The 144,179-nt window shown below is 38.8% G+C and overlaps 2 protein-coding genes across 6 annotated transcripts; both read right to left on the reverse strand.

The window, feature by feature from the left end:
- Nucleotides 1–2,000: 2,000 nt before the first annotated feature.
- Nucleotides 2,001–48,913, reverse strand: gabrg2 (gamma-aminobutyric acid type A receptor subunit gamma2). 4 transcript variants are annotated; one of them, XR_004021004.1, is made up of 11 exons: nucleotides 48,463–48,913; nucleotides 39,336–39,475; nucleotides 35,444–35,511; nucleotides 32,080–32,300; nucleotides 30,564–30,646; nucleotides 28,500–28,637; nucleotides 11,756–11,908; nucleotides 9,901–10,106; nucleotides 8,532–8,555; nucleotides 7,459–7,608; nucleotides 5,736–5,846 (listed from the first exon to the last, which is right to left on the reverse strand). XR_004021004.1 is itself a non-coding variant. In XM_030746535.1 (10 exons), exons 1-10 carry the CDS (start codon nucleotides 48,576–48,578, stop codon nucleotides 5,565–5,567), a joined length of 1,428 nt encoding a protein of 475 aa, XP_030602395.1. In that variant the 5' UTR covers nucleotides 48,579–48,913; the 3' UTR covers nucleotides 2,001–5,564. The 4 variants fall into 4 exon arrangements, 3 of the variants coding, with proteins under 3 accessions (XP_030602395.1, XP_030602394.1, XP_030602396.1); XM_030746535.1 differs by lacking the exon at nucleotides 7,459–7,608 and having other exon boundaries at nucleotides 2,001–5,843; XM_030746534.1 differs by lacking the exon at nucleotides 7,459–7,608 and having other exon boundaries at nucleotides 2,001–5,846.
- A 30,091-nt stretch (nucleotides 48,914–79,004) lies between these two features.
- gabra1 (gamma-aminobutyric acid type A receptor subunit alpha1) lies at nucleotides 79,005–119,396 on the reverse strand. Of its 2 annotated transcripts, none has more exons than XM_030746538.1 (10): nucleotides 119,163–119,396; nucleotides 116,805–116,910; nucleotides 112,539–112,651; nucleotides 111,446–111,513; nucleotides 109,534–109,754; nucleotides 107,383–107,465; nucleotides 105,080–105,223; nucleotides 102,652–102,804; nucleotides 83,835–84,037; nucleotides 79,005–83,118 (listed from the first exon to the last, which is right to left on the reverse strand). In XM_030746538.1, exons 2-10 carry the CDS (start codon nucleotides 116,882–116,884, stop codon nucleotides 82,798–82,800), a joined length of 1,386 nt encoding a protein of 461 aa, XP_030602398.1. In that variant the 5' UTR covers nucleotides 116,885–116,910; nucleotides 119,163–119,396; the 3' UTR covers nucleotides 79,005–82,797. The 2 variants fall into 2 exon arrangements, with proteins under 2 accessions (XP_030602398.1, XP_030602397.1); XM_030746537.1 differs by lacking the exon at nucleotides 119,163–119,396 and adding an exon at nucleotides 118,377–118,561.
- Between the last annotated feature and the right edge of the window lie 24,783 nt (nucleotides 119,397–144,179).

Here is a 144,179-nt window from a genome sequence, read left to right on the forward strand (position 1 = left end):
TATACAAATATGAACATCTTGGTTGAAGGTGATGAAGAGTAGTGTTAGACTTTTTGGACAATGATACATTTTAATAATTTTGCTTGTGTACACCATCACACTGGATTTTAAATCATATAATCAAAATGTGATTGAAGTGCACTTTCAACTTTAATTCAATGTGTTTGATAAAAAAAATGCATTTAATTGTTTAGGAATTACAGTCATTTTGGAATTTGGAAAACTACAGTAGCATAACAAGGATTCCTTCTAATACTTGGGTGAAAATCCCTTGCATTTAATGACTGCCTTAACTTTAGAACCCACGGACATCACCAAATGCTATATTTTCTCCCCTGAGATGTTCTGCGTGGCCTTTCCTTCAGCTTCTCCAGGTTTTCATGAATTTCTCCTCTGATCATTCTGGTACAAGTTAATCTGGGTTTCATCTGCCCAACACTTTTTTTCCACAGTTGTGCATCTCTTTTAGGTGTTTTCTGACAAACCCTAATCTGCCCTTCTTGTTCTGAGTATAATCAGTGGTTTGTACCTGTTGTAAATGTTCTGTATTTAAATTTATGAAGGCACATCTTGATAGTAGAACCTTGCAATTATAAGACTACCTACTTGAGAGTATTCTTGTTGTGAAGGTTTTTTTTTTCCTTGGCCAAAGAAAGAATTTTGCAACGACCACTCTAACTTCTTTGGTTTTTCAGGCCTTTTGGTGTTGTTGAGCATTCTTATTGTTTTTGGCCAATCTCAAAGATTTTGCTGTTGTTCTCATTGTTTTGTTTTTGTTTTTTTTCAGCTTAATGATGGTTGCATTGACATCTGTTTGACCCCATATTGAGAAGTCCATTGAATAGTTACCAAATGCAATTTCAACACTTGGAATCAAATCCAGTTCTTTTATCTATAAATAATGAGGCTGCAAGCATCACCTGGCCATGACACTGCTTCTAAGTCAAATGTGTATTTACCTTTGAGCCTGTGAAAATGAATAATTCCTAAACAGTTAATGCAGTACTTTTAAACCTCTTGAATAAAACTGGAAATTTTTAAACTACTTCAATCACATCCTGATTGTTTGATTTAAAATCCACTGCAGTGGTATACAGAGCCACAATTATAATAATGATGTGAATGTCCAAATACCTTTGGACCTGATTGTGACTAAGCATATACTCGCACTAAACATGTTTACCCTACAAACTACAGCTTGTTTTATAATTGCGATTGCTGCTTGCTGTGCCCGGGCTCAGTTAAATGAACCATGCCCTGGCCTACTTGAAAAGGTGGTCCCCAGTGTGGTTCAGTTGGCAAAGTGAGCATGCAACCCCAAGCATGGAACTGCAACATTCCTTCAACAATGGTCTGCTTCTTTGTCATGTAATTAACAAACAGATGACAGGATAGGGTGTCACTGTTTCTGCTTAAGCCACAAAATGCAGAAAATCATGAAATTTGTGCTCCGCAAGAGCGCTTTCAAAAGTGCATGTGTATGCATTTGAGAGAGAGAGAGAGCAAGCGTGAGAGAAGCGTTGAGCTGCTGAGACAAACTAAAGCAGGGGAGTGCAGTATGACTGTTTACTGTACAAGGCAATCATAGTGCGCCCTAAAAGGCAATGCACTTCAGCTTCCAAGAAACACTGGCAGCATCATATGCAAGGTGTAGAAAAGAGTGCAAAATTTATCTAAGCACAATAAGCTGTTTGAGAACAGCTGAGAAAAAGATGCTGCCAAATACTTGCAAGAGGGGAATGGTGATGGAAGCTAGTGAACATGGTGGTACAGGCTCCAATAAGTGGATTACAAAAGCAAGGGCCCCATTCTTGATGGAAAAAAAAACACATAAAACATTACTTAAATGTAAGAACAGTTTTCAACAGCTGGACATGAATTCAGATGGTCAGTGATTACCTCATTAATTCTGTCTATGGACCCATGCAGGTACAGGTAGAACACACTAACCACTGAGCACCCCATAATAATAATGCTAATAATAATAATAAACCTCTACACACTGATAAATGCGACCATTTTATTGTAAAATTCCACACCTATGTGTAATTTTTTTATGAAAAGGACTTTTATCTTGACATGTATGATTCATTATGCAGATCCTAACAGAATTGATCAGTGCCCATTTGATACAATAACCAACTTTACATAGATAGCAGACAACTAGCATACTGTATATATTTGAATCATATGAAATTTATTTTTGCCTTAGTATGCCTTTTTACTGGGCTCTGTGATTCCAGTGCTTATTTTATTTTTTGCAGTTTGACAAAATACATAACAATAGAAAATATCTACATGTGCTGTTCACATATATGTCTCATTTGTGGGTAAATAAAATCACATCAAAAATAAGTACAGTATTAAGTGTCCATGTAAATGCAGGCAAAGGATTACGGATTCGCCTGCAGACAAGTGAGTCCCAATTCCTCAAATCATCCCCGCTTAACTGCAAACATATTCAACATGCACGCTATTGAGAATAAACACACTGGAGTACCTCCCGTACAACTTTATATCTTTACATATTCTGTAGCGCACTCACAAATAAAATAAATCAATAATAAAACAAGGATTTATCATGGAAAAATATCATATTTGTTTTCTGACCCTCTCGTAAAACACCGGACATGCTGTAGTTATCGTCAGTATGTGTCACACAGTCAAATAATTTCCATTCTACCCTGATACAGCATTTAATTTTTATTTGTTTTGTGTTCATTTGAGCATAGCTGATGCTTTCTGTTCGGCACCATGTTGAATTTGAACTAAAAGCAAATAGAAAACAAACAACCAAGAAAAAAAAAAATACAATTCCAAGGCACCTGCAGTCCATTCTGCAGGGCAGCATTTCCTTTTATCACATCTGTTCTTTTACAAAGTAGTATATGATAATTCACAAATGAGTTAGATATTCTCTATTCACTGTGTGTCAGTTTGGCACTTTATAAGATGTAGTCACTCCATTTCACTTCTTTAAACAAACACTGATGAGGAGCAGTTTAGATTGCTACTGACACACTTGGCAACCCTAAAGATGTGAGAAACAGCATATGTATACACTGAAGACAGATTCAGACTACTAAGTGGTAGCTTTGTAACACAACAGGACAACCATTTCATACAAAAGGGAAAGATCTCTAAGAAATATGACATAATCTGGTAAATACATATGTTTGTATAACCAGAGATGCTTTATTCATTTCAAATGTCAAGACCAAAGCAAACCAACGTGATGGTTGGAAAAGTGAACGTAATTAATAGTCATTTAGACAAGCGAATGTTCTTCTTCTGGTGGCTTGGGAACTGTTTTTATATATTTCTATATATATATATTTTTTTTTTCATTTAAATAAAGTATACTACTCAGAAGATGCACAACAGGTAATGCAGCAAGCCACTAATTTAACAAATATAACAGTTTGACAGGCTTTTGTGAGAGCAGTGTACATTGATCACAACAAAACACAAGATAAATAAGCTCAAGCTCCATTGACATACTAAACAAAAATGTATCTTTGATATAAACGACAGCATTCTGCGTTTCTTTTCAGGGGCTATATGAGCATAAAATGCATTTTCTTTTAAGAAATAAATAAATACCAGCAAAAGATAAATAAATAAATACCCCATCACCCCCAAATATTCTACATGGTCGGTCCAACCATAATACAATAGGTGTGATATACTTTACGCTGATATAATAACAATGCTGAAATTACAAAATATATACCCTTTACAAAATATCCCAAGGGCTTGACCAGTTTTTTATTGATAATTTATGTACATAATCAATGAGCTCTCCAATAGTTGCACACTGGTGTTTTTCAAAACTGATCTGTAAGGGATTCGTGTGGATTGTATGGTATCATACATAACATTTACAGTTCAGAAACCGTGAATTTATTTTCTGCTCTCTATACATTTAGACATTTTTTTTAATGGAAGAATAAAAAAAAGTAAATAAAAAAAAAGATGAAAGAATATCGGACTTCTTCCCAGCCTTTTGAATATATCTTCCCACTGTGAATGATTCAATGTGATTCTTCTCAAAGTCAGGAAGTTGAGATGCATGATGAAAAGGGTCACATCTGTTCTTACACTTGAATAAAACCCTCGTTTTTTTCTTTTACTCTTAGAAGAATAACATGAGAATGAACTCTTAAACTGCAAATATTGCAAAATGCCCTACAGCTGTGTGTACTGACATATGCACAGAATTGTAGATTAGTTTAAGTATCCTCAGCCTCTGATTATGCTGCTGTAGTTACCACTCTGACAAAGTAAAGGGCAAAAAGCGATAACTCTGTGTAATGGCATCTAAGTTTAAGTACAGTTTCTCTTGAGACAACTTGCATAACTAAAACACAATAACATGGTGTCATTTTGCAAATGTGCACTTTTAACAGCAACTGGAGAAGGGGATGAAGGGTCAGTGTTGTGTATGCTGTAAGGTTGTGATTGCAAAGAAAATGATTATACCAGTTTTCTGCCCAGGAATACTGGGCTGATCTTTCAGTGTTCATGAGTGATTCCTTAACTTAAAACAATTAACTGGGACCATTTTTTTTAACATGTCATTTTTCAATTTTTATAAAAAGAAAAACAATAAAAACAAAAACAGTATCCTGAATGATAATTATTAGTGCTTAGTTTCCATAGCCAACAGCAGAAGACCATAAAATAAGTTGATTTTTGGCCTGAAAGGTGCATGCAATAAATGTAAACCACTATGCAATAGTAAAATATATACAGTGTCTGTACAGTTAGGTATTGTCCATAAACAGCTTCACCACACTCTGACCACACATGAAAAATGCAATGTATAATATTAGCTAAAAAAAATAAATTAATAGTAATACTCAAAATGAATTCTCATGTCACTATCTAACAGCTCTCTTAAAGTGCTTCAGATTTTGTTTTTTAGAGAACAAAAAACCATAAAGATAAAAAGACAGTCAGTGCAACAGAGATTGTTTATTATTACTCATCATAAACGCGACTGGCCGCAATCTTTTTGTTTTTACCGATTTGTTGCTTACAACGAATTGCAACAATACATCAATTTCACTTTGAATTCTGTGAAGCAGTCTGATCAGTGTTTCTTATTTTTAACTGTCTCCTACAAACCAATGGACTTTTTCTGGTGAATGTGACGGTATCTGAATTATTACCTATTTGTTTACTGTGGAATGGCTGTTTTTTAATGTAATAAAACTCCTATTGAAAAGACATATGTCAATTTTAAAATTAAAAAAAAATAAAATGGTGAAAATGAAACAAAACTTTGATCTATTACACAATCTATAGTTTCTCAACACATCTACTGTATAAACCTTTTTCACATCAGTTAAATGTAATGCTACAACATTTGCAATGTCTGTCAGAGTTCTTTGATAAAATAAACAAGATTTAATTGGATCAAAACAAAGGAAATAGAAGAAATGCTATAATCAAATCTCTGGGTATTTCAGTGGGTCCCCTCCTCTGTAATGTCACTTGTTGGCGCAGAGCATACGTAGACTGTAATGGACTGTATGATAAGGCTGGATACACACCCGCGCCTAGAGATAGAGATAGGAGACCCAATAGACCAGGTTGAAGAGAGCAAATGCAGTGGGGAAGAAGATGCGTGCATAAGAGTCTATCTTGGCGATGCGAATGTGCAACCTGCCGTGCCGCCAGGCTCCAGAACGGCAGTCTTCGAAACAGCAGAAGAAGCTAGTGCAGTCCTTCCCATCAAGACATTCATAGCCGTATTCCTCGTCTCGCTCCTGCATGTGTGTGGCGTTATTCATCTGAATGGCGGTGGCCGAGCGTGGACGAATGTCCACCGTGGGTGTCTGCTTTTAACAGGACAAAATGACGCAATTAGCCACCAGAGCCCGAGAAAGCTCTAATGAAGACTTCACAGACATAACAGGGGACCTCATTTGAGCTCCCATTTTCTGTCTCCCTCTTCATTTTCAGTCATTAGTCAGCAGAATGTAATTTGCACCTTTAACTTGCCAATGGACCCTTTTAATGTCAAGAAATACAAATAGACCCATAACTACCACCTGTAGTTATAATTAGTGAGGCTTAAAATGACAAAGGGTCTATCCCCGTGAAACCCATGATGCAAATTACACCTTTGGGCTAGGGTATAATAGGCAGCTGAAGCAATCAGTTAAATTTTAGTACAGTAGTCCATACTGCTTTATTTGCTATACAAAGCTAGTGCTGGGCAATTGCCCTCCATTCCTTATTGTGATTATAATACTGCTGCTGCATAATATTCAAAAATGCCAGAGAAAGCATCATATTTTGTTCTAAGAATATTTTAAAGATCTTTTTTATAACACTCAGCGATTTAACCAAATGTCAGAATTTGGTTACAAGAGATTTTTCAAAAAATTAATTTATGAGATATGTTGTAACCAGCTTATGATGCATCATATAGCTAAGCTAAGAGAGCCGCATGTGTTGGCAAATGAGCAGCACAAAGCTCAGTATTTTTCCAGCCCACTCTTTCTGTAACTAGACGGGTTAAAATAAAACCTTTTTCAATCCCTGTTCACCACTGCGGGCCACATGCCTTTCATTTGTGAAGGCTTCTAAAATAGGACAGTGACATCAGTGACTTGTTGGTCCTGTCATTCTAAAGAGAGACAATTAGCATTCAAATAGACCGTTTTCATCAGCCTTTATCTTCAAATGCCATGCCACCTTTGCACAAATTGGAAGTCTTGCTGTTTTGCAGTTTAAATGCTTTTCTTGCCTTTGGCAGAAGTTCCCTTGACTTTGCTGATAAACTAGGGTGTCAACCTCATGGTTTAAAAGAAAACAGCTGAGTATATGCCAAAATTCAACTTCCACAAATTTCACATCACTGCTCTCCCACTGGAAAATTCCAGAAGCAAAAGTTGTGCTTGTTCCTCATGTATTGTCTTCATTATGGGAAGACTATAGACAGATTACAGGAACAATGATCTATAATTTGGAACCCCAAGCAAACCATACTTGGAGAGCCGGTGTAGTCTATAACTAACTGCACTCGCACTCCAATTATGGTTTACATCACGCATTCGTATTCTGTTTTGTGTGAATATAAACACTTTTAATGAGTTATTTTATTTATTTACTTTTTTGCAACAACCATCTCAAAACAATAAATGCTTTTTTTGTTTTCATCTGCCTCATTACTGTTTTTGTTCCTTTTCAATATCATATCTAAAAAAAAAATAAAAGGGGGCATGCTTACTGAAAAAAATAGTTTTGAGTTTTACAGCTCATCATAATCTGCTGCAAGCATGCATCCGCAAACGAGCTTAAAACACTGTTCAAAATAATGTTCACTCCCTGAAACTGAAATTGCCCAGCACTAGTGCAAAAACCTGTTGTCCCTTTGAAAAGGATACACGACCACAACAAAATGACATACAGGTTAGTTTCAGCATTTTTGTCCTCTTAACAGACCATATGTGAAGTTAATGACGGGATTAGCAGAGCAGGTTATGGCTCCATTCTCAAAGGGGGATTGGTTGCACTGAAGAAAGCGCAGTGGAAGCTCAAGCAGAAGGAGCATTAACAGCATCCCGCCGCATGGCCTGGTCAAGCTGGGCAATGCTGAGTCGGTGTTAGCAAAAGATAAAAATAAATAAAAACAAAGAACCAACACAGTGGCACTGGCAGCTTTAACCGACTGAAAGCAGACAACCACTCGGAGAAGACAAAAGATTTGGAAACACTCAGGATTAATAGTGGAGAATTAGATGCTTATCTAGCTTAAGATGATAATCTGTAGTAGTGTTTCCAACGTGTAGGTGAGTTTTTAACAGCACATTTCGATTCCTCTCTGGGCTGGAAATCTAACTAATCTCACTTTTAAATGATTTAGTAAAGTATTAAAAAGGCAATTTGTGGTTTAAGCTAAATTTAGATCTTTGCTTGCTTTCACCCACCCTGGATGCTTTCTAGGTGTCTGTGCATTACCATGTGTTAATCCTCTAAATGGTTTCCGATTTAATTTAGACCCAACACGCTGCATGGGTTGTCTATTTCAGTCTGTTAAAGCTCTGCTGACTCTATAGGAAGCGTCAGGTTGAGAAGCCCAACAAACACACAGGTATAGATTAACTGGCAGAAGAAGGGAAAGAAGAGGAAGCTATTGTAGCAGCTGCTAGTTTGCTGTGATAAAAACAACACAGAGTGAAACAGGACAGAGGGAGCCAGAATTAAGTCCACACTGGGCTGGAATATTACATTCTTCCTGACATGGGATGTGTGGGATGCTTATTTGAATTTTAAACACTGCAAGTATGTCTGGCTGGCTGCCTCCGCACTGTGCACTGCAGAGCGCCCCTTTTTAATGTTATCTGTGATACCTATTTAGTAAATGAGGAGGAGTACAGTAAGAATGCAGGTAGATAAAGAGGGAATATAGAGAGGTGTATCAGCTGTAGAACAGACAGAAAAAAGCAGTGAGGTACTGGGGGGGCTCAAAGAGCCAAAATGCAGCAGACACATGCAGTCAGACACAGGCAATATACCTTTGAGGAAAAGAGCCGGAGGAGCTTTTGTCCCACCAGGAGAAAAAAGAATATGTGGAATTGAAAGAGAGTAACATGACAAAACAGAACACAAAACACAGAATACATGTAAACAGAGAATTAAGACAATAACCAGAAAAAAATAAAGAGAAACACAAAGATAATGTGTGAAAATTACACACACTGCACTATATAACTCAAAATGGAAAGAGAGGAAATATACCGCAAGGAGACATACATATTATGAACAGACACAGTGGGAGATGCATGGTAGGCTAAATGTATTTTACATGCTTCTTAGGCCAGCACTGCCTTAGGAAAACATTACATCAAATCTAGAAAACATTACATTACATCAGCTGTAATTCAAACTTCACAAGCTCCTTGACTGTGACTCCATAGCATCTTCGCGTTTTTACTTACACAGTATTCCACTAGCCTTTTAGTTAACGTCAGTTATACGTAGCTTATTTTTTGCCAATTCCTGACAGTATTTTAAATTCTTAAACAGTACTGAAATAGTAAAATGCAAAAATAAATCAAAAGACCCTCCCATTACATCATCCACTTCATTAATCCTTTATTCATCTGCAAGACAGTTTGACCATATGTGAAACCTTGGTCACAGACACTACAACTAGATCAACCCAATTTTCACCTGGTTTTAGCTGAACGCTGCTCTTCACACAAGGGTGGTGTACTTTTCCTTTAAGATTTAATATCTTTCATTTAAAATCCTTGTTAAAAAATGATTTTGCTTCCCTAAAAAGTACTGTAACTTGGTTTAACTACATAAAAACTAATGATTCAAAATATAAACTATTTCCACTAAGTAACTGCCACCAAGTCATACATTTAAACATTTTTTAAAAATTAAAACGGTTTCAAATAAGCTCCAGTTGGTTAGTGGAATGATCTCTTGAGGGACTTAAAACTCACACAGTATGAGGCAACTCTACTGTCATGTGACCTGGGTCTAAATTACAACTGTAACAGATGTGTAGAGGATTATGAAAGATTTGACCTGCTCGTGTTACTCATTGAGTAATTTGGCACAGTAACCATTGGGAACATGCTCCCTTAGGAATTCTATGCATTGCAAAGGTTTTTTAACACCTTTTCCCAGCACTGTGACAAAGTGGGGGAAGGACAGATCATGTGAAGACAGAACCTGAACATTCATCTAAATGATAATTACTGTAATAAAAAAAAAAAGAAGTTTTAGGATATTACACATCCAGAAATAGTAAAGAATCCATTTTAAAATAGCTGGACTGTTAAATTGTGCATCCATACTTGGGAAAACTTTAAACTTCTAATGAAAGAAAAAAAAATCAGAAGTTCAATTTAGTTTTGGAAAGACACCCACCGGATTCTTCTTCTTCTTGTCCTTTTTGGCACTCGGCTTTCTGTTGCTGACAAAGTAGTGCAGTGTGCCATACTCTATAAGTGCAGCGAAGACGAAGATGAAGCAGACAGACACAAACAGGTCCATGGCGGTCACATAGGAAACTTTTGGAAGAGATTTCCTGGCAATAGTACTCAATGTGGTCATGGTCAGCACTGTGGTAATGCCTGGTAATGAAATAACAGGAAAGATGGAAAATCAGATCTGATCTAAATAAGGACAGACTACAAGTTATTCTTTTTGCTCTGCAATCAATGGTATGTATAATTTGCGCATCCCAAATTCCTGTTATATAATTAAAAAAACCTCTTATCATATACACTGTATATTGTAACAGCATAATTTATATAGAAAAAACTGGTAGCTGTTGATTTGTTAGCTCTTAACACTAGGATGGCCATGTGGGAATAGTGAGCAGCTGTTTTACTGTCGCCTTGATCCACATAGCTACTTACTGGATGACAGTTCAACTGCAATTGACCACAACACTGACATACTGCATTGCTATATCCACCATCTGCTAACCCTTTTATTCACTCTGTTGGGCTCTAATGATGATGTAGATGGAGGCAGAGTGATGGCACATGACGAGGAAATGTGCTTGTAAGTACACATACACGGTAGATTACCAACAGCACCATCACAATCCCAAGACAGCAACAAAGAAGCAACTAACAAGTCTGCCTTCTTCCCTTTAAATAGACCATATGTGCTAGGGGACTCACTTTGTATATATAGAAGATGATTTATGTCTAAATTTAATGTGGCCTGAAGGAAATCGGTCTGTGCCAAGATTAACACTATAGTACTGTGAGTGAATTGATATATTTCGGGATGGCATTGAAGGATTACGAATTATGTCATCTGCATTAATCCGCTTCCTAGCCACCAGGCTGCATGCACCTTCTGCATCATGTTTGAAAGGGGAAATTAATACATTTGACTCTTGTTATAATGTTAGCAAGGAATTAACAGTGTTGTTACTACAACTGCAAATCACATCTGGAGCTGCAGAGGCAGGAGAAAAGAAAACAACCTATTTTTAGAGAGATTAATGATAGACAAAGTAGTGAAGATAGTAAGGTAGAATAAGGGTTTCAGCCTGAAGGGATTATTTTACATTAAGTTATTCTTACTAATGATATGGAGCTGAGGTCAGGCTTTGGAGCCTTAAGACTCCAAGGAATATTTTTGTTATTCCATCACAAGCAAACCTTTGAGAACGTCCAGTGGATGCTACGGGCAAGTTCAAAAGCTGACAAATTCCCTTGAAATTCTCATTTTCTCCCATCTTGTTACATGCAGTGTGCCTCTTTGCATTCTGTGAGGAAGCCGCCTGCATTATTATTGTGCTGACGTGGCATCTCTGCATCTTCCTTTCTGTATTGCATAATTAATGCCTCATTAAGGCGTGCATGAAAACATATGTGTCAGGACAGGCTCTTCTAATCAAGATGCACTAGATTCCTAAGCAGATGTGTTATCTCTGAGTGGAAACAAAGGATGTGAAAGGAGAAGACAAAAAGAAAGAGAACAGCAGGAAATGGGAAGCTGTGGTGTCTGCCCACCACAGAAGTCAGATGTGCTGTACAGGAGGGAGTAATTTAGGCTAGGCCTCTGCTGGGGTTAAGTGGACTGATTAAAAAAGGAATTAAAGCAATTGTGATAGAGACCGATGAGTTTTTATACAAAGGAGCGATATGTAGTATAAAAGAACATTAACAATCATTTTTCTGTGCTAATGGACTTCATACTTAAAAAAAAAATACCAACCTGTATTAAAATCAATAATAATAATAATGTCTTTTTTTCTTACCTAATGATGTCCTGGCAGGTACTGCATCCTTGTTGATCCAAAATGAAACCCAAGAGAGGACAACAATAAGTGTGCATGGGATGTAGGTTTGGATTGTAAAGTAACCCATTCTCCTGCTCAGATCAAAGAAGACAGTCAGCACCACATAGTCTCCTGGACAGAGATAGAAAAACAAGAAGAAAAGAAGGTAGAAAGAGTGAGAGCATGTCAATAGACAACAAAGCTCCAGGGACATAAAGCATATATGAAGCATACAGTTTACTGCATCATGTAGTATAAAATGTGCAGAATTGAGTAGAGTGATTAGAATCGGGAACTGATTCACAGTCCATACTTTAAGAAGTACTGTAGGATCAATCCAAGTTTATTAGTAATTTCACACTGTCTGCTTATGAAGAAGGCAACTCAAAGAATGCTGTCAACACAGAAACACCAAACAGAGATTAAATAAACTGTTAGGTCTTCAATACTTAATGTTGTGTAACCACAGTCTTCACTGCATGTTTGCCCAAGGCAACCTGAGATCTAAAATGGAACAGAGAGATTCAGAGGCTGAAGCTGGACTTGCTTGGATGCACACACACAAACTCTTGTCTCCCACCAGTATTTAGTTGGAACATGAACACCAGCATCCAGCTGATGATGAGCCATCCCTGGGCTGGCTAGCTGACCCAAGCAGATGTTGGGTGTTAAGAGATTGAGGTTAGCCGAGCCCAGAAAGACCTGATCCTGACAATATGGATGATCTAGCCTGCCTGTTTCAAATGCATACCAAGCATGCATGCCAAACGTGCAAGGACTCACAAATGCACACTTTCACACTCACTTTTCAAAAATGTGCACCTAACACCCTGTGATGAGGATAAATTAATTAGTACTAAATAAAGAGACAGGCTCCTTTAGAGGAACACACACACATACCAGTGGCCTCAGCTTTACAAAACAATATTTCTTGCCTATAGCTATTGTCCTCATTTGCTTCCTACCAATGCACCTGTCTCTTTCTGTGTGTCTAATGACAGTTCACTGCTGGCCTCCAGCTCAGTCAGATGTCTGCTAATTGATTAACATCACACAATTAACTGTGTCAAGAACCTCCCCTGGCCTCTCGCTATGGCTTGTAACCTGTGGGGCAGAAATATACTCTCTGATATAGAGTGTGTGTGTGTGTGTGTGTGTGTGTGTGTGTGTGTGTGTGTGTGTGTGTGTGTGTGTGTGTGTGTGTGTGTGTGTGTGTGTGTAAGCACCCATGGCACATGATGGTCTATGCCACTGGGGAATGAACAGCTGGCTAATAATTTCTCTCATGAGAAAGAGCACACAAGACATACTGCAGTGAAAAACAGCAAACATCTGTGTATTTTTCCATTAATGAGAGACAGAGAGAGAAAGAGAGGAGGCTGTCAGTGTTTATTAAGTCTGTGGCCATGCACAGGGTGTGTATTGCTGCAGACCTCAGAGCAACTGAACAAGGGCCAAATCTTTGTGATACATTCCAGCATGCACCCTTTTCATTCACCTGGCCATTGTAATAACCCCAGCACCCCAGCAGCAACACTACAACTGTTCATATCGCCATGTGTGTTTTCTGTTGATGCAGGCAGGTGCACGGGATATTACAGTGCACTGACTGGATTTGTAAGATTACAGGAGAGACATGAAGACTGCTCTCAGGGGTTCCACAGCTCACTATTTTGTTTTTATTAACATTATATTAGCAGGGTCCCAAAACCGAGACCCCTGGCAGCTGAGACACCTCCGGTTTATACACTTATTTCAGCTTTGTCAGCAGCACAAAGCCGCCTTCACATTTTCTCAGACTCTTAACAATAATGGACTTTCCACCACAGGGGTGAGGTCGGTTGGTGTAAGACCCTTCTGCTCCATGCCTCTCTTCATCTGTTTGCTGGTTTCATTACAGGCCACAGCACTTGCCAAAAAGACACTCTGAGGAGGTGTTATCGACCGATGCCCTTTAGTCTGGCAGCGCGATGTGTCAGTATCAGAATGTCTGCCATTACAGCCCTGTAGTATTGCAGCAGTTTGTTAATCACTTCCTGAGTCCATTCCAGACAAAATGGTGTCCAGCTCCCCCTGCTAGTTTAAGTGGATGACAGGGATGTCACACAATTAGTAGACTGTGCAAACACAGAGATGATGCTTGCATTGAACATGTGTAAAATCTTGATGTCATGATATTGCCATATTAAATTCACAAGTTTTTCTTAAAAAATATTCAATGCTTGTGACAGGGAATCAAAGGGGAAATAGCAGAAGGTGTTGTCACAGTGCTAGAATTTGAAAATGTATCCCTTATAAAGGGTTGTTAAGTGGTGTGAATGTCTACTCCAGCCTACCTGTGCCTACCTGTCTGCAGTGGAAGTGCCTAAAAATCTGCAGTCTATCTGAAGACCACCCAATGGTCATAGCTGTGGTTGCAAAAAGACTTATGGTCCTATAGAAGTTTATGGGAAAATGACTTTCTGAATGGGCTCAGTCACTTGTTTTGGGCCATACTGAAAAAAAAAAAGTGTGCCTTGTAAATCTTGCATTGTAAAAAAGGAGAAGCAGATTCCTTCTTCAAGTTTAGCTTCAAATGATTCTGATATTTGTATGTTTTACATTTGTTGCTGTTGGGAGAACATCTCAGTGTATTGTACACATTTTCACTTGTGTAAGTAAGTGAGGTTATATTCCACGGGGCTGGAGTTGGAATGTCAATCGTCTAAACTTCTATGTCCATGTTTCCTCTAATTGAGGTCCTCAAGCTAACTTTAGCTAAAACACATGGGGTTTGTTCACAAGACTGTTCACATTCTACCTTCACTATCTCTAGAAAGCTTTCCTTTTTTAAAGCTGCTAATAATCAGGCTACGTCTGTGTATGTTCTTTATAATGTATATAAAGAAGCTGTCATACTAGATGTTATAATCTCACAGCTTTCCATATGCATCCAGCAATACCCACACCTTCAGTGATCCTACAGACAGATACACTATAGTCCTTGCTTTTTCATCATCATCATCATCATCATCATCATGTTCAACTTTCATGTTCTAATTTCTCCAGTAACACACAAATCTCAGTTTCTCCTTTCTTTGCGCCTCTTTTATTAAAATTCTTGCAAGATCCAATTTTGCCAACCTTTTCTATCTTATTGCATAACTGCACTACTATCTATTCAACCCAATCTTTCCTGTTTATAATTCATGAATGAAGAATGGTGATGACAGCTGCATGGAAAAAAAAAAATCAACTATGCAGTGAAAAAGCTCAAAACTATTGTTTACATTAAGACATGTTTTCAAGTATTTTTATTAGGATCACACATTTTCTTGGCAAAAGTGATTTACTTCAAGCTGATGCAATCTACAGAAAGCAATAAAAACTTGGCAGGCATGATCATTCATCAGAAAACAGTGTTGCCTTATTGTTAAAAGCCGCAGAGACAACACACTAAATACAATTAGACACACACGAGAAACGAAAGGGATCATTCTTCCAGTGTGAGCCTTCTACCGCAGTGCAACCTCACGGATATATGTTTTATTATTATTACAACACAACGTTGGCTCTAACAGTATGTATTTGATAGGAGTATACGAGTGTTGATCATGCAAAAAGGGTCACTGATCTCAGCATGACCGTACAATATTGTAGAATAGCCACAGTAGATCAAAAGAATGAAACAGTGTAATTTGGGATTGGTGACCTTAGGGAAGGGGGGGAAATGTCATATGAGAGTATCATTCTGCTGGCAGCCAGGCTTTAAATTGGTGTAGATATGGATGGGCAGGGAGGACCTTAGGCACATGCTGGCCATCCAATGAAGGCAGACAAGCCAGACATACTGCAGAGCTGCTGACAGGCTGTCTTCCTGTGCTCCTCTCTTGTCAAGGCTCATGTATATCGGAGGTGACAGCAAATGCTATTGTGCGTTGGTGTGTGTTTGTGAGAAAGAAAGGAGTTTTTTTTTTAATGACGGGCATTAAGCCATGGCTGGTTGCCAGAGTCAACAATACTAACAGAGAATGTTAACTCACCACTTTCTGTAACATGACTACGGGGTATATATGAGCTATTAACTAGTTACAGTGCCTTTGCATTTAGTCTCCACAGCCTACAGCAGCTATTTCTCCCCGACAGTGGGTGGCATGATGATGTCACAGCAAAAGGAAAAAAAAAGGGAAAAAAAGATTTAAAAAAAAGCCCAGCATTGTCATGGTGAGTAACTGCGGCAACCCAGCAGCATGATTAAACACCAGGCAGAAGTCTACACAGTTTGATTGCCTTGTTGTTAACATTGTGTTTACTGTGACAGGGACAGATGATTATCCCTCTCCAAGACACACTAATAGCTCTCAAATTATTGAGAGCAAGGCTGTTTATAGGATTTATGACAGGTAGTAAGAAGCTGCCAAAATTATTTTCCGTGCCATTATTTGGACAATTTAGCAAAAAAACTGGAAAGGCAACACAAATGAATAAAGCCTGTACAGCCAGCAAGGATTTTGAAGGTCTTGACACAAGAGCCCTATTTTAGATGAAGCCTTAAGCTCAGTGAAAATGCAGTTGCTATGTCATGGCACTTTTAATTTTACAGTTTTATTTATGCTTCAGTGGTTCACACCAAACACATTTATAATTAATCAAAATCACCACAGAAAGTCATGGGACAGCTGCCTGTTATGCCAATTTGCTATTCAAGTGTGAGCTTTTCCTTAGAAACAATTTCATCTCAGGCCATAAAGAACATCTTGTTCACGTTTCATCCTCCGTCACACCCTGTAGATTATTGTATTTCTCTAAAGAATCTTTCAGGCATCTCAAACTTTTGAGTTTATTTTGGTCATATCACATAATTAAAAACAAGGCCAAGACATTCCTCACGTATCTCTTGCTCTCCCCTCATTTTATGTTTCCCAGCATACCTTGTCTAAAAATGGATTAATTATATCTCATTCGCACACTAAGGAAAGATGCGATTCACACTCATTACATAAGCTTGAAGTTCGAACTCTCACTCCGCTTTCTTCCAGTGTTTAATATATCACCTTTTCCCCCGAGTCTTATTTTCTGTTTTAATCGTTTTGGCTGGGTGACAGGACTTATTCTCACTCAACAGTCACGACACTGCTAGCTAGACTTATTTGTGTTCTTTAAAAAGGATAGATGAGCTAAAATTCAAAATAAACAAGTTATTTTGTAAAAGGTGGCAAGAAGAGAGAAAAAGCACATAGTGACAGAGGACTTTATCAGAAGCTGTAAGTTCAAGTCAATTCAGTTTTATTTATATTGTGCCAAATCACAACAAAACAGTCTCTAGAAGGTACATTATATTGTAAGGCAAAGACCCTACAATAATTGCAAGTAATTAAGGAAAGGGATCTGTTCAGTTTAGCTTTGTATTTGTATGTAAAAAAAACCCCATAAACTCTAAAAACACACATGAAGGAATTGTTGACTTAATATTTCTAGACAAGTAGTCAGAAGGGAAAAAAGACAATATCTGCAATTGTTCTCAGTAACATGGTAAACCACATATTTGTGATTTAGCTTTTATGTTTTGTTTTTTGCTTTATACACCTAGTCCTTAAAACAAACACACACACACACACACACACACACACACACACACACACACACACACACACACACACACACACACACACACACACACACACACACACACACACACAGTGTAAACAGTAATTTGTTCAGTCTTAATAATTAACAGCAGCAGAAAAATTTTTATGTTTGAGTGTCTAAAAGCATTCCAATTAAATCTAATATCAAAGACATGGTGGCAGAGCATATTTTTAATAACTAAGAAACAATTGAGAAACAGTTTCTCATCAATGTTTCAAATAAAAAAAAATCTATAGATACCTCCCGATCCTTTTTAGAAATGTCGTTAATAGAATATAAAGTTTCCTTTTAAATATCGGAATATAAATTACATTCAGGATATGGAAATTGTCTTTTCATATTACTTACTCACTAAGCACTACCAATTATAACCCCTTGCATTTGACGAAATTTATTTGACTTTTGGACTAACTACACTGAGAGCAGTTAGTCCGCCTTTGCTGGATATTATCTTATTGTGATTTCTAGTATAAAGGATCATAAGCTGTGCCTGAAAAAGAAATAAAACTGTATATTGCAGGATTTTTCAGATATACTGTAATGGCACATTGTACTGGTCCACAATAGCAGTGTGGTTGTTTAAATCTAAATTGGATGGATAAGCTCAGACAAATACCCTATGAGAGAAACAATTGGTGCATTGCCAATGGCTTTGTGCTATTACAGATAGGAGTTTTAGATCACTGATTTTAAGCTTGAAGTATTATTAATTATATTTGACTTATTGACTTTATTGCCCAAAGCTGTAACACTAATTTATGCCTATGTACTGTATACTCAGTCTAAGTAGCTTTGTTGAAAGAAAGCATTTTATTGCAATACATCTTTTAGGCAAATGTGGTCCTGGTGATCAGATTCATACATTATTCCAGTTATTGTGCATGTACATGGCATCCCTTGGATAGTTTCATTGAAGCTTAAATATTCATGTAAAAGAAGGTTAATCCTCTTTGTAAACAGGGTCCAAGCTTAGATGACTTGAAATTAAATTTCACTGCAACCTAGGTCGGTTAGGTGTGTGTGTGTGTGTGTGTGTGTGTGTGTGTGTGTGTGTGTGTATGCCATGTATTAGCCTTATTAGCATAATATGCTCTTTCCAAGGGTTTGTATTGCAGTATCTCATGCCAATTATGACATACTGACACGAAAAAAGTTCTGATGCAATAACAGGAAAAAAACAATCTCTAGCAAGTGAGTGCTTAGAATTCGGGTGATGTGCCATATGATGTTATTATGATTATTATTCAAGAGAGTCTGCTTATTCTGTTGTATGGCAACTCTAACTTTTATCCTCTTATGGTGTATATTAACTGGCCAGACACTGAGTATTTCACAAAAAGTCTAGCCTTGTGGCTAATTACTTTGAAACCCTGAGTTGCAGCTTATTACCCAAGGCTAATAAGCTGACTGAGAAGAATAACCAGGGCTCTGGCATGAAACTTTATAACAGTTTATTGAGCATTGAGGGCTTGCCCTAGGAACAATCGCTCCACAGAGTAGAACTGTTCTGAGCTGGTTTTAGCCTCTAGGCCATCTGCATCCAACTCAACAGGGTTACAAGAAAAGATCACAGAAGTTGATCTGCATTTGCACATTTTGGGTTTAGTAATAGCTGCAAAAACGATAAAATCCCTCATTCTCCACATTTATCTGTGATGATCCAGGACACAAAATTTAAAACAAGTTTCTGGCCATCCATACCACTACATTACACATTATGAATGATGAAAAATATTACTTTGTATTGCACTGGTTTTAAAATTGCAGAAGGTGCAAATATATAGCCCTTTTTATAGCCCTCTCATCTTGCAGCTCATGTTCAGCATGAGCTGGAAGATGAGAGACTCACTGGAAGGTCAGCTGTATGCACGTCCATTCATGTGTGCACAGGCACATATATACATGTGAACGTGCACTGTACTCAGTCCACCCATCCACTGATGATCCACAATGAAAGTATGAGAATGTTGAGATTAATGTTCTAAAGGTGAACACATTATGCTTAATGCTTAATCCATTATGTATGTTTGACTTTTTTGCTATAATTAGTATAAATAATAATTTGTACTAATAGTTCTGTTTTGGTATTGACTGAATTCATTTTTTTGTAAAAGAAAAAAATAAGAATAATAATATTTTTCTTCTTTCTGTATCTCCTCACCTCATGACTTAAATATCAGACTAGCAGTATCTTAAAATAAATAAATAAATAAAAAACATCATTAATTTAAACAGTTGCTTTTCCTCCCTTACAAACTAGATGACTTTAATTTTGTAATTCATATATTATTATGCCCTAGTTTATCACTTTGAAGCACATATTTCTATTGGAGTTGTGTTGTGGTATCATTTGGTGTCACTAGAGGCAGTTTAAAAAGTATGAGGGCAGTGTCACTCAACTATTAATGTTAAGAGGTTAGGACTTTGTCAGGCTGCATAGATGAAGCAATGGGCTGCCTCTGATGCTGCCTTAAATAACATTATTCTATCTGTCAGCCACTATCACTCACCGTCTTCAACCCTTATCCCTGTGTGCTGTATGGTCTCTCCACCACAAAATAAGAAATGCCTATCACAGATGGGGCTGACAATATAAAATGTCAGAAAGACAAAAGAAAAAAAATGTTTTTCTAAATCTGTGTTCCTTTGGTGTCCCCACAGGCAGTCCTTTATATGGAGGTGATCAATGAGGAGGAAAACAAGAGCCTTATTTTCCCAAAGCAATCTCTTCTCCTATGGCCTATCACCATTCCCTGTTTTTTCAGGTGTTAATTACTGGCTTATTAGACTGTCGACTGAGAAAGGCAGAAAGAAAGAGAGCGATAAACTGAGGGGGAGGGGAGGATGTGTACAAAGTAGGACACAGCAATATGCCAGGTCCAAATAAAAATCATCTCTTTGTATGAGTGCACAAGGGAAAAGGCCCGGGGGCGGAGGGACTCTATAGAGCCAACACTCGTAAATATGAATACTGTTAGTGTATGGGGCAGGTGTAGAGGATGTGTATATGGAGCATGGGAAAGGGTTTAGGGGGAGTGTAAACTGGTATTTAACTTCACAAAAGGGGAATTCTGGCTGAGTCAGAGCATTTTTCCTCCCACTCCTGCCCATCACATCTATCAACCAGAAGCAAGAGGGACAATTCACAGTGAGAGGGGGTGGGGTGGGGTGGGAAAGGATTAAGGAGAGCAGCTAGTACAGCAACAGTCACATCATGGATAATGGATTGTTTCAGTGCTTCTTAACCCTTTAGAACCCATAAACCTCTAAGGCCTCAGTCACACATGCTCTAGACCAGTCAGTGACCCCCTGACAGCCAGCGATCACTAGGGAAAAATGCATATTTCCCATGTTTGAGTGGTTGCTGGCTGTCCCTAGGTGAAAATGGTCACAAATAGGATACTGCACAAAAAATGTCCTTACTTTAAAGGTAAATGTTCTCAGTTTCTGGTGTGTGGCACAGTTCCACTGCTGCTCAGTGAGTAGTTGGTGAATGTCTGCAGACAAGTTGGTGTCTTACATAGGGATGGCACGATACCACTTTTTTATGTCCGATACCGATATTTTACATTTGGATATCGGCCGATACCGATATAAATCTGATATCTAAAATTGATCCAGGCATTTTAAAACATTTAAAAAAAAATGTTTTTTTAAAGAAGTCAACAGTCTCTCACACAACAAAATCAAAGTCTTTTAGTTGTCCCACATACAAGACTAAGGACCAGGGCGGGCAGAGCTTTTTAGGCAGTGGCACCAAAGCTCTGGAACTGTTTACCACTCCAGCTCCATTTAGCTGACTCTGTGGCATCATTTAAAAAATAGTTGAAAACTTTTCTGTTTAACCTGGCTTTCAGGGACGAAAAGGCTTCTTTTGGACACTAGAAAAACATTTCCTTCTGCTCCATCTGAGCGCGCCGGCTCCGCCTCTTTCCGCTTGTGCAGACAGACTGCACGTAAATCAGCTGACTCCTGCTGTTGCGTCATCAGTGTTCACGTGAAAAACTAGGGGCTGCGTGAGCGCAATCTTGTAATGCTTTATATTTACAAGCATTCTCCTAAATACGTTTCTACTGCAGGTCTATATTTAGTCACAAATCAGGGATTAAAGTATCAAAAATATTTTGACGGGGAAGGGGTTCTTCCGGTACCGGACGGTCACTAGTGCTAATAGCTGCGCTCGCTAGCAGTATGTCCGGGAGCTGAAGTAGAGAAAAAAATAACAGCTGATTCTCTGCACAGCGAGCACAACACACAATCAAGGCAGAGAGCGGTGGAGGCAGAAAAACATGTCAGCGATGATCGCTCAGTGTCAAAGGGAATCCGTCGCAGCGACGGAGGATCTGAGGGGGTTGTTTTCTAACTCCTGATCCCCCACTCCATTCCAGTAGGTGGCGGTAATGCAGCTCTAAGCTGGTTTGGTCAACCGCAAACCCACAAGAATAAGAAGACAACTGAGCCCTGTAATGCAGCTAATGTGAGCGAAACGTTATTTAATGCATCGAATTACATTTTTTTATTTCTTCCCGATATCCGATCCAGTAATTTAGGCCAGTATCGGACCGATACCGATACTGAATATCGGATCGGCGCATCCCTAGTCTTACTGGAGGTGACTGCTGCAATCTGCTAGTGACCAAAGCAATCACAAAATCATCAACCTCCAACAACCACTTGCCAGTCATTTGGGAAATACACATTTTTCCCTACCAACTGGTGGTTAGCAGTGGGTTGCTGACCAGTTCTCTAGGCCTGTGTGACTGAGTCCTAAAATGGAATGATCATGATTTAAAAAAAGACAAAAGAAAATGCGGCATATTATTATTGTGAATAAATAAACTATACATAACATATAAAGTTATTGTGTAACTATGTGTATCGCTCTCTCTGTATATATATATATATATATATATATATATATATATATATATATATATATATATAACTATTCATCAAGCTAATTTATCCACTGGAAAGTGAAATAATTTCATACAATATGCTGGACCATGTTGTGTGTTATTTGATCAGGGATTCAAAATCCCAATCTAGTTAGTTTTATTGCTTTTTGTCTCATTCCCTGTTTTCTTTAATTAAACCTGACAGGCAGTGACAAGGATTCTTGTCTCAGTGGCACAAGCTTCTAGAAAACTTGGTAATATTTTACCTTTAAAATGCCTTGAATTTTTGCAGCTGAACCTCTATGTGGCATAAGAATTACCCTACCTGCACTGCGATAGCAAGGCAGCATTGGAACATTTTTGTCTTGTTCATTTTCTCAGTGAAGTTCCTTAAAATATGAAATCATTTCTGTTCAACATTGAAAAAAACAGCATTTAAGAAGCTCTCTTGAATTTTATATTTCTGGCACAGAACTCAAATATTAAAAATCTCAAAAATTTTAGAATGACTGTCTTTACATGAGTATGTTTATATGTACTGTACCCTGTGTGCATTGGTTTTCATGTATTTGTTTTGGTGACTGTTTCCTCTTTCTAAGTCACTTCCTCTCAACCACAATGCCTCCAGATTTGCCCTATCAAAGAATCATCTGAAAACTGAGGAGCTCCGTAATTCGGAGAAGGCCACTGATGTGTCCCTGGGCTTTCTTCACTCAACCTAAATCACACAGGCGGACGCACACAAACAACAGCGCTGCACGGCATGGCTTTTGGAAGGTCACGCTAAGAATAGTTTCCAATACATTAAAAAAAAAAAAAAAAAAACCCGCTCATATCCAGTTGGGAGCGCACACTGAAATGTGCATGCAAGCAAATGGACATAAAAAACATGCAATAATTCATGGACAAAGACACAGACCAAAGCACTCATATTGTCAAACACACACAAATATGTTCCACTGGCTGAAGCACAAAGGGTACATTTGTGCTCAGCTAAAAGGACAGGAAATTAACCACCTCATGTCCTGCCCAGGCTATCTCATATTTGCTACTGAGGACAGTGAAGTTAGCTACAAAAAGGAAAGACAGCTAATGGCATTGATTCTCTTTATGCTTGGAAGGAAAAGCCTCTTGTCCATCTAAGGGAGGCTTTTTATGCTCATTTCTTTGACTAATGTAGATGACAAGATGGTTACCAGCTGCACTCAGTGATAATATTTAATGGTTAATGTAAATGCAACACACAGATCACATGATTCAGTATAACTGAAAAAAAAAATCTTGATTTAAAAAAAAAAAAAAGATCCTCATAATACATCTGCCTTTATCTCTGTCCTATTGCACACTCTCCTATTTAATGCATTAAAGCAACCACACCCTTCTTGTTTAGCCACCATTAATTTGCCATGCACTAAAAAGTAACACACACTGCATGTAACAATTCATCATAATATGATAATATATTATTATTATTATCGTCATGTTGCTATTGCAAATGAGCTCCAAATGACAGTAAAATCCACATTTTTTTTAACATAAAGCCTCACATCCTTGCGTACCTGATCTTTGTAAATGTGTGAAGCATGGATTCTTTGCAGTAATGTTTCACTGCAGACAGATAAATGCTACAACCACCACTCCATTCCAACCCTTCACTGCTCTCTATTTACTTGTCTGGTCAACAACATTTAATGTTCTTTCTTGCTGTTTTTATCTGCACTTCTGATTATCACTGAACTCCAGCCTGGCAGATGGGAGAGAAGAGAGCTTCTAGCTACCATTGTTAACCAGGTCACTCAGGGGTTAGCTGTAAGGTTAGCTGTGTCCCTAGTGCCTTGGCTGTCTGACATTCAAATCCTCTGCATCGCTCTTATCTTTTCTCTATCCTGCCCACTGGTCTACTTTTAAGCTTTCTTCCTTGTCATAATAAAATATATTTTTTTTATCCTTGCATGTCTTTGAGTGTGTGCATTTATGCAAATGCATGTGTGTTTTTGTTTGTAAATGCAGGTATAGGCTTCCAGGCAACACAGAGAGCCCTGATGTGAAGTGACAAGTTGAGAGACCAAGCCTTTGGACACTGGTTGAGGGACAGAAGAGAAACCAAATAAATACAGACATAGCCTTTATAAAATGATACAACACAACTGCATCAGAGCAGCAGATGTCATGTCCCCCCAGCCCTTTTCCTTACAATATCACTCAATCATTTTTTAATAATGCACCATTTTTTGTGATCTATTCATAGTTTTAAAGTAAGATACTCAGAAAAGAAAGCACAAATACATTAGTGTGGGAGAACAGCACAGTGACAAGTTGAGCCTGGAAGAGATTGGATTGTCCCACAAAATAAGAGGCAATCTCTTCCTCTGGCTATTTGCTACAGTCATCATTGTCTGGAAAGGGCCAATTCACCTGAATGCCTGTCTGCTTAGCTTACCATTATGTGTCCCTCTGTTGCCTTACCTGACCTGCTTCAACTCAGTTCAACTGATTCAACATAGAGCTTGAAGGAAATTAAAATAACGTTTTAAAAGAATAACTGTAACTAACTATAAGCCACCGGGGAGGGCAAAGACACATAATCTTTTAGCTGGCAGCGATCCAAATGAAGGGCAGACATCCTGTTCACTACACTTTCATCTGCAGGCCACTGCTGCAATTAGAAAATGCAGCAATCACCAGTGGAGCACCGTAATAGCACCTCAGTCTAAACTACTGTCCAAAATAACAGCAGCAAGAACAACATAAAAAAGAAGGATATATATATATATATATATATATATATATATAAAAACCACAAAAAAGAAAAAGCAATCCCAGATAATGAAAGAATTACATTTGGAAGTCAAAATAAAAACATACATTACTGTGTATATTTTTAGGTGCTTTATATGGACAATCAGGGAGGTATTCCAATTTCATTTTGCTGCGTTACAGTGATCCCAAACGTACAACCAGAGCCATGAAAAATGATATTCATCAACAAGAAGGACGTTGAGTTCAGCGTGCAGTGAGCCCAAAAGTTCGGTGTAGCTTCTACCCACCATACCTTGAAAAGCTGTGCCTCGGTGAACTGAACCTAAATGAACTGGTGCTGTTTTAAAGGCAAAGGGTGGCTACATCATATTTATTACCTCCGCCAAGGAGGTTATGTTTTTGGTCGCGTTGGTTTGTTTGTCTGTCTGTCTGTTTGTTTGTTTGTCAGCAGGATTACTCCAAAAGTTATGAACGGATTTCAATGAAATTTTCTGGAGTGGTTGGAAATGACAAGAGGAAAAAGTGATTAAATTTTGGCGGTGATCCGGATCACAATCTGGATACAGGAATTTTTTTAAGGATTCTTCACTATTGCGGGATAGGGGGTTATTGTTGTCTGGGAAAGATGAAAGATTATTTCACAGTATTTAGATACACGTATTACGGCGTCAGTGACCCTATGGCCTTGGCGGAGGTTTGCGCTCTCTGAGTGTTTCTTGTTCAAGATGTTTCTTGAGAAAAACTTTTAATGTCTAAAGTTTTTGCACAGCACTGAACATCAAACAGGAGTTCTATTGAATTTACTGCAGTGGAATTAAACAGTAGACTCTCTACTGTATAGAATAAAAAAACAAAACTGTCAGAGATGTGGATATGTCACCACAGTGATCAAGGGAATGATACAGGAATATCTAAATCACTAGCTTTAGAAGTTTCTAGAACTTCTCATTATTACTATTATTATTATTATTAGTCAAACGTGGGTAGAAAGCTTAACAGGGCTGGCAAAGTATTTGTCCTGCACTACACGTTGCATGACAACTGAGATGAGTGAGTAATTATAATGCCTTAACTGACTACTTTTTGAGACAGATGTTGTGTTCACGAATCTTGAAGCAGGTCAGATACCCAAACTGACTGCAAAATGAGACAAGAGGTCTCTCAGCCACAGTCAAGGTTCTCTGCTCTGACAAGAGAGCAGATGGCAGTTTGTGGAAATAACAACCCAGATCAAAAGGAGAGAGAGGCAGAGGACTCTGAAAATTCTCCACTACAGCTCATCCTCTTACATAGATTGCCTTTTCATGTTGTCACTTGAAACATGTTTTGATTAAAACAAAAATTTTTAAAAAATAGAGGGTTTCGTCTTTTTTTTCTTTTTTGAATTATCTTACACCACTACAGTTTAAGCATTGGGTATTGTAATGCACATACTCTATATCCACCAAAATACTCTTTCTGCTTGTTTGTGTGTCTGAGAGCGTGCATGCATACACTGCGATGACATTCTGTTGAACTGTGGCAAATTACAGAATGGCTGGGTGAATTCAGTTACTCCTGTGGCTACTTTGTGTATGAGAGCATATGAGCATGTATAACTCATAGAACAAGCTGAAAAGTGTGATCATCCTGAGCCAAAACAGATTTTGAATTTGACATGCCTGTATGTGTATTTAGTCTGAAATATTTAAAACAGCAATCTGCATGGTATTAGATAATTAAATTATTTTTATTTTTGGATAAGCAGAAGAAAATGGATGGATGGATGGATGGATGGATGAGTAAGTAAATTAATGTTGCAATGTGACAAAAGAAATAAGAAAAAAAAAGCAGTAAAACAATCTGATGGCTCATGGTGTTTTGTCACAGTTTCTATGTGTCACAATTAGAAAAGAATGGATTACCTAACAGCAATAACAGCTTTTTCCTCCCCCAGCAAGCACTTCAGAAACAATACACAACATATAATCTCCAAGTTAACTGTTTGTCAGAGGAGACTGTTCCACCTCCACCATCTGGCATTATAAACTGCTCTAATGTTAGCTGTGTAACTTTTAAAACAATCACTATAAACTGCACCCACAGGGCCAACAAAAATGTATCTATAATATAAATAAAATACAACACAACAAAAATAACTAGAGAACAACAAACTGAATTTTAAAGGCATTTAAAACCACACACACTAGTTGTTTCACTTTACTACTTATTTAAGCAGCTACCTGTGTTTCACAAGTCATCCTGGGCTCTAAAGAATCTAAAGCTGGATGCCAAATGAGTAAACCAAACCAGTGGTGGTAAATACAGAAACCCTATTAATGCAGACTTCAATTAATTGAATCTCTCATGAGTTCAAGCTAAAAAATACTCCTATACCCATGTTGTTATATAAGAAGTCTTTAAAAAATGTATTTTTAAGTTGACAGTTTGGGCAAATAAATACTGCAATTGCTACACTTCCTTCCAAGCAATTTAACATTAGAAATTATTCGGGAATGTTTTAATTGCATTTACAAAATGGACATTTACTGTAACCTTCAGTCCCTCTGGATAAAGCAGCTAATCTAATGAGAAGGAACTTTGGTCTGGCTGAAGTTCATCTGTGCGGCAGGCGTTATTGCATTCACAAGGATTGCATTTCCCTGACAAACATCAAATGCATCACTCTCTCAGTGGCATCTTATGAATATAGATACAACCATATCAAATTCCAATCTTATATCTGATATATGCAAGCAAGATGAAAATGCTGTATGGTTAAAGAAAAAATACAGAGAACTGAAATAACTTGAATGAGCAATATTCAGACATGAACGAGATGCCATCTTTGAATACTGTTATCCAATTCGTGTAAAAGCAAAATGTGCCATCCCACTCTGCAGCAAAATAGTTCTATTGAAAATCTGTCTTTCGATGTTGAGGGGGAAGTGAGCTATACTGTAGGTATCCCTTATGGAGTTTACTTGAAGTAGTGGGAGCTAAAAGTGGATAAAATCCATGATGGATCATGCCTCTGTCTCTCTAAATGCTCATGCTGTGGAAAACAGCAACAGATACCAACTGGGCCAGTTTACAGATCGGCCATGAAAGGGGAGTGGCAGTTTTGAAAGAAAAAGGGGGACGAATTAAATTTATATGGTAATATGTTGCATAGATAGGCACCTAATATGATATGGCTGCCTAACAAATACAGTGATACATCCAAGATTTTTATGTATGAATTTCTACTGCACATTGCATGAGAGACCACCTTGCAAACTTTGGGTAAGGAGTCGTGATTAAATACGTGATGCCTAAGATTTATGATGTGCCCTTGACTTTCAGCTCTCAGAAATCCTGACTGTCCAATGTGAAATATAAGGTGTCACCAGCAAAGAATGAATATATCGCTTCAAACTTTACTGAATAAGTATTTTTTTAATAGATTATTTTCTTACCCGAGACAGTCCTCACAATCTCAGTGGTGTTCCTCAAGCCCACAAAGGAGAACTGGTAGAGCCTCCAGGAGCGAATGTCCCCAACCTCCACTGAGCTCCTTTTCCACTTGTACACAATCTCCTCCCTGGGGTAGCCATCTGAAAAAGAGAGAACAGTTAATATGACATGGAGATTATTTCAAAGGAAGGCTTTGACCGCTTAGTTATGCTCTCTGTTACAAAACAGCAATCCAGTGCAACACTATTTAATATAAAACAAAAGCATGGGGCAGAGTCTGTTTTATTTCAGAGTATTTCATATCCACAAAGTCAGTAAGCTTGCAAATAAAAGGTTTCATGAAAGAACCATTATATAACAGACTTTCTGCACAACATGTTGACAAAATATCCAGTCCATCTGTAGAGAGAAAACTTCTTTTTCACTAACATACTGAGCTCACTTAAAAGCAAAAATTAAAACACTGCTCTGTAGGTGGTGATTAGTTTTATTACTTCCAGTGCATCCTCTATTATAAGAATCCTAACAGTAATTTTAAAGGGCTACAGCTTAGTCATTTAGACAAACAGATGCATTTTTATAATCAAATCATGTATGTGAGTATTGAATTTGTGTTCATGCTATCTCACAGCTAAGAGTCTTGCTAAATGTTCCTCAGTGCAAGTTTTAAAGCTGGATGCTCTTTCACTTCTGTTTAAATTTCATTCTACTACCGTCTTCAGTCTAGTGATGAGCTGTGTGTAGCTGATGAGGGAGTAGTCTGAATAATGCACATGAACTGCTTTCAGAGCAAACTTGCAATGATTTTATCACTAAAGTGCTCTCAGACATCCAGTAATGCCTGCCCTCAGAGGAGCAGGGGAATGAAAGGTGCTGCCCATTTCCCACATTACAGCCACCCAGGCAGGCAGTCTGCATCTTTACTGGTAATGCATCCAGGACACATTATTGATTCGGGGTTCTTTTGATAAGCTGGAACAACAATGCTTGTAGCACTCAGTGTCATGAATTCAGTTTGGACCTAGCTGTGCAGTCAAAAAAAAAAAAAAGGCTGCTGTAATAAAAAATAAATAAATAAAATTCAAACAGTATACTCCACCACGTGCATCTTTGAAGTCTTCAAGCAAAAAAGGATGGCCTATAGTCAAAACCACTGGAAAAGAGGTCACACTGGAAAACCGACCACGCTTTGCTGCTTTCTGGCACATGTTCAGAAAATGTGATAAACTGCGACACACTGATCCATCTGCTACTTCTGAGACTGAACTCGTACTGTACATCAAGCGATTCTCAAAGTTCTGAAAGCCTCCGTAGCTTTCATCAACTTTAAATGAATGCTTGTGTTCCATTTTTAGGCCTGCTTTCTTGTGCAGTAGAGCTATTTAGGAAGTATTCTCTCTGGAGAATATCCCATGGTGCGTCTCTCTGTGGATCCATCGTGGCCTCAGTAGCTAACTTAACCCTATCCACTCATTGGACTTGTGTCACTAGAACAGTATTGACAGGTTGCAGGAAAATCAATGAATAGTGCCTTTGGTCAAGTTGGTCATATCCTAAAATCACTTAACTGAATGTGGTATGAATGAATGAATGAAAGGTTTATTAAATGTTGTCGTCCATATATTCCATATGATATGACATTCATATGAATATTTTTCACCTATTTTTGCTTGTTTGATAGTGAATTTGCACTTCAGCAAGCAAAGAGGGCAAGTATCAGATTTCAAGTGCTATCTATTGAAAGGCTGGTGTTGCTTTTTACCAATGTTAGGCCTAACCAGTTACATTAAAGCATACTTTACATACTTTACATGCATAATTCCTGTCCTATTTACATAAATATGACTCATGTGCCTTGTTTAGGTAATTGGAGTGCTCCCAAAGAAATTCTTAAATGGTTACAGCTTGAATTCCTTGATTTAGCCTGTTAGATAATCACTGCTTAAATTTTGTGTTTGCTCATATGTGACGTGTTTATGGCCTCATTGCATTTGTGTGTGTTGGTCTGAGATGAGGAAGGCAGGGAGGAGTAAATCAGTAGGCTATCAGCATATGGCCAAACTTACAGCTTGAAAACTCCAGGGGACATGAGTGCTCATCCATAGGGAAGTTGTTCAGTTTAAGCTGGCACTCAGCATCGATGGTCAACCTGCAGAGAGATCAAATTTAGATCTATGAATACAAAAAACCAGTAATTGTGTAATATGTTGTATACAGACTGATTGATTTATTTATTTGGTCACTTATTTCAAGTCACCAGGGTTAGGTTTAGGGTTTTGTTTTTTTTATTTGTTTACTTTTGTTTTATTTTTGTTGTGTTTTTTAGTCAGAAGCTAAATAGTTTTCTTTTTTTTTTTTTTTAGAAAATAGAAGATGTTAATTTCAAATAAAGTCTCATGCAGTTTGGTATTACAGTTTTTTTTTCTAAAATCTGGCTGTTCCAAATGTGACAAAAATGTATATAAAAAAGGGGGTTGCATTAACTGAACCCAGGCCCTACCACTAACCCTTATCACAAATGACAGAATTATTAATCACAATTACACAAAAATAAATTAATGTTTTTTTTTTACAGGTACAGTCTTTTTTCACACTTGAGGGAGTTTGAAGGAAAAGTCATTAAACTTCTCTTCCTCTTAATGAAAGAATGACCTTAAATGACTTTACCCATCCATGCACTTACTATTGTCATGTATCATTGTGCACTGAATCACAGCGGCCATCCTAATTAACCAGTGGCTAAGTTCTGAGTTCCTTAAATTAATGAAGTGGAGAGGTAGTGTTCTGCATAGGGAAACATCCATCACAGCTTGATTGAGTCCAGAAGACTTCACTTTCTCTCTTATTATCACTACTGATATATTTTGGTGTCATTACAAATGCCCACTGTATTTATGATGGCATGCAAGTATGATAATAAGAACAACTAATATTTCTCTTTAATCTACCCACCGATTTTACATGCTGCGTATGTTCCATAGTCAGAAATGTTGTCAGTTACAGCATGTGGTCAGAAATCAGTAATTTTACAGCTTTTCTATGTTGAAGCAATTCAGATAATTAAACTATCGAATACTGAAGTTAAATTAAAAGGCTTTCTTTTAAAGCTGCAAGCCAGAGCGCCCAGAAACATCAGTTTGGGCCAATGTAGCTCAGGTGTTCCCTATCTCAAAAAGCAATTTCCTGAACCATTCTACATGACATGATTTTTCTGTATGTTAATTAATGTTAAGCTTAAGAAGCTGGAAGCTATAATTTCCCAAGGCCTGTTCAGGACAATCAGTGTAAAGATTATTTGTGTAGAGTGGCTTTATACACAGGATAAGGCTGCTCTACAAATAAAAATAACAGAATAATAAAAGAACAAAATGCCAAAGGCTAAAAACAAACTGAAAAATGTCACAGGAATTTAAAAAAATTATAAATAAAATAATGAAAAATAATTCAGTGTGATAAAATTAAAGTGCTGTCAAAGATTCCAAAACTCACTTTAATAAATCTGTCAGTTGCAGATGAATGAAAAACATGCAAATCAGAAGATGCATTATCAACATCTCATCTCCAGCATCCCTGATGTTTTACCTTAGGGTGTAAAGTATCCGGCCATCATTCCATATCCTAAGCATGCGATTGGGTGTGGTGATCCAGTGGGCATCAGCCTTCTTTGAGTTGCGAAAGAAAGTGTCTGGGATCCATATTTTTCCAACCATGTTGCTGTTGAGACGTAGAACCTTCATTGTGCTGTTGAACTTTAATCTTCTATCGTACCAGGTCTGAGCAAAAAAGATGTCGATGGTGTATTCCTGATGACATAAAACAGAGTTTTACTCAAACTGTTGTGTATAATTTTACTTCAGAAAAGAGAACGTGCTTCACATAACACAACAGATAAAAGTCTGATAAAAATACTGACTGCATCTAGTGCTGTCAACAACATGCAGCGTCTAACTGTGAGATGTTACGATGCCAAATTAAAAATGTGGGCTCAAAGGGAACTTTTTCTGTCTGAAGGGAACTTTTCTATGCCGGAGGAAGCGTAATGCTGGAATGCATTTGCATACACTTTTTTCCTTAGAGAAGCTGGTGTCTTTTCAGGCCGTGAAGTGCTTTTTGTCCCCGTTAAAGAGCACCATTGAAAAAGACCAGCTTGACGCCCTCAACCTGAAAATTAAATGTTCAACGGGGCAATTAATAACCCCCATTGTTTGACTGAAGTATTACCCGACCTTATAACCTGCTGCCTCGGCAGCACTTTGTCCTGAGCATTGACAAAACCTTCTGTCTCCTATTCAGTTCAGTGACACTGCGACAGCTGTGTTGGAACATATATACTATATGAAGGAAAACATAGGCAATAGACATCTTGGAAGAGATGAAGAGCAAAAGGTGAGATGTGTGAAGTCTCGAGTTAAAGGGAAAGGCGAAACATTGAAAAAGAGAGAGAGCTATCATTCTGTGTTATTTATTTTGTGATTTGGATTGGCTCAGCCCTGAGGTTCAAAGTGAAGTACAGCAGGAGAGAAAAAAAATCTGGGGATTTGTGTGTAAGAGGCCATAGAGGCATTAACTTTCTGACAAAGCTTATCCCAACAATAAAGTCTAAATCCTTGCCAAAGAGTTCCAAATGAGATTTGAAAAACATTTTCACAAGGCAAAATTCCCATCCTTTCAGCATTCCTTTTTATCACAAGGGACAGACAGTACAAATACAATGATAAGAGAAAGGCTGAATGACTTAGGATCTTCGAGGATCTTCATCTGTGCCCCGCTGAGCATGATAAACATAAATAGTCTGGGATCTTTCGAAGCCCGGGAACTTTTATTCTTATAATTCAAACAGCTCAGAAATGTTCAGGTACAGTGGCTACAAAGCATCAATGTATCGCTCTTTTTATTATTCAGGCCTTGACCTCTTTCCTTCTATTATATTGTCCTGTGTAACTTGTAACTTTGCCATACTTCAAAGACTCCTACTGCATAAATAAGAAATCAAAAGTGTGTTCACGCCAAGATTCACACCCCCGTACAATTGATTTATTCTGTGCTCTTCAGAAAAACTACCAACCTCACAACATTTGTCATTTCATAGTGTGAAATCACTGGTCCAAACACACGTATTACATATGAATGTGAGGCAATCAGTCAACCTTTCATGTCAGCAGAATGCCCTCCTTACACACACACACACACACACAGACACACACACACACACACACACACACACACACACACACACACACACACACACACACAAACACCCAGCTAGGCATGCTCACAGGCTTCCTAACGTGAGCAGAAGCAAACAGTTTCTAACTGATACAATCAATGCTTCTCTTCTAGCATCACTGTAACTGTGGCTGAGTGGGTGTTTTAGCTAAGACTTACTGAAATGGAATGTAGAACAGATTGCTCATGTCATGAAACAATGACAAGGGGGTGCTGCCCTATTTTGGTTGCTACTTCTGCATTAAATTTTCATATTATGCATATTACTTAAGGGTTTACCCTATATGTACCAGTGAACATTCAGTAATTCAAACATTTTTAGCTCTAAAATTGTGACTTCCTTCTAAGAACCTAGTGAGGGGATTTTTGGAAGTTGATACAAAAAACCAGTTCTCCCACACATGTTGGCTGACAGTAATGTGAAATTGTGTAAGAGTAATACATCTAATGTTGGACAGACTTCTCTTGGCAAGTAAAAAGTGCTTAAAAAACACAATTTTATTCATTTACTCTGTATTATTAAATCCATATAAGATTTCACACAAGCACGCATGCAAGCATGCAAGTACACACATATATATTTATATATATATATATATATATATATATATATATATATATATATATATATATATATATATATATATATATGTATGTCACTGTGAAATTTTGTCTTTGACCTTTTGAATATAGCATGCCATAAAAAAACAAAAACAATAAACAAACAACAACAACAAACAAAAACAACAAAAATCAGTTCTGCATTAGAAACATTCCTAGAAATGTAAATTTAGAACAGCCACGGTATCATGGTTCTAGCAGCACCTTGTGCTTCACAATCATAACTGACATATGATAGAAATTCTGAAAAACAAAGCCCTTGCCTTTAAACCAGTCCAAAAAGAGTATCACAAATTAAGCATATTTACTTGAACGAAAACACAAAAGCTTGAACAGTTGACTCAGATTGTCGTTGATGCAATTCTTGGCATACACAAAGCCAGAACATCTTGGGATTTGCCAGTGCACACTGAGATATTCAAATATAGTGCTGTGAGATCTGGCATGTTGAGCAACACAAATTTGTTACCTGTTAATCATTGTTTGTCTTATTTAAAACTATGGGGTGTTTAACTGCAATCAGATGACTACATCAGATCACATTTATCCCTTTATTTAAAGCCTAAAGCAGTTGTTGATTGACACCTGAATGGTACATTTAACACTTTTATATACTGAGGTACTTTAATGTTGTCTTATATTTGCTATTGTGTTTTTCCTACATTTAGTAACCGTTTGTAATTCTGTTTTATTTGCTTTTCTCAATTTGAGATATTTTGCTTTACTATTTATTTATGTTATGACTTAATATCTTTATCTACATTTATACTTATTTTATCATGTTTATTATCTCAAAGTTCTTACCATTTACCACACTGAAGTATTTGTTGTGTGATACTGTATTTTACTGAATAGTATACTATTCTACTCATTTAATCTATTTTGTTGTAGGTTGTGTTTTACTTATTAGATGCTGCAACAAAGGAATTTTCCAACTTTCAGGATTGATAAAGAATTATGAATAAATAAACCTTATTTAATCCTATTGTATCTTATTGCTACACCACCCTGCTGAAAGGCTTCTTAGGTTATGAATCCAGTTTCATTATGATTAATAATAACAATTAACACAATAACATCATAATCTGTATTCACTTACCATATTGATGGCATTTACTGGGCCAATGCTGTTGACAAACATGTCTGTGTGGATCACTGTTGGCTTGACTGCAAAGAAGCACAGGAAAAAACAAAAAAAACACATTTTAGAGGGTAGACATGAGCTTTCAGCAGCACCAAATTTTTCAGGAAGGTGTTCCTTAGTTTGTTTTATATGTCACCATCAATGGAGAAAAAGAAGGAAAATATTCTCTCTGCTGTGAATGTGTGAATAGAAAGCGTTTGGAAAATATTCAGTTAGATTGCAGTGGATAAACATGAACATGTTGTTTAATTCACACCTGGCAAACAGGCTCCTGTACACAGTCAGCGCTATGTTTGTTGGAAATTGAATATGTTGCTCTGCATCTTTGTCAAGTTTTGACCTTGTAACATCTTATTTAAACCACTAAAAAACAAAACAATCAAACACCTTAAGTAATCAATTATACATTACTGACATTAGTTGATTCCATCCATCCAAACGTTTATCCATCCATCCATCTTCTTAGCTGATTATCTGAATGTTTATCCCATGCTGTGCAGATCACAGTGCATAGCAAGGCTAACACAGAGACAGAGACAACCATTCAGACCTATGGCAAATTTAGAGTCACCAATTAACCTTACATCCAAGTCTTTGGGAGGAAGTCAAAAAACATGTAAACCAGCAGAAGCCGAAGGCTGAGAGCAGGGGTTTGAACCTAGATTATTTTACTGTGAATCATTAATTTTCATGCAAATTCAACATTATATTGTAGCATTAAAATTGTACCAGGCCAAAGACAGAAAAAGTTCAAACTTCCAAGAATACATGGCCAACTTCCATGTCAAACTGTTTTCTGAGAACCACACATCCATTCTGCTTTTATATAGTGATGCATTATAGAATTTTTCACAAAACAAATATACAACATGGTGTTAAAGGAAATGCTAATAGTATGATTTTTAACTGAGGATAATTAAATTTAAGGAAACCTGAATTTACACCATTTTGTGTTATACCTCTTGTAGTCTAATGCCTATGCTGGATTAGTAAGATACACAGGCAGGGTCCAAAGTATGGCTAAGGAAATGAACCAGTGTGATGTCAAATGGACATTCATTCTCTGCCAGAGCCTCTGAGGTAGCCTGGATCAACTTCTACATGTTGCTGTCTAATGTATATTGATGACTGGCTGTTATATCTGAGAGGAGAGTCAGGTTAAATCTCAACCAGCCTCAAGGCTTGATGTGGAAGCTTCGGTGTGTGAGGGGTGAAGGATAGACTCTGAGTGCAGGTTTGCATCCATTTTCCTCACAGGCAAACATGAATGTGTGTTCCACTCACACACTACTGACATTGCTTTCATACGAATTAACACAAATACAGGAATACACGCACAACGACACACAAATGCAATTATTTCAGGAATTTATGTCAACAAATAAGTGAGGCCAGACATATCACTAAAACTATAAAGACCTCATACTGCAAATGACATATATAATTGTAAATTAAAAAAGTTTTGGGACAAGCAAAAATACAATATATATATATATATATATATATATATATTTATATATATACTGGACATTACTGGACATTGCCAGGCATTTAGAGCTGTAGCCTGAATTCGTTTAACTTAGTGTAGAGGAACTCTAGGTCCTTGCTTCTGTTTTCTATGTTACTGGATCTTTAAAAGACCTTGATCACTACCAAGGATGGATTAGAGAATAAAAATTTTTAGGACATTTTTCTGTCTCTCACAATCCAGGTGCTTCAATCCTTCATGTACAATACACTCTAGGGCCAATAAAATTAAATGAGCGTCACAATGGTCTTTAAAGGGAAGGTATGGCACAATCAGCAATTAATCTAAATCAACAACTTTCAGCACTCTGAGGAGCGGAGGAGAAACTTCACTTTGCCTTGGTGTGGTTGGTTGGTTGGTTGTTGGCTCAGATGACAGTATATCCAGTTAATTATATCCCCTGTGTAGATGTGTAACTTGGTGGCAGCTGGAAGACTAGCGCTGAGAGAGCAAGATCATAGAACATTTGAAGATGATGGCTAAGACTGTGGCAGCCTGCCGCCCAGCTAAGTAGTGGCTCTCTTGGTTGAAGCGTCACCTCAAAGCACATCTGAGCTGCTCTTCAATTTATAGCAAAGACCCACTTTGAAAGTATCAAGAATAAAGATGATCCCCTCATGGAATTTATCACATTATAGGCAGCATTCCATATACTGTACAATATGCACAACATTGTACATTATATAGGAAAACATGAATGCAGACTAATGTAAAAGATTTACTATATGCTACATCAGCTTTACTCTGCTCCTTTCATGTGCTATCATTTAGGTCAGTTTGTTAGTCATGCTTTATAGAGTTATGATTAAATTTAGGTCAGAAGCATGGTGGTGCTATATTCCAGCTGTCACAATGTTTTCAAATAAAAAGCCAGTGAAGGATTGTGGTCTTTTTGTTGCCCTAACATTGCCTTAAGTGGATACTTTAGGGATAGCATTAACCTGTCGCTGGGAGGTGAAAAAAAAATAAGCTGATGATTTAGTTCATCTGTGCCACATGTCTACAGTTGATAAAGCAGTGACAAAGACCAAAACAAATTTTAAACTGAGAAAAGAATGAATGGGAGAAAAGGTCAAAATGGGCTATTGTACAAGAATAAAGTTGGTAGCTCCAAGTAGAATGAAAAACTGAGTGAAAACTGTCTCTAAGTACACCAAATAGAAAATTTTCTTCTTAGAAAATTGCTTTTTATTGATACAGGCTCAAAGGAGTGAAGCAATTTTACAAACTACCCTTGCCATTTTTAGCTTGAATGTAGCACTGGACAGTGTCTAATGAGCATGAATACTGCAGTGGGTGGGCAAGCAAATGTTATAGTACCATGTAGAGCTTTATTATGCGACACTATGTCACTACAGCGCTATGTCTGATTTTAACTGAGTTTCCCAGGAAACCACTGACACATGAATCAAGTATTCAAAGGTATTGAGTATCTCCCTCATCTGGTCTCGCAGATGGACGTGACAGGCCTCTGCAGACAAGGAGTCCTGCTCAGCTGTCTGTCAGAATGAAGGGAGTAAGTAGCTGTCTAAAGATTTGCAGGATGGTGACAGTTTCCCTGACCGTACTGCATGCATCTGCATTTCTTAAGAGTAGTTAGGGTCTTGGGGAAAAAGGCGGTTAGTGTGAAGCTTCAAGAGTATTTTTATGTTTTCTTGGATAATTTTAGATTCTGCTCAATCAAACAAAAACAAAGACTGCTGAAATTCCAAGACTATTAACCAAGGACATTTTGGTGACTTTCACAATGTTTTTACTGAATTTGAAAGAGGTGTGTTTTTTTTGGTTATTTTTATGAGTGAACAAGGTAATTATGGCTTTGTTTTACTGAAAACTAAGTTAACGCTGATAACTACATCTATATCCGTTTTATGTTTATTATGAATTGAGTGTGTATTTTATATATGTGCAAGCTAATAGCATATGGCAAAACTGATGTGAACTAACAAATTGAGCCCAAGCACTAAACTCTTTGATGCCATAATAGATTTTTGAGTAATGGAGCTGATTTACAGGAAAAAAACTGTAAACTTCAAATATGTATTACTTTCAAATTAACAAGCAAACTAAAAAAATGTGTTAAGTATGCCTTGGTGTGTTGTTCCTTTGTTTTGTTTTTTCTTCTTTTCTTTTTTTCTCTGTGAGTCTGACAAATGTACACTGTTCACTTACTGTCAAGCAAAGTTCAAACCTAATTATGCATCAGTGTCATGAGATAATCAACATTATTTTCGTTCCTCACCAAATGGTTGTAATGCTTTGGCTCCTTCTTTATGATTCTGTGACTAAACAGATCGTCTGTGAAAAATCAGTGCCCACCTCCAATGTCAGGTCTGAGTTTGTTGTCATATCCATCTAGTAGGCTGTTTAGGATGTGTGTGACATCACTCTCATACACTTTGGGAGTCAGCACCCACGTCTTGTTAGACACCTCATCATCGTCATCACTTTGGAGGGAACTGCAAGGAAGAGAGTGAAAAAATGCATATAATCAGCAAATTCTTTTGAATGTATACCAAGCAGATTCTTTCCCAGTGATTTCTGAATGTTTTCCTTTTTCTTTTTTATAGAACTCATTAGAGATGAGAAAGATGGGAAGAGAACGGTCTTTTAAAAGACTGATATCATTACTTTCTATTTATTTTTTTCTGGTATGTCTTGTGGACCAAAGTAGTTGTGTAACTAAACTAGAAGAGCAGTTAGAAAGCATGTCCTCCATGAAGGCAAATGCCCCATTTCTCAATTTTTCACAATATTTAGGTTGGTAGATTTGAAGTAATATACTGACAAACAGACTAACAGGCAAGCCACCAGCACTGAAGGGTCTTCCTTAGCTTTTGCCTCATTGTAGGAAAAAGAAAATGCTAAAATGAGTTACAGAAATAAGTAAACTTAGTGATGATACATAATCACCTTAGAACATTTTTGTTTTCACTGTAAAATGTTAGCTCACCTAGGATGCTGCATCTGGGAAAAATATATTTCTGCAGACATACCTTTTTGATACAGATATTTTGAACTTTTTTAATATGTTTAGGGCACTCTTTGATGAACAACCTGCTAGTATTTTAAGATCAATCCTATGATGTATTTAGAATACATCAGATAAGTCAGAGTATAAGCAATCTGTCTTCTTTCTGATATTTGATATGCCAATCTGAAAAAAAGAACTGAATTTGTTTCAGATGTTTCATGTATGCAAATCTGCTTTTTGCCATAATTATGTTCTCAGTCTTGCTGCAATCTCAAAATAATGTAAAAGGGACAATTAATCAGTTAGAGTAGAACTACTTCAAAAGAGCTGGCATTAATATGCATTTTAAAATAAAAGATACAATTTTTACTGCCAGTGGGCAAGCTGAAGACACATAAATGTAAATAAGGACAAGAACAGAGAAAAGCCATGTTGGTGAAAGAGACTGTGGGCCAGATTTATAGGCATGCAAGCACAAGCTAAATTTGCACTACATTTTTTTCATTCAATTTGTGCAAGTACAATCTGTATGTAATTAGTGCGCGATTTACCAAGACAGCGGTTCATTATGCAATCAGTGGTTGGACTGCCCTCTAGAAGGGTTTTGTTCATGAAGGAAGAGTTTACATAAAAAAAAAGTGCAGTTTAGTGGTGGCGTTTTCCTGAGATTAGCAACCCAATGGGAATGTTAATGAATATCTGTGGAACTACTGCAGAAGAACTATACAAATGTTGAAGAAAGTGAAAGAAAGGAGTAACAAGAATGGCACACATGCAAGATTCCTTGTAAGAAAACCTCTAGTTTCTCTACAAATACACCCTGACTAAACAAAAGCAGCTATGCATGTCATACGTCAGGTATTGAACAGGGGAAAAACAGAAGCTGCTCCAAATCCACGCGCTTTGAAAAAAGTTTGAAACTTTTCTCAAGCCTTGTATTTTATTAATATTATTTTCAGACCAAGTTAATTGTACTTTTTGTGTCCATCTTTTAAAGATTTGCTATATACTTGTGATATACTGGAGTGTATTACTGTCACTATATTGCTAATATTGTTTGTTTTTTTTGTTTTTTTATTGCTTCCAATAAAAAAACAAAAACATTAACATTTGGAAGGCTGACTTGAATTTAACATTCACACAAAAATTGAAGCCACCATTGTAAATGTGCATGTTCACTGAAAAAAAAAATGCAAGAAGCTTTGCAATATTCAGTAAAGTGTGAAATCATATCCATATATCTGTGAAATCTTCCTTGCATATGTACATTTTTGATTTATTTATTACATGGAAATCATGGCTGAAATAATGTATGGTAAAAAATTTAAATAAAAAATTAGACACAAAATGCAGTCATTGCAAACAAGGCAGATACAAAAATGGGGAGTTGCAGATAAGGAAGCAGAAGAATTCAAAATGCTTGGACACTTTCTCTTGGTTCTAATCCTTATGCCATCACAGATCTGGATCACTTGGGCACCTCTATGAACAACTGGATTAGATCAAGGAGATGGCCCACAGACCAGAAGAGCAACCTTGAAATATTTGTGAGCTTTCAACAAGGCTTTAGAGTAATAGGGGAATGTCTGAATAAAATAAGAATGAGAAATAATGAACAAAAGAAGCCCTAATAGCTTTCTTGTGTTCTTAAGTTGGGTGTGACTAATGTTTTGACCAGCAGTCATCCTTAGACTACATTAAACACCATTAAGAGCCATACATCTCGACCAAAACAGAACCGGCTAAAACATTACTTCTTAATTATCTTACCGCAGTCAAAACTTTTAGACACAGTTTACTGAATTTCATTGCTGAAAAAAGAGATAGATAGATAGATAGATAGACCTTGAGAAACAGAAAATATGCAGTTTTTCAGATTGCTGCAGTTTTGTCATCTATATTCATCTCACAGAGTATCTCTATGTATATGGAAATGTTCCAAATAGAGGCAGATCAAAGGAAGAGCCATGTGTTCTTCACTACAGGCAGATCTAAGGGTTTGCCTATTAATTCTGTACCTGAAGGTCCACAGAGAGGTGTGTGCCAGTGTGTGCACGTGCGCTGCATGTATGTATTTGTGTTCATATTTATGCATGTGCATTTCAATATTTGTGCTTGTATTGACAATGGTAACAAGAGTATTGGAACTGCAATTCAAATCTCATCTCAGGTTTCCTGTAAAGCAGTAAAGAAGTACCCTTTGCTGCAGTTTCACATATTCACAAGAGGGTCTCAGGAGGGTAATGTCAGTAATATCAGAAGTATAAACAGCTTCCTATTTCATCCAGTTACTATCATCACTCTGCTACATCTAGTCCTATCTATCCATCCATCCGTCCATCCATCCATCCATCCATCCATCCATCCATCCATCCATCCATCCATCCATCCATCCATCCATCCATCTTCTTCCGCTTATCCGGGGCCGGGTCACGGGGGCAGCAGCCTAAGCAGAGGAGCCCAGACCTCTCTCTTCCCAGCCACCTCCTCCAGCTCATCACCCAAGGCATTTCCAGGCCAGCCGAAAGATATTATCTCTCAAGTGTGTCCTGGGTCTGCCCCAGGGCCTCCTCCCGGTAGGACATGCCCAGAACACCTCACCCAAGAGGCGCCCAGGAGGCATCCTAGTTAGATGACCAAACCACCTCAACTGGCTCCTTTCGATGTGGAGGAGCAGCGGCTCTACTTTGAGCCCCTTCTGAATGGATGCACTCCTCACCCTCTCTCTAAGGGAGAGGCCAGCCACCCTTCAGAGGAAGCTCATTTCTGCCGTTTGTATTCGCGATCTCGTTATTTTGCTCACTACCCAAAGCTCATGACCATAGGTGAAGGTAGGGACGCAGATTGAATGATAAATAGACAGCTAAGCTTTCACGCTCAGCTCTCGTTTCACCACAACAGACCAGTGCAGTGTCTACATCACTGCAGATACAGCCCTAATCTCTTTCCCGCAGTATCTCCCACAGGATACCCCAAGGGACGCAGTCGAATGCATTCTCCAAGTCCACAAAACACATGGATGGGAAAACTCCCATGCACACTTGAATATCCTCAAGAGGATAAAGAGCTGGTCCAGCATTCCGCAACTAGGTTGAAAACCACATTGTTCCTCTTGAATCTGAGGTTCGACTAAAGGACAGACCCTCCTTTCCAGCACCCTGGCACAGACCTTACTGGAGAGGCTGAGGAGTGTGATCCCCCAATAGTTGGAGCACACCCTCCAGTCCCCCTTCTTAAAGATGGCGACCACCACTCCAGTCTGCCAGTCCAGTAGCACTGCCCCATATCTCCATGCAATGTTCCAGAGGCGTGTCAGCCAAGACAGCCCTACAACATCCAGAGCCCTCAAGAACTCAGGGCGAATCTTGTCCACCCCAAGTGCCCTGCCACCAAGGAATTGTTTACCATCTAGTTCCTCTGAGACATTATCTTTATATGTTTCAATCTGCAGCAAATAAAGGAACATGATCTAATGAACCTCCATGCTCTTATTGCTCAACATGAAATCTTGCGCCTTTGGCAGCAACACAACAATACAACAAACCACTTCTGCACATACTACAATACTCTTCACAGGCTCTACCCTTCATAAAAGAAAATAATTAAATACACCTGAATTTGGTTAGTAATGATCTTTTACCAGTAAACAAGTGTAACTATTTTACATGGATCTAAAAGTTTCCTTCAGTCAGCATGCAAATGACTGAATAACTGAAGTTAGGTTACTCACATGCTGGAATATTAACATCCAATTATCAGGACTTAACTGATTAGCTCATATTGACATATTTACTGTATAATGACAATAAAGGCATTCTATTCTATTCTACATGCAGTGTTAATATTTTTTGATAAATGATTGAATACAATAAGACATTTCTGTAATAGTTTCACTTGCATCAAGTTAAATCTCAGTCATGCAGGCCACAAGATCAGTCAGTGACCCCCAGCAACCACCAATTGCTAGGGAAAAATGTATATTTCCCAAGTGGTTGGCAAGTGTTTGCTGGCAGTCCACCTTGCGTGTATGCATACAAGTTGGTGTTTTACACACAAACTACAGGTGACCGCAACAATTTTGGTACAGTACCCTTTTTGTGACCAATTTCACCTAGCAACAGCCAGCAGCCTCCAGCAACCGCTTGCCAATACACATTTGCCAGGGTTTTGCCAAGCAGTCTCAAGACCTGTGCGACTGAGGCCTTAAAGGCCTAATGTCTAGTCATCTGGACTTTTTAAAAGTGAGTTCAATTACATAATACAACTGAAATGTGTGTTTTACATATGTGGCAGACATAAATCATAACACCAATTTGAAGTTTAGGTTTAAGTTCAATAAGCAAGATCTGAAATCATTCATCCACATTCTTTTCCAGGTGTTTGGCCACTTCTCTATTTAGCATCACCTCCACTTTCCCACACTGTCAAACTCAATGCTGACCTCATCTCTTCTAGTCCAATCATCTTTCTGCCTACCTTTCTTTAGCCAATCAGCCTCCACTCAGCATGCTTTAAATATAACTGGTTATCTGTCACTCTACCTTCCATTTGTGCAACCCACCACCTCCCCTTCACCACCCAAGAACTCCTTACAAGCCTCCATCTTGGTCTCCACCACCAGCATCTAGACTCCAGGTGGTCCTGCCTAATTCCTGTCTCTACTGGGATTCCCTTCAGCCTCAATGGGCCATCGGCATCTAATCGCCAAACAGCTGTTTTATCAGTAAATCTTGTTCATTTCCTCCAATGAGTTCTCCTTATTGAACTAAAATTACTCAATTATGTCATGAGTTACTCGGTGTATTAAAAGGTATGCCAATCAATAGTAACACCAGGGCTAGTTCTGTGTTTTATGTTTTAAAGGTGGGATTTGAGCTCCATGTGAATTTTGTACAGTGTTTCTAAAGAAATTTTTTTTCACGTTGTACATCAACAGTAGCCGAAAGTCACTGCAACCCAAACAAAAGAAGAAAAAAAATTGACAGGGCACTCTCGGGGTATATTATGATATAGTGGTCATGAATCACTGTGTTCGAGCCTAAACCCTCCCACCTCTATTCAAAATTGCTCTGACCTTAATACCTACCTAGAGTCTCTCAGTTGTAAAGAGGCAGCTATGAGCTTTGTCTGTTATCTTTTACTGACCTGTCAAACTGTCTTCACCATAAGTAAAAAAAATGGCAACATCTCTTTGCTCTAAACTGAATTTTACAAATTCTAAGACACAAACAGACCTGATGCTAATTATGGAATACATGGCACTTTTTCAAAATACACGACCCTTTCCAAGTGAAAAGAGGCAGATGCTGTATGACAGCTTGGCTGACCCCACTTCATTATAGGTTTCCAATTTAAAGGACTTTTGGCTAGCAATACCAACAAACTAATGAGAATCAGTGGCGGATAGGGATAACTGGAATGCAACATATTACAGGGAGTCTAAGGACTACTTCATACAATTAGCATAAAATAGGTTGTGAAATGCTTCCCATATCATCTATACGACACCAGCTCAAAAAGTACAGTGAACATACATTACATCCTATATTCACAGAATACTGTTGCTTGAGAGATTTTTGTAGTCAGAAAATGAACTCTACAGAGCCACTAGATGAAGAAACAGATAGCATCAATGAACTTGAGCCACATTTAATAAGAGTTTAATATCAAAACCGCCCTCCCAACTGAAGATAACTGTGCAGGCATATATGCCGTTGGAAAGGTATTTCAGGTATTTCTCTGAACTTACAGTTCAGTGTTGCATTGTATTACTTTTGTTGCCTTAGAAATGACGTAGGTCTGAATAAAAGCATTAGGTTTTTATTTTTGCTCCAAAATGAAAACCAGAAAGCTTTAGAAATATCACAGTGTGATGTTATAAATCTCATCTTAAATAAATTTCACCTTACATTTCCCATTTTTCTAAAATGTAATAAAACACAAAATGAAGTAAAATGCATTTTGTGGATTTAAGCTCATTTTGACTATGCTTAGCAGCAGTTTCATGAATGTTAGGAAAGGACTATGTTTACCATTGCTTTGCATTACTGCTTCTTTTAACACTCCGTAAGAGTTTGGGAACTATAGAAATCAAGTTCAACATAGTCAGGCTTTCATTGCATTGGCTGGCTAGACGAAACCTAAAGATCCAAGAAATAGATAATGGGTATGAACAGTGTTTATCAGCTTTCTTTGTTAACCCAAGCATTCTTTTTCAGGCCTCAAGTGCAGTCACAGGAAAAAAAAGGACACCTGACAAGTAATGTTACTTTTGTTCTGTACAAAATGAACACTGGTGCTGCAGATAAGTCCAGAGGACCATGTTTCATTAAACAGTTAATTGAGTAAATTCACAAGTGAAAATATATTTGTTTAACCACTCATGGCACTCTCAGTACTGACCTTTATTTCTAATGTGACAGCTACTCATTAGAGGTGTTAAACTGTAAAAATCCCTCAATCATAATATTTGAAAAATGCATTCAGGTCAAACACTGTCACATAATGACAGTGTTCTAAGTGTTGAAATCGCTTTAATTTTTAGTCAAAATAAAAGATTTTTTTATAGTATCTTCTATCATATTATACAATACTCTCTCATTTTTTATGTCCTAGGCCAGTTAAGGTTAGAAAGTTAAAAATACAAATAAATAAATTATGTAATGAATTTCATCTGCTACCTAACACGCTTGAGATGAGTTTGCAAAATAGAAAATGTCATCTGGGATGAGGCATAATGCAAGCACCACCGGACTTGAGGCATTCTGAGTCCTTCATATCAAGGCCCTTTTCCCATGATCCACGGCCTCAAAATCTTCTAGTGGATCCTGGATATACATCTGACACCTACTTACCTACCTATAGACAATATATATCAAAGCATCTGACAGTAATTGACTGTGCTAATGGAGTAAATGACTGGGTTAATGTATTGTGATGCAGTCAGCCATCACTACACATAGTAAATGTCAATGAGTCACAAAGTAGCACAGATTACTGAATGCATGCAAAGACCTTGATGTCTTATGAACGAGCTTTCATACATGAATCATAAATTACTTCCAGTGTAAGTGAATGCAGTGGCTAAATTTTAGTCATTGTGCCATACATACATAGGATCTGCACAAAAACTTTAATGTGTTATAACTATGACCTCCATACAGGTGTTTGCATATGGACACGCAATGATTAAGATGAATCAAAATACAGCATACCTTGCCGTATAACTGTATTAGTCCATTGTGTTTAAAATCCTTATGAACTCCATAAACAGATCTCATTTCTGGATGTAAATCCGTGGAAAGGGTGCAGCATTTACTCAAGTGCATTGTGAACACCACTTGTCCAGACAATTAGAAATACATAGGCCTAACAATGTAGATCTGGGCAAGGAGCCCCGAGGTTTTGACCAGCATGACGGTGATTGAACGTCGGTTGATTTATCTGCCTCCATTTTTCACCCTCCAGCAGCACAAGAGGAAAGCAATGCGAGGAGCCTAACCATCCGCTTCCTCTCCACTGTTCTTATCTCACTATACGGGAATGAAGTCTTCACAGGAGCAACCACACGGCTTTCTTTCCGCTCTTTACCTTTCTTTCTTTCTTTTTTTTTTTTTTAACATACACCATTCTGCCAATGAGTTGAAGCAGAAATGGCAGGTGTTTACCTGTGTGCGTGTGCTGGGCAGGGATCAGTGCATATGTGCTGTCCGTCTCCTTATTGTGCCTTCACACTTGTATTCTCTGTGTGATTGTCTGCCATTTTGAAATGCTTTTTTATTTCAAATACGTGGGAGGAAAAGTCTCCTCTTTATACTCAAGTTGTCTTGAATACAAGCGATTGTTTCCATGTGGCCTCTATTCCAATTCGACCTCATCTGACACAGTGCGTTCATAACAAGGCTTTGACTCTTAGAATATACTTGATCCTTGAAGACAGCTTAACGGAGACTAAATGTAGCCTTAGCTTCACTCAACTTAGCCTGCCACTATGCTATATCTAATGCGGGGCAGATAGAGGGGGAGAAACTAGGCGAATTGTATCGTCATATAAACGCTAATCGGTGTATTTACTTTTCAAAGCCAAAGATTTATGGCAATCTGTAGCTCTTCGTGGCTTTTTATTTTACGTGAAAAAAAACAAACAAACAAAACATATTCAGACACAGAATATAGCACTCATACGACGTGCATGCATGTATCGCTAAGGCAATTTTAATATTATCAACAGTATTCCACTTCAACTCGAACCGTAATTAAACGTACCATATATACACTGAATGTCCAGTTTTTTCCGCCCCGAAAAAACGAAACTACATCCCCTCAGCTACCTAATCGCTCAGGATCCCCTTAATAGCAAGATAGCGTTGGAAAGAAGGCACCGCTATATATGCTGTTAAAATCTGAAACGTGCTGACCAATGGGCCGACAGAGAATCGTGGTTTTGAGAGAAAATACTCGTTAATATCTTACCTTGTAGAGTGATTAACGACAATAAACACCCAGAAAAGCAGCTTCAACGGGAGGGAAGGCTTCGCCATTGGTATCGAGCATTTGAAGGCTGATTTTGGCGAAGCCATCATCACCATCTTCGTTTCCTCTTTCTTGCAGATGGACGTGTCCGTCTATTTACTGTGTTTCCTCTCTACGATACATTACGCACGTTAGCAGTAGCCGTTCTGCGTATCTAGACTTGAGGCGAGCGCGCGCTGGTGTGAAATCAGCCAAAACAAAATCGACGCGAGTCGAAAGCTTGGTTTCTTATCAGCCGTGTTTGTGCGTGTGTGTGTTGCCGATTCGACAGCCTGGCAGGGGCCTACAAGACTGTCACAAAACAGCGAAGCCCCAAGAAATAAGCTGCTCCGCTATCGAGAAGCCAAGGAAGCCAGTGAAGCCTCAGTCTGAATGCAGATTAACACTGGGGTCAGAGAGGAACTGATGCACGTTGCTGCAGCACGGATCAACACATGCGTGGTTTCACTAAGCGGAAGCCCCAAGTTAAGGTATATATATATATATATATATATATATATATATATATATATATATATATATATATATATATATATATATATATATATATATATATATATATATATATATATCGCGTCTTAGAGTTCTTTTATAAATAATTATATGAATCATTTATTTTAGGTGAAGTGTGTGCTAATGTGCTTGTGTGTTCCGTGGGATACACATCTGCTTAGAATTATTTAATGTGCAAGAGGCATGAGTCCAGGCCGATCTCGCTTTCAGAACGTTGGACAGCTCTATTAGTTGCGTCTGCGTAATGGAACAGCCAATCAGCACTAAGGACAGCTCCAGTCGGTTGTTGCTTAAAATCAGACGAATACTAGCTGCGTGGCCCAGACGATTTAACAGCAAAATGTAAAATGCAAAAAAAATAAAATAAAATAAATAAAACTAAATACAGGCAAATGAATGGCCTACAGTTATTTGCAAAATGGAGCACACAAATATTTGTCCTTTCCCTTGTCCGACAGTACTGTACTGTTTTTCTAAAATATATTGTCATTATAACTCTTTTATTTTTAACCAAAACAGGAAGTTGATTGGTTCCTTTTGCCTTGCGGTTTGTAAGATGCTTTCGCATCCATTTCAGTATCTTTATGTAAGTATGCTAATACAACTGCTTTACTAATTGCTTTTCAGTGAGTTCTTAAAAGGAAGCTTAAGAAAAGAAAAATCTAATTGTAAAGTTTCCCATCCTGCCTCATCAATTATACTGACACTGCTGCTATATTTTGTACTACTGTTCTTTTCTCCTTCGTGTGCTATTTAGACAGAAGACAAGACAGAAAGACATGCACATTTACTGGACAGAATATCTCAATTATGTTAAAATGTTAATTTATAGGCATAAAGATAAAGAAAGACAATTAAATAAAACACAGCAACACAGAGAGTGAAACTGGTTCTTGGTACAGTGACTAAAATGATGGCATTAAGATAGGTCACATGTTCTCATCATTACTGCTTTGTATTCTGGTTTGCCATTCTTGTTTGTATGCATCTTTCACCTGAGTTGCTTTCTTCCTTAGTTTGCTGTATGTTTTTCTATTCAGTGAAAAATGGAAGGCAGCAAATTAGTACTAAAGCACTGCAAAAACAAAACTACAATCTTTTTTTTTTTTTTTTTTCCATTTTTGTCCCTATTCAAAAAGTTAATTTATTTCATTTAAAATGACAATCTTCCTGTATGAAAGCTGGATGATAACAATACAAAGAGATTAAAAAAGAGAAAGAGGGGCAGGAGCAGTGACAAGCAGAGTGTTGTACATGCATCAACTTGTCATTGTTTTTTAGTCCAAATTCCATGCTTTATATTCATTCCAGAGGCCGTCATTGAACACCACCTTTTCTGCTCTATACAGGCTACAGTCAGAGTGCTTTTTGTTGTTCTTTTTTTCATACATTGACTCAGAATGTTAACCACCCAATGTCTGATTCTAGTTTTTGAATATTAGTTATTAAAATGTGACTGCAGCAATCAGCACTGATTACAGCTGGCACCAACTAAGTGTGGCCTGCATGGAAGATGAGGTGTACCTGATCTGAAAACATCATCATGTGTTTCTGTGTAGCAAGTGAAACACCACATAGGCTAATATTGCACTGTAGAAATACTCAGAAGACAAGCAGGGATTTTAATTTTTATTCATTTTTTTTTTCAGGAGTATTATTTGTTATTTGTTGTGCGTGCATTTCTGTCACTGTAAAATAGTCAAATCTACATAGAAATTTAAGTCTGTCTCATCACTTTAACTGGTCTGAGCACAAGTTGCTGTGCACATACACACACTGAGCATATATCATTTATCCCTAGGGACCAGGATCCATCTCTCCCTGCAACCATATCACTGCAGCTGTCCAGCTGTCATAGACTGTGGCCGGTCTTGCAGGTCTTGACTCAAGTATCACTTTCAGAGAAACTGTTTAGCAGTAGAAGGTATTGATCTAGTTCAGGAGTAAATTAGATAAATGCTTATATACCCAGCTGCCACTAAAGTTTAACAGTCAATTAACTCAAAGATAGGTGAATATATTTTACTAGTGGAAGACATTTTACTAGATGACTGTCAAACATTTATTGTGATGATGCAAGAAAGCCAGTTAATATCCCCATTTCTCTTTTTTTATACTGTCTCTCACATAGGCTGGGATGTCAGGTTAGATCCACTTGGTTCAGTAGTCACAGCAGAAACTTGAGCCAAACTGGCACATCCCCATGTCAGAGATGCACCTGGTCTCCTTTGCCTTTGTGACCTGCCTCCAAAAACCTATTCATCCGTGTGTGTTATACGGTTATGAATTAGTAACCTCATACTGACAACAATTTACAATTTTATAGGATGCTGAATAATGCATCAAATGAGTGCTAAACAGCTACAGCTGCACACATCTTCCACAACATGAAACATACCTACCTAACACTGTTTAGGTCCCCCTTGTGCAATTAAAATACCTCTGACCTGTCAACACTTGGACAATGAAATGCCTGGAGAAATGTGTGGTGTATATGCTGAAATCAGGTGTGAACAGTAAACTAGACCCTCTGTGGTTTACTCATAGACAGGGGTGGGGTACAAATGCTATTTCTTCTATTACCCATTTGGTTTTACAACATCTTGAGGACAGTATAGCCTGCTTGCTTTTTATTGACTTTAACACAATCTTTAACACTCTCTTGCCCCATCTGTTAAGTTGGGATGTCAACTCTATAATTATTAAATGGCATCACTCATTCCTAGTAAATGGGACTCGGTGGGTTAAGGTCAAAACTGGTCTGTCTCAGCATAAATCTATTAGCACTGGAGCTCCAAAAGGCAGTGCTAGCGCAAACGTTGTTTGTTTGTTTGTTTTTTACTCTACACTAATGTGTACTCTTCTAGTCATTCACAGAATTACTCAGACGATAGTGATTTCTGTGTTAAGTTTACTGTTTAGAAATACAGGGATTCAGAAATGAGGTACAAACTACCTAATTTTAAAAGTGAAAAAGACTGCGCTGAGTATTTCTGACTCAAAAAATGTTGGTGATCATAGTCGTGTGTTTTTCATAAACAACCAAATATACAAGTCCACACCTAAAAATATCTTAGTTCCAACACTGGCACTTTAACCTTGCATATTCATATTGAGTGGGTATGTTCTTGACTCCTCCAGAGAGAGTATATCTTTTGCAGACTGCACCTGTACAAAATTCAGGACACATCTATCTATCTATCTATCTATCTATCTATCTATCTATCTATCTATCTATCTATCTATCTATCTATCTATCTATCTATCTATCTATCTATCTATCTATCTATCTATCTATCTATCTATCTATCTATCTATCTATCTATCTATCTATCTATCTATCTATCTATCTATCTATCTATCTATTTATTTCTGGTACCAGGACATTCTTTGTGTACTGTAGGTTGCAAAATGGGACCTCCAGGCTTATTCTGGCGCATTCCACAGATGCTCAATCGGATTGTGATCTGGGGAGTTTGGGTTAACGCCTTGGGCTCTTTATCATGTTCCTCAAGCCATTCATGAGTACACTGTCCAGCTGGGCATTGCCATTGCCAATAGGGGGTGTGGTTGGCCTGCAACAAAGGTTGGTAGACTTTTTTTTTTATAATACAGCATAACTGCAATGTCAGTTATGCTGTATTAAAATGTACCCGTTTCATTATTTCTATAATGAAATGGGTACATTATGACAGTGACAGCACTGGCATGCGAAGGCTTAGTTTAGTTATATGTCTGCTTGAACAATTTCAATAATGATCTCATCTTTAATGGCATCCATTCTCTATCCAGACAGGGTGACATGTGTGAGTCTGGCTGTGATAATATGTTGTGTCATCTTTAGATAAGAGCTGGGGGAGGTATAGTCTTCTATAATGGCAACACTGAACACACAGATGCCCAGTTCCACTATCATTCCAGTTTTACAACCCACACATATGCTGTCACAGCCCCACTTGGTTAGCATCAAGCTGTGAGAACAGAATGATCTACTGTAAGGACTATTGGATATTAGAGACAGTCTGGCAATCAGAGCAAACTGATGTAATATCAAAAGCAAAAATTCAATCTGTAGAATCCGTAGAAGTAAATTTCACACGACAGTTTGGAAACTTATTCAAGTGGAAATGAAGTGGAAAAACCCACAAACAGTTAAAGTAAAAAGATGGGATAGGTGGTCTGTTTATTAAATTTAGAAAATGTGCACGTGCATCCATCCAACACGTCCACATACTGAGCACTTTCGGACATGAACATGAGAAAGCACTCTCTGTGGTCTGACAATACTAAAAATTTAAAACCACATCTGAAATAGGACCCAGCTGGAAACCACTCAAACTAACACCCACCCTTTGTTTTGCTTGCTTTTTATAAGACAAAGTGCAATTTCTTTAGAATGTGGCTTTATCAAACCTCAACAAGGAATTGCTCCTTTATCTATCACCATGCCATGCTGAGTCATTTAGTGATCTCTGCTGATATAATGAGGGCCCCCTTAAGAGTAACATCACTAAATCTCTTGATTTGCTGCATTTTGCTTTTGTTCTCATGCTGATGTTTTTTCATACCTTATGAATTGTGTTATTTTTATGTAGTTGTGTTCATTACAGGAATAAGTTATTGTATATAACTGTTTTAATAAATTGTCCAACATAGAACTTTTAAGGCACCTGTAAAGGGGCAACCTGTCAAAGGTGTACCACACCTCTCACCCAGTGACAGCCGAATTAGCCTCTTTAAGGAAATGTTCAAAGCGACCAACAATGAAACTTGAGGACTATTGCATTCTCTTGCAGGCACATGTAATGCATTACCAAAAGTGGAGCAAAAATGTTGCCTTTTTGTTGCGTTTCTTCCAATATATGGTACACTATCTAAATCTGACAAAGTAGATAAAGTGGAAAAAATACAAAAAAGTACATACAGTGAAGCTTTTAAATTTGCTTTGCTGAGTTAAAAAAAAAATCAAATAAAGCCTTCAGCACAGTGAACATAAATACATCTCAGATAAAAATGCAGTTTTTGTTGTTTCTCTTCCAAAAAAAGAAAGAAAAAAAAATGACACCATCTGAGTTTGGCAAATGATCTTGAAATCAAAGTGAAATGAGAAGCAGTGAATAAAATATTAATATCTTTTATTTAAGTTTTCAAGACTTTTTGCCAACTTGAAAAAGGTTCAGATGGTCAACTTATCTTGATCTGTCTCAGTTGTTCTGATCCAATAAGGCATTCATTGTATATTGACTCAACAAACAATAATGATTTAGTAGAAATTCAGTTTGCCATACATCCAGAATGGCCAGACTCAGTGATTTCCTGTTCATGAACCATGCAAATGCCCCAGATTTATAAGGTTCTTGCCAGCATCTAACCTCTTCACTATGAGTAGGGGCAAATTTAGCTGGCTGAAATCATAGCCTCTTTATGTGGTATTTGGTCTGCTTGACGTTAAGCAGGTATAATCTCCACTCCCAAAGGTAGATCACATGGAGTTTCTGCTTTCAATTCTCATATTATTTCTGAGGCTTTTATGTTCTCTTTAGGGTCACAGCTTTATCAAACACAAACTGCAACTGAGCCCAAAATCACTGATGCAGAGACTGAAAATGCGTGGGGGAGGGGGGGACACCAGAATGGAAGTGATGCAAGTTTCGTGCATATCACTGCCAAGTAAGTAAAAACAGGAGTATATTGGGATATGTGGAGTGGCTTTAGAACATTTTTGTGTTGATCCATTAGGAATTTGTCTGTTCATTCTAAAGCCTCTTTGAAAGAGAAAGAGAGAGAGAGAGAGAGAGAGAGAGAGAGAGGGAGGAAGTGTTAGAAAGCTACAACACAGAAATGCTCCCTCCCCCACACACTCACACACAGATGTGGAGTTGCCAGAGTATTTATCTGCTTTGAGATGTACTTACAGTGTGATGCATTTTTCTATCAAAAGTAAATCTCCCTATCATTACACAACAGTTGCCATCAAGATTAGCTGTTCCCCTGGCAGAATGCTAATGCCCTGGAAGTTCCAGCAGTGACTTTATTGGTGCAGAGAACAACTTTACTGAAGAATGCCTTTCTTCCTGTGGCTGCCATCACAGCATGATATTTCCAAAAACAAGCTGTTCACCCCTTAAAGTATTTCAGGAGCTGTCGTCTTCAATTTGGCTTCTTTGCTTTTTGTAAATTTATAGTTTGTGTCCCCACAAAAGATGTTTCTACAAAACTCAAGCTCAGTTTGACATATTATCTTGAAAGTCCTCTTTTAAATTAAAATATCTATAAAGATGTATTTACTTTGAGCACAGACAATAAAAAATCCCTAATGCAATCTACTGCAAATGCTGGCAAAAGGAAAGACACTTGTCGAAACTAAATGGGAAGTCCCCAGGAATCACTTCACCATCACATCAGCCATCAGCTATAAACTCTTTTATCTTAATGACATCCAAAGCACCACACCAGCAAAGGAGCCATTTAGACCATTTACTACTGCTGTACTACTATACATTCTACATCCTTTTAGATGCAGAGCCTGTCACCTAAGCCGTTAAGAAAACAGCAGGGGAACTGGTTCTCAAGGAAATTGTTTATGTCTCATTTTGATAATATTAGGGTTTCCTAATAGTGTCCAAAGGCTATGACTCAAACTGCTGCAAATGTGACAGCAGAGAACCACATCTTCAGTTATTTCTGGGCAACATGGTGTGGCTCAAGTACACTGATCTAATTGAACTTTAACTGTGGGAAATTTTTATATGGCAAATGTGACTTTCATGCAGAGAGTATAAATGTTATCTCTTAGCCAACAATATGACTGTCTAACATATATACTGTATTATGATGATTAATCATCCATAATTACCTGCAAGAAATGCTCATGGGTCAGTCATGGGTTTGACTGAAAACATTATTACTAGTGTAGAACAATCATTTTTAGTTTAAAATAACATTTAAAAATACCAGAGAATAGAAGAAGAAATCCAGTTCAGCACTATGGTTTGGACTTCATCAATATGAGTCATATCTCACCTAATCAGTGCAACACATCTTCACATACCTCAGTGTTTTTTTTTTAATGCCTTTCATTTAAATTCATTGCATAGGAGAAAGCCTTATCCAAAGCTCATCACTCTTTTCTGAATCTCCATTGGGATGTTTACATAGAAGGTTGTTCAACCCAAGGCCATAGAACTTTGTCCTGTTGTGCACAGCAGGCACATTGGTAGTTCATGACAGCCACTGATAATTACTGACATGTACTATCTTGATGGTAAAGGGGGTGTCCTCGTTTATCACTGATAAGAGGAAACAAGCCAGGGCTAGCCTATCCATAGACTTTGCAGTTTCCATAACAAATGTGTAAAAAATAGCAATGCATACAATAAAAAAAATGAACTTTATAATAATTAAACACCCCCCCACACACACACACACAAGCACACACAACAATAACAACAACAACAACAACAACAACAACAACAACAAACCCCAAACCCAAAACAGGATAACATTACAATACAATTTCCATAGAAAACAAATTAGAAAAAGTACATACTGCACTCTTGCAGAAGGGAGTACAAAGGAGTATACTACATAATGTCTTTGCTTTTATATAATCTATAACAATAAGCCAGATATAGTGCATACTTACAAGATATTCACATCATATTATACTCATGTGTGTACAGGATTATTACTACATAATGCACCCGTACTAAAAAATCTGAAATATCAATGCATTATATATAACATCACCATAATCAAAAGGCTACTATGTTGTTTACTTTTGAGCAATATTGCTGAGCAGTCGGGATGGCTTTAATATTGCTCAATGATGAGTCATAGTCTGTACCATTTATGGCATGAGTCATCCCTGACCAACATGTTACATGGCGCTGAGCCAGTCAGAAGTTGGCATCACAGACCGCTGCAGCTTAGAACAGATTTTGGTATACATAGACTGGCTATTTACTTAGACATTTGCGATTCTCCACTTTCTCACTATCTGCCAGCTCTTTAGTGACCTAGGTCAGCTGCTAGACATGGGGACTCCCCACTTTCTCCATTTCAGTCCATAATGGTCAAGTAGATATAGCCAATCACACAGCACAATATGATCACATGATTAGGCTAAGCCAATCAGGAATGAGGCTGCATGCTATTAGCATATATAATCATAGCATTAGCAGACAGACTGATGGACAGATGGACAGACAGAAGGACATATAAATATTGTCCTGCTTATCTTTTAAAACACAAATTTCATGGCTCAGCTCCTTGTAGTTTTGGGGTCCATAGATCAGAAAGGTTAAAGCTAACAGACAGACCCCCTGATGGATTGATGGACAGCTAGACAGACATATGATTATCGTGACACCCAAATAGATGGACGGACGGATGGATGGATGGATGGACAGACGGACATATGAATATCATGTTACACATCTTTGAAAAGTCAAGAAACCATATGCCATAATTTTCAGGGCTCAACTCTTTGTGGTTTTGGAGTCTATAGACCAGAAAAATTAAAACCTCACGGACAGATGCACAGATAGATGGATGGACAGTGTGATGACAATATCCTCTCGCTTTATTTTGCGCAGAAGGATAAAAAAATAACCTTTTCCTTAGAGAACTGCTAACACACTTAATCACTCTTTTAAATGATGTTTTAAATGATGTTTTTGACTCTTGAATGTAGAACAGCTAAAGATAAACATACTTCTCAGCATCTGATAAATGCACGTTCAGTAGTCACTTTCCTTTTAGCTCCTTATTAGTTTAAGCCTCAGTCACACAGTCCTAGAGACCTGTCACTGACCATGTTTCAACCACTGGTTGCAAGGGGAGAATATGTATTGCCCAGTGGGTTGCGAGTGTTTGCTGGTAGTCACTGTGAAATCTGAAGTCCCATTCACAGTTGCTGTGGAAAAGTGTGTATTCTGTGACTGGTTAGTGAATGACCTGTTAGTGCCTTGTATACCCACTTGTATATGTGTAGATTTTGGCAGTTAACCTGGTAAATGCAGGTCCTCTGCCTATTTTTGTATCTTTATCCTACTCCAAGCAGTGGGAAGTCTATGGAAGCCCCGATCTCAACCCTGCTTAGTGTATGAACTTGGACAGAAAAGCTACAACCATATGTTTGATTTTTTTTTCCTCTTTGATTTTAGATCCTCACATAGAAATACCACCAATGACTTCAACACAGGTAAAAATGTGCTGCAGAGATTTTATTTAGAAACACACCAAGAACAAGGCTAGTTTTGAGATATGAATGGTAAATCTGTCAGTGATCAGACATGGTAAAAACAATAGCATGAGAAAAGAGGGTAACGCTTTCTTTTAAGGCCCGCCCTTAGGCCGTAAGTATCCTGTAAGTAAATTTTAGTTATGTGGAATTACGCCGTAATTATTTTTAATTCAGCTGTAGTAAAAATAATTACGGCTGAATTAAAAATAATTACAGCATAATTCCACATAACTAAAATTTACTTACAGGATACTTACAGCCTAAGGGCGGGCCTTAAAAGAAAGCGTTACCGAAAAGAGATATATCCAAACTGATGGGTAAAACTAGTATAAGAGAAAACATGAATCAAGTGCAAATAAATATGAGTTGTTATTGATTTCCAGATATATCTGGAATTACAAAACCTGTCATACATGACTCCTCCAGTGTGTGACAAAGTTTATAGAGTGCTTTGTTCATAAAGCAGCCACATGGGAGTGTCTTCACGTATGTAACAGAGCAAAAGGCCATCTTCTCTTACCAGGGCACCTTAAAAATACTTAGTCTGTAATTTTGAGAGAAATAAAATACTCATAATTTTAGTTAGTTTTTTAATTCTTAAATTATTTTTATTCTTAAAATATCCAGGCAAAACAGAGATTGTTCAAATCAGTGTTACTTTGCACAAATGTATAGACAGTCCAGCATAATAAACTAACATTATTGTGAAAAACACAACTAAAAGCAATATTAACTAATCTCCAACCATTTTCTTCAGCTTATCCGGGGCCAGGTCATGGAGGCAACAGTCTAAGCAGAGAAACCAGACCTCCGTCTCCCCAGCCACCTCTCGCAGCTTAGCCAGGCAGCTGAAAGATATAATATCTCCAGCATGTCCTGGGTCTACCCCAGGGCCACCTCCAGGTAGGAGATGCCCGGAACACCTCACCCAAGAGACACCCAGGAGGCATACTTGTCCTCTGGCCGAACAACTTCAACTGGCTCCTTTCGATGTGGAGGAGTAGCAGCTCTGCTCTGAGCCTTTCTTGATTGACTGCACTTTTCACCCTATCTCCAAGGGAGAGGCCAGGCACCCTTTGGATGATGCTTATTTCCACTGCTTGTATCTGCAATCTCGTTCTTTCGGTCACTAAGCTCATGACCATAGGTGAGGATAGGGATGTAGACAGACTGGTAAATCGATAGCTTTGCATTTATACTCAGCTCTCTTTTCAGCACAACAGACTGGTATAGCATCCGTATCACTCCAGCTGTGGCCCCAAGCCATCAGTCAATTACCCGCACCCTCCTGCCCTCCTGCCCTCCTGCCCTCCTCCCCCTCACTCGTGAACTCTGAACTCTTAATACTTGTTAAAAAATACTACCGAATCAACTTCTTTACATGAGTAAAGTGAAAAAGTACAGGCTCTGAAATGTACTCAAAGTTAAAAAAAAAAAAAAAAAGCTCTTTGGAGCATGCTCTGCTCTGCCAAGAGGAGCTGTATCAGAGGCACCCCTTGTTATTTTTTTCCTTTCTTTTTTCTTTTTTCTTTATTTGTTTCTTTATATGCAAGATTTAAATGGCAGGGCCCAACAACACCAGAGCCAACAGGGGTGGGGGTGGGGTCACCAATTGCTGCATCTGTAATAAAATACAAAAACACACAAAAAAACTAAAACACAACAAACAGCACCTGAAAGAAAAGAATACAACAAACACATACTCTTGTTCTGTTGCTTGTGTGTGCGCATGCCTGTGTGTGTGTTTGTCATGAAACGTACTTGGTAAAGAGGGTGAGAAGCCGCAACAACAACCCCCGTAGCTAGAGATAGACTCAGGAAACCCAGGCCACCCACAGCCCCCCCATGAGCACTGAAGACCTGAGACCACACATCCCGATGACAACTGTGTGTCCGAGCCAAGAGGAGGAGGAGGGTGGTCCCAGCCCCGGCTCCCACGGCCAAAGGGCAAAAGCCCCAGAGAACCAGTGACGATGGGCAGCCGCCCCCACCAGAGGCTGGTCATCCCGACACGAGCCAGGGTAGGGCCCCAGAGCCCGATCCCACTGAGCAGTCCTTATCTTCAAATATAACCTCTCTTCTTCCTCTCCTGTCCTGTCTTTTTTTACATCTTTCTCCATCACTGAGTGAAGTTATCGCTCATTCTTTTCTCTCCCTGGGAAATACAGCAGCCTTTCGCTAGCAGAAATCCTTTCACACTGTGACAAACTGCACACAGTTTGTTGCTGATATTTCTTGAGCTTTTAGAAATGTTGCATTTGAAATTACCTGCCATAGCACGGTACTGCATTTATGCTCACTCCTCTTCAGAAGCGCTAACTACATGCTGACTGCAACTTACGGATATCTGTTGTGCCAAAAGGTGATCAATTGCCAAAGTGATTTCCGGTGTTTGCCAAAAAAAATTATTGCTCATATTTCAGCCCACCATAACCCCTGAGTATAATGCTGTAAATGATACACAAATTATATGGTTTTACCTCTTTCATCTCTTTGTATGAGCATCAGAATGGGGGAAAAGTGATTTAAGTGACTTTGAATGTGGTGGTTGTTGGTGCCAGAGAGACTGGTCTCAGTATTTCAGAAACTTCTGATCTACTGGGATTTTCCCAAATAACCATCTCTAGGGTTTACAGAGAATGGTCTGAAAAAGAGAAACCCAGTGAGCGGCATTTCACTGGGCAAAAAGCATTATTGTTGTTGATGCCAGAGATCAGAGACAAATGATCAGACTACTTTGAACTGACAGGAAGGCAACAGTACCCCAAATAACCACTTGTTACAACCAAGGTATACTGTAGAAAATCTCTGAATGCAGAACATGGTGACCCTTGAAGTAGATAAGCTACAGCACCAAAAGACTACACCAGCTAAGAACAGGAAACTGAGTGTGACACACCGTAATGTGTGGTTACATTGTGTGATTTAAACTTTTTGTATTGTGTAAATTGTGTTTGTAATTTTGTTAGTCTTAGTTTTCTGATCTTTGTCGAAAGATATCCCAAGTTACATCACAAGAGGGCACCTTCTCCCTAGTGAGATGGTTTGGTATGATTTAGAGCTCCTGTCTTCAGACCTTGGCAGAAGCGAGAGAGGAAAACACGCTGCTGTTGTCCATCTCATCTTTTTTCTGGGTTTTTTTTGTTGTTGTTTTGTTTTGTTTTGTTTTTCAGGTTAGTAAGTAATAAAATCAGGCATGTGATCCATTTGGCATACCAAGTAGCGGTAAAACCTGAGCAGTAGTTCCTCTGGATGGGTATTTTATTTGTGTTTGTTTTGTGCTTTACAGTAAGAAGTAACATGTTGCTGCTAAGACACGAGGAGCTAGCTTAGCTCACCGCTCACCACGTAGCTGTGTGTGGCAGTTATGTTTGTTTTTTCCTAAACTTAAAGTTTCTTTCTGTAATGACTGGATGGCATGTTAAAGAGTTGACAGAGACTGTTCTGTGTGCCTCTGAAATGATTGTCAATAGTTAGTGTAATGCATCCTATTTGTGCTGTTGAGTCCATCTGACGTGTCCCACTACACTAGTGTGCCTTTAGTATGGTGTAACCCAGGAATGTTGGTCCTGTGAACTTATATGAGAGAAAATAATTCAGATACTGTCTGTGAGTAACGAGCTGCAGCAATTTTATATTTCATTGATTTGTGTACAGACAATAGCAGATCTGACTGTTTGGATTTTGGTTATATTATTTGAGTTTATATTGGGTTATATTCCATATTATTTTAATTTTGATAATGCTGTGTCTTGGATGGATGTGTTCTTGAAGAAAAAATCCTCACTGACAAAGTCTTAATGCATATATACAAAGTTTATTGCAAAAAACAGACAGTGTCAAAACAGATGCTTCTCGAGCCATCTGGGAGAGGAGGCCCAATCTTCCTAACTCAACTCAACAAAGAGATCACAAAGGTTATATAGTGTTGGCGAAACCCCCACATCCTAACTTTCCATATATGGCTACAAAAAGAGGCTGAATAGATGTACTGCTGGGTCTATATGTTTTTGGACAATGATGCACTTTGGTAATTTTGCCTCTGTAATTGCAGACTTTCAGATTTATTTCATCTTATGGACCTAGTTGTATGCGTGCAACTAGTGTGGTGGGGAAATAACTAAAATGTTAATTTGTGGTTGCAGAATAAGAACTGATCAGACTGAATACCTGGACACAAATCAAAATGTAGAGACACTACATGAGTCCACTGCTGTTGATGTTCTACATTGAAGTTGATGAGATTCAGTGTCCATTTATTTTTTAAGGATTTTCAATTATGCAGCACTCGCCTTTGATAGGCTCCATGTAAAGGTCAATTTGGGCTTCACACATTGAAGGTTTGAGTAATTCATTTGCTATGGCACAGTCATTTTTCTTACTTATAGCAGAACGAATGAGAACTAATGTGGTCTGCCTGCAGTGTGTTGTAAATTTTGCGGCATTGTGTTATATACAGTACTGTCGTTCTTTTAAAAATTATGCATTACACTCTAGTAATTTTTTTTTTTAAATCATGTCTTATAGAAGATTTAGTAATACATTACTAAGGTCCTATGGCAAATTCTTGTCTTATTTAGGCAGCAGTAGTGGTACCGAATACTGAATATTGGCTCTTGGATGACCTACATAAAAGTGTGTAACTACACTGGAGAAACACAGAGGCACAATCAGTAAATTCAGCCTTCGCAAATCAAGGTAATTACATCATCATCATGACTGTTGCCAATTATGCTGCTGTCCTTGCAGTATCAGCTTTATTACAGCTCACTTCATCTCACAAACACAATGTTGGAACCCTCCACATGGAGTGTATTGCATTATCAACATCATAAACATCATCATCATCTCATCAATACTTCATCCCTCGTCTTTCACTTTAACTATCCCTTATCTCAGGCCGATGGAAAGGATGAGCCACCATTCAAGGCATGGAAGGAGGAGGTCATTTTTCTAATGTGAGAACTATTACCTGGATGCATGATTTGATTTAGAGCAACAAGGCAGCCACATCCTGTGAGGCATAATAGATTTATCGAAGTAACTCCTTAATGCATTTTCTGGAAAGCGTTCAACCCCCCTATTGGATTTTTCACCCTCCCTCTTCTTTTGTGTTGTCTCAAACATTCCCTACATAATTGCTCACACTCATCTCTTCTTGTCTTGCTGTCCCCTACTTCACCCATGCTTCCCTTGTTGCTTCTGTCTGGCAGTAAGGTTGTCTAATCTAAAAATCACTTGGATGGCTGCACGACAGCATGGAAGTGTCTGTGGGATATATGAGATAACAGTGGTCTTACTTTGCCCTGCCAATGATATATCTGATGCCATGTCAATCAGATGCTAACCTACCATGCACTTGACATTCAGTGCAGAAAATACTGTACCTTTACAACAGAATACATTAGATGTTTTCTTCAGTTTGACTTTGTTTCAGTTTCCTTGCTTTTTTTTTAAGTGCTTTTTTTTTTTTTTTTTTTGTCTGGTGAATACAACTTTGATTATGTAACAGTCCAGTAAAACAGCTTCAAGACTGAAATGCGTTACTCGTGGAGGTAGACATGATAGACAACCACATATAAGGCAACAAAGCTGGCAATCCAAAAAGTCCAGTAGAAACAACATGACAGGAAGTCTGGACTGCTATGTTATTGTGAGAGTGCCAAAATACCACAGTTGTTCAGAACACAGCTGGTGTCTCAGAGATATGACCAAAATGCCCTTTAGTGGCTGTTCGTTTGCTCACCTGGTAGAGCAATATTAGATTCTGAGAGCAAATTGTCCACATAATATACCTAAACTGCTTTCAATTAAGGGGATTCATTTCTAACCCTTCTCCATCAATTTGGGCATGTCATCACTTTATTATTATTCATACATTTGTTTACCACCATATTCAGAAAACAAACGAAATTTGAAAGCCGAATTTAAGATTTGCTTTGAAACCTGATTTGGAACAGAAAAGCAACTGAGATGGAGGCTAGTACAGAAATAAAGAGAGATTGGTCGGTGGTCAGTGTTTTGGAATGCAACTATAATTCATTAAGTGCTAGAAAAAAAAATCAAGATCATGCACGCTGCCAGCCTCAAAATGAATAATAGCTTGCACCCAAGGCACATCGTGGTCTGAAAGTGCCTTGGCAATGTGTTAATAATTTAGCAAAGAAAATAAGACTTCACCTCACCCATCAAAATTGCCACCCATAAAGAATGATCCGCTACTTGTTTGTTGTGCTTTTGACGTCATGGGACAAAGTTCTTTTAGTCATCAAATAATTAGCTCCATAACTGACATCGTGTCTGTTTGTGTGTTTTTGTGTATGTGTGTATTCATTCATATCTTATACTGTATAAGAGCCACAAGAGATGTAAAGTGAAGGCAGTGGGCTAAAACATCACTTAGATTCCAAATGAAATAATTCCTAATTTTGAAACTAATTTCCATAGCAACAGCATGTCTATTTTGAAATTTTAGAAATATTAGAACAACACAGTGTCGTTGCTAAGAGCTGAAATCTTTATTTAGTTATTTGCTAATTTTCAAATCCATTTAAGTGTAAACTTGCAAGCTTACTTGGTTTAATTTTGCTTTTTTTTTTTTTTACATCTTTTTTTGTTAATTTGGACGAATCTTTGCAGTAAACAGGTGAGCTAATGTAGAGGTTAGTGCACATGATACAGGTAACTTAGTAAAACAAGGTTAATGATAAACATTATGTGTTTCTTGACTATTTTATGTGTTGCTATTATTTAGAATTCTAAAGATACAGATCCAAGGTATATGCTTCCTGCATTCTGATCCATGCCATAACACATTTCATCCAAAGTTGGTTCACAACCAGGCAAAGCAGACAGGTGAGTCAAGCTACAAATCCCAAGTGGGCACAGAAATGGACTTAAGGGTCAGTGGATCAGTTAGCTTGGTGTAATTTCATTGTATTGCCGTAATTGTTTTGTGATTTTTCATGGATAGCTGAAGCACAACAAATAGAAAACACCTAAAAATATATTATCCCTACCTTTTTTCTTTGATAATAGTTGCCCATTTGACACAACAATCACATTCAATTTCACAAAGAGATACAATTTTGTCTTTGTGTTTTGTTTCATCCCAACGTCTGTGTCCCCCTTTTCTTGCCTGCATTCAAGCAAAATGTCAGAACCTCCCAAGTGAGGGGAGACATTTCATGGTTTTGAACAGATCTTTTTGCCATCCTGCTCCACATATACCTTTCCTCCAACCAAGTGAGTCAGATTTGCACACAAAAGAAAGAAGACACACAGAGATGTATAGTTCTGGCCTGTATACATAAAAAGAAATGGATAAAGAGAGACTGAACAGACACATACAGTAAGCTGTCTGTTCAGCATCAGAGTGCTCTATTAGGGATGCCGTGGAGGTGTTCTATCCCTCTGTTTGAGGAACGCTTCTCAGGTGTGGAGAAAAAGTTGCACATATTTGTCTGTAAGTGCAAATGAGATTATATAGTTGACTGGGTTCTTTCAACAGACATGCAGAAAACCAACCATATATCACAACACCTCCCCCTGCTGGATCTACTGCAGTGAGATGAGCAGATGAATAATAGTGGCGCTGTCTCTCTGTTTCTCCATATCTCAGTTTCTCTCCCTCTCTTACCGCCCTAACCTTTCTGTTTTTGTCATAGTCCAATATTGTGTCCTATGAATGTGTGTGTGTGTGTATGTGTGTGTGTGTATGTATGTACTCTATGTATCTATGTATCTGTGTATGTATCTATGAATCAATCTACATGGTGGGTGGGGTCAACTGACAGCAACAGCAAATTACATCAGCATTAATAACACATCTGTGAGAGTGTGTAGAGAGTTACACACACACACACACACACACACACACACACACACACACACACACACACACACACACACACACACACACACACACACAAACAAATTAACAAATTAATAACTTCAAAAATCATTAAATATTTTGAAATATGTGACAGTATTTAAATGATCACACAATTATATATTAGATCTTTTTTTACCAACTTGTCTTATCAGTACCGTGTGTAGATCATGCACACGCGAAACACAGTGTGCAAGATTTTTATGAAAGCGACAGCCTTGAGCACAGTCATGTAATATGAAATTATGGCCCCAAAACAGCAGGATTATATCTGGATTTGGTAAAAGAAAAACATATTTATCTAAACTTTTCCTGATTAAAATTACCTTTTACTGATCAACAATTACTGTACATTCAACACTGGACTTTGCACTGGTCATTTCTAGACTTCCACAGATCCAAGTTAGACTTACATCATCACTTTAAGAGCACTATTGTAATGAAAACTAGGGGTAGGCTGACACATGCTAAGTGTACATAATACAAACAGTTATCCCCTATTTTATTGCAATACAAGCTGATTTTGTGCTGTTTGGCAAGAAGAATTAAGAAAAAAAAAGTGCTGTTCCATTCTCATCCTATAACTAAAATATTTTCCCCTTCAGTTCTCGTGTCAAGATGTGTCAAGTAATGCCAGGTTCAGACAGACAGTATTTTTGTTTTGTTTGTTTTGTTAGTCAAAGTGCAGCAGTGTAGCTTATGTCCTAAATTTGACCATTACTTTACAGAGACACATGAAAGATTGTACATCATCTACCAATCTGACCAATCTGGTAGCTGCTGATGGATGCTTTAGCATTCCATTAAGCGGTTATGTGAGTTCCATGTTGATTCAGTCTATGTTGTCTATCAAATCTTGATTTATAGTCAGACACACAGCAGTATTTGCTGCCTATAATACACAAGAAAAACCTTGCAACTGACATGGAAGAGGAGACATTTGTTCTTTTCAAATATTTTTTATTTGTTTGCCTCACCACAGCATGCTGTACCTTATCTATACATCCAGTGTCTCACAATGTGCTTTCTTGTTCACACACAAAGTTATCCTGTGGGTTTTTTATTAATTTATGCTTTTAGGCTGAAAGGCTAACAGCAGGTTGAAAAAAACTACTGCCCTGAAGAGGAAATTATATTTTGTATTTCTATATCAATACCTTTTAATAAGGTTACACCTGGAACTGCAACACACTTTAAAGAAGTCTGTTTTGCAGTGTAATTATAAGTGGAAAAGAAGAATCATCACTTTCTCTACATCCATGGTACCAAAAAAAAAAAAAAAAAAGAAAAAACAAATTTGGAAGAAGAAACTGTCATGGGAAGCAAAAAAGAACATTTAAGTTATACAACTTGATGACTCTGAGCTGCTATTTTTCTTTCAAACATAATTTTCATTGGGGCAAGTCAGTGTATAATGCTGTGATTGAATTGCAGTGTTTGGCTGAATAGAAGTCAGATTCATTGGCTTGTAAACTACATGGCAACAACTGGTTTTGACAAAGAAGCCTTTGAAGATAGTGGGGAAATTGTGAAGGATAGGTTAGGATAGACAGAGAAAAAAACAATGGAAATGGAGGGTAAAAGAACATTGCAAAAGAAGAATGATTACAAGTGATTCCTTTAGAATCCCCAAAGGGTGAAAAAGTGGTCAAGCTGAACAGGGTACAAGACAAAGATCTGAAACAAGGTGATGCTGCTGATCATGGTAAATTTGGGTTTACTCTGTGATTTATAGGAGTAAACAGGAGATCAGCACAGCTTTAGGCTGGACACACACAAGCACATGATATGAATGCTAGCATATGCACATGAAGCACATATTTTACTTGCATTGTATGTACTCACAGACAGTCCCAAATAGAGAAATATCACACTTTAGAACTGACCAAGGTCAAGCTAGAAATGTATAGGCATGGTTTGTTGGCTATGTGAATGTGAGCATGAATGGGTTTCTGTCTTTCTGTGTTACCCCTATGATTGACTGGTAGTATGCACAGGGTGCAACCTGCCTCTTTCCCCATGACAGCTGGGTTAGGCTCTAGCCCCCTTCGCAGCCCTGAAATGGATAAGCAGTTAAGGAGATGGATGGATGGATGGATGGATGGATGGATGGATGGATGGATGGATTGTTAGCTTTATACCTACCTGTGTGCAAGCCAGTTCTCAACAAGCCTTCTGGGTGTGGTACTTCAGCTGCGTTGTGTCTATACTGTATATCCCAGCTAGAATTTACATTATTACAAGACAACTGACAGCATTTGCATTCTGACAAAACCCTGTAAAAAAAGTCATTTCCAAACAAAAGTCATTTCAAATCGTCCACACTGGATCCAAGATTATTTATGCCATGACCTTCAAGAATTAGGCGGTGTTCACTGACTGTGTACCCAACTAGCTTACTGCAGCAAATCTGAAGCCAGGGCCATTGTTTGGAAGAAAAGAATTTAATAACCCCAAACAGACTGAATTTGTTCCACATAAATCCAGTTGTCTTACTACAAAGAGTGGATTGTATGCTGCTGATATGGTGACTGAATCCTGAAGTATCACCTTCTTGCTGTACAAACTCAGAAGAGAATTGCAAGTAGAAGTTACACAGATAACTTTCATGACTTGCTGCAAAAAAAGAGTATTTTCATGAAAGCAAAACTAAAAGTGGTTTAGCAGGGTTGTAAAAAAAAAAAGAAAAAAGAAAATAATTCCACATGAAAGCCCTAACTTGCAGTTTAATGAAATATGATGCATTTGATGCTGTAAGCCAAATAAATTAATCTTCTGTTGTCTAGAATTAAATATAACCATAAATTGCAACAAGCTTAAGACCTCTCTTGATTTAGGATGCTTGGCTGGCAAGTAGAAAGAACATAAATGTAATCGAATGATGGTAAAACGGTGACTTTTAATTATATTGCATATCTGCCATAATATAAGGCAACACTTAAGATAAATCAAATCTGTGAACCACAATAAAGGAAAGCAATTATGTTGGTGACAAAGTAGCTTCTGTCATATTATAGTCTAGTATACATATTTAGGTTTGGCAGACAAAGGTGTCGTTCAAGATTAGAAAAAAGCATGTATGTAATTTAGACATAAAAAAAAAAAAGCTTTAGAAGAAAAAAAGTTCTGTTCATTTCAATTTTATTTATATAGCGCCAAATCACAACAACAGTTGCCTCATGGCTTTTTACATTGTAAGGCAAAGACCATACAATAATACAGAGAAAACCCCAACAAGCAAACGACCCCCTATGGGCAAGCATTTGGCGACAGTGGGAAGAAAAAACTCTTTTAATAGGAAGAAATCTCTAGTAGAACAAGCCTCACAGAGCGGCAGCCATCTTCTGTGACCTGTTGGGGATGAGGGGAGGTAGACAGGACAAAAGACACACTGTGAAAGAGAGCCAGAGATTAATAGTAACTAATGATTAAATGCAGAGTGGTGTATAAACACAGAGATAGCGAAAAGAGGAGATTGAAAAATAAACACTCAGTGCATCATGGGAAACCTGCAACAGGCTAGGCCCATTGCAGCATAACTAAGGAAAAATTCAGGGCCATCTGACCCAGCCCTAATTATAAGCTTTATCAAAAAGGAAATTTTAAGCCTAATTTTGAAAATAGAGAGGGTGTCTGTCTCTCAAATCCAAACTGGGAGCTGGTTCCACAGAAGAGGGGCCTGAAAACTGAAGGCTCTGCTTCCCATTCTACTTTTATATACCATAGTAACCACAAGTAAGCCAGCAGTGTGAGAGCAAAGTGCTTTATTGGGGTGATATGGTACTATGAGGATTTTAAGATAAAAAGGGGCCTGATTAAGACCTTGTATGCAAGAACAAGGATTTTAAATTCTATTCTAGATTTAACAGGGAGCCAATGAAGAGAAGCCAATATGGGAGAAATATGCTCTCTCTTTCTACTCCCTGTCAGTACTCTAACTGCAGCATTTTGTATCAGCTGAAGGCTTTTCAGAGAGCTTTTAGGACAGCCTGATAATAATGAATTTCAATAGTCCAGCCTAGAAGTAATAAATGCGTGAATTAGCATCACACTGAGACAGGATGTTTCTAATCTTAGAGATATTGCACAAATGCAAGAAAGTACATATTTGTTTAATTTGTGGATTGAAGGACATATCCTGACTAAAATTGACTTCAAGATTCCTCTTACTGGAGGCCAAAGTAATGCCATCCAGAGTAATTATCTGGTTAGAGACCATGTTACCAAGATTTATAGGGCCAATTACAATAACTTCAGTTTTATCTGAATTTAGAAGCAGGAAATTAAAGGACATCCAGGTCTTTGTATCTTTAAAACATTCCTGCAGTGTAAATAATTGGTGTGTCATATGGCTTCATGGATAGATAAAGCTGGGTATCATCTGCATAGCAATGAAAAACTATGCTTTACCTTCTAATAATACTGCCTAAGCGAAGGATGTATAATGTAACTAGAATTGGTCCTAGCACAGAACCCTGTGGAACTCCATAATTAACCTTAGTATGTGAAGAAGAATCACCATTTACATGAACAATTTGGAGTCTATTAGATAAATATGATTCAAACCACTTCAGCACAGTACCTTTAATATCCATGACATGCTCTAATCTCTGTAATAAAATATTATGGTCAACAGTATTGAATGCTGCACTGAGGTCTAGCAGGACAAGCACAGAGATGATACCACTGTCAGAGGCCATGAGAAGATCATTTGTAACCTTCACTAATGCTGTTTCTGTACTGTGATGAATTCTGAAACCTGAATAAAACTCTTCAAATAAACCATTCCTTTGCAGATGATCAGTTATCTGTTTTACAACTACTCTTTCAAGAATCTTTGAGATAAAAGAAAGGTTGGAGATTGGTCTATAATTATAACTGGGTCAAGTGATAGCCTTTTAAGTAACTGTTTAATTGCTGTCACCTTGAAGGCCTGTGGTACGTAGACATTAATAGAAATAGAGTGGTCATACTTAAGATTTAACCATCAATTAATGGTAGGACGTCTTTGAGCAATCTTGTAGGAATAGACACATTGATGGCTTGGAGGAAGTTACTATTGAACTTAACTCAGAAAGATCTAAATAAATATCAGTATTAGCTGTACATGATCACATGTCTGTGAGATGGTTGTGTACTACTCGGCTCAACAGAGCTCTGACTCTGTCAGCCTGGCTACAGTGCTGAAAACAAACCTAGGGTTGTTTTTTTTTTCTTCAGTCAGTGATGAATGGTAAGATGTCCTAGCTTTAAGGAGGGCTTTTTTATACAGCAACAAACTGTTTTGAAACTGTTGAGACAAGTCAGTAAACAAAGCAGAGAATAAACGTAAAATGCAAAGTTTTTTGGAGATAAACTTAATATCATTGTAGCCACTGGCTATAATTATAAAACATATTTCAAAAAAGATCAATTTACCTTCCAATTTCCATTTCCCTATAGGTTTGTATTCAAGTACTATACAAGTGGTTTTACATTCTACTGCATCCCCACTGTCTGTACTCCTTTGCCTGATGAGTTGAAGAGATGAAGTTTTTGTGTGCCCTTCTCTCAGCTCAGTGTCATTTTTTCCCTTTTATGCACTTTTTTTCTATCTGCTGCCTTCTTCTATATCACTATAGTCCCTTCCACAAATTCTGTTTTTTCCACTTCAATTTCCTCTGTAACTACTCTTGTTTTTTCTTTCGTCTTCCATCTATTTTCTTGTGTTTCTCCTTTCACTCACATTGTATATTTTTCTCAGACTTACTCTGCCTCTCGACCTTCACTCACTCTTGTTGATCATCTTCTGCTTTTAATCTGTCATCTTAAATGCCCTTCTGCAATGTCTTCTCCCACCCTACACCCCTCCTCCAAGCTCCTGTTCTCTAGCCCCTGATTTCAGTTACATGTGCTGTCTGCCCGCTGTACCTCATTTCAGACTTGTCAAAGTTGACTACTCCTGGACAGGAATGAGCAAAAAGCCTTCAAAACAATGAGAAACACAATGAGAAGGAAAATAAACATATATAACGAAAACACATAGAACTGGGTAGCCATGTCTCTAGTTTATCAAAGTCCATTTTAAATGTGGATGAGATATACAAAAGAAGACCTTTGTGCTCTGATGCAAGCTGGAAGAAAAAAATTACAATATGATGATGACATAATAATTGCCTGGAGAATAAGTCCCATTCTTATCCCTACCATGCGCCATATTTTCCTCTGGACTGGCAAGTCTTGCCTTCAGCTGCTTTTACAATCATTATCTGATGCCCAGTGCACTGCAGCATTCAACCAAGACTTATAGACTAGCTCATTTAGATGAAACTGACACTGTGGTGGCTCTGCAAGTCCTGTGTTAAATGACTAACATTATTTGTTTTTCAAAAGAACAGGTTCTTGGCTAAAGTATGCATTGCTCTGCTTCCTAAAGTAGGCATGGCCAAGTGCAATCACTTTCTGTGCAACATTAAAACTGCAAATGGTAACATCCCCCAAGAGGGACTGAGTTTATATTTGCTCCAAAGCACATTTTAGCTTAATACTTTTGTATATGGGGTTGCTTTGTGTTTTCATAATTTCTGGAAATCGCATCCAGTAGAACAGAGTCCCTTGGGAAAAAGTGCTAATATCCAGAGAGGCTAAAATGAGAAAGCACATTTCTAGAGTTTAATTAGGTTGAACATAATGGACAAAGTCCATAGTGCTGAAAGTTGACTTAAGTGTTTCATAGATGTAACGACATCACTTCACACTTGTGAAGTGTTACATTTCCTAGTGAAGTGATCAGACAGTCTCTATTGATCAAGATTGACTATGGATGATGCATTCTTCCTGTTTGTCTGAAACAATCTTTTTACAGCTATAGATACCTCTACAGGAAGTATGCATTGCTATACAGTGCCTAGTCAGATGGAATTGCACCTGTTTCTCTGTGCCCAATTTTCTGCTGCTGCCTTCATCAATTTCTCTTCCCATCTTTAGGTCTTCAGTCAGGGTACTATTGCAGCTTATGCAGCAAATGGCAAGGCTCTCCCATATGTGAATTTCTCTCTGGGATCAATAAAGTTATTCTCATTCTTATTCTTATGACTTCATGCTGATGCTGAACAAATTTGGGTCTATCGTGCAGACTTCAGTGTAACAGTTTGGGGAGACCAGTCGCTCCCCTCCAAGATGCTAGTTCTTCATTAAGGACTTACTTCAGGACACAGCCTCCATCAATGGACACGACACAACCAGCACAGCCTGAAAGGAGAGTGAATGTGTTGGGAAGGCAAGGCCAGACCTCTTCATTGTGTACTCTGTCTTGCCTCTCAGGTTGAAAGTGTTAAGTCTTTTCTCCTGTCTGGCATAAGCACATTCTTGATGAGCCTCCATACAGCTATGTCCTGATGTTACCAGCACTGTAAACTGCCATCTTTGTTTTTACTATCAGATTTGGGTTGATCTAGACTTGAGGCAGGCAAATGTTGCAGCTGCTTTCCTGATCCTCCTGATTTCTTTGCTGAAGGACAGGCTGTCAGTGATGGCGGAGGTAGGTTAACTGATGTAAAATGTCAGGTTTTGGTTATTGCCGATGGCTGGTGATGCCTTTGTATCCTGTCCTGAGACATTTACCACTGACGGTCAGCCCAAAGTGATTGGAGGCCTTAAAGAAGTAGTCCAGTGACAGGTTTTTGCTGAGTTTGTGTTACAGCTGCTAACAGTAGGGAATTTACTCCACGTGTGCTTGTCCTGGCTGTGTGATGGACAATATGGGTGATTAAAAAGCCTGCTCTCAGTTAAGTAGATCCCCTCTGTTGCAGTGCCAAACACTTGCCTTAGGCAGAGTGAAGAGTGTTTGAGCAAGTGAGCATTCTTGTTTGATGCTGGCAGTGAAGGGCCAGGAGGAGCTGACAGCTAATTGCACTGAATTATTAAATCACAAAAATCATATGACTTTAATGAGGAAGGTGAAAGGAATGCATAGGGTCATCTGCTGCTCTCTGCACAGCACAAAAGTTGGCAAAGTGAGAAGACAATGGGTAGACTATTTAGCATAAAATCTGCACTGTAAATAGTGGTAAACTTTTGCTTTTGCAGATAGGTCAAAAGACAGCAAAGACTTGAGTGGCTGAGGAGACTGAAGAGAGAGACGCCTTTGTCTGCCTACATTATATGCTTTGTGGTCTAAATTTTGTCCTTGTAAAGGGTGATTACTTTGGTATCACTTATGTGATGCAATGCTTGATCATGTCTGGCAGAATGTTGTCAGTGCCTGGGTAGAACTATACCTATTCTGACACCAAACTCAGCCGGCACAACAAGTTGTTACTTAGTAGTTACAGTATGCAGCTGAGAACAGTTGCACAGTTCTTGTAGAACTCATTGTTTGAGTCTGGAGTGGCAGACAATGTTGATGCATGCACAATACCAAGGATAATGGGGCACTCAGTAGTACTGAGTCACAAGCCATTTTGTTGCTGCCTTGTTCTACCATGCTTATCAGGCTGTTCCTCACTGCAAAGTCTACTCAGTGCTCTCCCTTTCCATATTTAACACAGCTGTTTCTCTGGAATCCAAGCCACACTGTGTCACTTGATAAAAGGACTATTGCCGAAATCTTCCATCTCTATGTTCCTAATCCACTCAAAATAAAAGGAATGCCGTTTAGCACCAGCACAATTTTAGAAACTGCCTTATACACTCTGAATCCAGATTTTTTCTTCAACGTTTACTCCTTAAACTTTTTTTTTTAATGAATACATATAGCCAGGAGGTCAGAAAAGGTTTTACATTAGAACATTTGTTGTCCTAGATTAGATACCAGTCCAGCTTGAGAAGGCCAACTTTTTTCAGCACAAGCCAAAATTTCTTCATCATCAATTTCATCATAAAAAAGTACACAAAATGACAATTACTAGGGAAAAAAGGTTTTTCCAGTTATTATTCATTAAATAATACTGTATAAAAAGTTTTTTACACTATCCCATTCAGCGATTTTAATTATATCTGATTATAAAACCAAATAACTGGCTGTTTTGGTTTTCTGATCCATATCATTACTACTTTGGTTAATTGTCACTACTTATAATAACAGTTGAAAGTTTGGACATACTCATGCATTCGTGAAAATGGGTGTGTGTGTGTGTCCAAATTGATCCCACATGAACAAAGTAAGTAACAAGCTAGAGGAACAGTTAAAAGTCAAGGAGAACCAATATTTTCCTTTCACAGAGCTGAAAGGGCATGACTCACAGTGATTGTAAATGTTGCTTTATGTCCATTTGGCTGACATGTCAGCCAAAACAATTCTGAAAGTCATACACGCTGCCTAATATGCTGTTGGCCTTTCATGTGCTGTCAAACAGTTCCAAAAAATGGATTCAAGTGGTGTCTTTTGGTATCTGGAAAGACACTAGCAGCAAATCCTTTAAATCCTTTGACTTGTTAGGTGGAGCCACTGGATGAGTTCCACCCCCCCACCCCCGAAACACCCTTTTGCCAATTTCGTCGCTTCTTGATCCACTGTTTGTAGGTACTCACAACTGATGTCCAAGGGCACCCTACAAGCCTGAACTCTTAAGACTTTTCTGTCTCAGCATCAAACATGTCATTTATAAAAACAACTGTTATTTCATATTTCATCCAAGTTCTTTAAATGTCATCCATCTAGCCATCCATTTTTTCTGCTTTTGCTTTTCAGGGCCACAGGGACCGGAGCCTATCTCAGCTCATAGGGCAAGAGGCAGGGTACACCCTGGACAGGTCTCCAGTCTGTCACAACCATTCACACTCACATTCACACCATGGGCAATTTAGAATCACCAATTAACCTAACCCCACTAAGTGCATATCTTTGGAATATGGGTGGAAACCAGAGCAACTGGAGAAAACCCACACAAACACAGGGCAGGTGGATTCAAACCCAGGACAACTGCACCACCATGCTGCCTGAAATGTAGTCTTCTTATGATGTAATCAAATCTCTCCACTTCATTTGTGATCACTTATAATGTTTCATAATTGCGACAATGTTTCATCTCATTGGTTTATTTCATTTATGTTCTTATAGGTTGTTTGGCTGCTCATATGAGGCTGGGAAACATAGAAGCATGACTGTAAAAATAATCAATTACAAGTAAAATGCCTCTATTACAAAACAAAACACAGGAAGAACCTTTGACAAGGAATAAAACTCACAAAAGAAGCTACAGCCTTAAAAGGTCCAGTCAAATACTAATGCCTAAAGTTATATGGAGAAAAAATAAATGGCTCATTTGAATTTCTATACAATAATTACTTTCTTGCATGCATGTACAAATGAAAAATAAAAACAATGATGTCCTTGCACTAAACCTCTATGACAGAGGTATTTACTTTCAGAAGGTGCAGAATGCAAAGTAATTATCTTTTCCCCCCAATTGCTTTCCTTTCTGTTTATGTATTCATTTATTCATTTCAATTGAAGGAGAAAAACAAATCTTAGATCCTGATACCTGGCCAAGTAATCTATGGAGTCTTCCAAAGGGTAATTGGGGAAAGAGAGACAGCAGGCAAATGAAGAGCGTAAGAAGCTGAAGCAAAAATGAGCGCGCAGAGAGAGAGAGCGAGCGCTAATAGAAATCTCAGGAGATGTGAGTTCCTGATATGGTTATTGCTTAAGAATTTAGGGCCTGGAGAATTGGACGTGACACATCTTGGAGGTGTGTGAGAAAGATTCCTCCTTTCCTTCTGGCTGATCCAAAGTCTCCATCATCCCAGTGTGGAGAATGTTAACTTTAGAAATGCCTTATATGTATTATCATACATTCTGGGTGCAGAAGTAATCTAAATACAGCACTGTTTTCCTCCTCTAATTAAAATTCTGATGAGGATGATGTCGTCATTGTTGGCCAACAACACCCCTCCCCCCCCAATCTATGCATAACTACTCTACTTGTATGCTTGAAATGTGACTCTAAGAGTTTGCAACTTGCCTCTTCTGCTTTATTCAGTTTTGATTCCCTAAAGTCACACTAGATCGCCACTGACTGTCATCCCACATGACAGTCAGTGGCGATTTAGCTTGAGACATTTACCAAATTCCATTTATATTACTGAAACTGGAAGCTGGTTTCTTGACACTGACATATGTCCCCTTTAAGGGTATCTAGCAATCATTCTAAGATTGATTATTTTGATTTAAGAAGGTTAATAACCACTTTCCTCATTTGCATTTTTTTTTTTTGCAAGCTACACCACAAACACAATTAATGAACAGACTGTTCAATGCCTGTCCAAATGGAGTTTCTAGGGAAACTAGCAGACAAAGAAGGAGGATAAATCCCAACACATGTCTAAAACCCAGATCAATGAAAAAACACTGCATGTGCATCAAAGGCTGAAAGTACAATTAAATACAATTCATCCTGTGCCTAAAACTGTGTGGAACATGTCCAAATATCTTTAATCTGTGCTTATGAGGAGAAAGTGACACATAAACAGAGAGAGGGAAGAAGATGAGAACTATGCAGAGAGAGACAGAGAGAGAGAGAGAGAGAAAAAAAAGGTTCTTCTTTCTGCTCTCCTGCCAGGGAGAAGCAGCTTTATTACATAACAGTCTCAGGACTTGGCAGCTCACATGCTTTTAAGGAAGAAGCGCACGTTCCCCTGCACCTGAAGTCTCATGGCACGGTAGGAGAAGACGGGGATGAGGTGGAGGCTTGTGTGCAGAGGCAGCAAGAGAAGAGAGGGAATTTTCAGGAGAAAACAGGCTGAGGAACATAACTGTTGGTTAAGATGCCAGATCAAACATCGTCACAAGCAAATAATATTACTTCTCATGCACAGGTGGTGCCTGCAGCTTTATGAACATGGGATGTTAGACACTCTCAGAATGAAAAGGAAAAATAATTTTCATCATGTTGCCCATGGTTTGAATCCTAACACTTGCTAGTTAGCAAAGCACACACACACAAAAAAGGCCTGTGCGTGTGTGTGTGTGTGTGTGGGTGTGTGTGTATACAGTAATACCAGGCCTACTGTCGTCATGTTTTCTTAGTTACAAATTTTTAGGCATATCACAATCTTTACGATAAATGTAAATGTGTGCAGTATTGATGTTAAAACACCAATACTAATGTACTAATATAAACTACTGAAAGTACTGCAAAAAACAGAATTTAGAAAATGGCCTGACAGCTTTGATGGAGCTCAGCCTCAGAGGACAGCTGCTGCGTAACAAATGATTTAACTCCAAAACTGTGACTCTGTGTGTAACAGCTCAGCTGTCCGAGGTCTCCTGACCAATCCTGTCTGTGGCGCAACTAATTGAATAAATGAGGTGTGTTATGAGTTCTTCTGCCCATGGGAGAGTTACACTCACTTTATATGGTTGGAACTTATCTTCATAGCTGTGGATATCCTGCTGCATTTAGTCTTCTAAGCGCAAGCCTTCCTTGGATCTTGAAAGGCCAGATGAAGTCAAGACAGTAAACTGTCAAAATAAATAAAAGTCACCTGTGCACCAGTCCCTTGAGGTGAGGTCCCACCTTCTCTCTCTTCGCCCTTGTTGACACAAACTACCCTTCTTGCCTACAGGTGTCACCTAAAAGGCATTTAGCTCAAAAATAGCAGATGACAGATGCCTGTTATCATAACCTATTAATTTAGTTCTATATTTTATGGACTTACTTTTTTCTGATCAGTAAAATGCTTCTTGCTGATTGACTAAACACATTCGAAAACAAAAGTCTAGCTTTCAAAAACATACACCTCATACTGTACTTCTGCTTTTGGGGTGCACTCGCACTTGAAGCTGTAACATAGCCTAGGTTTAAGTGGCTTCATCAGGCATAGGACAAAGACAGGAGTATAGCCATGAAATTAGTTGGTTTTCTTTTTATTTAAAGACTAATGCAGAGAATCAGATTTTACAGGGCCATATCATAACCAAAAGAAACAAAACATTTACAGAAGATTCACCATTTCATCTACATCCACCAGAACCTTTTTTCAGTATCGTTGAACTACCAGCATGAACTGTATGTAGGTATGTGAGCTCGTGTGCATTTTGTGTTTGTTCTTTGATGTCCATATGTATACAGTGTCATTCTAATTTCTCTTACCCTAGTCAACTTTTGTGCTTTAGAAAATTATTTTTTTTCTTTTACATTTCAGTGAAAATCAGAACATATTTTGTTTGATAAAAATACAAGAAAAACTCCAGTAGGTATCTAGGAATAACCAAAGACTCAATGTTGAACAGCAAGTGCTGCTGAGAACTGCATCAAACAATGAATAAATGACTGATGTGCCTACCAATGTGATATTTACACGTATGCTCTGCCTATGAGTGTAAGGGTAAAGGTTGGAAGCTCATGATTGCACTGTGCCTCATATTTCACATTCTCTCTGATTACACAGACCGCGTTCAAAAATATTTGAAAATGATGCTTTGTTTCATTTTGCCTGGAGTACAAGCTAGGGGCTTTACAGACTTGATACTTGAAACAGAAAAGTTGAGTACAAAATTCCTGTTTGCTCTGTCAAAGTCAAAACTCTCTGTTGCTTCCTGTAATATCACTGAGCTTTGGAAAGCAAAAAAATAAATAAATAAATAAACAAAAGCATCTATTTAGCGAAGTAACATCTTCACCTGCCTCCATTTTTGTAATGACAAACAAGCTCAAGAACTGAAAAGAGATGTTATTAAGAAGGTTACGGTTTTACTCCTGGTTTTTCAGTTCAATCACTTTATTGCATGTCTCTGGAGAAAAAGTGCAATCAACAATGAAAGCCATTTCCCCTTCAACCACTGACAAATCCAAAGCGCAAACAAGAGAGATAATCCACGGTTTTCTTTGATGTCACCCTGTTTCGCCATGGTTGAAAAAAAAAACAAAAAAAAACAAAAACAAAACAACGCTAATGGGTGCACACAGCTGATATAAAAGCTAAGCTTCTTTTTTCCTCTTTTTTTAGTAATAGCTTGTAAATCTGAAGCACAATGGCCAGGGAAAGGTCAGTGATGTGGTTCAAAGCTGTCCTTGCATAGCACGAAGCCGACTACATAAATGTAATGTTATTGTTCTAAATGTGCAAAATGCATAACAATAGGTTGGTAATACAAACAATATTCATCATCATCTTAGCTAATATCTTCATTGATAGAATCAAATACTGTATGCATTAAGTATTTTACATATGTATATGTATATATATATTTATATATATTTTCTTCATGATATTAAACATACATACAATAGTTTAGAATTCAAATATCTTTATACATCTCTTCACCCTGAACTTTGCAGTTCCATGACCCTCTGCTTGTAGGTTAAGTGGCTGTGAACAGTAGACTGCTTGCATATGCTTGTAAAGATGTCTGCTATTAGGGAATAGATTCCGTATTGGTTATGATGATAATGCAAATCATAACAATAGCAACAACAACCAATCTCTTTTTTTGATTCTCTCTGGTAGTAGCATGATCTATTCACCCCAGTGCACAAACACACAAAGAACTCTGCGCAGTTCTAATATGCCCTTTGGCCTGTTTAGTGCCCTGTAAAATATATTCAACAAAGCACATTGAATCAGTAATGTGACACAATGCACCGGCACTCTTGACTCTTCGTGAAACACACAGAGTGTGAGCCAGAGGCTTTAGAACCCATTGGACACACGATGCAATGCCTGTTTGCTTTAACCAGATCTAAATAGAATAAATTTCCAAGTACAGCATACAGATGAAACTACAAGTAGAGAGGGGTCAGTGTAAAGCTACAATGGATATCAACCCCAGACTGAGTGTCAGGTTCAGGTCCTAAGAAAAGCCCTTGCTAATTAATATTGCTACATTAACATAATTTCAATTGGACTGTTCAGAAACCTTAACATGCCACATCAGAGAAGAAGCATTTCCCTAAAGTGTGTGTTTATCTAAAGAAATAAAGGAAGCAAGCAATTTTCAATACAAAAACAAAAGCATTCTTTTCACACTGGCGATAAAATTTTGTTGGTTTTTCTCAGAAGGAGGGATTGACATCATGCTACAAAAATAGATTCATCTTTGTCACTATCGTAGAACTACAAGACAATTCCTCTGTGCGAAACACAGCGCTGGCTAAAGTAAGATTACAGTGCCACTTCACCTAAATGTCTCCTTTCCTTTTGTTGTCTCTTTCTGTCTCGGTCCCTGTCTCTCGCTGTTGCTCACCAACAAGCAGCAACAAATGAGTCCTAACGGGCATGTGATACTGAAGGCAGTGTAGCTGGTACTTTCTGAGTGTTATGTCTCAATTTTTAACTGAATGGGGGATGGGGATGACTATGGTAAAAATGGTCAGGGGACACAGTGGGATGGAAAATACAGATGTGCCGTCAATCAACAAAGTAACAGCCTTCACAGCTTCAACTCTGAAAATGGAAAAGGCACTTCTCCTCCTTCTCAGTGTGCCCCTGCCCCCCTTTTCAAATCGATGCTCACTGAACTTTCCTACCAATGGTGTTTCTGACAAAGGAGGCCCCACCATAAGTAGTCAAAAGCCCAAAAATACAAAAACAAAACAATATAGATAATGAGCGTTTTATTTCTAAGTCTAATGCACTCCAGGATTTGTGATGACTTTTTACATTCGTATTTGTAACTAGCCAATGTCAGTTTACACCACTGATTTTGTTGTTGCTGTTGTCGCTGTCAGTGTGTACACAAACACACAGTTTAATCTTTTAATCGAATGTAAAAGCAGCTTTGAATGAAACATTAACTTGGCGAGAAACAGTCACTTAAGCATGAATTAGACCAGTATATACTCTCTCTTTTTTTTTGTAGAAAATATCATAAAGAGGAAACAAAAACAAATGAAACCAATCTTCCCACCTTACCAGACCCTTTAGTTACACTTTGCAAAGCCTAAACATAATACTGACATCTGTAACACCTGATATTTACAATGCTGTGAAAAGAAATTACTATATTTTCAATGTTGATCACAACCATGATTGAATTTTTGTATTTTTTTTTTGATCTCTAAATAAATGGTGTGTCCACTGAGACATGTTTTATTGCTATTGCAGAAATCCTAACGTATTATGGAGAATGGCATAATTAAGCTCATAAAACATCTACAAAGAATGAAAGATATTTGGAAAGAGACTGACTGTAGCATCTTGCTGCTGATATCAAATAAACTAAGCCACCAGTCAATGTTGAGTTGTATTTTGAATAAATAAACAGAAATAATAAGATGCCCTGTCCATGCATTATACACAAGTGCCTTTCACTGTATCTGTGATTCCATGTTTAAACAAAAGAAAAGAAAAGAAATTGTAATAAATTAATAAATAGATAAAAATAAAAGATGCCCTTTAACAATTTTGGGCTATGTGCAGTTGTAGAATAGCATTCTCTTGGCTATATATTTAAAGTAGCATTTTCTTAGTAGCATCATCCCAGACCTGAACAACACCTTTTCAAAAGTTTGTATTGTTTTCATGTTTTTTTCTATACTTTGTTTTTTTCAAAATCTTCAAAATTTTGTTCAACATAGAAGCAATGCAACGACTGGGAATTGGAAACCAGCATGGACACCATGTTGTCTGAAAATAAACACTGTTTATAGGAATAAGAAAATGAAATAATTACAGGTATAATTTAAAAGGAATGAAAATTTGATTAGTGTGGATTGACCCCCTGCACTTTGGGCTTCTTATTCAAGTAGGTCGCCCAGTAGACCAAGTTAAAGGTTCCAAAGAGCAGAGGAAAGGCTATTCTGGCAATCCTGTCTATCTTGCTCACACTGTTAAAGGTCTTCTTGGCCTCCGGAGGCTTGGGCTTTGGTTCCTCCTTAGGCTCAGTTGGGGGCGGCGGGGCGCTTTTGGCAATAGTGGCCAATCCAGGGTCCCTGGCAATATTGGGGGCGAAGGCTGTAGCAGTGGCAGCTGGGTAGGCTGTAGTGTTGTTCTTCTTAAGGAGAGATTCCTTCTTTTTCTTTTGCTGTTTTGTTTGTCAAGAGAAAGGCAAAATGGTCAAGAATTCAGTTTTGTGAGATAAAATACGGTGCACAGTGCCTGCTTTAAGATACGTACTGTATCTTTTTGCACAACTACTGCTATTAATGTGGCATGCAGAAGCCTGGTGAATCTTCAGTTAAAGTGGGTTTAAATAAATGAGTTTGTTAGTTAGGAAATATTAATTGCTCACATTGGCATATATCCAAATAAAAGCTTTAACATTAGCAATGTAACAATCAACATTGGACCTTTTCAAAAATACCCCGAGACTACAGAGTTTGTTGTTGCTAACTGCAGCACAGAGACAAGTAGAGCAGAAAGCACAAGCTGAACACTAAACTATTAATGTTCATGTCATGTTACTCAAATTGCATTTTTTATTAGATGAGCTGCTGACAATAATTAAATGTTCCCTGCCTGATGCAGCTCCATCAACAGTTAAGTGATGTCCCGGTGCAATGAAAAATAACCATTTAAAAGAGAAAATATTATATGATTATTATGTGATTTTATGTTTGTTTTTTTCCACCAGCTTCAGACGGAGGAACTTTCTATCCATGGTAAACATGGTAAAGTTTTCCTTTACACAATACCATTCATAATGCTTTTTATATTTAATTTATTTTCATTACAATATAACAGTATATATAAAAAAGCACACTTTAAATAAGTAGAACTATTTTAAAAGGCTTTAAATACCTTCTCTGGCACCACACTTTTTCCATCCCAAGCGTAACCCCTCTTGGTGAAGTAGTTGACTGTGGCAAACTCAATGAGGGCTGAGAAGACAAAGGCATAGCAGACAGCAATGAACCAATCCATAGCTGTGGCATAGGCCACTTTAGGGAGAGAGTTCCTGGCACTGATACTCAGTGTGGTCATGGTCAGGACGGTTGTCACTCCTGCAGACAGACACACAGAAAACATAGATATAAAATCTCATGTCATTACAGTTTTTCTCAATCGCTTTGGTGCAATTCTCACACCCGGAAAGTCATTCTGGTGTCACTCTTAATGCCGTTCTCAAATCAGTAACACATTTCCTCACCCACATTAGCCTTTCTCATTGTTTTTGTACACACTGCTATTATTTCTATGCATACTTCACAACTGAAGATATTTGTTGTTGTGTTGGTGCACTTCTCACCTGAATCTCACAACTCATCAAAATAGTTTGTATTTTTGTCAGAAACAACTCGACATCAACTGAATTCAGTTGAAAGCAAATATAAACACACATTCTCAGAAGAGGTTTAGCTGAAACAAATAGAAATACATACTCTTGTGTTACAGGTGCATCTTATGGCACTGCACAGAAGCATATACACACACACACACACACACACACACACACACACACACACACACACACACACACACACACACACACACACTTGTCGACTGTTTTATTAGGTACACCTTGCCAGTACCGGGTTGGACATTCAGAGCTGTCTTAATTCTTTGTGGCATAGACTCTACAAGGATTTTGCTCCATATTGACATGGTAGTGTCACTCAGTTGCTGCACATTTCCCAACTGTTTTTCCGAATTTCCCCTTCGACCGCATCTTAGAGGCACTCTAATGGACTGAGATCTGGTGACTGTGGAGGTCATTGGAGAATAGGTCTTCTGCTCCTGTGGCCCATCTGTACCATGTTCAGTGTATTGTGTGTTCATAGATGCTCTTCTGCATATTTTGTATCAAGTGGTTGACTGAGTTGCCTTCCTATCAGCTGGAAGTATCCCAGTAGCTCAGCAGTTTGTAAAATACTCGGACCAGCCCATCTCAATTTCAGCAATTTTAGGCAAGTTTCAAAACTTTATTGTTATTAAATCCTTCATGTTTCATTTTTGTATCTTAAGACTTTTTTTTTACTCTACATCAGGCCCAGTTTTTGCTGTATTCTTTCCAAAGTCAGTAAGGTTTTGATAAAAAAAAAAAAAAATGTTGTATAAGTCTTAAAACAGTGGTGGAAGTGTTTTTATTCATTGATCACATGGTTGGAGTGACTGACAGAATTTTTGACATATGTGAAATAGGTTTGGATTATTTTAGTGTCTGCGTTCTGAAAAATGCCCTAACTGTTCTGAGAACACCATTAAGAGTGGTGAGAATGAATTTTCTGGTGTGAGAACTGCACCAAAGTTACTGAGAAAAACTGTAAGATGATGTCATTGAACACTTATGTACCATAAAAGATGAAAACAAAAAGAATGCACGCTATAGAACTTTAAAATTTAATTCAAAAAGAAAAATAGAGCATTTTAATTATAATAAGGAGCAGCAGAAGTAGCATGAACAGGAGTCTTTTGGGGTTTTTCTTCATGCTTTTGCTGTGTGTGCAGCTGATTTAGCTCCATTCTTATAGTTTTTGTGAAATAAAGTCAGAAAGAGTTCTACAGATTCAGCTGACCACAGTGATACTGCTGATGATAAACTGTCTTTAAATTTGAGCTATACACCGGTGCACAGGCAGTCATAACGAAATGCAAAAAAAGCATAAATTATGAAGATAAAGGGAGACAGCTGATACATGTGTTAATTTAAAATCCCCCCCCCATTATGAAGTGTCCTGTGCGTCAGCCCCTGGAAATCAAATTGCTAATCTACACCATCAGCAAATGAAAGCTGTGATGAGACGCTGTGCAGAAGGAAAGAAACTGGAGCAGAGTATTTCTAGCAGTGTGGGGCACATCACAGAACCAGTTACTGCAGATGTTAACAAACCAAATAACATCAGCCCAAGCAGCAAATAATCTGCCAATTCAGTCTGGAATATCATGCAGAACAGCTGCTGTGTGAAAGAACTATAAAATGTGCAGAGAATGCCCTCCCCCACACATGTTGTATGGAGACAGCTCTTTATATAAATACACAATCTATACACATACTAATCCTTTGTAAGCTTAAAAAAAATCTTTCCATAAATTGTTGCCCAATGCAGGGAAATTCTACTGTATTTGAACTTGCAATATCGGCCATGCAGACAGTTTTCATCAATATAGAACAGACAGCACTTTTCTAATCTTACCGAGCATTTAAAGTGTTTCTAGGCTACAAACCAAATTAACCCATTCGCACACACGTTCATAAAACACTTTATTCTTTGCAGTTTAAGCATTTTTCTATCTATCACAAACACACACACTCTGACAGATGCATGGGGCAATTTTAAGTTGTGGACTGGAGGAGCTGGGGATCTCCAAGCTTCCGATTGGTACACAACCTGCTTTTGTCGTGGTCCCAGGTCTCTGATCCTGCGTTTTAAGTTTGAATTTTTTAGTTCTGTTTATTAATGTATGTTTTCTGCTTGGTTTCTTATTTGTTATTTTCATTTTGAGTTTCATATTCTAGCTTACATCTCCTGTTTTGTTTTCCATGATTTTATTCTGTTTTAGTTCTCTCCTTTTGTAATAGTTTATAATTAATTTCCTGAGTTTCAGTTTTCCTGAAACTCAGGAGTCTCCATTTCTGTGTTAGCCCCTTAATGTCTGAATTATGAAATAACTGCCAGAAAATTCAAATTTTCTTAAAAATAGAATGTTAATTAAACCTCCTCACAAACGGTACAAAATACTTAAACATTCATTTTTATATAAAATTTTTTATTTGTGTCATATTTGCCACATTTTTTTTGCAATTCATTGCTTAAAAATGTATTGTGCAAGTTATTTAAGTTTTTCAGGAGGGAAAAAAATGACACTGGTGATGTACAAGTCTCAAAAACTCCAAAAAACAGTACAGTACGTATCAAATATGATACACTAGGCATTAAGGGGTTAGGTGTTTTCGTTAGGTTTGTTTTGCTTTGTTAATTTGGTAGCTTCTGTTGGTTGCGTCTTGTTTCCAGTTTTGCTTCCCTTGTCTCAACTTCTTGAATGAGTTTCAGTCATGTCTTGTTTTTCCGTTGTTTCACATAGCCTTGATTACCACGTGTGTCTATTTAAATCCTCAGTTTGCCTTATGTTGTACCATTGTGTACCTGTGGATTTCCTCTATTGTTTGTAATTTTTGGATTTATGCTTTTGGACTTCTCCACCTGAATAAAGGCTTACGATGCATTCTCACACCTATCCACAACAGGTCTACTCTCTTTTTAATTTCTCATGATTAATATATCATTCATTCACAAAGTGAATCCTCAGCATGTGTTCCTCATGTTGCAGAACAGAAGACAAGGCCTCTTACAAATCTGTTAAATACACTGCTTAAAAAAATAAAGGGAACACTTAAAAAACACAATATAACTCCAAACAAATCAAACTTCTGTGAAATCAAACTGTCCACTTAGGAAGCAACACTGATTGACAATCAATTTCACATGCTGTTTTGCAAATGTAGTAGACAACAGGTGGAAATTATTGGCAATTAGCAAGACACACTCAATAAAGGAGTGGTTCTGCAGGTGGGGACCACAGACCACTTCTGAGTACCTATGCTTTCTGGCTGATGTTTTGGTCACTTTTGAATGTTGGTGGTGCATTCACACTCATGGTAGCATGAGATGGACTGTACAACCCACACAAGTGGCTCAGGTAGTGCAGCTCATTCAGGATGGCACATCAATGCGAGCTGTGGCAAGAAGGTTTGCTGTGTCTGTCAGCGTAGTGTCCAGAGGCTGGAGGCGCTACCAGGAGACAGGCCAGTACACCAGGAGACGTGGAGGAGGCCGTAGGAGGGCAACAACCCAGCAGCAGGACCGTTACTTCCGCCTTTGTGCAAAGAGGAACAGGAGGAGCACTGCCAGAGCCCTGCAAAATTACCTCCAGCAGGCCACAAATGTGCATGTGCCTGCACAAACGGTTAGAAACCGACTCCATGAGGATGGTATGAGGGCCCAACGTCCACAGATGGGGGTTGTGCTCACAGCCCAACACCGTGCAGGACGCCTGGCATTTGCCAGAGAACACCAGGATTGGCAAATTGGCCACTGGTGCCCTGTGCTCTTTACAGATGAAAGCAGGTTCACACTGAGCATATGTGACAGACGTGACAGAATCTGGAGACGCCGTGGAGAGCGATCTGCTGCCTGCAACATCCTTCAGCATGATCGGTTTTGCAGTGGGTCAGTAATGGTGTGGGGTGGTATTTCTTTGGAGGGCTGCACAGCCCTCCATGTGCTCACCAGAGGTAGCACAACTGCCATTAGGTACTGAGATGAGATCCTCAGACCCCTTGTGAGACCATATGCTGGTGCGGTTGGCCCTGGGTTCCTCCTAATTCAGGACAATGCTAGACCTCATGTGGCTGGAGTGTGTCAGCAGTTCCTGCAAGATGAAGGGATTGAAGCTATGGACTGGCCCGCCCGTTTCCCCAGACCTGAATCCGATTGAGCACATCTGGGACATCATGTCTCGCTCCATCAACCAACGTCACATTGCACCACAGACTGTCCAGGAGTTGGCGGATGCTTTAGTCCAGGTCTGGGAGGAGATCCCTCAGGAGACCATCTGCCACCTCATCAGGAGCATGCCCAGGCGTTGTAGGGAGGTCATACAGGCACGTGGAGGCCACACACAATACTGAGCCTCATTTTGACTTGTTTTAAGGACATTACATCAAAGTTGGATCAGCCTGTAGTGTGTTTTTCCACTTTAATTTTGTGTGTGACTCCAAATCCAGGTCTCCATTGGTTAATAAATTTGATTTCCATTGATGATTTTTGTGTGATTTTGTTGTCAGCACATTCAACTTTGTACAGAACAAAGTATGCAATGAGAATATTTCATTCATTCAGATCTAGGATGTGTTATTTGAGTGTTCCCTTTATTTTTTTGAGCAGTGTACTATGAACTGTCGTTTAACTTCACAGCTGCCATTGTGACGTTCATTAGTGTCTTTGTTATTGCCTTTAACTTAGAAATCTACAAAAACGAAACACTATTACACATTAGGCTATATTAAGATCCCATACTGGATGCAAATAAAGAGAAAATATTTTAACAAAAAAGAACGGTCTCCACAAATTACCAGCTAGTTTAAAAAAATAATAATACTGAGTTAAACATCTTCTTTCTGAAACAAGCTTAAAAAGCTTCATAAAAGTGCTGCTGTTATTACTGCAATTAGATTATATATTGCACATTGCTCCTATTGTTGTGTGCACCACCTTCAAGAAGCAAAAGCAGCTTTTATTGAGGTAAAAAGTTACTGTTTTCCTTTAGAATTATGAATTCTTTTTTTACTTCCTCCTCATTCGTGGTGAAGTGTTAAGTGATGATTCACAGACTCCCCATCCTCCCACTTGTTTTTCACAAGCTTTTACCACTGCTGACTGGATGCTGTGACATGGACCATAAAGGATGATTATTATGTTAGCATTACTCATAGCCAAATAAAAGATTGGTCCTCAGCAATAAGCAAACAAGACACCTTAAATGGAATTGCTGCATCTGCATAGCAGGAACACAACGTGCATGACCATACATTTTTGTGTATGTGTGTTTATTATGTCTCCAAGGGGAATAACAAATAAGTAGGTCAAAGTTATTTATTGTGAAGTCATTTATAGTTAAAATTTGCTGCTTCTCATGCATGGTATAATTATACTTGGCATAAGCACAATCTGAACAAACAAGAAGATCCAAAAACAAACAAACAAACAAAAAAGAAAGCAAAAACAAATGATAGCTTCACATGAAAGTGGCAATATTCAATTCCAGTTTGGTCTAAGGACACAACACAGCCTCCCACATAAGTGATGCTCACAGATGAAAAGTGGCTACATGAAGACTAAATGTAGCTACACTTAGACACAGGCAGTGAGATGAAAGATAGAAATGCAAATTTTATGTGATGTTAAGTGTATCAATAGACATTTAATATGACAGAATCCATGCACGACCATGTTCTGCACTGCACCAGCTGCTAAGCAGGCTATGCAGCGGTTTGTTGAATTATGGTTATGGGAATAAATGGCAATGGGTGCTATGAAAACACCAGATTTTCACATCCTCCCACTGGCTCGGGCTGCTGGGGGACTTCCCATGATGCACTGAGCATTTCTTATCCACTGACCTCTTCTCACTCACCATATGTGTGCCACGACTGCATTACATTAACATTTGCCTTCGCTCTTCCATAGTTTGTGTTTTGTCCTTGTCTCTCTTTGCTCTGCTTTTTTCATCGTCACTTTGCCTTTACCCTCCAAACGGTCGCAGCAGATGGCTGCCCCTCCCCAAGCCTGCTTGAGGTTTCTTTTTGTTAAAAAGGAGTTCATCCTTCCTGCTGTCAACAAGTGCTTGCTCATAGGGGACTGCCTGATTGTTGGGGTTTTCTTTCTAATATTGTAGGGTCTTTACCTTGCAACATAAAATTACTTAAGGTGAGCGTTCCTGTGAATTGGTGCTACATATATTAAATCAAATTCAATTGAAATTTATTTCAGCTCCTTCCGTTTCAGTTTTATAGCTAATTTCTGTAAGTTTAATAACAGTTTAAAAACATGTCAACATAATAATGCTTTCTGGCCACATTTGCCATTTTTTAAAATTAAAAATAAAATCATGTGAGGGATAAAAAGCCTAAATCAGTAAATTGTTTACCATTTGTGTTGTTTGTCTTCTGCTTAAGACAAATTAAGCAGGATTGAGACAGTAATGATTATGTCAAGGCAACTGTAAACCTTTGGTTAAGGTTGAATAAGCTTTGTAAGGCCTTCTTGAAACATTTCTCCCAGTAATAAAAGCATATCATTGGACTGGGTGCATACAAATACAGCCTGTCTACACCTCCAAACTGCAGGTCATTCCATGACACTTCTTTTAAAACGGTCAGGACTTAGACTTTACTCTTGTCTGACCATTCTTTGCTAGAACAACTTGTGTGTGAAGGGTTGTTGTCTCGAGTTCTGGCTTTCTCATTGCTGTTCAGTGCATCGTTGTACCCTTTAGTTGAATAGAAATTGCCCTGGGTACCTTTATGCCCTCCCAAACGCTTACCCACTTTGCTTTTGTAGGAATCTTTGTTGGTTGACCTTTCGTGCGATGGGCAACAATGCTCTTAAATTCCCTTATCTTATACACAGACTGTCATTTAGTATTCCAAGCTCTTTAACATGGTTCAGTACCCCTTCCCAGTCTGACGAGCATCAACAACCTTTTCCTCAAAAAATTTAATTTGTTCGTGTAGTGATTCACTTCCTCAAATGTGTTCTGAGGAGCAGACTCTGACAGTTCCCACTAAATAAAAAACAAGGTGCCCACTCACACCATGAATTGAAAAAAACCCCTGAATCTAATTTCCCCTTCAAGTATACCATTAATCCTAGAGATCTGACCCCCCCCTGCACAGAGATGTAATATTACAATTTTTCTCAATAACTAAACAACCAAGGGCCAGATTTACTCAGTGTGGCAAATTAGCATGATGCTACAATCACCAGCAGAAGTGGAAAGTTCTTCAGGTGATCTACTAAATATGCACTAATTTGTAAACAATGACAGCCAAATCATTTAATTCTACCAAGAGCAATGCAGATTAGCAGGTCAAAAACAAACATACCCAATAAGGGAGCAAGTAATCTACTAACTACAGTGGAAGCGGAGGTTTTACACTAGTGTTTCTCTCAGGTAATAACGTGACAATCCAGAATAACGGGAGGTACTGTAGGTGAAGGATTAAAATGATTTTGATATAAGGGCGAACTCTTTGGTTAGAAATTGCAGGAGGTCGTGTATATTGAAACAGGCATTCTCTGGATAAAACTGACAGCTCAGATAGAGCACATGGCTTACCCAGAGGAGGGCTGCATTATTGCAAACGATTCCACTGCATAAACCTGAAATCTGTGTGTTACAATGACCTGTAAAATATGTAGAAGAACACAAAATATTTATTTCCAGATCCTGATCTGGTGTTTAATGAAATGACTGTTTCTGTACCATGAACATACATCATTCTTCTTCTTTTTTGTTCTTGTTTTCTTTTTTCAGCAGGGTGTGTGAGGCATTTTTTCTTAAGTGTCATATTATATTTTGCAATGTTTATACATGTAATTATTGTAATTATGTAACAGCTCTGATGCTACAGATGTCTGCAGATGTTTTCATTATGTGCAAATTTGACTAAAAGCCTAAAACACTACAATCCCATCAGCTCACTGTAAAAAGTAACACGGCTGTCTAGAAAACAAGGCGCATCCTTGTATGTGTGCTGTACTGGGATTCTCTTCCAGTCCAGTTAACTTCGGTTCTGTCTTGTGAAAATATCAGTATTACTGAGGACAACAATTTTGTAGGGCTAGACTCTAAACATTTGGGCTGAGGATTCCGTGGAGAGCTAAAGGACAGAGCCAAAGATTTGGCACCATGCTCACAGCTTTGAGGCATCCACCTGTGCCACTAACAAACTCATTCTGACAACCAGTTGAAATATATGAACACTTCCAGAGGCAACTATCACAACTATGTGTGATGCAAAATAAGAGAATCTCGTTTTTGGTATAATGCGGTAAATTATACCATAAATCATGCAATTCATATAAATACTTTCCTCCCAAATTATGTACTCTCTGGAAAGCTCCTATAAATGGTACATATGCAGTAAAACCAGTTGTAAATATAACTGCATCCATGCCTTTCAGTTGTAAAATTGACACCGCATCTCATTAGTAAATACAGTAGCTTTTTAACACCAAAAAGAGGTGATAACTGTGAGAGAATCTGACCCCAAGTCTAATATTTTTGTCTAATGGGTTCAACTGGGGTTTTCTTGATGTACTTTTAGGACCTGTGTGAAAGTCAGATAATGATTTAGTTCATATTTATGCCAAAATATGCAAAATTGTCAACAGCTCACAAACTACTTCCTACAGCTGTGTGAAAAGAAGAACACACATCTAGAGATTTGCAGAATACAATAGTAAAAATATTACATATGGGAAAGTATTAGTAGGTGGGAGAAATGGGTGACAACAAAGTAGTGTCAATCTGTCAGTTACTTTGTTTCCCTGTAAATCAGTTAATTTTGTGGGGGAGGATGAAGACAGCACCACTGGGTATTACACAAGCCCTCAGAAAAGCACCCTGATGCTGGTATCATATATACTATGTTTGGTAAGCTCTGTTGTCATGGAAACAAGTCTTCTAGCTCCTCCGATGTCTTATTATCACAAGAGAAGGAGGGTAAAGGAAAATAAAAGCATTTTGGTATTAAAACTCTAAATGTCCCATTGATTTGAACACTGAGTCATGTTTTGCTTGATTGCAAGAACAAACCACTGCATGTGTATCATTGCTTTGAATCAACTGCGTGTATGTCTGAAGGTGGGTGTTTGTGTCAGCATGCACATATCAGGGGCTTGACTACATGGTCAGCAAGGTATGTTTCTTACCTCTAGTAGGAACAGTTTCCCTTTGTGCCTGTTAAGCAACAGGCCAACTTGGAATCATTTAGAGCCCTAACAATTTGATTCATTAGAACACGTCTCCAGAGCTGGTTTTAAATGACTCCATTTGACATGTTGTAACTAATAGACTCAAGGCTTTGAAGGCTGTTAATGAACAAAGTCACTGATCTGGAAAGTTCTAACTGGATTAATAGTGGTGTAACTCAGTTCTCGAGAGTTTCTTCCACTCAATTTAGCTCAGTGTGCACAAGCACAAGCTCTTTTTTTTATATGATACAAATCTTCTAACAAGGTTTTCCATCTTTGTTTACACTTATGTTTTAAATACTAACACACAGCTAGAGAGTAATGACTACAAACTTCGAAAGTGCATTTTTGGGGAAATGTGAGGCAGAAAATGTCCACTAGGTCAAACACTTTCTGAAAGAAAAAGGCAAAAAAAACAAAACAGAAAATGTAACTGATGAAATGCTTATCAGCATAATCAGCCTAATATAAATTACTCTCAGCAAAAGAAATGAACTTGTCTCGTTGAGCTCAAGGCCAAAGAATTTTTCAATAAGGTGCAAAGTTACTGTTTTGTTTTTTTTAATTGTTATAGATTTTTTGGATACTTTATTGTTTGCTCTGTTCCAACTTCAGCCCTTCACTGACCCTTAAATGATAGACTTCAAATAATCTGACAAATCATAAGTGAGTAAGAGAAATGTACTGCTCAGCCACTGCATCACAGCCAAGCCACAAATCTTTGTCGGTGAGTGAGCCTTCAGCAAAATGTCTTTCTTTCTCTCTTTGACTCTCTCTGCTGCAATGTTCCCTGGTTCCAGGCAGAAATGTGCCTCTGACAATGTTTTCTACAGGCAACCCTATCAAACATGACAATCAAAAGGCTGGAAGAGGTCAAAAGTACTTTGTGAACTGAAGTTGCATGTTTACATAAAGAATACGCCAAACTTTAGCTTCAGCCTTGTGTTTAACTGGGTGATTAGAAAAATGACCAGTTTTACTAACCATTCATTAACATGCATATAAAACATATGAACAAGGGCAGTTTGCCTTTTTGCACTTTCAAAGGTTCAAGAAGGCAAACTCTGTTTATGCTGAAGTCTTAAAAGGCAGCATAATAATGACCTTTCTAAAATGTGCCTGCACTGTCAATGGAATGGCAGTTTGCCATCATTTAATTGCACAGACATCAAAAGGAGGATGCGAAGGTGGAATGGTTTTTTTTTTCAGGTCTGTGACGTTAGAGATAACAACTCCATTGAGTTTAGAGGAGGCATATTATCACCAATTTGTCATGACCATGACCATCTTATTATAAAGTGTAGCCCCTTAACTGGCAAGGGCCCGGTGACGGGCCGTTTGTAGTCCCTTTTATATGGCAGGCTAGACCCTCCCATTTTTATTGACACGTCATTCGGCCAATCATGTAACTGGCTGCACCAAATCACCTGACAAAGCTACGTGACGCCCTCTGAGTATTATTGGCTCTGGGAAACCCATTTCTTAACATGATTGGCCGAATGAGGTGTCAGTCAAAATGGGCGGGTCTAGCCTGCCATATAAATGCACTTCATTCGGCCCGCGGACCAGACGCAGCCGATTAATAGGCTATGAAATGGGTTGTTCAGAGCCAATAATAACCAGAGGGTGTTATGTAGTTGTTTCAGGTGATTTTATTTGCTGCCAGTTAAGGGGTTAAAGGTGATATTGTGTGGGCATAATACCAAATATATTTCAGCAGAAAGTAATGAACGGGTAAAGTATTTGAGTAAAGAATTTGGAAATAAAAATACAAGAAATGCATTGGGGTAAACTTTTCCTGTTATATTGGCTTTTTAAAATCATCATTTTTGATAATTAAACATTTTTATTGGTGGTGTACTGATCATCGCATTTTCAAAGTTCATTTTTTCAAGATGATCACTTTGACTGCATGCTAATGCATTAAAAAGTGTTGAATCTTGTAAAGCTGATGAGTAAGTATGACTGCTGTGTGTGTGGAGTTGTCAAAGAACTTTTTTTTTTTTTTTTAATTCCCTCAACCATTCCCAGGAGGAAAGCTGTCGTTGCTGGATGCCTATCAACACCCCCTCTGTGCAGCAGCTATTCATTTATTCATGCCTTATCAATAACTGAAGCCCCTGGGAAGCCTGACTCACACACATTACCTTCAGCACTATTACATCACCTTTGATTTACATATAATGAAGAAATAATCTGACATCTTGATGGGCAGGTGAGTTAAATAACTGCCAACACCATAGATCTGAGATGTGTAACGCACATACACGCACACTCGGACACACAGATGCAGTGCCTACACTGTTGTAATTAGTGATTATAAATTTATGAGCGCCGACTGGCACACAACTAGCTTCTTCACATATAGCAAACAAACACATTTTTACACAAATATGTGAGCGCACATGTGTGAATACACACACCCACTCACATACAAGGTGTTATTACTTGATGAACAGATACAAACATCATCATGGGAAAACCCATACATTTACTATTGAGCTCTGGCTGTCTTCCACAGCGTGTCTTTTGTCCTGTCTTCCTCCCCTCACCTCCAACCAGCTGCAGCAGAAGGCTGCTCCTCCCCAATCCTGGTTCTGTCTGAGGGTTCTTCCTGTTAAAAGACAGTTTTTCCTTCCCACTGTCGCCAAGTGCTTGCTCATAGGGGGCCATCTGATTGTTGTGGTTTTCTCCGTATTATTGCATAGTCTTTACCTTACAATATAAAGCACATTGAGGTGACTGTTGTTGCAATTTGGTGCTATATAAATAAAATTGAATTGAATTGGATACCCAGCCAATCACTCTTATAGTAAAGATGGAAGAAAGCAAGATTATCATCTGAGCCCTGCTGTCCCTGACAGCTTAGAAACAGAAGAAAGGAGAGAGAGAGGGAGAGGGAGGTGAGATGTAAGAGAGAGCATCATATCAGAGCCATCAGTGGTTGTTTCCTTTTGGTTTTCATTTGGACTGCAAATAAATAAATTGCCAACAGTTTTCCACGACACTGAACTAGCTATAAACTAATCAGCCTCTTAATCGGTACAGTGATAAATAAGAGAACTCTACCCACTGCTGTGTTTTTAAATTGCCTATTCATCTACAGGGCAGGCTTTAGGGGAAAAAATTTAGTGCAGAAGCTGTGATTCATAGTCACATAATGTAATTTAAACAGGGTTTTCAATGTTCAATTTGTTTGTGTTAATACTGTTTCTGTGTCAGCTTTGTCTAACTGTGTTGGAAAGATCAACATGATCACATCTGTAGTAATATCAAAACAGTACTACAGTAGCGCTTTGCTTATTCTTAGTATTGGTGAAGTATATCATATGTTGTAATGCAGTTCTGAGATGAAAATAAGAAGAAACCAGGGGGTAAATAAATATCTATGGCAGGATGACTAAAGAGCATTTGCATGGGTTAGTAATTTCTTCAATATTAATAGCAATATTTGTACTGTTAGATCTCTGTTCATGGATGAAATTTATGGTCATATTCAGGTATAGCAGGATTAGCAGAGCCACAGTGCTCACAAAATATTTGGCAGTTTTTTTGTTTTTATGTATGTAAAAGTGTATTCTGTTGCACCATTACTAAATTAAAAAAAATGAAAAATATTATTTTTCTTTTGACAGTTAATTATAATGGAGATTTAATTAATGACCTAATGTGTGCTTGAGTCATGCTTGTCACTGCCGCTCACAGTGAATCTCTTAAATAAAACTTATCATAAATGTCCTTATTTACAAGAGAAATATGCTGCCATATTTATAATGTCTGGCATAAATAGAATGACAAGCCATTAAGCTCATTTAATTCCTATTTACCCACATGAATGTGGTGCATTTTGCAAAAATACTTTTTTATTCATCCATCCATGGAGTTGGCATAATTGAAAATACAAAATATAGTGAAGTAGTGTGGGTCTGATTATCATTTTACTACAGTAGATCACACTACCAAAAAAGGCAATGCTATGACAAGATTTCTATGGTTATATGGTTTTTTATTAGTACTCTTATTAAGGTAAATCAATATATGTTTCACATGAATTTCAACATATTCCTTATTTTTACTAAATCCAGCAAGCAACCTAAGTTTTAATAAAGGTAATTTAGTGTACTGAATAAGAAATATTGTAAAGAACACTGTAAAACTGGAATTACATCTACATAATGAGGCATATTTCCAAATGGGAACTAAAACTACTGTATATGAGCTGCTGAGATTTGGGTTTAGGTTCCTCAGATGCTTTTTTTTCAAAACCTCTGAAAATTGGACGCATCATATCAAGGTGCGTTGTACACTGAGTACAAAGAATCTTACAAACAATTAGCACATTTAGCATTTTAAAGTAACAACAAGACAAACATGAACATATGTGTCGAAAAACTTTTAACCAGTCCACGGCCAACATCCCAAGTATTGAGACAAGTGATGTTCATTGTTAAAGTTAATGGCTGATAGCAGTATGTACGTACACTGTGTGTATTATGCATGTCCATGTATATGTGTGTGCAAGGCTGTGTGTGTAATTATAATAATTACAGTAATAAAGCATTTTTATTTTCACCATTATTTACAGTTTTTAAAATGACAACAACCTAAAAATACCCATAAAAAAGAAATAAATAACAAAAAATAGAAAAAAGGAAAGAAAATGACAAGTATCTAAGAAAATGTATCATATATATATATATATATATTAGGGGTGGGACTTTAACGCGTTAATTTCGATTAATTAATTATGGGGAAATTAACGCGTTAAAAATTTTAACGCATTTTAATCGCACTTTGCACCGTGGAACGTTTCTCAGTGCGCGAGTTCCCGGCATACAGATTATATCGATGCACAATGTCCAAATTAGGGGCCGCATCCTGCGAAGGACCCGGCCCACGTCCTTTGCAGCCCACGAATACCGCAAAGGCTGGAAGTGAGCGGCTAGCCTTCATATCAGCATCACCTGCCCTCACCTCTGCGTAGCTCATGTCGCCTAGCAACCGTGAGTGCGAAGCACAGCTGTGTAAAAGCAGCTGTTAAACGGAGAACGAACTTTTTCTCCTTTTTGTGCTTTAATTTTAAGTCTTTAATTCAAAATAAGCTGTTAAAACAAGCATAACACATTTCAACATCAAGGAATACAGCTGAGAGAATGATTAATTTCCAACTATAACAAGTGAGACATTAATGTTGAATAAAACTATCCAGTTATGATGCTTAACTTTAATTTCAGGTGTTTGCTTATCACAGGAGCACTTCCACCCTTCATTGGTCTGTGTAGCAGACTGGTGGGAAAATAAACAAAATTTTGAAGTTTAAGCTTATGTATATTGATTTATTCATCAACTAAACTTAAATTAATATTTCTCATGTCAAATATTGAAATGCGATTAAAATGCGATTAATTTCGATTAATTAATTACAAAGCTTGTAATTAATTCGATTAATTTTTTTAATCGAGTCCCACCCCTAATATATATATATATATATATATATATATATATATATATATATATATATATATATATATATATATATATATATATATATGGGTGCAGTATTTAAACTGTTTATTGACTTTGGAACAATAAAGTATGTCTTATCTCTTTCCCCTGCCAAGTATCTTCCTAATTCCTACTCCAATCAGGTATAACAATATGACTACTGACAGGTGAAGTGAAAAACACTGATTATTTGTTCATCACAGCACCTGTTAGTTGATGGGATATATCACAGAGGAAGGGAACATTTTGTTCTTAAAGTTGATGTGTTAGAAGCAGGAAAAATGGGCAAGAGCAAGGATTTGAATTGTGATGGCTAGATGACTGGGTCAGAGAATCTCCAGAACTGCAGCTCTTGTGGGGTATTTCACAGTCTGCAGTGGTCAGTATCTATCAAAGGTGGTCCAAGGAAGGAACAGTAGTGAACCAATGACAGGGTCATGGTTGGCCAAGGCTCACTGATACATGTGAGAAGCTAAGCCTGGCCCATTTAGTCCAATCCAACAGATGAGTTACTTTAGCTCAAACTGCCACAAAGGGAAATGCTGGTTCTGTTAGAAAGGTGTCAGAATACACAGTGCATCTCAGTGTGTTGTGTATGGGGTTGCATGGCCCCTGTCCACCACTGAAAGCTCCAACAATGGGCACATGAGCATCAGAACTGGACCGCAGAGCAATGGAAGAAGGTGGTCACGGAAGAAGGCAAACCAGCGCAGGCAGTGTGAGACTTTGGGCAATGCTCTCCAGGGAAATCCTGGGTCCTGCCAGCCATGTGGGTGTTACTTTGACATGTACCACCTACCTAAGCATTGTTGCAGACCATGTACAGTCTTTCATGGAAACTGCATACCCTGATGGCTGTGGCCTCTTTCAGCAGGATAATGTTCCCTGCCACAAAGCAAAACTGGTCCAGGAACGGTTTGAGGAGCACAACAAAGAATTTGAGGTGTTGACTTGGCCTCCACATTCCCCAGATCTAAATCCAATCGAGCATCTGTGGGATGTGCTGGACAAGCAAGTCCAATCTATGCGGGGGGCCACCTTGCAACTTACAGGACTTTTGCTAGCAACTTGGTGCTAGATACCACAACACACCTTCTAGTGGAATCCATGCCTTGATGAGTCAGGGCTGTTTTGGCAGCAAAAGGGGGATCAACATAATATTAGCCAGGTTATCATAATATTATGTGTATACATTTGCAATATAATAGCCTATGTGGCAAGACACTCATTGTGCCCTATGATTATAACAGCATAAGACACATCTGCAATGGTCTCATAGATCATATAAATGTTTGACTTTGATTATAGTCAAAGGATTAAGATGACGATGAAAGATATTGATTGTCTTTCTAATGCTCCATTCATGGTGATATTGACATTACAACTCTTTCAAGAACAGGCTCATTCATCCGCTGTCTCATATGATGCATATTAATCATATGAATGTCCAACCTAATATGCTGGGGCACTGTGTTGCTCTCTGTCGTGCATACATACATGTAATCCCATGAAGCACAACCAGCAATGAGGGACACACACACTCACATGCCCTAGATAGTTGATTGAATCTAAATCTAGGACATCCTCAACCCCCCCCCGAACACGTGACAAGCACCTCAGGTAGCAAGCTGTGGTGCGCACACGCGCGCGCGCGCACACACACACACACACACACACACACACACACACACACACACACACACACACACACACACACACACACACACACACACACACACACACACAAAGGAACTCACAACAGACTCCAAAACATTGCAGGGAGAGTAGAAAAACCTGCTGGAGACTGCAGAGCTGCAAATCTGGTGTCTGTATAATGATTCTGGGAAAGCTCTTTAAGTAGTGGGCCAGGGGAGACACTGACATCCATGAGAAGAAGATGAAGATAGAAAGAGAGAGTGAAGGAGAATAAAGAAAAAAGGAGAAGAAAGTGTGGAGGGTGAGGTAACTCAAGGACATTCTGCCTGCTGCTGTGCTTTGCTGCTACAGAGCATGCTGCAGACTAGCAAGAGCTTTCCTTGTGGGCTGTATTATGTAAGACCTTAGTGTGACAGACAGATAGACTCTACATACACACTATCAGACACACAAACATAACACACACAAGCCAATGTGCACATGTAGACTCACATACGCACACATATTGATGCACGCAATCAGGCACAAACACACACTAGCTGCAGTCAAACATTCTAAGCACGTAATTCAAAATTCACACTGAGCTTTGTGCTTATAATTCTACAGCAGCTTGCCACAAGTGATTAAAGATCTTTTTTGCCTTACTGGTAAAAAAAACATAACAGAATAGAACAGTACAGAGAACCTGGATTCTCTCTGCAACAAAATGTCCACTATGTTGACATATCTATCTTAGGCTTCAGTCAAAATGGCCTAGAGGCCATTTAGCAACCATCTGGCAACCACCGGTCATGAGGGGAAAATGTGTATTTCCCGACCAGTTTGAAAATGGTTGCAGGCTGCACCAAAAATCTCTCTGGGATTGCTTTGGTCGCAACCAGATTGCCTTGGTTGCCCATAGATTGCTTGAAAGACACCAACTTGTTGGCAAACACTCCCCATTTTACACACAGAGTGAAACTTGAACACCAGAAATGGAGAACATTTGCTTCTAAAGTTGTGGCTTACCACTGCAACCAACACATTTTAAAAGGCACGACTCTTACTGTAACATTTAATGTTTCTGGTTTGCATGGCACTTTTCACAGTGTAAGCATTGCTTGGCAAGTAGTTTGCTAGTGTTTGCAGCCATTTCAAACTACCAAAACAATTACAAGGAGTTTTTCAGTGCAGCACCACATACAGTACCTCTTTGCAATGGATGTCATTCTGGCGACTGCCATTTGCTACTGTAACTGGTCAAAGAATAGTCAAAGACTGGTGGTTCCCACTAACTGATCAGTCTAGGCCTTCATGAATGGAGCCTTAGTAATCAATTTTACAGCAACTGCTAGTAACCTCCAAAAATCGCTTGCAACGACCAAGGGAAACCCATTTTGCATGAAGCTGAATCTTGTGTTGTATAGAAAACTGAAAAGCGTTCACACTCTAACAAATGCAGACAGCAATAATTTTTGGACAAAATAAATACACTGCATTGAGAGTTGTATGTGAAGAAACTTGTGTCTTACAACATATTTGCACGTATTGAATCTCAAATGTATTTCTGCCTAATAATAAGATAACATGTTGACTGAGTTTTTTGACTTTGAATAAGCAATAAGCAAAGCATTACTTTATAATAAAAGTGAATAATTTCTTAAACAATATATTACTCATTAAAAAAAAACATGGTATACAGTTTTCATCATTAATTAGTATTCATTATTAATTCATATTCAAATGTAAATAAATATTCAAATGTCAATTGGAAAAAAATGTAATTTGAAGTAATTTTTAAATCAATGTTATTTTTATTATATCTTTAAGCAAGTTGACTCATTGCCTAACTCTAAGCTAGTTTAATTTTGAGCAACTATCTAAGGTGTCATCACATTGTCTTCCAGACTTTTCAAGAGCAGATTTGAAAACTTCTGGTGATGGGCTCCAAGCCACAGATATTTTAAAGAGAAAAAACAAACAAAAAGCGGACAACTCACCAAAGACAGTCCTGGCAGGGACAGACTCTCTGTTGAGCCAGAAAGACACTTGGGAGAGGATAACTGTCATGATGCAGGGTAGATATGTCTGGATCACAAAGTAACCAATTTTCCTCTTCAGGTGGAAGTGGGTTGTCATCACAACATATTCTCCTGTTGTTCACAAACAGAAAACATTTACATTATTTCAAATAAACTTTACTTGTGCAGACTAGATTACAGTGCCAAGCCAATAGTTTGCATTAATACAGAAAGAAGAGGTTATAGTTTTTTTTTTTTTTTTTGGGGGGGGGGGGGGGAACCACCTTAGAGGATTTACATATATATATATATTTGAGAGCAGGTACAACTATATAGCTTTGACACCGTGGTCATATGCACGTGTACAAAATCGAGCTTAAAATTAATTTAGGCAGGCCTGCCTGACCTAACACAAACTCACTGTAATCTCAGCAGATCAGCTGATGTCACTGCAGGGCCATGTCAGTTTTTACTCATCCATCTAGCAAATCTCATACAGGATGCACCATTAAAGTCGCTTCAGCCTGTCTACAGCAGCTGTACACTGCCGCACACTTTGCAACCCACCTCCACCCCAGCTTCTCTTTAAACTGTGGCTGATTTGATCAATAGTTGTATGTATTGTCACTGATGCCTTCTGTCTCTGCCTCCAGTTTTCCACTTTTATGCACGTGGAAGAAGAATTGTTGAGAAAAGTACTCTCCACACCTTTTGCTTTTTATTCAAGAAAATAACCATGCCATAAATTATGGTAGATCTTGTTTTGACTAAAGTGGTCTTGACTGGAATGGACCTAATTTCAAGGCTAGACATTGGGCACTATGCGTAAACAGGGCTGTATCTCCAACACAGTTCATTCTGTATTGACAAAACTATTCAAACATATTGATAAAGCTATTAAAATTAAAGCTGGGAGTGTGCACTTTATTTATTAGCCATCATTTTAAGTCTCAATTGAACGTGGTAATGTAAAAGCCCCAAGAACAAATTGCTGAAACAGATGGTGGTTTCACACCTGTGGTTTTTACTCCACTTAAATCAGGTTCATTTTCTCTCTTGGTGCAATTTATTTGGGTGGGTTGGAGCACAGTTAATGTGCTTGGGTGTAGACCAAAACAACTACATCGGGGCCGTTAAAAGGATGTGGTCTGGTAACAAAACAAACTTTTTGCTTGTAGTGTGAACATGATCAGACTTCCAAATCTACCACGTCATTGCGTGTGTTCGATAAAAAAAGAAATCCCTTTTTACTGCTCAGCTGTCTGCATTCATAAACATCTTATAGTATAGCACAGAGCAATTTGGTATTTTCATGATGTTACCTCCAAGTGCATTTGGTATTTTCCTAGCATAGTTTTATGTGGTATTTAGCTCAGATAATTGCCATTGTCATGAGCACATATTAACACTGTTGTTGCATCATGTTAACCTGCATAGCACTGACCAGAACATAGGGTCTTCCTTTTCTTGTTCCCACTTAAGGCACAGGTGAACAGTAAGTCAGATTATCACAAGGTTAAGTGATGTATTTTTCTTCACTTGGGTTTTGATTTCTGTTTGAAAAGAAATCATATCAAGTGCAAAATGCTCCAGATTAACAAACTCCTCAACAGATGTAAAACAACTACAAGTGTGAAAAGGCTCTTACATTGTATTGTGCCTGTCCATGTGCTCTAATTGAATTTTGTTTTTTTGTGTGTTTTTTGTATTTTGTCCCTCTTTCTTTTTTGCACTTGAGATTGATTGGCGCGGCTATTACGGTTGTCATTTGTCAACACACTCAGAAAGAAAGCCACAGTCACTTAAACAGCGGTGAGGTTTAAACTGGGTATAACAATGTGTTGATTCTAAGGTTTTCCAGAGACCCCGATAACTGAAAACAGACAAAGAAATAATAATAAGATGGCTTTAAATCACTCGGGAGCCTGCTGCCAGTAAAACAAGCCCAGGATGGAGGCCTGAGGTTAAACATTACTTTTTTTTTTTTTTTGCTTGCAGCTAACACCACTGCAAACAGGTCACCCAATTTATGCTGTGACTAATTTTTGCCAGTATCAATCAACCAAAATGAGGTGGATGAAAAAAAGATGTAGTGGCCAGCAGGGAAATAAGTATGTGGGACATAGACTGTCATTTGTAAGGCTCAAAGTGATGCCACTACAGATGATGCCGTTCTCAAAATTTGTAAATTCAGACTATCCACACATCCTCTGAGCAGTGAGGAATAATTAAACAAAGGAGAGAATAACAAAAGCATCTGTATATGTGTTGATCTTTCTCAGCAGCTCAGCTCAATGCCATGTGAATATTAAAATGTCAACTTACTGAAGAATTATGTAAAACTTTCCTTATTCCACAATAAACCAGTTAATTAAGAGCAGACTACTACAACCAAACTGACACCTACCTGTGCTGGACTGGACCACACCAGAATCCACACTCTGCCCCATCAGATCATACTGGTTTAATCTGGATCCATCCTCTGCCACCACTACAGATTGGGCAGCCCCTCTAGTCCACACATACACCACCTCTGCTCTAGTGTAGGCATCTGACAAGAAACAACAGAGGAAGAGGTTATAAATTATTGTGCTGCTGAAGTCTGCCATCCCATGCTACCTTGAAGATTATACTTTTGGAGCTGCTAGGGATACCAGGTGGGGAAAAAAAAAAGACAAATCTGAAGTGATGTCACACTTTTAATTCTTCATGTCCTACCTCGTGTCATTTTGTCTCATCCTGTCTTCTGGTCTACTGTTCTCTCATCTTAGCACCTCAGTGCTTTTCTATCATGGCTCATTTGCTATCCAAGCATATTCTCTCCTTTTTCACCCCGTGAGAGTGTCCACAGACCTTATCTTCAATGTTTTATCAATTTTTTTTTTATTATTTCTGTCTATGGCCATCATATTTAAATTTCACGTCTTCTCAAATGTGTTATAATGTGATTTGAAGTTGTGTCATTATGCCATGCCACATCACGTCAACCCTGAATTTATAAGAAAACAAGAAAACAACCTCCCATCAGGACAACATGACCTTAAACCAGACAAGTTAGTCTATTCTTCCCTCCGGCCACCCAACCTGTCAAAGCTGCAGTGTGGCTCCACCACTGCAGAGAAAAAGATGGCTCAACTGCAGACTGCAGCATAAGGAAGAGAGCTCATCACTAAAATATTTAGGGAGTGAGTTCAATTTAAAAGCAGTTAAGGCTTGGTCCTCTCAGTCACGCTGTGCAGCTGTCTGAAGAGTGGCACAGAGACCGCGTTAAGTTCACTTCTCTATTGGCTTAGTTTTTCCATGTTTTTTTTTTTTTTACATTGTCTATTTGTGTCTCTATTCTCCATATTTCTCTTCTTGTTATATTTTCTCAAGTATATGATATAGGATAGAGGTAGTTGTCACCAGTGAGCAGCTGGTATGATACTCAATATTACGTAGAGTACTCCCATAAACATGGGTCTGCACTCTGCATGTCTGCTACAACCTCAGTTCCAAAAAGGGAAAGGGTCATGTTTACCACTGTGTACTGCAGTGGTAATCTGTGTACTGTACACTGTGGACTGCAGGAAAGCCAGTTCAACACCCAAACTCTTTCTACTATGAAGCCATGCTGTTTTAATAGATGCAGTATGCGGTTTAGCATTGTCTTGCTGAAATATGCAAGGCCTTCCCTGCAAGCGATGTCATGTAGAAGTTGAGCATATGTTGCTCTAAAACCTGTATATACCTTTCAGCTCTGATGCAAGCTGCCAATCCCATAGGCACTAATGCCCCCAAACCATCAGGGATGCAGGTTTTTGAACTGAATGCTGATAACAAGCCGGATGGTCCCTGTCCTCGTTAGTCCAGAGGACGTAACATCCATGTTTTCCAACAAGAATTTCACATTTTGATTTGTCTGCCCGTAGAACAGGTTTCCATTTAGCCTCAGTCCATTTTAAATTACCTTTGATCCAAAGAAGACGGCTGTATTTCTGAATCCTGTTCACATATGGCTTCTTCTTTGCATGACAATGCTTTAACTGGCATTGTCTCTGTTCACAGACAATGATTTATGGAAGTGTTCCTGAGGTCATGCAATGATCTCCATTGCAGAATCATGCCTCTTTTTAATGCAGTGCTGCCTTAGGGCTCGAGGATCACAGGCATCCAACATTGATTTTTGGCCTTGTCTGATGTGCACAGAGATTTCTCCAGATTCTCTGAGTCTTTTCAGAATATTATGTAATGTAGATGACAAGATAATCACAGTCTTCACAATTTTAGGACAATTATTCTGAAACTGTTCCAAAATTTGTAGATACACTTTTTGGCAGTTTGGTGAAACTTTCCCCAACTTTCCTCTTTAAGATGCTCTTTTTATACCCAACCATGTTACTGACCTGCTGCTTATTAACCTAATTAGTTGCAAAATGTTCTTCCAACTGTTTCTTTTTAGTATCACTTACATTTCCAACCTTCTTTTATCTCAGTCCCAATTCTGAGAGGTCCTGCTTCCATCAAATTAAAAATGAGCTAATATTTTTCAATATTTAATATTTTTCTCATTTGATATGTTTTCTGTGTTCTATTGTGAATAAAATATGAGTTTATGAGATTTGAAAACCATTGCATTTTGTTTTTATTTACATTTTGCATAGTGTTGCAACCTTTTTGGGATGGGGTTGTGTATGTATAAGATTGTAAGTGACTACAGAGGCTACTTACAGCTGCCAAACTTCAATGGACAAGCATGAGCATCCATAGGGAAGTCCTCTAGATGCATAGGGCATTCTGCTCTTACTGTAAGCCTAGGGAAAAAAATCACAGACATGGACAGTGAATTTAAAAAAAAAAACTGTAGTAGAGAAAACCAGAGCATGTTTGCAAAGCTAGCAGAAAAATAATGATAGTGTGATCACAGTAGAATTAAGGCAGAATGATAATTCATTACAGTAAGGCACAAAAAACGTGGTATTTTTCCTTCCAGTCTGTCAGGACCAGCACCTGTTGAACGAAGCCGTACTACTTTTCCACAAACCAACAGAAATGCTCCAGTTCCCTGAGCTGTGAGTTTCTATTTCCTGACAGCCTGGTGAAAAACAGCATGTCAGGCCACCCATGACACACTAATCTCCCATCTATCCCTCATCTCACTCATCTGTGACAGCAATATGGGCTCCGCCTATCACCCCTCCCCCTGCTAGTAAATATGTTGAAACAAATGTTTTATGCTTTAGACATCTCCCATTAGCATCAGTCTGTGGTGTGTATCAAGGTTTGCACTGTCATGAAGAGTTTTTTACCACCTCTACTGAAAGATATGGAGGTACCACACTTTTATCAACTAGCTGCTGCATGTAGCATCCCCAGAGTAATAAATCATGATATGGTTATAAATAAATGAATAAATATTTTCCTGGTGAACACTTTTGCAGTCAGAATCACACATCAGCATCTGTGATGGAAATATATGTGTCTGACCATAATGCAGACATTGCAGTGTAGACATCGAAACACTTCACCAATGCAACAGAAGATTAAAAATAAAAATGTAGTCATGCAATCATCTTTGTGTAAAAAGAACCATATAGAGTGCGACACGTTAAGGTGGAGTATTGCTTATATTCAATGGGATAGAAGCAGTGCATCAGAAAGCATCAGAAAACTAGAAGCACTCAGAGAGCGCAAACCTCCGCCAAGGCCAACCCCCTATCCCACAATAGTGAATAATTCTTTAAAAAATTCCTGGATCCAGATCGTGATCCGGATCACCAAAATTTAATCACTTCTTCCTCTTGTCATTTCCAACCACTCCACAAAATTTCATCAAAATCCATTCATAACTTTTGGAGTAATCCTGCTGACAAACAAACAAACAGACAGACAGACAGACAGACAGACAGACAAACAAACACAACCGAAACCATAACCTCCTTGGCGGAGGTAATTAACTCAAGTAATACACTGCAGACAGCTCTTCCCTCAATACAGCGACTTGTAAGATGAAGCTTATTTTCTTTCCATATTTTATATCTGTTAACATATTCCAACACCAAACACCAAGACCTGGTCTTGTCAGGTTTAACTAAAACCTGACAAATTAATCCTCTGCACCATAGACATCCAACCACCAAAACCATTAAAAATGCATGAATAAACCACAGCCCTGGATGACATTATCCTCCATTATCATGAACACAGCATTTGCAATTTCCTATGAGTCAATCACATATAAACTCTTACTTATTAGTACACCAAATGTGTGTTGATCAACAAGAAATAATGGAGTGCTCAGCCTGAGTCATGTTTGCTATAAAAAGTTTCCAGCTGGACACAAAAAAAGGTGCAAATTGAGGCACTGGGACATCCATTATTTTATACTGTATATTTTGTTCCTCAAAAAGATACACATGCTTACTTTGAGGACCAAGAACAATAGCATCACAGGTTACGTTTGTGTGGATTGCCACAGTAGAGACTGACATGGACTTTTACTGTACTTCTATTTTTTAGAGTGTGAGAAATCACATCAAACTATGTCAGACTATTTTTTTTTCCAGATTTATAAATACACAGTCTTGGGAAAGACTAGAATAGAATAGGGAGGTCAGAACTGGTAAAGAAATGCAGACTGAGTCATTTCATGTTGTTTGTTGATAAGTTGAATTTAACAAAGTCAGTATTCCACAACTGAATTCTTATTTTTAATTTAGATCATTAAGACTTACTGTGCCTTTAGCCCCCATACCTCATCAAATGAAATATGTGATATTAATAAAATGATACAAATCTCTGCTTTTCAGTCAAGTTCAAAACATTCTCAAGTTCCGTTTTAATATCTTTCTTGCCCCAGTGCAGTAGAATACATCAGCTTACCTCATGGTATATAGTAATGTGCCTTCCTCTGTAATTCGCAGGAGCTTGTTCGGCATGGTCATGTTGTGGGCCACTGACTTTTTGCCATTGTGGAAGAAAGTATCAGGGGTCCAAATCTTGCTGGCCATCAGGTTGTTGAGACGTAACACGGCCATGGGACCTTTGAACTTTAATCTCTCATCCTTCCAGCTTTGTCTGAAGAAGACATCAATTGTGTACTCCTACAGGAGTTGGGTGAGCAGTAGACAAAAACAAGGTCAACAAGCAAGTAAACAAAACGCTATGCTCCACCACCTTGTAGCAGTTTTCTTTGTACTTTTACCTTCAGCTGGCTTGGAGAAGATGCTGAGTAATCTAACCTAATTTTTCACCTTTTACCCCTGTTCTCACTTTTTTTTTCTTTTTTCTGCCTCCTGTCACTTTAACTTTGTTATGGTTGGCCTAGTTTCCCTGCTGGTAACTGTCTTTTCATGTTAACGGTTTTGCCAAACGGAGAATCTAGTGGAGGTAGAAGGTTTTCTGGCTGTATGCTTTATAACAAAAAAAAAAAAAAAGATACCTCCGTTGTTGTGGTGTAGCAACCTCGCTGTATTTTAAACAGTAATATGTGACTTTGCTTTCCATTTTATTCTTTTCTGTTACTCACATAATTATTGTCTGGTCAGTTTAATGTGCTCTATGCAAATACACGACCATTAATTATCTGGCCATTTGGTTTTGCATTGTTAGGTAAGCGCCAAAAATGATCATTGTTAGCATTTATCTTTAGGGGGCCTTCTTTGCTCAGTAATCTAAATTACACTAGACACAAAAAGGAAGAACTGGGCACAAAATTAGGAGGACATTTGATTTTCAAGCCAGCTAATGACTATAGCTGAGAGCAGATTTTAATGGTTCTACATGACTGCCCGGCAGAGTAAAAGAAGCCAGTTAAAATTACAGAGTAGCCTATTTTTTTGTTTTTTGTTCGTCCCCCCTCCCCTTTCCTCTCAGTTCTCCTAAGATAATTAGTATGAACTGAAATAGAGCTTCAAGGTAATAAAGAAGGATAGGGAAAGGCTAGAGATGGAAAAAAGTCTTCCTCAGCTCTTCCTTCTGGCTTTAACAGAAGCAAAATAGTTCGGGCCTTTAAGTCAACCAGTGCAATTAACTGAGATTATATCAAACAGAGCAGACACAATTCATGTGCAGGGTAGTGAGTCATTTGAATGAGATTAATTGGTTTGTGGTGCACAGGGCAAAGATTCCTTGTGTTTGCAGAGGTCACTTTTTTTTCTTTTTAAGACTAAGAAAACCAAAAAAAAGAGATTATTTTGTGAGTATTTTGCAGCGTTTATTAATTAGTTTATTGACATTTTGTTAGAAATTGCCAACTACCGTCAAATCATCTTATCACGTGGCGTTTACCAAAAATTTCAGATGAGTTTAAATAGCTTGACCTTTGAAATGGCAGCAAAACACAGCAAAGTACGACTTGTTCTAAAACAATTTAACCTCATTCTTTGGCTGAGAAATCTTGTCATAATCAATAACAATTTTACTTATTACTTATTCTTGCACAAGAATGACATTAGAGGCTTTATATATATATATATATATATATATATATATATATATATATATATATATATATATATATATATATATATATATATATATTGGTGCCAGAGTTCACAGCATTTTTGTAGCATGTCATTAAAAATCATGCACTGGAAAATTGATTTTACAGGTGAGTTTTATTAACACATCATGAGTTAATAAAATGAATCAACAAATCAATAGATATTTCACAGTTTAGAGACCACTGTGTCCAGTGAAAGGGATACCAGATACCCTATATAGGACAGGGCTAAAGATGGAGAGAGGGATACCAGAAAACTAATGATATTTATAGAGGCGAAAAGAGTCTTACCATGTCATGGTCCGAAACTGGCCCAATACTGGTCACGAAAATGTCAGTCTTGACTTCAGTTACACGCTCTGTTGAAGCAGGAAATTGGTGAGTGAGTGAGTTTGCTTCTAACTACCTGTTAATACAAGACCACCTGGCTATAGCCTCTGAACCACTGGATCTATCCAGAAATATTTTCAGCACTTAGACTAACACATACATACACACATACACACACAAGAAACAAAAATAAACAAAAAAAAGCACCATGGTAGAAATGACCATTTCTCCTGTTACTGGTTTCAGTGTCAGCTCCATTACCTGGACAGAGGTCTAATCGCTTAATAAATTTGTGCTTTGCTGTTTTGTTGGAAATATGCCGTTCTAGTTCCATAATGCTGATAGCCAAAATGGGTCCAGTGGGGATTCTTTTGAAAAGGGCTGCAGAGAACATGTGTGTGTGTGTGTGTGTGTGTGTATGTGAGATTTAGATTTTTGTGATTCTGAAACTAGAAATGTGACAGCATGATTTATGAATGATACCCATCATAATCCATAATTTCTTCCCCTTGGCTGCTGAACTTCTAGCAGGCATTGTTTTATTCGCCTGTCTGTTTGATGCCTGCTGCATCACACTGTGCAATCCTCAGTGTCCTTCACACAGTAATTCTCACATCATCACTCCGTCCTTTCTCTTTTACTCTCTGTTTTTCTTTCTTTATCTGGTTTGCACCTTTTCATTTCCTGGATTTGTCCTTGAGTTCCTGCCATTTTGCTTCTGTCTTTTGTCAATGGATAGTTGACAATAGAGAGAACAAAAGACCCCCCCCCCTCCCAACACAGACACGCACACACACACACACACACACACACACACACACACACACACACACACACACACACACACACACACACACACACACACACAAGCAATTCTCAAATTCTTTTTTCTTGTCTTTTTAAATGTGCAAATGAAGTCTGCCACTTAGAGCAAGCTCCTCTCTATAACATTTAGTCATTTGGATTCTATATAGTGATGTGGATTGTAAGCTTAAAAAACAAACAACAGCCATTATGTTGGACAAAATATATGCAATGACTTGGCTTTACTGACCTCCTAGTCCTGGCCTGAGGCGATTGTCATAGCCATCCAGAAGGCTGTCTAAGATCTTTGTGAACACTGTAGTGTTATCTTTCTGTTCATCTGTTATGCCGTTCTGCCCAGAGCTGGGAATGCAAAGAATAAGATTTAAAGTCACAGCTAGAATCCGAAACCACAGTCAGAATGATCAATTTTGTAAGAACAGACTGAATCACAGATCAGGAGGGGGGTGCATGGGCAACATAAATGCAATGTGAATCACATTATGATAAACACAAAGAAAATGTAATCAAATCCTGTATGACACTGACTAATTTAGCTGCTAATTTATAATTCAGTGTGTGAGCATGAGTTTTTCGATCATGTTGATATGAAATGAATAAGCAAGTGATTGTTCAGAGGTGTACTGGTAAGGAAAGTATCCCATGAGGCCAAGTTTTTTCTGTAGTATTAGCACATTCTCACTTCCAAATCATCACTGATGCTTGGCATAAGACGGTCACACACTATAGCATTATGCTCCAAAGTGCAGATTGCATTTTTTTTTTTTTTTGCCATATAATGAAGTATACTAACTGAAAAAAAAAAAAAAGTCCAGATAAGACAGCACTTGAAATGGTGGATGGCATTTGAGACTCTTGTCATACAATCAGATGAGAGGAGTTCATATTTCTTTGACTTTGGTTAGACTGTAGTTTTTGACTTTTTGGTTTCTGTCGCTGTTTGGTTAGGTTTAGGAAGAGAACAACTTCACATGTTGGTCACCTCTCTGCTATTTTTTCATCCCACAACAGTGATGGAGCAGGGCACATTTGGCTATGATCTGATAGACCACTCTGCACACTGACAGGTGGCTCAAGGGATACCCAGTGTGTTAAAATGTTACGCCAAGGGGGGTCCGTCCCAAATGTCAGTATGTGTCGACTTGATAGTGAGACGAGTTTGGCGCTGGATTTATGTATTTATTATTAGTGGGATATGTGTTACACAGCACATATGTGTACGCGCACACAGCCCTTACATACATTAAACATAGAAAATAGGGAGTGAAATACAGAGTAGACAAAGAGAAATCATAATACATTATTGATACATTAATATGGTCTTTTAGATCACAAAGGCCTTTCTGAATGTGCTCTTTGAACAACATGAAACAAAATGCTTGGAGCGATGCTGAAAACACTCACAGTCAGTAATTGTTAGAGGAGGGTTTGCATCTCCACACATAAATATTTCAACACACTCGTAATCAGGGATACAGCCCCTAATTGCAATGTGTATCACAAGGACTGCAGCGAAGTAGCACGTGTGTATGAAGGAATGCATGCATGTACCATTCGCCCCCACAGGCTTGTATGTATGATAGCACAATGATTATCTTCAACAACATATTTTATACTGCCATCTTCTCCCTCTATGCAGTGCCAAAGGGATTTGGTTTGATTGCATGCAAAATAAACAGCAAGTGTTTGGAAACAAGCTCCGCTAGCTGAACAGCTCCAAGGAGAGAGAGAGGTCATCGAGATTAGTTAGCAGGGACCTGCAACGGGTGGGAAAGAAAAGTAGGAGGGAGTGGGAGGGAGAGTGACGCCTGTTAAGAATGCGAGTTAAAGCTCCAAAGTATGGTCTATAAAGAGAAAAATAAAGGTAACAGAGATGGAGGAGGGACAGAAAAGGCGGAAAAGCAAGCCATGGAAAGGTGAAGATGCTGTTTAGACTGACACTTTAGAGACATAGCTCACAGTCAAAGCAGTAGGACTGAGGCAGAGCCTACAGCTTTGAATGTGGCAAGCAAAACAGTATTTTCTAAATACGGATGCCCCAGCCATGTCACACATGGGGGTTTTAAGAGTTGGTTCATGGTTAATCTAACTCTCTGTCCAGATATCTGCCAAAAAAAATTAAAAAAGAAAAAAAGAAAATTGACAAACTCTCCTGAGCATTAAAACTTAGATAGAAACTAATGAGCAATTTTGTTGTCCGCCAGCCTAGCCGGTGACTGCTTTGAAGCGCTCTAATTTAAAATAATATATATTCTTTTGTTCTGGACTGAGGAGCCAATTATGTATAAATACAGATAACATAAACTGCATCCATGGAACATCAGCTAAGACTAAAATAAATCACAATCTACTCTGCCCTACCTTTGAGTGTTTTCACAATTTTTATCTGGGCTTTCTGATTTGCCAAACAGAATAATACACCCCAAAAATACAGCCTTCCCCTCATAGTCCCCACCAACACAGAATACAAGCCAGCTCATTTAAGGTCACCGGCTATTAAAACGAACAGGAATTACCGGGATGCAATGAAAACATTCTGAATCAGTAAAGCGAATTGTAAAGTTTTCACTATCTATCCATTAAATGATAAAATCCAGCAAAGCTGCACCTTTTATTTAAAACCCATTTCTCACATGTCTTGAACAACAACCTGTTTTATTTTACCTTAATTTGAGATACTGGGATCTTCTTTAGGGATAGATCTTTTTTTAAGGTATTCATGGGAAATATTTGAGTGTAGAGGTTAGAGCTGTATGTCAAGGACAAGAAAACAGAGGGGGAAAAAAAGGTGATGTAGAAGAATACACATGTTTATCAGCCAGGGGCTAGTTCCTACTAAAACATTGTACACCATCCCCATCTACAGGTCATCTGAACAGCAACAGTGCTGCTCACACACACTCTGCCAGTGTCTCTCTTTCTGTTTTACTGTCTCTCTCTTTCTCTCTCTCTCTCTTTCACTCTCTCTATATCTGTCTATCTTGTCAGCCGGATATCTAATTATAAGGCAATTTCTTTCGTTGGCAACATGCTGTAGCAGAGTTCTAGGCCTTCCTGATTACCGTGTCTTGTTGAAATCCCCCAAGGTGTGTACGTGCGTGTGTGTGTGTGTGTGTGTGTGTGTGTGTGTGTGTGTGTGTGTGTGTGTGTGTGTGTGTTTGTGTTCGTGATTCCGTATTTGACTTCAAAAAGGGAACTGGATTATACAGTAAATCTTTGGGTGATAATTGCTTTGCAGTTTGCAGTGACAGTTCCTCGGTGAGGTAATCAGTACTTTTAGATTTTCTCTAAAGTACAACACATCAACTTACTTATTGAATTATTCAGCTGTGAGGAAAATCCAATCCCTTTAGTTTCTCCACATGAATCAGAACAGGGTTAAAGTTCAGATGGTCCAATGAATAAATTAATTGTACTTTTTGAATTGTTATACTGGTGTTTATTAATTTTTAACTGGTTGCCTTATTTATATACTGTAGTGTTCAGTGTAAAAGTTATTTAGAAAAATGCCCGTAGCAGAGCAAAAATTGGGCAGCCACACATATGTAAAATATGTGTGGCTGCCCAATTTTTGAATTGTGTAGGAATTAATGCATTTGCAGTCACATGACAATGGTTTTTAATGGTGTCATATCTTTTAAACTATTCTCTCCCTTTCTGTCCTTGCTGGTCTGCTTCAGGTTTCCAACACTTTAGTGTTGACACTGAGAAGAAGTGTGTGTAAATCAAGCCCACTGTCCCTGCAGCCATTGTCAAAAACACATGTGCAATAATCCCTGCCAAATATCTCAGTGCAACACACACACACACACACACACACACACACACACACACACATGGACTGCACACAGCACAGGACTGAAACCAGGAATGTAGATGTGTCCTGCATGGCCAGTGAACCAAAAACTGTAACATTATGGTAAAGCTCATAGTGGCTATTTTGAATTTTCATCTCCTCCCTCTATGCGTCACTTAATCTTACATCTATGCAATTAAAAGTATGGAGGTGTCCTGTGAGGATGCCCCAGTTACAACCACAGCAAATGATAGAGACTAACCAATACACCAGTAAATGGGAAGAAAGGCAGAATATCATCATTTCAGGTAAACACAACTGGTTACCTCCATGGGTGGCTGATTCATTGACATATTTACAAGCCTCTTGACCATTTGGCAAGCAAGGCACTTGTCCTTTTTCACAAACCTACACACAATTTTTTTGCCTGATGCAGTCTGATGTTCAAATCACTGTGTGCAATTAGAGCGTTCCAATAATAGCTTGATCGGATGGGCTGCATCTATGCCTGCAATAATGACCCCCTTAACAATGTTTTTTTTTTTTTTTCTCAAACACTGCAAGCCTTCCAAAGCAAAACCATGAAGACACGTAAATATGAATCTGTGATGCAGATTATGGAGATTGGTTAATGACTTGTCCAGTGAATCCAATGGAAATACAGGGACATATGCAATCACAAGTTAAAGTTTATCTTACCTTTTTCCACACAGTACACTGTTGGTAAAAACCAAGCAAGCCCACAGACACAGAAAGACCGTCCTGCTCCGTCCACACATAGTTGCAATATGAGGACCTTTCACAGCTGGGGTTCAAAGAGAGAGAGAGAGAGAGCGAGAGAGAGAGAGAGAAAGAGAGAGAGAGAGAGAGAGAAAGAATGGACATCATTATCAAATCATATGAGCTAGTGGCACAACACCATCACCAATATTTCAGTGTCAGCAAACAAGATGTGGTAAAACACCAGCAAACATAATAATGGACCAGCATGCTTTATGTGAGGTTTTTAGTCCTGGCTCTTAACATCACTAATAGATTCACTGACAGCACATGAATCAAAACCCAAAGAGCCCCGTCGCATGCACTGGGCCATTATATGCAACTCTCAAAGATTTGACACCAAATTTTGAATTACATGTCACGTTGATGGAGCCACATTCTACACCCAAACCACGAGATAGACCGAATCTAAAGAACTGTTCAACCTTTTGAAAGGGATCCGGTGTAAATTTATTTCTCATAATTGATGCTTAATCCATATGCATATGGTATGGCTGCATCTGTAGCGCATAATAATTAAGGAGAAATAACAAGGAAACACATCACTGACCACATACCACCCCCGTGAGCTTGTAGCACCTGTACACAGCCTCCTCTAATACCCTGTAATTTCAAACTGCGTTACCGCAGTATTAAATCAAATCGCCCTAAAATATGAAGATCTTTATTCATTTGGCTGTATTCAGCCGGATCACAAAGTATGCAAACGACAGCCTGGGCTATTGTGCATGCAAATCACAATGACCAAATTCACAATCCATTTCTGAAAGCATATCCAATGTGTCCACGAGAGGGCCAGTTACTAAGTTATTTTAAAAAAGCGCTAAAATTTCACAAACGACCAGAAAATGGTGCCAACGAACCACAGCCCAGATAGAATACAATACCCCCCGATACTTGCTGTGTCTTGGCTGTGGTGTGCCAAGATACACAGTGAGCGGGATGCACAGTGAGATGAACAGGCACTGCTCTGTTAAAATGAAATGAAATGAAAATAAATCCCTAGGCTGACAAGGACTTGGTAAAGCGAGGATGGCACAGATTAACGAATGAAGGAGAAAATCCCGCATAGGCACACTTTCTAAGTTATTCGGGAGAAATGTCACCCTGTCCCCAACAACATACTAATATATATTTGACATTTGGCATGCAAGTGGCATCGTTGAAAGGATGGTCTAAATACATGCATGACGATCCAATTCGTGCTTGGCAGAGTAATTAAGCAAATGTACGCTGATGCTATTTTATTCGGAGCGGTGTCCGCGGTGATGAAACCAAGCTGCCTCCCGTCAAAATATCAACCAGCTCACGTTCTCCATAAAATTCGCCTTAATCGGTCCTAATTTCGACGGCAAACTGCCCCTTCTCCCTAATAAAACTCGTCTTCGGTTATAGCGGTGTCCAGTAACAAACCAGCCTTTTCTGAATCCGACTGTTTTCTCCTGCTTTTGCGTAACAAAAAGGAGAGGAAAATGAAGAAATCACACTTACAGCAGATGAGTCAGGGTATATACGTTGGCCGCTGCCTATATCCTCAAACTTTTACGAATAGCTTTTCTAGCCGGACTGAATGAGAAAAATCCTCTGTGATCTCAGATCTGACGAATTTTAGCTTGAGGCTGGAGAAGCGGCTGCTGACGGTATGCGCAGGTCTCTCTCACTGTTCATTGGTGGTGCTGTAGTGAGTTCAACTCTCAGTCTGTCAGCAACAAAAATCTTCTGCTAAACTACCAAATGCGCTTTGTGCACCAAGGTCTCTGCCCAGATTATTGTTGTTCGTCGACCGTGTCTCTGAATAAAGTGCACGGCAAACAGGCTATGTCCAAGCGCAGACTATTTCATTCTAGAATAGGCTGTGCAGACATAACATATAGACAAACCCGCCCATTTTATATGCAGCACAATTTAACTTCCACTGCTGTTGCCCTAATCTCTTTTCACTGGCTGCTAAATAAAAATCCTCTTACATTTTCGATTGGAATTCCTTATTTTGTTTTGCAGCATCGCGCGTTTTCTCTCGCTCTCTCTCCCTCTCTCCCTGACTCCTACGTGATGATTTCCAAAGAGATTATATTGACAGTCATCAAAAGACCTTCTCACGACCGAAACAGCTAGGGAATCGTATGGACAAGAGTTGCAGTCATAAAACGGACAGTGAGTTCTTGCAAGGAAGCAAAAAAAAAAATGAATTAAACAAATCGATGTGATGGCACAGATTTGCGCGCACAAGAAGGGAAAAGACACATCCACAATGTTAAGAAAATCGTGTTCCCTCACCAGCTTGCACTGATGAGACGAGCTTCTCTCGCTGCAATAAAATCCTCCTCGAATCACTCACCGTCTACTAAAAGCCCACGTTTCGCATTGAGACCCCAACACTGTCTCTGTTTACAGCCAAATATTCTGCTGCTACAGCCGCGCCGCTCCAGACTGAGCACAGAACGACGAGGAGCGCTGAGCTGCGTCCATCTGCAAGGGAGGGAAAACACGGGCTTATGATAACCGGCGAATATTTTTGTAGTCATCTGCGTATTTCAAATTAAACTACAAATCAGGGGACATTTTCATCATCAAGAGCTATGAAAGAAGGCGTAAGTGGAAAGCAAGGACATTCTTATGGGCAGTTTGCATCATATCAGTGTAACTGATGGTCGCACAAGCCTCTTATAAATCGCGACTGTTGATCCTAGAATGATTTTGACAGAGGAACAACTCATTTTCCCCCTTCAGTTTTGACTGAGGGTTTATTTTCATGAGAGCACGCAGAGTGAGCTGGCAGTGAAGTCACGTCAGTCTGGTCTGCAGTGCAACGTTTCCTCTGTGAGCGTGAGTGTATGTGTGTGCCTCCTCACGCGTGGTTAAAGTAGTGCATGTGCATGATTAGTTTTGACGGACGTCATGGGTTTGTATGTCCCTGTTATGTCTATATTCAACAACACATGTGTCTTTCATCTATCTATCTATCTATCTCTGAAAACATATGTTGCAAGGACCCCTACCATCATATCCACTACCACACACACATAAACATTTGCACGCTGTCCATTCCGCTCTTAACTTGATGCTGCAGGTGCATTTTATATATATATATATATATATATATATATATATATATATATATATATATATATATATATATATATATATATATATATATATATATATATATATATATATATATACACACACACAACACAGATGCACAACCCCACCCAGCCCCTTAACGTTATCAGAATGCAAGTGGAGTATGGTCTCAAGCTGCCTTCCTTCTCTCAAAGCCAGACGCCACCGCTGCATGTGACTCGATTTGAGCGCATGCACAACCAACACGTGCCCGTGTGCGATTTTGACGCGCACGCCCGCGGTGGATAGTGGAGAGGGAAAAGTATTACTGTCGTTGGTCCCCCCTTCTCCTCATGCCGTTTTATTAACCTTCCGTTCTGCCAAAGAGAGGGACTTCTTCTTGGGCAACAATGTAGGGCTGCTACAAAACAGAGCAAATGATCAGTTAAGATGAATATCTGGGAGCTCCGCTTAAACAAATGGCAAACAAAGGCGACTTGCCAACTCACAGCTCCATCTCTGGACAGGTGATGGGAACTGATAGTCAAGTGAGCTGTGTGTTTGTTTGTGTGCGCGTGCGCGTGTATCTAGTGGGGGGGGGGGGGGGGGGGGGGGCGTGCGTGCAGATTCAAATGGAGAGAGATGGATGATGTTAATTTAGGTGAGAGATGTGCAGGTTATGTGGAAATAATCACTCGCTGTGAACAGTGCTTCTGAATTTTGAAAGAAGCGTAGAGTAACTACGCCCCCCTCCCTCCTGTTTGTGCATCCATCATGGTGCTGTATGAGGTGATAAGTTGTTTCATTTCACACAATCTTAAAGTACCAACTGCGGTAAATTGGCTTTCATAGACAATGGGTTGCAGTCTTGTATTAATGACACATTAACACAAATAGCAACCAGCTGCCAACTTGTATATGTGCTCACAGAGTCAACATGTTTTTGCATTCTCTGTTGCCCATGTCGATGCTATGTGACTGCACATGCAAGAAGACAATAATTTCTCTTTGGGATGTTCTATAGAGCTTTTGCCATGCACTTAAAGAATCAGGATTGGTGTGTTGCTAAAAAAAAAAGGGGGGGGGGGGGGGGGGGGGCATGACCCTGAAAGCTTTGACTGAACTCTTTTAAGTTTAGCAAACCCCTACCTGAGAGTTGACAGTGACAGTCTTTCTTTAACACCTCAACTTTATTTTTAGCCCCAGTTTGTGAGCACACAGCCGAGAGCAAATGATTCTCATTGTAGATTATTTGTAGGCTGTGAAGAGAATTTAAATAATAGATGAAGCTAGAACATGTATGAGAACCCCCCCCCCTTTTTTTTTTTGTGGTTCAGTCAGCTCCTTACAAAAGAGAAATATCTTAATTTGGAATGTGATGTCACTCAACTGGAAATTCCAGAGTTTACTTTTTATTCGTGGTTTTTCTGTTTAGGCCACTCAAAATTACTTTCTGTCCACAGGCAACAGCAGGCAGGACTCCCCCCTGGCTGCCTCCAACTGAGTCTCTACCAGGAGATAGAGAGGGAGATAAAAACCCAAGTGCAGTACTTCAGTTCAGTTATTGCAGTAAATGATGATTTGCTTGCCTTTTATATCCAGGGGGCCAATCTATTTCACACTGTCAGTGGGTAAAAACTGTGGTGCTGCTGTGGCCTTTGAACCTAGATGTAAAATACTGTGTAAAGGTTTTGAATCACCCCTTATTTCTTTATATTTTGCTTCCAAAGAGCTAGATTTTCTTGTCATTTAAAAGTGGTCTCGACCAGTAGTTCTCCAGGCTTTCTGAATGTCTTTCAAAGTTTTTCTTTGGACATTGATTGCTTTTTTATTCACTTTCACACTGCATGGTGTGCAGTTTGTCCTGAGGAAACTGGAGAAGTGGAGGACAAAGTGGCAGGCCTAAAACTATCTACAGCAGATGAAGAGTACCTGAAAGTCATGTCCTTAAGAAATAGGAAAAAATCCAGCAAAGACCTGACACAGGACCTGAGAGATGCATCTGGCCTTTCAAGTGTGCGAAAGCCTCTTCAGATATGTTCTTAATGGACAGTTCACTGTCAAGAAGCCATTCTTAAGGAAGGAAAACAGGGAGCAAAAAAGGCTGAGCTATGCCAAATTACACAAGAACTGGACTAAAAATCAGTGGGAACTGGTCTCACGGAGCGATAAATCCAGATTTGAAATTCTTGGTTCAAATCCTCATCAGCATGTTTGGAGGAGGTCAGGAGAGGTACAACAGCAAGTGTTTACAGCCATCTGTAAAACATGGTGGAGACTCTGTCATGGTTTGGGGCTGCAGTCCAGCTTGGGGATTTTGCCAAAATTGGTGGAATTATGAACAAAGAAGTACAGCCAGATTTTGACCCACAGTGCAATACAATTTTCAGCATGAAAACAATCCCAAACACACTAAAACACACAGTAAAAACATACCTGAATAGGAAAACAAGCAATGGAACACTATCAGTCACAGCCTCCCCATAGAAGTGTGGGATCATCTCAAGAGAATGAAGCAAAAGGCATTCAATATCCATAGGAGAGATTTGGAATATCCTCCAAGAAGCCAGGAGAAATATTCCTGAACAAAACTTGAAGAAATTAGAAGAAAATACCTAAAACAATTCAGGCCGTGTTGAAGAATAAAGGTGGTCATAATAAATATTGAGTTTCACTCGTTAGAATTGTACATACTTCATATTTGCCTCATATACTGAATTTCCATGTTTGTTTGTACATGTTTCAATAAATCACTACACCCATTTTCCTTTTCTCTAGCAAAATATAAAGAAATGGCTCAGGACCTTTGCACAATACTGTAGTTCCTTTGCACAGTACTGTAGTTCCTGCTTCTAAACAGTGTGTCTCCCCTCCAGCTGGATTCTGGCTTCATCATTTATACCTCAGCTTTCCAATCAGGGCAGAGCAGAATTCCTACAGGTGCAGAGGAATGAGTAGAAATATTTCCACTGTGTTGCCCATAAGTGGCACTAAGAAGAGGAAAAACTCACAGTAAATCCAAGTATTACTGCTGTCGTATAGTTCCTTTAACAAATGAGTATGAAGAAGGCACTGAGTGAACCAGAATGTAGTCAGAAGCTAATGTCGCCAAATTGCTGGGTACCTGTCGTTCTAGCAGTCTTACAAGTAGACACAAATCCACCGCCACTGTTGTCTGTAGTTCTGCTTCTGCAGAGTATTAGGAGTGACTTGCCTCAATCAGTGGTTCTGAGAAATAAATCAGACTGTGCAGAGGACAAAAGAGTGCTTCCCCTCTGTGAGCTGCTTTCTGCAATCAGCCAAAGCTGACATCTTCTCTGACTCACAGTTTTAGGCCAAGTCCAGTGTGACACACTCATACACAGGTACACACATACACATTTATACCTACGAATACAAACTCACATATGCAGTCATGCACACTCATATACAGACACAGTACCTATATAGACGTGCATGTGAATCATCCATGCAAGCTAAAATGCTTGCTGACACACACAGACTACATGAGTATATGTAACATAAAACAATCACACTGCAAATATATGCATACATGTTTATAGGTGCAACGATAGCACAGCATATATGGTTGATTTGTGGTATATAAAATCCCTCTAAAATTCAAAAAGTTGATCAAATTTTGAAGGTATGAAGAATAGGAACACAGCCAGTCATTCCTTCAAAAGGTATTTACAGGATCATTGTAGTTATTATTTAAAAAAAAAAAAAAAAAAAAAAAATTTTAGACTCAAAACATAGTTCCTGAAAATTGTGATAAGGAACTCAAGACCACTGAAATACAGCTTTATGTATTTAGGGAAATGAGAAATTATTTCCCCATCATTGCTGCCAGTATACACACATTGTGAATTCCTTACTTCATTTCTATGTCTTCTGCTACAAACATAACTTAGGTCTGGATATTGTTTACTTGTGCATTAAAATGTGTCATTTATTTTCTATATTTAGAACACTTTTAAATTTCTTCATGTGGTGCCTGAATTTAACCAGGTCGCAGCTAAACTCGTACTTTATACATTTGATTTATCACAAGTCTTGCATGCTTGGAGAGAGTTTCACACAGTCACCTCAGTACAACTTGTGTCATCCAGCCTCTAGTGGTCATTAGAGGAAGTACACCTTAAGAATCTTGTAACTGCAGCATTTGGCTATTTTTATTCGTGTGTTTAACTCAGGTCCTCTTAGGAGAGATGTGGATATGTCGCCTAAATATCTCTGCTCTAGCAAATGTATTTGAATTTCACAAAATGTCTGAATTTATCTGCATCTCTCCTGATCTCTCTCTTTGTTTCGCAGTCTTAACTTGTTTGATTTATAGCCAAACTGGCTCCTGTTTCCCTTCCCATCACACAAACACGGACGCCTGCACATGAAAGCACACTGATCATATACACACAAACAGCACTGTGGAAGCAAGCGAGCAGGGCTGCAGAGCAGAGGCAGACCACACAGCAGCAGCAGCAGCACTTTCACTCGTCAGTTTACATAACACTGATTATAACCCTGAGATTTAGCCAACCAATACGCAACAGTTTAGTTTGGCCTGGGTTTTAAAAATCTCACCGACCATCTGTTCGACTGCATAGTTGTCTTCCTTCAAATAGTTTTCCTGGACACTGAATCTACCTAGTGAAAATGTGCGCTGCTGCCACTCATGCCTCAGAGGGTGGTTTCACAGCAAATCAGCTGCAAAATAAATCAGGTTGCAAATGCCAGTTAACTACATCAATGTAATCATAATCAAACATTTATCGTCAGGATGTTACACTTGACTTAATTAGTCTATTTTGCATTTAGCGGGATATAAAGATATATCGAACTTGCATCATCAAGTGTTTGTTGCCATGTTATTGGATGTTATATTACTGTTGCAGAGTGAGTCAACCTGATTTTCTTTTTTTCAGAGTTAAAAAGAAATACATAAGAATTACAAGAAACCAATTTCCTAGAAGAGGATGAATTATTATTTGAATGTTTTGACAATTAAAGTTGATTTTAGTTGAGCTTTACGTGCAGAGGGGAACTTAAAGCTCTTGATTTTATACTTTTTTGTGTCTTTTTTGTGCATAAATGCAACAGCACAGATGTTTGCTATGTGAGGAACTTTTTTTTTTTTTTTAACATTTCACTATAAGTATTGTTGACTAATTTATTAGGATGACACGTTTTCATTTTATTCAGGGATTGTTTATTTGATTCTGTTAGATTATTGCCTTGTATATTCTTCCAAACCTTTCTTAGCAGCACTCCTCACATCAGTGGCTGTTATCCCAGCCTGTGCTTGACTACAGCCGAATGCAACTGCAAGCTCTGAAAAATGTCACTACAGCATCGACCCATTACATGCTCATTTTTGAGTATTTTTCTTGTTCTTCGGGATGTTAGCTGACTCGTTGACCATTTGTCCTCCTGAGGTTTTACCCTTGGCCATGGATGCAGTCATGGATACACGCTCGGTTTCTCTACCATTTTTCTACCATGCGCTGACTGCATGTTTGTGCTGATGAATTAAACTGTTGCAAACGGCACTCAATAAGATTTGTGTTTCTGCTGCATTTTCTGGGAATGCATAGCAACTAAAACTAATCTGTCGTAAGTGATAATCAATACAGTGATGATGAACTGGATGTTAGAGTTGAGGGTCTCTCTTAATTTGTAATTGGGACTAAGCCTCCTTGATGATGTACCTTTGTTCCCGGCTGTTGTCCCTTTGTCTAGTATTTCCACTGAGTGCAGTTTACATTTAAGTGCTGACGCTAATGGATCATAAACTCTCTTTCCTGCCCAGATGTGATGGAGAAATTACAGTGCAGCGGCATTAACTATGGCAATTATATGGAATGACAGTTCCTCTCAAACATCCCACTGATCCCAAAATAAAGACAGAGCGAAAGTGATAGAGTAGATAGACCGAGAGAGAAAGATGTTCTCTGATTGTTAGCACAAGGTAATGAAACTCTGAAAAGGTGACATTATCAACATGGGGGTGGAGAGATTCAGCAAGACTGTTGCTGCCTATTTCTGGAGGTGTAGGAGTATTTGTGTATGCATGTGTAAGTGTGTTTTTTGTGCAAATTGCGTATGTGTGCGTGTGTGCGTGCATGATAGAGGAACGAATGGTGTCAGAGTGTGCATGTGAATGTGTGTGAAAGAGAGAAAGTGACAGCATTAAGAAAAACAAACAGAGAGAGGGAATGGAGGAAAAGAAATACTTTTCACACATCTCCTAACTCATTAGAGCTCATCATTCACTCATTCAGTGAAACCGTAAATTTGTATGGAGGTGCTATTCTGGGTTGCAGCCGCAAAAAGCTACACTTCAGTTCCCACCATGCAGCCAACAAAGAGAATATTTCTTCCTTTTTTTTTTAACCTGTATTTTTATAATTAATGCTTGATGTCTAAAGTTTGTCTCAAAATGACCTGATGCACATACTCTTATATTGAATTAGGAAAGCATTTACTGCAAAAATATCAGTTTCCACAATTACTTCATAGCCTTCATCCTAAAGATAATTTTACTGTGAACTACTTTAAAACAAGCACAGATTACCACCCTAATTGATTCTCTTGTTAACTGTCAATATGCGGTAAGCTTTGAAGCAACAGTTGCATATTGTATAAGCTATAAATCACGTCTTTAAACCAACCGGTTTTAAAGAAAGACAAGGGCTGAGAAACATCATCTAAAATCACTGTCATGATAAGGTGTTACTTTTACCTAAGTGTAAGTGACTTTTTGTTTAGTTCATGTGTGTAAAATACATTATATTGCCACAAGTACTCACTCACTCCAAATCATTGAATTCAGGAATTCCAATCACTTCCATGGCCACATGTGTATAAAACCAAGCACCTCGGCATGCAGACTGCTTCTACAAACATTTGTGAAAGAATGGGTCGCTCTCAGGAGCTCAGTGAATTCCAGCATGGTACTGTGATAGGATACCACCTGTGCAACAAGTCCAGTTGTGAAATTTCCTTGCCACTAAATATTCCACAGTCAACTGTTAGTGGTATTCTAACAAAGTGAAAGTGATTGGGAACAACAGCAGCTCAGCCATGAAGTGGTAGGCCAAGAACAGTGTGTAGAGAGCTTCATGGAATGGGTTTCCATTGCCGAGCAGCTGTATCCAAGCCTTACATCATCAAGTGCAATGCAAAGTGTCGGATGGTGTAAAGCATGCCCCCACTGGACTCTAAGAGCAGTGGAGACGTGTTCTCTGGAGTGACGACTCTGACCTCCATCTGGCAATCTGATAGACAAGTCTGGGTTTGGCGGTTGCCAGGAGAATGGTACTTATCTGAATACACATATGACTTCTTTAACCTTTATGTGACCTAATTTGTGACATAGTTGTGTTTAAGATTTGTTAAAATACACTGGCTGTATTTCCCTTCAGCCTATGTACACCATAGCATCTTATTTTTGCACCAGCTCCTCCTCATCTGCATCTGACTTCTTGTGCTTCTCCACCACTGAGCTGACCTTCTTTGTCCTGTCTCTCATGGCTGTGTTTTAACAGTTAAAACTGCTACTGTAGCTGCTACAGACGGAGCTGGCCAACCACACCTGCGTGTGGGCACGTACGTGTGAACTTAAAGACTGTGAGCACAAGCTTTACTCGCTTGTTAGTGAAGTGAGCTTTGCTAAATTTATAGGCAAATTTTGGCACTTCAGACTACTGAAGGTGAAGTTGTTGAATAAGATAGAAGCAGAAAGGAGACAGTAGAAAATAAACACAATCACAAGACAAAGTGCAGATATCTAATTAAATGGCTTCAGGCATCATCACTTCTGTCTCTTGTTGCTTTCATTAAAAAAAAGAAGAAGAAAAAAGACAGCAAACAGACTCACAATTAACCCCCCACCCCCCCATCAGAGTCTAGCAGGAACAGAAGTGGTAAAACTTGCTTATTTTTGTTTTTGCTCTTTTAGCACTCATTCAGCTGCTGCCACTCAGAATCCATTAGTGGGAGTGAAAGATAAACAAGACAGACACACAGAAAGATTGATATTTGGAGTAACAGTGATAAAGTCTTTCAGCTCGTCACAAATATAGCTTCTGGCCACATGAAGACCTACTTTCATGGTATTAAAGAAAAGCTAAACTGTATAACATGGAAAGTGAAAATAAATTGCACACAGCACAAAAATATTCTATTGCACAGTACTGTATACCATCAATAGATTGCTGTGCACCAACGTGATATATAGATAAAGATTATAACTGTTCCAAACATCAGTACAATAGTTTCTTTCAGTGTCTTTCAGAGGCCACTGGGTAATTGCAAATGTTCAAATATTAACTAGTGCTGCTCTTCTGAGCTCTGTGCTGACACTCGCAGCTATGGCCATGCATCTGTTTCTATAGCATTTCAAATGTTGATTTCAAATGTCAACAAGTGATTCTGTTAATCAGTAAAACAATGCTGGTGAAATGTTACCAGTTTTCCAGACTGACCAACCAAAACTGACAGCAAATGATTGAATTGTCCCTGATACCTTGGAGCCCATGAATCAATACCAGTGAGTGGAGCCTGTGATTTGGCTTTTGCTTTTGGCTCAGCCCCTTAAGCCCCAACAGAGAAAAACCTCAACAGCTGGCATGAGAAAAATTGTTTTTTTCTGAGAAAATCCTGCCTTCAACCATGACCTACAGTCAAGCAACTGTTTTGAACAACAGGAAAAAGGGGAGTGACGTAGCAGTGTTTTGGAAAACCAGCTTGAGGGATCTACTGTATACTGAGGAGATACATCACAGTATATAACAGTGATCAATAACTAGTCAGACATGTAGCAATGACTCAACATTCTAATGAGACTGAGATGGGCATACAACCTTTATGTTCAACCTTTATGGCCAACCTGCTAATCGAGCGGCTGCCATTCTCAATAGCAGTATTTAAATATTGATATTTTAAGTGCTTACCCTTATGCCAGTTAGAAAGAGTATTCAGAATCTTTTTTTGTTTGCATTTGTAACATGCATTACCGCCATAATAGTCTTGCAAACAAGATTTTCCTTCTATTTTTTTGCCACTGTTGTGGCGTAACAATGCAGCACAGCGCCTAGCACACACAAGGGTTGTGCTAGGTGTTATCACCCCCCCGTTTGGTGGTGACATCCAAGGTCAAATGCTTAATCAAGATTGACATTGTGTGATGTAGAGTGAAGCTGACAGCACTGACAGTTGTGTAATGTTTTTGATAGTGTTTTCCTGGATGAGGAAAATTCAAAGAGTGACGCTTGAAAACAAATATCTTTAACAGCCCCTGTGAGTGTTTAATTTATAGGGAAGCTGTTTAACAATGTGAATTAACTTCAGGTCAGGTCACACGTCTTTAAATAGTGGTTATGCCGATCATTTTGGGGCTGCGATAGCATGTCCCAAAAGCTTTTCAGCCCCTACCACGCCTCCATTCAGGCGCTATAGCTAGTTGATCATGATTGATGGAGGGCACTACACCACATTGGTAAAGGGGGGTGACCACTGGAGCTTATAAGGGTAATAAGGTGTGATGGTGGTTGAGATGGCTGCAGTGGATGTTTTGTGCCACATACAGTAGAGTGTAGGTTTAGATTCTTTTAAGCATCAATCCCATTTTACAGAAAGTGCCCCAGCTGAAATACCTCTAAAGCCATAACAGTTTTATGGTTGACCTTGTGGTTTTTAGAAATTCAGAGAGCTTGTCACTGTTTGATGGTATGAATGAAAAGGGGTTATTCTGCATGCTCTTAAGGCACAGAACTCAAAAGGGTGGTATCTTATAGTATATCTTCTAGGTTATTTTGTAGTCAAACTAAAACATGGAGTTTAACACACAGACAAAATGAGGTAAGCCTACTTTAATACAGCAATTTTTGGAGAAAAATGCATTAGGATGGTTGGAGAAAGCAATACAGGGAACGGTGATTTTTCTGCAAAATGATCTTGAAGAGAACAGGACTGTGTTTGCACAGCTCTAAGTTTATAGGTGTGCTATAGTTTGTCTTGAATAATTGTTTTGTTGTTATTCAAACACTGATGGCATTTAATCTAAACCAGTCATTGGATGCATGCTGCTATTAGGAGTACAAATTGTTGCTGCTTTGTCAGTCAAGCATTTGAGGAACATGCTTTATATACCACCATATATCACATTGGCCCTGAATCCAATGTCATAATCCACCTCAGTTTTATCCCCTGTATCATGTGTGCCTCCTATACTTGAGGCATTTCTCAAACTATGATTTGGAATTGTCATATAAATGCTTCTTCTGACACCTGGGGCTAAGACATCTATCTTTGAAGAGGGAATAGATTTGTGTTGGATGCCTGGAGCTATTCACTTTGCTATGATGACCTGTCCACTTTATGATCATTGCACTTGTCAAAGTGTGTGGTAAATTCTAGGACATGAGGTCTAGCTTTCCAGTTGATCATCCATGCTTCTATAACACAGTCTTGTTTTTTTCTGCTTCACATGCCTAACATGAGAAGAAATTGGCTTTGCTCTTTTTCTGTACATGACACATTATTATGAGTAATCATGAATTGCTTTACTTGAGGTGGCATATAAGGTGGTATTGGTGAAGTAATCCTGAGGGCATGAAGAATTATTGAGTAAAACCAAGTGCATGTGTGTTTATTTAAAGTATATATATATATATATATATATATATATATATATATATATATATATATATATATATATATATATATATATATATATATATACACACTGCTCAGAAAAATTAATGATGTGGCAGGCTAATCGTTTTGGCTCAAAATGGTAGCTTTGTTTGGCACCCAGGTGCTTGTATGCATGGCTGACATTGTTGAGGCATGTTCATAATGAGATGATGGGTGGTGTCCTGGTGGATCTCCTTCCAGATCTGGACCAGGGCATCACAGAGCTCCTGAACAGTCTGAGGTGCAACCTGGTGGTGTCAGATGGACCGAAACATAATGTCCCTGAGGTGTTCTATTGGATTTAGCTTAGGTGAATGCGAGGGCAAGTCAATGGTATCAGTTCCTCCATCCTCCAGGAACTACCTGTGTACTCTTGCCACATGAGGCCAGGCACTGTCGTGTACCAGAAGGAACCCAGGACCCATTGCACCAGTGTAGGGTCTGACAAGTGATCCATGGATTTCATCCTGATACCTATAACAGTCAGGTTGCCGTTGCCTAGCCTGTAGTGATCTGTGTCCCTCCATGGACATGTCTTTACTAACCATCATGGACCCACCACCAAACTGGTCATGCTTAACAATGTTACAGGCAGCATAACGTTCTCCATGGCTTCTCCAGGCCCTTTTACGTCTGTCACATGTGCTTGGGGTGAACCTGCTCTCATCTGCGAAAAGCACAGGGTGCTAGTGGTGGACCTGCCAATTCTGGTATTCTATGGCAAATGCCAGTTGGGATCCACAGTGCGAGGCATTGAGCACAGGGCCCACTAGAGGACACTGGACACCCTCATGAAGTCTTTCTGATTGTTTGGTCAGAGACATTCACACCAATGGCTTGCTGGAAGTTATTTTGTAGGGGTCTGACACTGCTTATTGTGTTCCTTCTTGCACAAAGGAGCAGATACCAGTACTGCCATTAGGTTAAGGACCTTCTCCAGACCTGTCCAACTCTGCTAGCGTAACCGCCTGTCTCCTGGAACCTCCATGCTCTTGAGACTGTGCTGGGAGACACAAATCTTCCAGCAATGGCACTGATATGCCATCCTTGAGAAGCTGGCCTACCGGTGCAACCTCTGAAGGGTCCAGGTATCACCTCATGCTACCAGTAGTGACACTGACCGTAGCTAAATCCAAAACTACTAAAAAAACAGAAAATATGAGGGGGGGAAAAAATGTCAGTATTCTCCACCTGTAAAACCGTTCCTGTTTTGGGGGCTGTCTGATTGTTGCTTTTCTAGTGCACCTGTTGTTAATTTCATTAACACCAAAGCAGCTGAAACTGATTCACAACCCCCTACTTAACTGACCAGATCAATATCCCAGAAGTCTAATTGACTTGATAGTATACTCAGATTAAAAATGTAGATATTTAATGGGTACATGTTGTCATAAAGGAATGAGCATGGTCGGCCATAATACTCAAGTGGGCTGTGGCATTTATATGATGCTCAACCAGTACTAAGGGGCCCAAGAGTGTCAAGTGCCAAAAAGTGTGCCAAGAAAATATTCCCAACACCATTACACCAACACCACCAGCCATATAGCAAAGCCTCACTTATAGAGTCAGGCTAGTTTGTGTAGGTGCACAGCCAATTAAAAAAAGTTTTGGACACTGCTGGTGTTGCTGTGTGGCTGATAAAGGTGGACCCACAATGCAGGACTCAGAGGAAGTATTGAACTTGAAAGGTGTTTTATTAAAGGAAGGACAGGGACAATAACCAAGGCTATACAGGGCTGGATGGGTGCCAGAACTAAATATAAACAAACTACTAGGCAAGGAGATGCACAGCAGGGATACAGCAACGACAATGCGACAAAGAACAGACACAAACTGAGGACTTAAATACACACATAAGGTAATCGGGGAACAGGCAACAGGTGAGGGGCACAGCTGAACGTAATAAACAAACAAGATAAAGGGAGGCAAAACTAAACACAAAGCACAAGGAACAAGGGACTATCAAAGTAAAACAGGAAACACACAGAAAGGGGACAGAGACACAGACTAGTCAAAACACTGGGAATAAAAGACAAGAGACAACACCAAAACAAAAACAAAACAAAGCAGGGAGCAACAGAGGAACAGGCCCAGGAACAGGACAAAAAACACAGGGGCGAAACAAAAGGCTGCGACACAAGGCTGGAACAACAGTCCAAAGCTGGGTGTACAAACGAGGCAGAACAGAGGCAAAACAGTTCGGGGGGGGTTCCTGGCCAAAGGGCCAGAACAAAAACAAAAGCAAAAACAGCAGCAAATGGCTGGAGAAAACAGTCCAACAAACTGCTACGGCAGGGCAAGGCTGAAACAGGCCAGGAAGGCCCAGGCTTAAGGGCCAATAGCAAAGTCCAAAACAGGTCAGGGAGCCGCCCAGGCCAAGGGGCCAGACCTAAGGGCTGGGGAACACCATGGAAGTGAGGCAGATCAGGGGGCCAACCACAGTGCCAGCGGCAGCGACAAAGCAGATCGGGGGGCCAACCACAATCCCAGCGGCAGCGGCAAGATGAGACAGGAGGTCGACCACAATCCCAGCGGAAGCAGCGAGACAGAACAGGAGGCTCGGACTGAGCCGGACCCTTGGGACGTGGCACCGGACGAGGCTTGGAGTAAGCAGGACCCTCGGAACGTGACACCGAATGAGGTTCGGACTGAGCTGGATGATCCGGTGTTTCGGACTGAGCGGGACCCTCCGAACGTTCGGGCTCTGGCGGCTCCAGACGGGGCTCTGGGTGAGACTCAGACTGAGCTGGGCCTTCCGGATGCTTGGGCTCTGGCGGCTTGGACTGAGTGGGACCATCGGGCTGAACTGGACTCTCCGGATGAGGCCCAGGATGCGCAGGCTGGGGCTGAGCTGCAGGGCACACAGCTGTCTCTTTGGACAGCTGGGGCTGCTTTGAGGATTGGCTGGGTGAGTCTGATGTTTGTGAAGATGGCGTCAACTGAGGCTTGGGAGCTGCTGCAGCTGATGTGGACTAAGGGTTGGGAGCTGCTGCAGCTGACGTGGACTAAGGGTTGGGAGCTGCTGCAGCTGACGTGGACTGAGGCTTGGGAGCTGTTGACGACAGTGGCTGCGGAGCTGTCGCAGCTGACGCTGATGACTGGCTGCTGAGCTGCTGCAGCTAACGCCAGTGACTGAGGCTGTGGAGCTACTGCACCTGATGAAGGCTGTGGCTGAGGAGCTGCTGCAGCTTGAGATGATGAAGGCTGTGACCTGGCTGCTCCCACCCAAAGAACAGAAACGGGTGCAGGAGCAGGGAGATCAGGGGAAAGGCTCACAGTAGTTAAAGTGTCCACAGTTTTAAAACACACAGTCTTTTCTGTGACCAATGTATCAGAAACAGTCATTTTGTGGGTCTCGGAAGGGGAATCAAGTGCAGCTGAATGAATTATTTCCATGACATAGTTCTTGGTTAAAGTAGACAAAAAGTCCATAAGCCAGGGGTATTTGCACTTCAGTTCATGAAGCCTGTGTCTATGGCATCCCCCTACTTCTCACAAGGATGGTGAAACCACTGGACACACTGCCTGGAAACTAAGGCACAGATGTCCAACCTGGATTCCACGGGGGGGGCAAAACAGTCTTACTCACAATGTGAGTGGAGTATGATTGGGTGGGTTCAGAAGCAAAGTTCACAGTGTCATTGTCCTTGGCTGATGCTAGCGTCAGTGTCACGCTAGTGTTAGCATCAGCGTCACGCTAGCGTCATGCCATGGCTTGCTGGCTCTGTTTTCCATGATCTCCACCTTCGCGCACCTGTTGGAGGTTGTGAAAGGGGAGCAGAGCTGGCAAGTGACGCACCAAGAGGTGGAGAGTCTGGTGATAGCAGCTTGGCTGCTGTGGCAAGGCTGGCGAGCGAGGCTGCAGCTGCAGAGGAGGAGAGCGTGGCAAGCAATGACACTGAGGTCCCCCTCCCCAGCTACAGTAGGAGGGCAAGATAAGTGCCCTGGAACTGTGGCTCACACTCTGGGGCGAGCCACATCTTCCACCTCACTATTTCTTGCACTATTTCCACCTCACGATTTCCTTAATTAAGGAGTTCATATTTCTGGGATTTTTTTTTAAATGTGTAAATTCATCATTGATGAATCAGTGGCCCACTATATTATATTTCAGACACGCTGTAAATTATTAAGATTTTTGTTTTTCTTCTTCATATATTTTTTTTACTCTAGCTCCTCAGGATTAGGCAATCAAGAAGACCCAGTGTCCTGGCAGGCAATCAAACTATTCAACAAAACAACTGTGATTTGACCCATGTGAAAAACTGTTTGATCAGTGATTGTCATTCACTTGAAAGTTTTTTTTATTTTTATTCAGTAAGATGTACTGTTTTGCATTAGGCAAAATTTGTTCATACATTTTATATCAGCTGCAGTCTTAATCTTATTTTCTCTTCATAGTTTATTTGGAAGGTAACAAAAAAAAAGGATTGTGATGACAAAAAAATGTTTCGCCTCAAACCATTGTCATTTTGATTCTCTCATTGCTCAGATTTCTGAGCTAAAACCATCTGACTATATGTCTAAGAAGGTTTAAAGCCATCCATCCCCCACTTATTCTCTCATTCATCCACCCACCCAGTCTTTCATCTGCAGTATAACTGGCCATCTGTTATTTTCTCAACTTTTCCACTGCTCTTCTATCCCTAATTCTACCTCTCTCATCTGTCCTACATTTGTCACCCCTCTGTTTCTCTTGCTTTCTCTCTTCCAAAGCTCATCCACGGTATAAAGCTCACCCCCCCCCCCCCCCCCCCCCCCCCCCGACTTTCTGTCAGACTGAGACTATCGTAGCAGAAGACTTTATGTAAGCAATTCATTAACTTCTTGGTTCCAGACCCCCCACCCACCCAGATTCACACGATAATAGGAGTGGCTGCCATGGTGAGAAACAAGACAAATATCCATTTGACATATAGACTGAAAATATTCAAGTCAGACACACTGTGCAACTGTAACTGATCTCTTTGTGCTACAGAAGTGAGGGCATTTTTGGCAGAAAAAGCCACCTATAATAAAAGGACAAGAAACAAGAGCTTTGTTTAACTTACCTTTTATACTTTCAGCTTTTGTACAAGAGAAACATTCGGAAGTTTGGTTTGGAAAAAACCCTTTTTAATTCAATATCATGAATACATCCTTGGATAAGACCAGATTTCTCCTGATGGTCAGACCTGCAGCTTGCATTGTAGATTGCTGCTGTTGTTGTGGAAATGTGCATGTGGATAATCAAGCATGATGATATAAAGTGCTTTGTTAATGTTTCTGAAAAACAATCACTTAATAACAAGTTTGTTTACATGCTGTGGTATACTGAGATCATATATAAAATAGCGATCGGTCTGAGATAATATAAAAAAACTAGGGGTGGGTCTCGATTAAAAAAATTAATCGAATTAATTACAAGCTTTGTAATTAATTAATCGAAATTAATCACATTTTAATCGCATTTCAATATTTAACATGATAAATATTAATTTAAGTTTAGTTGATGAATGAATCAATATACATAAGCTTAAACTTCAAAATTTTGTTTATTTTCCCACCAGTCTACTACACAGACCAATGAAGGGTGGAAGTGCTCCTGTGATAAGCAAACTCCTGAAATTAAAGTTAAGCATCATAACTGGATAGTTTTATTCAACATTAATGTCTCACTTGTTATAGTTGGAAATTAATCATTCTCTCAGCTGTATTCCTTGATGTTGAAATGTGTCATGCTTGTTTTAACAGCTTATTTTGAATTAAAGACTTAAAATTAAACCACAAAAAGGAGAAAAAGTTCGTTCTCCGTTTAACAGCTGCTGTTACACAGCTGTGCTTCGCACTCACGTTGCTAGGCGACATGAGCTACGCAGAGGTGACGGCAGCTGATATGAAGGCTAGCCGCTCACTTCCGGCCTTTGTGGGCTGCGAAAGACGTGGGCGGGTCCTTCGCAGGATGCAGCCCCTAATTTGGACATTGTGCGTCGATATAATCTGTATGCCGGGAACTCGCGCACTGAGAAACGTTCCACGGTGCAAAGTGCGATTAAAATGCGTTAAAATTTTAACGCGTTAATTTCCCTGTAATTAATTAATCGAAATTAACGCGTTAAAGTCCCACCCCTAATATATATATATATGTACGTGTTGATGTGCAGTGAGGTTTGTGATGGGTGAGGCAGTGACTCGTCTGGAGTCGGATGTATGAACCCCAAATATGAACTTATATTTCAATTTTCATTTCATTTTACTTATGCCAATGATTAATTATCGGCACGGTACTTTCTGCCTCACTCTCTGTAGTTTCACGGTGCATTTATGACCAATCACAAAGAATAAACATGTCACACACATTCATTCAATATATTAGACTGTGGAACATCAGCATGTGTAGCACATGTGTAATCAAACATGTATATTGGCGATATAAAGAGAGACAGCAATGGGCATGCGCCAAAAGCCTGCTTCATTTATTGTATATGACACAGTGCCACCAGTTGTGAAGCATAGCACTGCACTGCCTCACCCCTCATTTCTTCCATGCGTTTGAACAGGCAATGTGTAAATTCCTGATTTAGACCATTAAAGTGTTGAAATAATTCAGAAAACAGTGTTATAAAAGTTTTATAGAACAGTCAATTGGTAAAATATTCTCTTTGTATGTATGACACTCTTTCTCTTATCATTGTTACTTGTCATGATGACAGGTGAGGCACTGCCTGACCTGCCTCCCCCGCCTGCACGTCACTGGTGTCTTTCTGAAACAATTCAAAAGTAGCGTTCTCAGAAAAAAGTTTTCTAAATCATTTGTTTAGTGACAGTTATTGATTTTATTCTGTGCTTCCATGATTGTCAGCGCTTTTGATGATGTCGCTATGACTGTTTGAGCTTAATGTGAAAAAACATTCAGTAAAGCTATGCATATTATTTATCTGTCAGGAGAGCACAATTTAGTGTAGGAACAGTCTTCAAAGCACTTCTAATTATGTAAAGCAGGTCCAAAAATTGGCATCATATGTGTAGCATTTTAAGGTGGATGACTAAGGAACAAAAAAGGTAAATCATATTTACTGATGAATTAAACTTTGAGAATTATAGGAGTAACAGAAGCACACAATAGAAAAAAAGGCAAATAAATGATGCAAAAGTGTATCAAAGCACAATAATGGGAATATTTAGCCATCTTTTTTTCCTTTCTTTTTCTGAACTCTGGAATTGGACACCTGCAATTAATCAACTTCTACCTCATGAGGAAGAAGTACCAATGCATTCTTTAAAGACATACAGTATCAAGATACACCCACTGGTTAACATCTTTGTGAAGGACGATTCCTACTGTAGCAGCATAATGACCCCAAACACACCTCAAAGCTTTATAAGAACTATTTGGAGATCAAAGAAGACCAAGGAGTGCTGTCATGTACTTGCCTTCATAGTCACCTGACCTCAGCCCCATTGAACATTTATGAGGCTACTTGAAATGTGAGAAAGCCAAGCATCCCCTTACATCTCAAAAGGTGCTTTATAAATTGCCAAGCTGGAGTGTTATAACGGCTTATCAAGTTATGCACAAACTTGTGGAGTGTCTGCAACACTGACTGCATGCAGTCATTAAGAGATTAAAGGAGGGCATATTGAACAAAAATGTATTGTAAATTTGGGGGATATTTTATAGTTTGACATTTCTTTTCTAGTGATCTCAGACTTTTTAAATCAAATGTTTGGACTTATTTTTCTCAAATTATTTATGTAATTACTTCATTTGAGATGCATAAATCCAAACTGTGTCACCTTTTTTTGTGGAGTTTGTATGATCTTCCCACATGGGTTCTCTCCAGGTATTCCAGTTTTTTTGTTTTTTTTTCCCCCACACTTCAAAGACCTGCATGTCAGATTTGTCGGTGTGAGTGTAAATGGATGCTTGAGTGACCTGTCCATGGTGTACCCTGGATCTTGCCCTTAACACCTGGGATAGGCAGCCTCCCTGTGACACTGAATTGGATAAGCACATGAGTTTGTACATAAAATTCATCAGCACAGCATCAACAGTAGGAATATTAGTAGTCCAAAATATGAGTCAAAATATGCTTGCACTTGTCCATCTTGGAAGCTTGAGTAAAATCCTGTATGCATCATTATATGGCAACTGGAGCTTTTTTTTTAATGTTTTTTTTTTTTTGCTTTATTATAATTGTACCACAGATGTGTTTTATAAAGCAGAAATCATTAGGCCATAAAAAAAGCTATTTTGTCATCATGTGTGCACATATGAAATTTGCGTGTGAGCTGATTTGCTTGTGTATACAGTTCACAACACTGATGTGGCACAACATCATCATCATCACAGAGATCATTCCTGATGATGTGACCCAGATACCTCACCTTAATCACCACATTTAGTACTTGGTCTGCCAAGTAGAATGAGAGCAACATTTGCTTCTGATGCTACTTGGATGCAGCACCAATTATTAAAATTTTTTTAGTGTTAAATTCAGTGTCATACTACACACCATAACATAAGCAGGCCCTCAGAAATTGCTGTAAGCCAGCACTATAAGGAGACAGAACAGCTAAGTCATCTGTGTACATTAGATTATTAAGGAGGCACAATTTTGCTTCTGAAGTATTAATGATTATTATTTCTAACAATAACCATTGGTGGAGGATGTTTTGAGGGGATCATTCATTTAGTAAAAGAATCACCACTCTACAAAAGTGCCTCACTGCTGTTTATTACTAGCTACACCAATGTGGTTTGTAAGAGAGAACTTAACTGTTGATATGGATAGGATGATAATTCTTTTGGGTGTTTGTTTGTTTGTTTGTTTTTTGTATGTTTACTTTCAGCATTTGGCTAAATCTGAGCAGACTGTTTAGCTCTGCATACTTCAGAATTCATCCTGATACTTCTATCGGCAGCAGTGTTGATTCTAGAACAGGGTGGGCAATGAATTTTCCCATGGGGCCACATGAGAAACTGGCATTATTGTGGAGGGCTGCACCAATAAGCTAAACTCAATTTTGCTCAATATTAATTTTATCTCTTTATAAACGTTCTAATATGGCCCTTTGGGAAAAATAATTAAGATAAAAACTTAGCAATAAATCAGGATTAAAATATATGTGTTAATTAAATATTTTATGATATTAAACCATTAATCGTGTTCTTCTATGATTGCACTTTAAATGCTGCTTAACTGTGGGGCACTGCGCATTGTGTGTTATGAACACTACGCATTACACTCCAAACAGACAACTAAGAAAACAAAAATCTTAAAATAAATTGATGTTAAATATACAAAAATGTGTTACTGCAAACGATGTTTAGGTATCATTAAAATATGAGAAAAACTTTTGAAAAATTAATAAATTGTGAATTAAAAGTGTGATGCGTTATGAATGAAGCTAGTCGACAATTAAAGAAAGGCATGTCAATGAAAGTTAAAATCTAAAACGATAACAAGACAATAAAACACTTCCATTTTCTTCTGCTTACCCGGGGGCAGGTTGCGGGCCTGCAGCCCAAGCAGAGAAGCCCAGACCTCCCTCTCCCCCAGCCTCCTCCTCCAGCTTACCCCTGATTCAGACTTCAGCGCTGGGGCTTTGTGGAGCTAAGATTTAACCTACATAAGTTACTACGAAGGAGTATTAGGGGCACATTGAGAAAAAAAAATTGTGTATTTTGAGAATAAAGTCAAATTTGAGAAAAAAGTCGAAATACTATTTTGAGAAAAAAGTCAAAATGTGCAGATTTAAGTTGTTTCAAGTCAAACTGCCACGCCACATCTGCTATAACCTCCAGAATGTCTTGTGTTATGAGTTGGTGAAACTATACTTTAGAATCGGTTTTAGTAACAAGGAACTTATTTCTCTTTTAGTACACAAACACGATGTAGTGATAACCATGAGGATGTTAAAGAGATGGTGCAGAAAGCTGCATCGGCTCAGAAGGAAAAACCACACAAACTGGCAATGGTCAGATGCAAGGATTTCGATGATTGCACCTTTGTGCAGTACAGAGGGGATTTGTAGAATCACAAGACACAATAAGGGGCTTGATACATGGGGAGCGATGTTGCTCGCTCTCCATTCATTTCCTATGGAACTTGTGCGATGAGGCCACAATCGCTTTGCACAAGTTCCATAGGAAATGAATAGAGAGGGAGTGACATCGCTCACCATGTGTCAAGCCCCTAAGACAGCTGATCAAGTTGTTTCATCTACCCAAGGCATTTTGTAAAGGGTATAGCAGCTGTGGCCGTTATTTGACTTGAAATGATGACTTCGACTTTTTTTCTCAAAATAGTATTTTGACTTTTTTCCCAAAATAGTATTTCAACTTTTTTTCTCGAAATTTTGACTTTATTCTCAAAATGCATGATTTATTAATTTTTTTCTCAGCGTGGCCCTGATACTCTGTCGTAAGTCACCGATGTTGTTGCCAGGGATACTGTGGAGCCGGTCCCAGCTCTCCCCTCGGCTAACAGTTCCTGATAAAAGGTGGAATGTTCACCAATGGACTTGGTCGCTAGGGATACCAGTTCGCACAGGTCAAAAAAAGATGGGAAGGTGCGGGGGAGTAGAGCATCTGTTTACATAACATCCAGTCGAAAAATTAGATTACCGGCTACTCAGGGCCAGCCAGGGAGCCAAATTTGAGATAAACACAATTGTTTTGGTACAGGCTGTCACTGATTAATTTGCTGACTGCCCTACAGTCTTACTGGAAAACTCTCAATGGCGAAAACTCCAATCATCCGAATTCTCTTGGTTCCTTCCTCGCCGTGCCCTGCAGGCATGACCACAGCTGGTCTGCAAGCCTCAAGACTCTCATCAAGCTTGTGATTCAGCTCCAGCATATACTGAGTTTGAGTTTGTACTGCTCTGCACATACCGTCATACTGGCCAGGCAGCCTTACCAAGGCCCGAACGTCTGCCCAGACTTTCCCAATTTCACGATAAGACAGGTATCCCCCAAGTCCAATCAGAAGAAATCCTGTTATCAATAAGCCAAATATGTATATGTCTTTGACGTCCTCAATCGACAATACAGCCAGGCACGTTATCTTCCACTCTCCCCAGGAACCCATAACGTAGCCAGCCGGGTATGTCCCAGTCAGACAAAAGGGTTCTCCTTTTCCCAATCTCCTCGTGGTGAAAATTTGATCAATAGCATTGAGAGACCAGCTGACCAGATCCATAATTTAATTTCAATTTCCAGTTCGGAAGATGTGTAAAAAGAGGCTCTAAAAAGCGTAGAAAGCAGGGTAGATAAGGAGGGGTTGGGAGAGAAAGAAAAGGCAAGGTGCAAACACATTCGACCCTCTATTTTTTTCGCCTCTTCATACAAACTTGGGGGAAGTAGCCGGAAATGTACGGAAGTGTTTGTAAAACTTTAAAAATGATCAATAAATATTAGACCTGATAAAAAATATCAGGCCAGGATTAACAGAGTTATGGCATTATGACATTTTTCTATAACAGTGTCAGGGCTGCAGCGCCATCTGGTGGCAGATCTCTGCATAACATTTAGGACAAACATTTACTGGCACTGGCTATCAATTAAAATTGAAATAATTAGGCTAACCCACTAGTACGTCTGGTAGACTAGTGACAATAGCGACGATTAGTCAATTAGTCGACTAGTTGCGCACATTCCTAGGTTTTACTCCCAAGCCACCTCAAACGCTCAGATCACTGTTTACCTCATAATGCCGGGTGTGAAGCATCTACTCTGGATAAGGCTGTAAAACTTTGCAAAAGGAGTCCAATACAAGTTGGTGAGTCAGTGCAGCTCTCTTCTGTCTGATGACAGCAATACTGAGCTGAATAATTGAGGATTTCCAGGACTTTTCTGTTGGTAAGTGTTGCTGTTTTGGCAGCTGTTAGCCAGTGTTGCCTAAGAAATTTCTTCAAGGTGGATTTAATGTTGTTAACAACTCTGACACTTAGCAAATAAACTCTCGTATGCTGTGAGAATATAGTCAAATTGTTTATCAGAGGGAAAATATGATTTTTAGGGAGGGTACAGTAGCATGTCTGATCTGCTAAAAATCAGTAGTTGCAACATTATTGAAATAAATAAGCATGTTTATGCACATTTTCTCTGACTTCAGCTCAGGAGATGAGGCTTGAGATGAGGAGGAAGAGGATAAGTTGGAAATGAGGGAGGAGAGTATGAAGGAGTATTAGGGGCACATTAAGAAAAAAAAATATAATTGTGTATTTTGAGAAAAAAGTCGAAAATAGTATTTTGACTTTATTCCCAAAATGCACAATCTAATTTTTTTCTTAATGTGGCGTTAATACTCCTTCACAGGAGAGAGAGCAGTGGTGGAGGACGTAGATAAAGAAGAGGAGGAGGAGGAGGAGGAGGAGAAAGCTCTAATGAGAAAATGTACAAATGTTAAATGGTCATATATAGTTTAAAAGAGCTACTTGTGATCTTTAAATTAAAACTAACTTATAATTGACACTTTACAGCAGTTAGGTGTTTAGAATGTTTATCAGGTTTCTCCTTTCTTTCAGAATTCTCAGGAAACTTGAACACCTTAATAGAATTCTATTGGGGTACAGTGGGTTAATTGTTATCTGCTCCACTCACCACTTTTTTTTTTTTTACTTTTTTTCTCCTCTTCCTCCATTTTCCTCTTTCTTTTCTCCAGAAAGTTAACTCTTCTTGAGTGGCTTTTGATGTTGACATTAAGTTTGTTTGAACAGAATCATGCACACCACTTGCAATGGAAGCAAGTGGAGTCAGATGGAGCTCCCTTTGCGAGGTCAGACCTATACTACTGTGGAAACTTTGCACATTGCCCCCCCGGCCTGGCACTCCAAGCGGTCACCTGCCTTGTAACACCTCTGATCAGCAGTCACATCATGAATAAACCCTAGTGACCCAGTTATACTGACAGCTATACATGAAAATTTATAAAATCCACTTTAGTACTTTTCTGAAAGCCTTTTGTTTTTGCTGAGCTGACCAGTGGATTCCTGCTTTTTAAGAATTCACCAGATTGTTGATTTGACCACTCCAGAAGTTTTTGCTGTCTCAGTCAGCTTTATTTGGGTTTTTCAGCCTAAAGATGGCCTCTTTCTGAATAATCATCTCTTTGGACCTCATATTAGGAGTTCCACTGAACAACTACCAAATGCAAGTTCAACACACTCTTTTATCTGCTTAGTTTGTCATAGAATGAGGGAGCAGGCCATGTAAGTGCTTGTCAGTCAGTTGTCCAATTACTTTTGATTCTCTATGGGGGGCTAAGTATAAAAATGACTACACTTTTTAAACAGTTGATGCAATACATTTGTTAATTCCCTTGAATTGAAGCCAAAAGTCTGCACTTCAGTTGGCTCTTGGTTGTTTCACTGCGCTGGTGAGAGCAAAATTACAAAGATTACAAAGATTATCTCTAGATGACAGAATGAAGTGCTAAGTTACCAGGTAATGCAAGCAAACTTGGTAAGGTGTATTCAAAGCTGTCAGTACAACTACTGTACCTGCAAAAAAGCCATATTATTTGTCAGGCGGCACGGTGGCGTGGT

The sequence above is a fragment of the Archocentrus centrarchus genome, chromosome 14 (genome assembly GCF_007364275.1).
Source record: "Archocentrus centrarchus isolate MPI-CPG fArcCen1 chromosome 14, fArcCen1, whole genome shotgun sequence".
NCBI lineage: Eukaryota > Metazoa > Chordata > Actinopteri > Cichliformes > Cichlidae > Archocentrus > Archocentrus centrarchus.

Bases quoted from the DNA above. Each gene is read 5' to 3' on its own strand.
- gabra1 (XM_030746538.1), bottom strand. From the start codon at position 116,884: ATGTGTGGACGGAGCAGGACGGTCTTTCTGTGTCTGTGGGCTTGCTTG. The intron at 112,652-116,804 runs GTAAGATAAACT...TTGCATTCCCAG, and splicing joins AGTGTACTGTGTGGAAAAAG to CTCTGGGCAGAACGGCATAA. The intron at 105,224-107,382 runs GTAAGTAGCCTC...GTTTCTTGTCAG, and splicing joins TCCATTGAAGTTTGGCAGCT to ATGCCTACACTAGAGCAGAG.
- gabrg2 (XM_030746534.1), bottom strand. From the start codon at position 48,578: ATGGTGATGATGGCTTCGCCAAAATCAGCCTTCAAATGCTCGATACCA. The intron at 32,301-35,443 runs GTAAGTGAATAC...TTATGTCATCAG, and splicing joins CAGTAAATGCCATCAATATG to GAATACACCATCGACATCTT. The intron at 30,647-32,079 runs GTAAAACATCAG...ATCTCTCTGCAG, and splicing joins CGGATACTTTACACCCTAAG to GTTGACCATCGATGCTGAGT.